A 144,179-nucleotide genomic window follows, 5' to 3' on the forward strand; every position below is an offset into this window, starting at 1 on the left:
TACTTAAGTTTTCTAGAGTGCGTGTTAAAAATAATTATATAAAAAGTGAGAATTGGATCAGGAAATAATAGAACATTTTAGAATGAAGTTACCATTGGCTAATTTAAGTTAAAAATTTGGAAATTTATATATATATATATATATATATATATATATATATATATATATATATATATATATATATATATATAGTTAGATAGATAGATTAATTTCCAAATTTTTAACTTAAATTAGCCAATGGTAACTTCATTCTAAAATGTTCTCTTATTTCCTGATCCAATTCCACCTTTTTTATTTAATTCATTGCTCTACGAGCTCTGTAAAAATACTTAAATCTGCACGTTCACTCACTCCGAGTGAAAGAATAAAAATCTGCCAACCCAAACAAATTCTTTTAAAAGATATCTATTTCCCCTTTATCTAAATTGACACGTGTAAAGAAATTTCTATCAGAATTTCACAACATATAATCATTGTAGATAAATATTTCTCTCTCTAGTGTCGTGCTGTGGATTGACGTACCTCGTCGCTTCTTGCTTGTACATAAATTATGCCTTTTGGGATGGAATAAAGTGAAATTTTAAAATTACAAAAGTCTCTTTTCCCTTCGGCCACAACTCTAGGCGGATCAATATGCAAAGTTGGCGGCACAGAAAGAGGGTGTTGATAGGGTTGTCCCCAAATCAAATGGTGTCTTAAAATGAGAATGAAGAGAAGAAATAAAGCTGCAATGGCTTGGCAGATGGTATATGTCCAAAAACGGAAGAGTAACTTTCGATTTTATTCCTAATCCAGAAATAAAAATAAGAAGATACCATCCACTGATAATTCAAATTATATCAGGACACGGGGGATTTCCTGCATATTTCCAAAGATTTGGAATAATGCAGAAAAATAAATGCATTTGTGGAGGAATCGGTACTGTTTACCACTATTTAAAGGAATGTATTAAAATCTCGGAGCTAAGAAAAAAAATCTGAAAATTATAAATAATGACTTAAGTACAGTACTGTTGGTACCAGGTAATCTTAAAACTCTGAATGACATGATGTCAAAAATTGTCAGTTTTTTACCAAATATTTGAGAATTTGTAAATAAGGAAGAAGGACAGTAATTGACCACTTTGTGGCCAATTACCTCGAAGAGAATGTCAGTTTGACAAATCGGTCAATGCAAGGATCGACAATACTAAAGATAGCAGTCGGCTGTACGCAAGAACAAGAAGAAGGCCACAACTCTGTTTCAGAAATATGTGTTTTACATTTTGCAGTTAATTAATTAATTAAATTAAGATTAAAAATTGCTGTCTTTGAGCATTACCACCATAATATTTCTTTTATTTCATAGTATATACTTTTTTTTTTGCTAGTTTGCACCTTAGTAATTTGTTGTAGACTGATTAAGTTAAACATTTCATATAAATCGTTTAAGTACCTAAAAAGTCAATAATCGGGGCGAACAATGTAGTCGTCAAAGGCGGCTATTATACAGAAAAGTCCAGTCTTTAAAACAGTTGCAATAGACAGTCTTCTTATAAGGAATCTGCCTAAAATGGAATCCATATCTGTTCAAGTAATGTGTACATGGGAGGGCCTCATCAGTGTTGCGAATGGGCCTCATTGGCTATTCATAAGACTACTCGCCCTTAACACGCTTAATTCGTGGCGAAAATTCGCTTCTTCTGCTTAAGCTCTTCTTTGGCGACGTGATCGGGTTGAGCGATCGCGGCCGAAAGTAATTTGCTCCGTCGTTCTGTATCCTCTGCGCACACGCACCGAGATATTTTACACTTGGCTAAACGAAATATAATTGCCAGAGTCCGTGTCCGAGCAGCCCAATAGGCGATGTTATTTCGCCTGGTTAAATGAGAAGGTGTTAAGTGCCAGAAATTAGACGACAATTTTCCACCGGCGATTACGGTGGATGTGATCTGGATTTTAAAACCCTTTTTCTCTTGAAGGCAGTGGAAAAGCTATTGAAAAGTTAGGAAACTTTGGCTGAATACCTCACGACATTTCAGCCACTAATAGCTCGCTCATTTGATTTGTCATTTTCAGTGACATGATTCTCTTATAACTTCTCATTATAAGTTACTGGAATTTATTTACTTGCCCTTATTTGGAAATGCGGTGTATGATCTAAAAATAAATAATTCAATTGAAGGATATATAATAATAATATAAAAAGTATAAATAATTTAGCAATCAAGGACTTTTGCTTGTATGAAACAGTGGCCATTAAATATCCACTAGATTCAATGTGTAGACTTGCATTATTGATATTCAGATCACAATAACGGTAACATAGGAATTTACATTCCATTAAATTTATTTTAGCATTTTATATGATATATCTTTTTCTTTCATTGATAAAAAGCACCACTATCCTTTTTAGGACGTGATGGCCTGGTGGGAAGGTCTAGGCTTCAGAACCGGAAGGTTTCAGATTCGAGACCCGATTCCACAGAAGAAACGCCATGCAAGCGGGTCTGGTGCACGTAAAATCCGTTGGGACCACACGTCCTCCGACTGGTGTGGTGTGGAAGCTTGAGACAGGATCCATCTCAGGCGTCGCCCTCGTCATTTGAGCACAGTTCAAAACGAAGAGGTACGTCCAAAGTAACCCTAGTATTGCGTTAAAACAGGACGTTAGTATAACTAAATTAAAGTAGGACTTACTATTCCTGTCAGCTGGTGTATCATATTTTCCATTAAAACATAACTCTCCCGTAGTTATGCTTGTTTTATTATCTTTATTTATTACTAGAAGATGTGGTCGTCCAGATGGGCTGTTACCGTGCTAAGAAATCCCAAATCTGATTTAATGTATCTTGGATTTTTTCTGCCCTTCATCGTATAATTTTCACTCTTGCTAAAATCTATATCCGTTTCTAAGGATCTTCTCAATATATAATTTTAATGAACATTCAGAACAAAGCTGGTCACTAAAATCGAATCGAAACAAATAATAATCTACTAATAGAATAAAAAAAATGAAATACCAAAATCAAAATTCTAAAATAAATTTTTAAAAAAATGGTAGCAATGACTTACAATTCGTCCACGAAATGAGAACATAATGAATAAAATAAATAAAAATTGCAGACCTCAGCTCATCGACTCTTGCCACAATCCAGCATTAAAATATATAAAATGTGAAGTTCACGATTGCAATGCTAATTTTTAATTCATGAATAAAAATTAGTTATATGATCATAAACTTTAGAGGAACACCAATAAAATAATCAATTTAAAAACTTATATTTATAAAATGTTAAGGACTTGGTACAAGGATGACTTTTATTACTTATTTTCAAATGGCAGCAGTCGATTGTCAGTAAACCATCATGCTAACGTTTCAAACTGCTTCATTGAATGTTTTCACAGATGTTCCTAATACATCGGTTTTCTTAGCTAATTGTTAGAGTTACAAAATATTATTAGAAATTAGATGACCGCCTTCAAAATTTATTGCAAAGAATGACATGGCAAATGAATGTCGAAAGCTGACTGTTCGTCAAACGTTTAAACTCTCTATTAAAAAAGTTCATAACATTTCACAGCTTAAGTATAAAGTGAAATTTCTATCTAGAAAATAATTTTAATAACTTATATATATTAGTTTCTTTTTCTTTTTGTGTGTTTGATTTTAAATATACAGTATTTGCTATAGGATTTCGTTTATAGACATATGTGTATGAACATTATTTTGGTTGAATCAGAATGCAGGTTGGAAGACATTGAAGAAACAATTGTATTTTTAATTTCGTTTTATTCTCCCTCGGGAGGCAAGCATGATTATTTACAAGAAGGCGCAGTGCGGCAGGAAAGCAGAAGTAAAGAAGAAAGCCTGAAACAAATGATCACTAGTCTTACATAACATGGGATTTCCGGCCACGTGCCGATGGAATACACATGTTGACCTTTGACAAGAAGAACGGAAGTATCACTTTCATCTGATACGTAGTACTGATGGTGCATTAGTTTTACAGAGGAATTAATTAAACCGAAAGTGGAATTGGATCACGAAATAAGAGAATATTTTTAGAATGAAGTTACTATGGACTAAATTAAGATAAAATCTTGGAAATTAATTAAATTGAAATTAGAATTAAAATATCATTGCATGTATATTGTGATTGTATGTATAAATATAATCGCAATTCCATGCACCAAATTTCAACCATCTAGCTCAAAGTATTTTTGCTTCTCGCCTTCGCAAATAGACAAATATAATGCCAAAAATGTATTGTTTTGGATTCAAGGAGCTCTGAAACGTCGAGATTCGTCAAAATCTCGAGTTCGAATTTTTTTATGTTTTTAATTTTTTGTCTCTACTTCATATACCAAAAAGTAAAAAGTGAGTTTTCCCCCTATTCATTCATTTATTTCTATTGCATTAGAATAATATGAACCCTTTGTTAAATGTAACTGGTCAGATCCCAATTTTTGTTCCATTCTTTTATTTAATTATTACAATATTAAACACCGAACTCTCTTAAATAATATACAAATGTGGATGCCAAGCAATCAAGAGTTATAGTTAAAAAAAAGCGCATCCATTTTAGAACAGCTGATAAGATTTAAAGAAATTAACTTAAAATGAAGAATTAACATGTTTGCTTATTTAAAAACGTATCGAAAGGTGAAATGAAATCGACCACTTTGTTAATAAGGAATAATGAGGATAAGGAATGCCGTTTTAATAAGATTCTCATAACATGTATTGTCAAGGGTCACAAAGTATACAGTAGGCAGTACGTGTTATTAGAATCTTACTATACACGTATTGTCAATCGGTCTCGATTTAATCTTACAAAGTCAATCTGCCTTGACACCTGGGACATCCATAGTCCCCACCTCTCAATGCATCCTTCCTCCATCACGGCAAATTGAATATGATAACTTTGGAATAAATTGTTAATTCCAGAATCTAATGATAAGGAATTGGTTAATTGAGCAAGTTAATTGTGTTTTTATATTTTTATGAGAAAGATCCAAGAATTCATTCATCGAAAGTTATTCATTTCGAATCTGAGCAGAATCCTCCCATATTCTTTCGAACAAACTGCGGAAAAGAACTCCTATTTTGCAACACAGCAACCACAATACACCTTCCCCCAACAATCAGTTGGAAACGTCTTAAAAATAAATAAACACTAAACAAGCATTCTCTCTAAAACTGTATCCACATTTCCTATTCAGACAGCCCCAGGACAGAACCTGCAGCCAGAAGTTCTGGCAAGGTGGCAATGAAAGGCCATCAGAAAAAGGTTTTTCTCTTTCTATTCTTGCTTCCCAGAATGGGACGGTGCAGAATCGAGGTCTAAATTACAAGGCAAAGTGTGTGTGGAACTGAATTGGCAGCTACCGGTCTTTGGTAGATAATTGGGGTTGCAGGTACAGCGGCGCCGGGAATGCCCGGGGCTGCTTGCACAGAAAGTGTCGTGAACTTTTGAATGGTTTGACTTTTGATTACCTTCTTACGTGAGAACTTCGAGCTGAATGCCCATTTTTTTCACTCTTGATTTGTTTGAGTTAACTGTTGTTTTTATGTTTTCATTCGAGTGATGGACCGTGCTGTAGTGTTTGATACGAAGCATTGTGAGAGAAAAGATTGGATGGCAAAAGTAGAATGGATATTTTCCAAAGAGATTATCTTTGTAGTTATAAGTATTATAGATTTTTTTTACCACTTTTAATCTTTAATGGATTTTTTTGGTTGATGACTTTGTCTTTAAATCCTGATATATACATATATATGTAATGATATTTTAAACTCTTAATTTCAATTTAATTAATTTCTAAGATTTTATCTTAATTTAGCTCATAGTAACTTCATTCTAAAAATATTCTCTTATTTCGTGATACAATTCCACTTTCTCTGCTTAATTAATTCAAGATAAGCTTTATAAAATTGCTTAGTCAGCTAAACGCTGATATTTTCACACGCTCGGCGTGAAGGCTTAAAAAATGTCCAGTAAGCACATTCTTTCTTAAAAGATCCCTGTGTTTCCCTTACACGTGATTGACAGACGTCAGAAATCTTTTTATATATGTAATATTTTTCGGATCCTGTCGGCTTTTTAATATGTAACATTATTTGTTGTGAAGTAGGATGCAGTTGTGACCAGCAGTGAAGAGACCTTTTAACATTTTAAAATTCTTTTTAATATCCATCGGGAAAGCGTAATTATTTACAAGCAGAGACGCGGACAAGACGTCCGCCGCAGCGCAGACAAAAGCCGAAGTGGGGAAGAAGGGCCGAAATAAATTATCCCTCGCCTTATATAACCTTAGATTTTGACAGGGAAAATATTTCTTCACAGTGCCAATATATTAATAAGATTCTGATAGGGATTTCTGACGTATGTCAATCACGTGTAAGGGAAACACAGGGATCTTTTAAGAAAGAATGTGCTTACTGGACATTTTTTAAGCCTTCACGCCGAGCGTGTGAAAATATCGGCGTTTAGCTGACTAAGCAATTTTATAAAGCTTATCTTGAATTAATTAAGCAGAGAAAGTGGAATTGTATCACGAAATAAGAGAATATTTTTAGAATGAAGTTACTATGAGCTAAATTAAGATAAAATCTTAGAAATTAATTAAATTGAAATTAAGAGTTTAAAATATCATTATATATATATATATATATATATATATATATATATATATATATATATATATATATATATATTGGAATTTGTGTACTACATTCTATTGGACAATTGTAATGACATTTTTGTCTTCTCTTACATCAATTTTATCAAATAATTTATCATATACTTTCATTAAAGTTCACTTAGTCACACTAGTAAGGATGGAATTTCGTAATAGTTTTCTTTTAAATTCACTTCCTGGTGTGTGAGAGTTTTGAAATTTTGTACACTTGTTTGCTCTCCGTAACTTAATAATCAGTGAATTGATTAATTTAATTAAATTTATGTTTTGTATGAGTGGTGTCTCCTAATGGAAAATCCGAGATTTTATTGAAGATTCATTTGAAATGATAACTGGGAACAAATCGGGATAATCGCGAATGTTCTTGCAAGTGTAGCTAGTTAATTAATAAGTTATCTTGAAGAAAGTCATTGCTTAGTGAACTGTTACTCAACAAATTATGCACCCACAAAAAAATATATATATCTTTTCCATCTCATCCTGCTCTGTCACTCATACTTATTCTTGTTCCACTGAATGTAGCAGTATCGACAGGATGTGTTCTGGCCTACTGCTGCCTTTAGCAAAGTCCGTCCATAACACTGACCTATTCAACAAACTTATATCCTCTTTGAGGCATTTGGCCCCTCGTGGTGGTGGAGCCTCGTATCAAAAGTGTTCAATCATTGACCTTCCTCCTCCTCTTCCCTTTCACCTATCTTCCTATTAAACAAGGAACAGGCCATCACTTAAAGAAAATCTCCTCCAAATTCTCAATATTTCTCCCAGATCTCGTTTCACAACAACAGAAATCCAAACACTTTCAAACAGTTGGTCATGCCCTTCAGAATTTTAAGATTATCTGGTGCCATTAGCATTGTACTTAAATCCTCATTTTCAATTTTCAGATTCTTTCTTAATTCCAAGATTTCTATGCATTCCTTTAAATAATTGTCACTCATACTATCGGCAAAATTCATTCCTACTTACATCAGAAACTTCTTTCTCTCTCTCTCTCTTTAGAAATCCTTGCTGTCTTTACTATACTGAGAATTCAGTAAATACAGCTGAAACTGCATGTTGATCACCTCTTGTAACCGAATTAGAGATTATAAATGAATAAATAAAATAATAAAAATAAAGCAGCTATGAAAAATCGTTTTTAATTGAAGAATATGCTACAGAATAGGAAGCAATTTTATTTAAAACATGGGACCCAAACAAAATTTTAAAAGGGTAAAGTAGTGAATATTTTTGGCATGAAATTCATTTTTCGTTTTCCAGTACACTAATGAAAGTCTTTCTAAACTTACTTTATTTTTATTATTTTAATTTTTTAGTCTTTTATAAACTTTATAATTCATAATTAATTGCTATTAGAATTTAAAATGATTTTTTCTCAAATTCTCTACAACATGGCGTCACTTGTAAGCAATCAAAATTAAGTTCTAATTTTAAAAATATTAAAATTGGAATCTTACGCGATTATTAAAACGCACACCTACACAAAGTGTCAGAACTGTGGAATATGAAAGAGAGCAGCAAAAATCGGTTTTAAAAACACATCTTTACAAACATAATAATTAGTGAAACAGTATTTTTTTGTGAAAATAGAAATTTGGGGGGAAAAAAATTCCACATTGTGTACACGAGTAGCGATAAAAACGTTGCCTTTCTTTAAATGCGTTGTTTCAAACATTTTTGACGATATAAAAGAATCGCCAAATTTGAAGAATGGAGCTTAAAAGGGGGGATGGCTAAGCTTTGACTCATCAATTTCATCTCAAACAAACGCAATATGTGAGCTCTACACACTCTAATATTAATAAATTTCCCAATTTTTTTATATTTTTCGACTGACATATTGCATCCAAAATTTAAAACAGATCTATAATTATGGTGATAAAATCACATAGTTGCATTTATTTAGATAGTTTGTTGCGATTTTGAATTATTATATTCACATTTACAGGAATAAATACACAAACAGGAAGACAGCCACAGGAAAATAGTCAACAGTCAGTTCACAAATACATACACAGGGAGACAGTCAACTCATTGGTAGATTTTGTGCAAAATTTGACACTATCTACAGGTCTGAAGATAAAGCAATGTAGTAAATTTCATCCATGTAGGTCGTTACTTTTTTAATCAGGGTACTCATTTCTACATGGATGGTAAAAATGTACACAATAATGTAAAGAGGGGGGGAGGGAGTGATGACGCAGTAAAATGTGTTCTAAACTCTCCAATCTTTAGAGGTGTTTTGTGAAAAAGCATTAGTACATTTGTGGCACTTTCTTAGGCTAAATACGACGAAGTGGTGAAAATATTGTATTTCCAGACGTCACCAATCCTCGCTGGATGGACAAACTTCCCCCTAATGGATGTAGTATAAAATTTGATAAAAATCTATAATTTTTGTCTTTTTGAATATCAACTTTCTCAACCTTATTGTAATTATTGAGTGACTTATTCCAATTTTTGAGTTTTTATCTTATTACAATTTTTTTACGCCCATGGGCAGACATAATTCATTATTTATTTCAATCTTAACCCTTTTACTACGGGCGTGTCATATATGCATCACAAGCGAACGTCTCTCACAGCCGGGCATACCACCAGTGCATTTCTGGAAATCGGATTCATGGGACGGTGATATATACATGCATTTTAAACTGGAAATTTTTTTAAACGCCACTAGATGGCTCCCTGTATCCATTACTTTAGATAACTTAGTGTTATAGGCACCGGGGGCACAGAATGGCGTTATGTTATGAGTCCATTACTTTTGAAATAAATATAGTTTTGATATCCTGACCTTCAGTTTGTTCATATACAGGCCTTTGGTATTTTACTCATCAGCTGTTGCGGAGGAGGGAGTGGGGTAAGAGTGATGTAAATAAACAGAGCTGGATTGTGCAACTTTCCATTTGATAGAATCATTCGCGTTTCTGATCTCCCTCCGAATTCTTTTCTTCTTTTTTTGTTATTACTGTATAACCGTAACTAGTTTTTTTTTGGGTTTTACTGTTCTGTTGTAATTTGCATAGTTTTCGGATACATTTCGCGCACTTCTCTTTCTATTACGGAAAGCCATAGTTTCGGTTTATTATAGCAAAAAAAAACAAAAAAAAAACCGCGATTTGTGAAAGAATATGCTCATATTATGAATGAATTATTAATCTAAAAAGATAGAAAAAATGTCGACGGTAGAAATTAAACTTTATTTTTTGCGATTCTTTTTTCAAAGCAAGGCTTAGCGACGCAAAACCCCTGTCCTGTAGGATAATTCCTTTCGCGTACGCTCCGTCCCGTGCATGCGTCTAGGATAGAGGCCTCCCATCCCGAAAGGGTTAAGTAGATCAAAATTCATCAAAATCGCGAGATTTAATTTTCTGACCATGGCAACACTTTCTCTTTGTTTCGTGAAAAAAAAAGTTTACAAATATCAATGAGAGAAATAAAACATTTTGTTCCCCATTTCAAATGTATCTTTCTTGCTGTGAATGCAAAAAAATCGTCAAATTTGGCTTATATACCGAAATAAATTTATGATAATGCATCCATTCAGGCTTTGCAAGTCTCGAAAAGGAAACAATATATTTGGCGAGGGACAGGCACAACGAAAATCCGTACGGAGAGCGTCCCTAATCCGAAAAGGAAGCGCGATCACGAAACCGTAAATCCATCCTTAGAAGGGTTCGTCTGCTCATGAATACATTACGGCCTGTTGGCTGCTAATTGATCGTTGACAACCCCCCTCCCCAAAAGGAATGAAGGGGAAACACCCCAACACCAATGACTGCTGCATCCCATCGGCTTTCATTCCGGCCTAACTATGTGGAAAGAATTTAACTCATGTTTTCTCTTCTATATATACGGGATGTTCGGTGCTTCATGCCCCCCCCCCACCTATAACGGGCTTGCCATGACAGGGCAACATGTATAAGAGGATACTTTTCTGTAATAATGCTAACTAGTTGATACACTCGATGTTGCTTAAGATGAAAATATTTCGAAATTTTAGAGTTGAAATTTAATTATTCAATGAATTATTCTAAAACTGCCCTTATATTTTAGAATTAGCAGCAAAATTTGAAGTACAGCGATGTAAAAGCTATAGAATCCAAACATTTCTTGAAATTTATCTGAATAATTTGCAGTATTAATTAAGAAATTTTAATTAACAATGAGCAATTTTGTTAAGAAAATTAATAATAAAAAGATCTATCATAAGGAATGTAACACTTATAGATCTAAATGTCCACTTGTTAAGCTTGGTATTTTTTACCTTCATTCCAGATAGAGCTTTTGATTATATGATATTAATAAGCTTTATTGACATTTATAATTTTGGAAACAAAATATATAGTTTAGCATTAAGGATATGACAGATATAACTATTGATTCCAAATGGTATTTATTAGTCAAAAGAAATATTTTTAATCTTATAACGATATGGAACTTTTGATAGCATTTATATATTCTAAATATAGAATGTCTTCGGAATTTCAACTTGACGTGTATTTGACAGCCCCTATTGCAAACTTTATATTGTGAGAAAATTACGTGGAGCAAACGTGACAATTCTAAATTTTTATAATTATTTTCCATCACACGATTTTTTTCTTCATCGTAGAGATCTTCATCTTCGTCACTTCATTTTTCTCTTCACACATTTTCTCTTGATCTAGCATACCAAACGAAAATTCAAATATAGACTTTTTATAAGGTTTATTATGAATGGGAAGTCTAGTAAGTTATTGGACCCGTATTTTTAAAAAATAGGCCCCATCTTGAGTAGGCCACAACAAGTCATCTACCTCTCATTGATATAGGCTTCATAGGACATTGTTTATCCATTATTCATGAACAAATATACTAAACAATTTTATAGGGATTTTGTAATTCAAATGGCAGATAAAAGATGAATGAAGTAGCTGGCCATGATGTCAATATTTTTAAAAGGCACAAAATATCTGTATCACTCTTAAGGTCGGCTAAATGGATATAAATTCGATAAAGTACATTCCTTAAGTATAATTGTATATTAGAAACTGTAATAAGATTTTTAAAAAAATCTGTTGAAATTCACCATGTAGAAAGGTAAGTTAAACTATCCAACTTACATATCAATAAATTATGAGAAGACTTAGATTTGAAATTATAGATAAATTTGTTAAAATTAAAATAATAGGGAAAATAAATATTAATTTTGTTTTTATAGGAATATTAATATGTTTCAATATAACTATGTGTTCTTCTTTTGGATTGAAAATCACTCATTTCTTCACATTCGTTTCCGAGATCGTAAAATCCAAAGGATGGTACTATAAAATATTTAACGTTCTGTGTACTAAAAAATAGAATAGATTTTATTTACTTGCGCTGGTGGATGCTAAAATGGTCCTTAGTTGCCTAACTGTAGGCAATAAGTGCCCGCAAAACTAGCGATTTGTGACTTAGTCTTGCAACAGTGAGTTTTAAAATTACGGATTCTTATAGAAATATTATATTTCCATTCTTCATTATCTGACTGAAGAAGCCTCTTCTAAAAGAAAACTGGAGAGCATCCTAATCCATTTAACACTCGAACTTTCACTAAAGCATTTAAATTAGATATGTTTTGATCTTGCTTTGATTGACGAGTCAACTGCATTAAGCATTCGTTCCGAAATATAGGCACGAATATTTTATGAACATCGCTGACGCTGATCACCGCTGAAGTGGAAAAAGAAAGGCGCAGCAGCACCCCTTTGAACTTTCCTCCGATAAAATTAGAGCTCCTAATACAATCCTTTCCTTTTTCCATCTTCTTTCTGCTTTGCTCTCTCTCTCTCTCTCTCTCTCTCTGTCGGAAATCCCGGGAAAACGTTCTTATCAAACTTCTAGGACGGCACATCAAATTACTGATTAAACAAACTCGTCAAACGCTTCTCCGTCCATTCCTGTTTTACTTAGGAATCTGCCTCTTTCATTCGAGAAACAAGAAACTTCATCCGCGATTTTGCAACAAATCAAGGATGCTCTTTGAGTTCCTTGGGTCTTCCTCCCCCTCTGTCGCCCGAACCTTTTCCGGAAGTTTTGTTGCTGTTGTTGTTGTTTTTGTTGCCGCTCTTTTAACCTCCCCTACCACCCTCCAGAGCTTTTGCTCTTCTTGTCGATCGTCTACTGCCTCCTTCGACGGATGGCTGAAGCCTCTGTTATTTTCCCTTTTATTCCTTAATAATTCCAAGCCTTGTCAATCGGGGCGCCCATCAAGAACATTAGAAGGAAATGGCGCAGAGTTTAAGTGGCACGATGCCTCTCCCGATCTCTTTGATGATTGCCGGTCCTGATGCATCTTCAGGGACGGGATTTAGCATATTGCGACAGGGACAAGGCGTTTCCGCGACAAACTCTTACCCAACAGCCTGCAGTTCGAATCCTTCTTTAATGCCATCAGGCGAATCCAGGCTCGACTTCAGGGAAGAAAACGCGAGCCCTTTTGCCGACAATTACTTACGAGTTCCAATGGTAAAATTTTTGCTTTTATACGCGGGAAACTTTTCCTTTTTCCTTCCATCTTGCGATAATTCCGATTCCACTTCTCTTTCCTGATTTTTTCCCCCTTCTTTTTGTTCTTCCCCTTTCCCGAGCCGCTCGGGAGGAGAGATAGTTTCGAGAAAAGTGGGAGGAAAACTTGGGTAAAAGAAAGTGGGCGCATTTACTTTAAAAGCGACAGCCATTACGGTCAATTAAACATCCGATGTTGTTTCGAGTAGCTCTAAATGGAAGACTTGTTTCGTAAAACCGATGGAGATATAACTGCAGACGACGATTAATGCCTCCAAATTGCCATAAAAACACAGCAATTGGGTCGGGCAAAGGACATCGTCAACTTAAGTACAGATAATTAGTTGCCCGGAAGTTTTGATACCGAAGTGACTCTTCGTTTAGTCATTTGATGGTGCAGAACTCTTTAGAGAAGAAACGTCAAGGGTAATTGTAATCAGGTGCTTTAAGGGAATTTGTTTAGTATTTTCTGCACAAAAGCTGGAACTCTCTCTTCTCAGTGTCTGAAACAACAATTAGGCAAATGGAAAATGGACTTTGAACTTCATCGATAGCTTCACATCTTTCCAGCGAAGCGTGTCTTGGAATATTAAGACCATTACAAACGCAATTAAGGGAGATGGAAAAGCTTTATTTGGATATTTGTTGAATAAGTTCGGCATTTTAAATGTCGCCGCCTTCAGTTTACATTCTTTTGAAGAGCAATCATACATCCTACGCAAATTTCTTTAAGTAATTTCGTGCGACGGTAAAACTTTGCTGCAAAGTATTAAGCATTTGGTCAATAACTAATATTTAACTTATGAGTTATTAAGAATAATCATATCTCTATTCTTTAAGCGTTAAATCCATAACTTTTTCATGATATTATTTCAGCAATTTTCAAGACCTTTCGCACTTTATTTGATAAAATCAATTGATCCTAGTGACTGACGTGACTTTGTTTTTCAGAGTTTTAAATTGTTTACTTTTGTTTCAACATATGAGAAAACTTTTTAGAACTTATAAAGAAAAATACATATTTGCCTTATATCTAAACCTACGCACTCCTTAATGAAACTTTCTATGAATTAACTTAAACATACTTTAATGAATCTCGAAATCCAAATTCAGTTTTACTCATCACCAAATAAGTTTAACAGAAAACAAACTCAATAGAAAACTCTGCATGAAATAATTAAAGGGGAAAAAAATAAGAAAATAACAAAAACAGAAAAAAAAAGGAACACAAACACACAAATTATGAAATTTTTTTCTTCACTTATCGTTTGTGACATTCGCTAAAACGCCAGATTTTTGTACAGTATAACTTTAATTTTCCGAACTTCTATTATACGAATCTTCAATTATCCAAATAGATTTTTGCGAGAAAAAAAAAGAACATTGTAAGAAATAGAAAAATAAAAGTGTGAGCAAAGCCAAAGAGTAACCTTGAAGCGACCTTTCGCAATTGAAGTAAATTATTTTAGTAACTAAAATAGAATACGCTCATTATTTTGTTGCTCAAATTATTAAATAGATAAACTAAAAAATTTCCTAAGAACCCCACATTTTTAGGGGGGTGGAGCATCGATTTTTTTTTTCTTCCGATATTTAGAAATTTAATTTTATGCTTTAATTTAATAATAAATTCATTATTCAAACTAAAATCAAGTATTGCTTAAATTAATTTTAGAGCATTATTCCAGAAACATTCCTAATTAATTATCAATTGCAAGTTTTATATAATTTTATTATTCTAAAGAAATCTGATGCTTTATAATTAAAAAAATGAATAATCCAGTTTATTATTTAGATTGTATTAATATAACCTTTACAATTCTTTTATTATTAATATTTAATTTTAATTATACTTTCGAATTTTACTTATTCAATTTTTTATGTGCGAAGTATTGAAACCAACTGTTTAGAAGATTATCTGTAATGAAGCTTTTCTGTTTGACATACTTTGCTACTTGAAATTACTTTTATGAAAATTAAATTAAAATCTATAAAAAATATTTAATTTTGAAAGTTTGCTAGGGAAAAGGAGCTCCCAGGTTGGTATTGCTTAAAAGCTTCTGGAAAAATTAGCGTGGTCCTGACCGTCCATGCGTAATTTTGAAACACAAATTTGAATGCATTTTATCTATTCTATTTTATCTATTTAATAATTTGAGCAACAAAATAATGAGCGTATTCTATTTTAGTTGCTAAAATAACTTACTTCAGTTGCGAAAGGTCGCTTCAAGGTCACTCTTTGGGTGTGATCACACTTTTATTTTTCTATTTCTTACAATGTTTTTTTTTTTCTTCCAAAAATCTATTTGGATAATTGGAGACCTTTATAAATGATTTAAAGAGTGATTCCTTTTCTGTATGTAAGTCTTACAATATTTACAGGTTTCTATACAGTTTGTAAAATAATTCTGAAGAACTAAATTAACTTTTTTTCATTACTATTTATTTTTTCTTACTTCCTTAATTTTTATGAACTATCCGGATGTCTACATATTCAAATCTGCCCAATCTTCATTTGATTCGGATAATTGGATACTTACTGTGTTTTAACATTTTGGCTGCAGCGTGATTCACCGATCATTCACGCTTACTATTTAATTAGTTCATGTTTATTTTCTAATTAAATGATCCCTTCGCTTCTACAGTTTAGAAATGACAAAGAAAGTTGTAAATATTTAAGACTTACAGTTTGTAAAATAATTCTGAAGAACTAAATTAACTTTTTTTCATTACTATTTATTTTTTCTTACTTCCTTAATTTTTATCAACTATCCGGATGTCTACATATTCAAATCTGCCCAATCTTCATTTGATTTGGATAATTGGATACTTACTGTGTTTTTACATTTTGGCTGCAGCGTGAATCACCGGTCATTCACACTTACTATTTAATTAGTTCATATTTATTTTCTAATTAAATGATCCCTTCGCTACTACAGTTTAGAAATGACAAAGAAAGTTGTTATCTTATTAGATAGGTAGTCTGTATTATTAGTGTAAATCATGGCAGTGAGAATATTAAAATGAGATCACAACAGCACATAATTCGATAGGTTTATCGCCATTTTTAATACAGGTCTTTGATACAACATTGACTTCAAGGTAAACAATAAAAAAGTCCATTAAAAAAAATTACGCTTCATATTGGAGTAGAAATCGATATTGAGGAATTAAGTATTGTCCTAATAAATTAACAAATTGCTGCTTCGTTTTTCAAATTAATGCTTTCTATATGAGAAGAATGTCTCTTCTCGAAAAGTTGAAACCAATTTTATGTCAGGTCAGAATAGTCCATTGCCATGATTCATTAATAAATTCGGAACCTGTTAATAACCTGAACCAATCTAATAGGATTGCAGTGAATAGCTTATAAGCCAGTTAACAGCTACGCTACTCGAGCAATTGTTTTTGTATTGTGGTCATGTTACTGGGCTGCGAACCACAAGGTCCCAGGTTCTATCCCCGCTCAATTCAATCCGCCACATTGGTGACCTCGGACGATGAACCTTCAACCTTCGTACAGCTGTTGTGGCGTCATTTACCCACAGCAAACCAAAATCGTCAGATTCACATTCACCCACACACGCTCGCCATAACGCTTGGCGCTACTCAAATGCGTACAGGCACATTAAAAATCAGCAGCTGATACATCACCACTCAACAGCCATATCGTTCGACTCACTGGAGGGAGAGTTTGTAGTGAATAGCTTATAAGCCAGTTAACAGCTACGCTACCCGAGCAATTGCTTTTGTATTGTGGTCATGTTACTGGGCTGCGAACCACAAGGTCCCAGGTTCTATCCTAGCTCATCACAAATTCTCTACAGGATGCTTACTTCTTTTCTATCTCTTACTTGTAGTAGAGAAGAGAATGTCTAATTAGATAGTTGGTGTGAACCACAGGCGATTCGCATGATGAACAATGTTTTGAACAAGGAAAGGAAGGCGCTTGAAATATAGGCTAATAAACTAAAAATGGACGCGTTCTACTCGCATCAAATTCTACATTTGCTGTCACTCGAATAGGGGTGAAATGGAAGTGAACGTGTTAAAAAAAAAATCTCAGCAAAACTGATTCACGTAACAGATTTACATGCATACAAAATCTAAATATGATTTTGGAACATCTTTATTAATAACAACAATTAGAAAATCCCCTTCTTTTACTTTCCCACATAATATAAAAGTTATTTATCTCTCCAGTAATATCTCGTGCACGCCCAACAATGTCAGCGTAATGGCTACCAAATAAAGCCTTCTTTCAGACCACTTTTCCCTTGGATTCCGGCCAGTTCAAGAAGAAGAAGTCTCCAAGAGAAAAACATTTCCAGCCAAACTCCTTTTCAAACTGCGGAAATTTGAGAGCTTTATTAATTGGCGACGGTTGGCTCCATTGTTCGAGATCATATCCGCGAATGAATTAACCAGTTCCCGCTGCCACGCTTTTGTGAATCTTCTGTGGAGAAGTCGTCTTCTACTGTCCTTCTATCCCCTCTTTTCTTTTGTCCACTTGGAATGAGCTTTTGACTTGACTTAAAACCCTTTAGAGCATTTTTGGGAAGCCTTTGTGGTGGTTTCTGCTTCGCTTGCTCGAACGAGTATTATTTATCTTGGGGCTTTTGTCCCGTGGTAAAAACGTTTTACACGGCCTTTTCACAAAGACCCGAAGACGTGAGGGCATGAATCATCGCACGCTTTTATTTGCAGATGAAGAAGCTGCTAATTATATAAGTAATTTCCAGTTTTAAGCTGAAGACTTCGCTGGTGGGGGTTAGAACCAACAAACGGACTGAAAAATATTAATCACTTCGCATCTGAAAGAAAACAGTCGTGGATCATTTTGTTACACAGCTTTAAAGTTTAATGCATTTCGAAGATTGAATGAGTACGCTTGGCGCAGTTTCGAAAGAACAAATGTTAGCTCACTCTATTTATTTTAAAATGAATTACATGATGGGAGGAAAATTTCTCTTGAAAGGAAGAAAAAAATGAGAACAAAACTTGAGGCTGAATCTAAGTAGAGATGCATAATCCCCGATTTTTTGAATAACAAATAATATTGCTATTGTTATTTTTAAATATGCGTTCCAAATATCTGTTATTTTAATCATATTATTAATTAAAAATTATTACTTAATATTAAATATAAAATTTATTAGCGATTATATAATTTATTAAGCGATTAGTAAATTAAGTATTAATTGTAATTAATATTTAATTTACTAATTTAATTAACGTGTGATTGAATTAATTTATCTGTTTCAGCTTACTTCTTAAATTTTATTTTTTTCTCAAAACTATTTATTTAATTTATTTATTAGAGTGAACCATTTTCTGGAAAAGATGAGTTAAAAATATATGTCATTTCTTTAAAATGTTTACTTTAGTCCTATATTCTACCAATAGATGGCGCCAGCAGTAAACAGAGTACATGTAATCAAAGTCAATCATGTCACGAGCAATTAAAAATGATCTGTATGGAATAGCGCATCATCAAATACGAATATCGGTCACTCCCGTAAAGTGGAGCGGGACTTCGCACTTTCCAGTGAAGCCTCGCACTTTCCGGTGAAATCACCGCTCCGATAAATTTCAGTGATATGCAATTCAATGATACGATACGATACGATAATTCCAATAACCGGTCCGTTCACTTTTCAATTCAATCACAGATTTCTTTCGAGAGCTTCCATTGGACAGATCGTATCGATTCTTACTTTCCAATAAAGTCACCGCTCCGGCAAATTTCAGTGATATCGTATCGATTGTTACTTTCTATCGTGATCCAAAACCTGTAATCGAAATATCATCAGTAAGATCGTATCAAGGATTTGAATCACACCCCTCTTTGAAAAGTATTGATCACTTGTATTTGTGACTTTTTGATATTGGTTACGTAATAACCGCTCTGAAAATATTCGTCATCCCTAAATCTAAGCTAAACTTGCTACGTTATTAATTCAAAACACTATTTTTACTTCCTCGTATACGTAGTATAGAGAAAGTATGCTTATTTTCAAAAAAATTCAAACTGTAGATCTTGACAAATCTCCATGTTTTAGATCTCCATGAGTTTGAAAAACACATTTTTTGGAAACGTATTTTGTCTATCAGTCTGCCTATGATAAAGATAACTCAAAAACACTTTTAGCTAGACGGTTGAAATTTGATGTGAGGTCTTTTGATCAAATTTGGAGTTTTCTTTCAAATTTTGATAAAAATCTGCTCAGAAGAAGTATCTCCGTGTTCGAGTATAATTTTACACGATAACTACAAAACAAACAGAGGTACGCAGATAAAATTCGATACACCGAATTAACATTTATAATCTAGATATTTTTGAAATTTAGAGCCAAATCCAACAACGGATTGACTGCCTGTATACTTATTTTCAGAAAATATAAACGTGACTCAAAGTTCAGAACATGTAAACGTAAACTCAAAGACAGAATAACTTAAATATAGCAAATTTGATGTGAAATTTTGTGACTTCAATTATAATTCTGTGTCAATTTTTTTATATCAATCGGTTGGGAGAAACGCGTCTTAAACACAAATTTGATTTTCGGATAATATTACCAGCATGCCAGGGATTAATAACCATTAATTCGCCAAGGATTACACGATATACATAGATTCAATAAACCTACTATATGCACGCCAAGTTTCACTTGAATTTTTCTTATAGTTTTTTTTTTTTTTTTCAGGAGAATTTCAACAAAATTTTCTTGATTTGAAAAAAAAAAAAATCATTGGAAGAAGCTATACTAGTACAAAACTGAAATTCAGAGTCATTGATTAATTGAGGGTATGAAACGTTCATCAGAATTTCTTGTAAATACTAATTTTGAAGAGTAACCCTTTTCAAAAAAAAAGTTCTAGATATCTATAGAAAAATATTGCTTTTCTATTTCTGGCTATAGTTCTGTCAATAGAGAAAGAAATCTTTGAATTCCAACTTAAATCCTTGAATTCCTCAAATTAAAATTTTAGTTTGGGTTGCATGTTATCAACGTTTATTTATTACAAATACAAATAAATGTCGTTTATTTTGAAAAGCTATTTCTTTTTTTCAAATTTCTTACGTTTGAAATGAATTTTTAAGCATTTGTTAAAATTAAAGAAAAAATTATTCAACAATAACATTAGTATCATCAAATAATATTTTATTGCTTTTTATGATGATGTAAAAGTAATTTTTGTGCGATAAGTATTTTCAAAATTATTGCCAAAAAATTGAAATTAATAATTAAAAAACAAAACTTAATTTTCGCTATTCATTTATTATATTAAAAATTAATTAATTTTTAAAAGTGAAAATAGCGCAGTTAACCTAGAAATGTTCCTTAGAATATCATGCTCAAATTTCAAGCTGCTACCATTCAACATTTAGGAGAAGTTATTGTGGCCAATAAATAGATACATATATTTTCTGCTTTATGTTTTAGATATATTTTCGATGCAACTTACCTAAATGGTGTAAAACCTATACTTGAGTTACTAGGCCCAAAAAATGTAATTCGAAATTGTTACCATTTTCCTCAGTTTATTTAGAATGCCTGGATACTTTCCTTTTTTACTTGCTTATACACGAGAAATTAAAACTGTTACAATATCGAATTACTATTATTCATTAAAACTGGCCAACTAAAACTGACCTGTCTAGTAAAAATTTGTAAAAGAATTTTCCAACCTTTGATTTCCAAAAATTAAATATAAGTAAGTTCTTAAAAATTATATTTACTTTTAAATTCGAAATGATGCCAAATTAATTTTGTCTGTTAAAGAATATAGGGAGGAAGGGGCGGGGGGGGGGACCTTTCATTCAAAATCGGGTTTAGCATATGATCTTTTATAATTTAGGACACAAAATATGGAACTCCCAAGATAATGTACATGTATTTTATTTTATTTCTGAATTCTTTATTAAAGAAAAACAAAGATAAATGACTAACTGAAGAACATCATCAACTAGGCTTTTTTTTTTCGTGGTAAAAATAACATCACTGATGAGTACTTATAAAAAAAATCCCAATAGCCTTGAAGATCAATGTTTATTTCAAGCTATTAGGAAAACCATTGCTTAACGAAGACATAACACATGTAGCAAGCAATACACTTGACTTTGAATTATGAATAATAAAAACATCTGCGCCGAATGAGTCATTTCAGATCCAAGGGGGTAAAAGAAGGAGGGACGAAGAAGGGTTATCATTCATAACTCTTGTTGACTTATATTCTGACTCCAATTTCTGAAGGAAACGAGCTGTGTTGCATTAATGTAAATATTTAGAATATGAAATAATTCTATTCGCGGTGCCGTAAATAAAACGGATAATATATTGCTGTAAGTACATTTTAATACTGTTTGTTTCACTATTCAGAGACGACCATTTTTCGACACGTTGACAGATAAGCGCATTTCCGGAATTCTTCGTTATTCTTCTTTGACCTTGATTTTCGTCCTATTAGTTACTTTTTTGTTCATTTTTTTTTCACGTTTATGTAAATATCGTATTGTTTCTGATTATTATTTTAATTCATTCTTCCAGTAATCCGAGTTTATTTTATTGTTAAATGTAAACATCCCCTCCTTTCATCTATTTCTCTCATCCCTATTTTGGCGAATTAAACGCATCCTAATGCATGCGCATAGGCGCGACGTTAATGATGCAGTTGTCTTAATATAAAATCAAAATGTTATAAAATCGTTTTTTGTTTACGAATAGTTTGTCTTTCTTACATTTTATTATTATTTCTGCAAATTCTATCAATTTCTATCAATTAAAATTGCAATAAATTTTTTACTTTAGTCATATAATGTAATAGTACAGATCTACTTTTTAATAAGATTTTTTTTATCATTTTAATGTATTACTATTCATATAATTTTATAAGTCGTAAATATTTCTTTCTTAAATAATTCTAAAAATATCAATGTTTTATTAATTTAATAACACTTTTAAAACAATAAACCTTCTTTAGTTTATGATCTTTATATATAATTTCTTCTTTTTTATTTCTTTTCTATTTTTTTTTTCTAAATTTTTTTATCATATAACTTCGATAATAAATCATTATTATTGTTATTGGGTGTATAGTAATATTTTATTTCTTTTCTATTTTTTTCTAAATTTTTTTATCATATAACTTCGATAATAAATCATTATTATTGTTATTGGGTGTATAGTAATATTTTAGATCATTTTAGCATTCTAGATCAATTGTTCCCAGCCTTTTACACTCCTTTCTTACAATTAGATTGTCTTTTTTTTTATTTTTAAGTACACCTGCTATCATGTATCGTCTCCCTTCCCCCTCCTAATGGCACCTTCAGTCCAAGAAATTTTTTATTAATATCTCTAAATTCTTAGATTAACTTATAAGTCAAATTACTCAAATTAGTTTCATTTTTGAAGAAGTTATCTTTGATTTTACGTTTCGGTTCGGTTCTTTTTTGTATGAAGTCTTACTTGAAATGAAAATAGCATTGTGATAATTTCGAATAAACTTATGATGAAAGTCATCAAATACTTATTTTCATAATTAACTATTCTAAGTAAGGGTAAATTCATCGCGAATTTTTCACTCATTTCATAGAGGTGAGCTTTATAAAATTATGTACTATGTATGGAAACAAATATTACCAAATGTTTGCAGGTGCTTCATGCTTTTTGAGATATTTGTATATAGGGTTGTAAACCAATATTAACCTTTTGACTTGCAATTTAATTTTTCACACTAACTTGGGGAAACAAAATTATACATCTTTTTTTTAATCTCTTTTGTCTTGTGTTTCCTGTCCTTATCATCTTTAGTTAGTATTACCACTGAATAACCTCTGGAATATTGCGATATTTTGAAGATTATTTAATTTTTTGTTTTTAGTTTGTTGTTTAAGGACCTAAGTTGTTACGGATTCGAACGGTGTACCATGGATCATATGGTTGAACTCATTCAAATAAAAATCAAGTGTCGTTTAAATTTAAAAACGTTATTCTTAGGAATTTTTCACGCTTTTTCAAGGTTGAACATCAGAGTGGCTTAATGTTTTACTGCAATTGGTTTACTGATTCAGAAGTTAACAGCTCTTGAAAATTTCGTATCAAAAAATCTCGATTTTATTGAAAAAATGTTGCACTTTTTTTATCACTGTGCTCATATATTTTTTTTATTTAATTTTTTGTGTGCATGACATACTAAAAGCAATTCTTTAGAAGGTGGATCAGTTTCAGATGTATTATTTTTTAAAAAATATTTTTAATTGAAAGCTGATAAATAAAGATGAAATTGAAATCAGTTAAAAATACCTCATTTTTGAAATGGTGGTGAAATGTACCAAAACTTTAATTGCATAAGGGCTTTATTCCTTCAGGAGGGAAGATTCCTGATGAAGAATCTGTGCTGACGACGAATGTTAAAATGGGTATTTCCACACTTTACGTTGAATAACCCTTTTTTCTGGAAAAAATATATAACAATAATTTTATAACTTAAACTTGTAGAGTTGACTATCCAAAACAGGCTGCTAGACAGGCACCCAAATATGTTACTGGATAAGGAGATAAGGGGAGGGGGTCGTGTTTAAATAAAAGGCAACTTTAAACTAGAAGTTGTAGTTTTAATAATATCTATACATTATAATATAACAATGATAGTTGAATTAAATCGTAAGTAAATTTTAAAATATTACAAATTTCAAAAAAAAAAAAAAATTCGCTTTTATTAATTAACATAATTTTCGAAATTTCACTTATGTACGTGTTATATAGAAGGTATTACCTGATAAAACTTTCAGATTAATAACTGCATTATTATTATTATTATTTTATTTTATTTTTCTGAAAATTCAGGAAAAATACAGGATTATTAAAAAAATGTATGTAGGCACTTTCGTGGTTTGAAAAAAGGGGAAAAAATCCTATTCTAATTATTCTACGATTTCAAATGGTATCGTAAAGGCTTACTTTTTTTTTTTTTTTTTTTTTGGCCAGTTTGTAAGAAGACGTTCGAACTTTAATTTTGATTTTTTTTTTAATAATTACAAATCTGCAGTTACATTAGATTTTCCACCATTGTTTGCTTTACAAATTCAACATTTTCGGTTCGCCGTCAAATTTCATGACTCGGCCGTTAAGCCTAACATGGAGCCTATCACCCATTCTATTATTCAGTTTCCAGAACAGAAACCTTTTTCTCGGAAAAATAAATTCAGCTTATCCCTCCATAAAAATCGGAAGAAACAATCCATAAATCACGCCTGGTCACTTCCCCAGTGGCCATCCACTGTTTAGGTATCTGCGGCGACTGGATTAATCTTTTGATTGCTTCCTGCGGAGTGGATAAAAGCGCTGACCGCTTGGAAATTTCCCGAGATGTATTCCGTCATGAATTATTGAAGACGGCGATATTTAGCTCCTCGCCTTTCATCGTTTCAAGCTTCGTTAGCCTGCATGTGAATGAAATCCGATGAAACATTCATGCTCTTCAACCCTCCCTTCCATTTTCATGCGGGGGGGGGGCATTCATTACCATTTCCCCAGGATAACCATGAGGATACATTCTCGCGAGGAATCGCCAGTGGTGCTGTTACTTGGATTGTTTAATAAGTTTGAGGGCAGTAAATACAACTAAGGGCGCAAGAAGTTCAATTTTTCACTCTCTCTCTCTCATATATATATATATATATATATATATATATAATGATATTTTAAACTCTTAATTTAATCCAAATTAATTTCCAACATTTTATCTTAATTTAGCCCATCGTAACTTCATTCTAAAATATTCTCTTATATCTTGATCCATTTCCACTTTCGGTTTAATTAATTCCTCTGTAAAAATAATGCGCCATCAGTACTACGTATCAAGAGAAAGTGATATCTTTGGTTGCCCTTGAAAAGGTGTCAAAGGTCACCACGTGTATTTTATTGGCGCCTGGCCAGAAATCCTATGTTATATAAGACTAGTGATTCTGCTTTTGTGCCGCACTGCGTCTTCTTGTAAAATAATCATGTTTGTCTCCCGGGAGAGACGAGAGAGAATAAAACGAAATTTAAAATACAACGTCTCGTCTATGTCTTCAAATATATATATATATATATATATATATATATATATATATATATATATATATATATTAGAGCAGTTTCGTGGCCGAAGAAAGGATTCTTTTGAAATTTTAAACATTGCTTTATTCCATCCCTGGAAGCATAATATGTACAATAAAGATGCGAAGAGATACGTTGATCTACAGCGCGACACAAGAGCAAAAGTGACCAAAATATTTCTCCTGAGTGATTTTATACTATGAGATTCTGATAGGGATTTCTTTGACACGTGTCGATTTAGGTAAGGGAACTTTGGCATGTTTTAAAAGAATTTGCAAAACATGGCAGATTTTTATCCCTTCACTTGGAGCGTCTGAAAGTGCAGATTAAAGTAGTTTTACAGAGCTCGTGTAGCATTAATTCAATAAAAAAGGTGAGATTGTGTTAATATGGATTAAATTAAGATAAAAATTAAGAAATTAATTAAGTTTAAATTAGAAGTAAAAAAATCATTACATATATATAAAAACAAGAACCAAAGGGATTAGTCTTCTCAAAACTTTCTCGCATACTCTGTATTAACTCGTCATGTCTGAGAACGCCTTACATGACTCTGACACACAATAGCTACGAAATATTAACTTTTGGCGTGCATTTATCATTTTTATTGTATCCAACGTTTCATTCTTGGCGAATTATATGACGCTTAACCATAGCATGCGATTAGAAGTATAAATAAATCGAATTTGTGCTTTAAACGCAATTTTCCCAACCGATTGAAATAAAAAAAAATTGACAGAAAACTGCACTTGTAAACACAAAGTGCCATGCCAAATTTGATATATTTAAGAAACTGCGTTTTTCAGTTATGGCGTTTACATGTTTCTGAAAGTACAGACCAACCAACAGCGGACTTGTACTTGGATTTGATTCCAAATTTTACAGGTGTCAACACTATAGTTGAATCTATGTACTGAATTTTAACTATCTAGATCTCTTCGCTTAGATGTTTACTATCTAGATGTTTACTTATATTCGGACAACAGTAAAGATGTACTTCCACTGAAAAGATTTTACACAAAATTTGACAGAAATCTACAAATTTTATGTAAAGACTATATATCAAATTTCAACCATCTAGCTCAAAGCATTTTTGAGTTATTTTTGTCGCAAACAGACAGACGGTCTGGCATTTTCCAAAAATGTGTGCCCTTTTAAATTTCAGGGATGTATGAAACGAGGTAATGAAATGGTATTATCAAAAAGAAGTTGAAATTTTGTTGAGTCTACACGTTTCAGATTTTCTCTTTAAAAGTCATCTTTGAAATTATGTTTATTATTTTGCGAACATGATGTGTCTTAAGCGCAATTCATTAGAAAAATGAAATTTGGCATGCTTTGACTCCATTTTTTTAAAGTGACGTCATCTTGACATGGCGCTACTAATTTATTGTCTGATTACTTACTTTTAATTAACTAAGCTCGCGCTACAAAATTTCGCTAGAAGATCGTTTGGTGTTTTCGAACCTTTTTCAGTTTTTACTATCGCACTCTTATTATACGCAACTTATGTATATTCTTTAACGACTTTTTGCATACTTCGCAATCCTATGTTGTGAATAATAAAATTCAAACTGCATTATTTCCATTTTTACCACGCATACAGTAACTTCCAGAATATTCTAGTAATAGCGAACTTGTGATCGATTGTACTTATTTGCTGTTTTCAACTACCGCATCATAAATAAACTACACATCAAAATTTAAGATTTCTCTCAAATTTTGATTGGAAGTCTGTTTGTCTACCCGTTCTCTTTAACGTGAATATGATAACTTAAATGTGTCGCATACTAGATACACAAAATTTGGCTTATAATTTTATCTCCAGTCCATCAAACGGTGGTCCGGTTGCCAGTTTATCTATTTATATGCATGTGATATAAAGCTGCTTATATAAATTTATCTCGTAGTTGCTTCGATAAAGGAATTATGGTATGCGGTCGTGTCAGCACAATTGCAGATCTGTTTCCACTAATTTAATCAAAAGGAAGACACATAAAATGCTTCTTGCTTTTCTTTATTAGATTAGAGTACACTAGACGTACTAGAGTACTGGAAAGTAAAAGGAAGAACGTTCCCGCTCGTTGATATCTGATGTTTCCTTGGGCCGCGGTGGCCTGGTGGTAAGGTCTCGGCTTTGGAAGCGGAGGGTTTCAGGTTCGAGACCTGATTCTATCGAAGAACCGTCGTGTAAGGGAGTCTGTTGCACTTTAAATCCGTCCTGACGAAACATCCTCCCGCTGGTGTGGAGAAGGGGGTGCCAGCTCAGGTGTCGTTCTCGTTATCTGACCGCGGTTCAAAATGACGAGGTCCGTCCCAAAATAGCCCTAGTGTTGCTTCAAACGGGACGTTAATATAACTAAACTAACTAACTCATGTTATACAACCTGTGATGACCATTTATGCTGTATGACTATGACTGAATTTTTATGACAACCATTTATTTATACCCGTGCTAGAAATTACTCTTCCCTTATCATTCATTTGAAGAACTCTGTTTCGCCAATCGTTTTCCTAAATTCCAAACTGCAGACCATTTCACGTTTAAACGCCTTCTCTTATACGAAGTATACATAAATAAAGTATTGTAATCGTCATAAAATTCGAGCAACGGTATCTGTTCGAATCTCTACCTTTTAGATCTTCCTGGTCCGAAAAACACATTTTTAGCTTTATGTCAGTCTGTTTGTGATAAAGATAACTCAAAAACGCTTTAAATTAAACAAATAAAATTTCGTAAATAGACTAACCTCCAAATTTGTAGATTTCTATCAAATTTTGACCGAAATTCATTCACAGGAAGTCTATCTGTCAAGTCGTTCGAATACAAATAATTATGATAACGTGATTATCATGAACATAATGAGATCGCTAAACTATGGTTAGTACTCAGGCTTAAGAATCTAAATAGTAAATTCTTATTAAATTTTGAAACAAATCTGTCAAATGGTTAACAATCTGTCGGTCGGTCTGTTCCTTCGAATGCATGTAAACGCATTCACTCAAAAACGCAATGATTTAAATAAATGAAATTTGGTATGTAATTTTATTGTTATAATCGTAGTTCTGCGTCAAATTTTTGTTTCAACCTGTCGGAAAAAAAGGCACCCAAAATACAAATTTGATTTTCGGATCCTTGTGTATTAACTGCTGGCCGTAGATGAATCGCCAAAATCACACAATACATTCTGTATAAATATTCATTTCACCCCAAAGATCATTTTTCGTAAATATTATGCTTTCATTGTCTTACCTAAGGTTCACAATTTTATACAAAGGGGGGCAGTGGGTAATATCTTTTCAGAGAATATACGGGAAAATTTTAGAGGGACTACTCCTGCTGATTTTCTGTACTGTTAGAAGACATAACCAAATTTTAATTATTCGATTCTCGAATGAGATAATCGAAATGAATCTTCATTTCTCTAAAAAACTATATTAAGCGTTTTAATTTTTCTTTGGTATTATATAAATTGGAACATTTTTTTTTAATTCATTTGTCCTAATCCTCTAATCTTCCACGTAATGCCTACTGTTATAAAGGAAATTAAACGATGGTTTAAAAGAACAATATGGTTGTATTCTCTCGAGTAATCTGACGGAATCAGTATATTTTTAAAGTCACTCATCTCAGAGTTTCTTACAGTAAAGAGACTCGATTCAGTCTTTGAAAAGCAGCGAGGTCAATCTTATAGAATTTCTCCTATATTTGGTTAAACAATATGACGCGTTTCCCGTTTAATTTCATAGCATATTGAAGATAAACAGTGTATTGTTACAAAATTTTCTTTTACTACAAATACCGTCAATTAATCGTAATAACGTAACGCATTTAATCGCTATTTCAGCAGCTTGCTTGCTGTCTAATCCTCTCCAAGACTTTTACTTGTGGTCGACTCCGACTACTCTCACACACCACTTCTTACACACGACTTCACTGCAGCTTCAGAGTGCCCGTCTTTTATAGTTCCGGGAGGCGGGGCTAGAATCTTCAGACCAATCACGGCGCATCTGAGTGTATCTTGGTTCCTACTGGATGGATCGTGAAACTTCTCGAACTTTCCAGTATGATCCATTTTGTCGCCAAAGTCGCCAACTTCATCGTCAAACGATCGTCAAGTTAGTCGCCAAGCTCTGAGGTCATTGACGCGGCACACGTTCAGCATGCACAGGACAGATCGTACAAAGGTCTTTCTCACGATGACACTATTGGTGCCGGGTAGCAAAATTACAGATTTGTAACAGTATGATTTTGTGTCTCGTTCCTTTCATTGCTTATGGTCAAAATTGGCGCAGATTTATAATTTTTTTTAGATCTGCTGATTCACATATTGACTTTATTTATGTTGCTTGCTGTGCTCTCATATGCATAGACATACGGATAGTCAGGAAATCTTTTAGTGGAGTTGATCTAAGATTTCGCACAGATTTGTGAGTGCGTGTGTGTGTGTGTAGATCTGCTGTTTTTGTTATTTTCAAAAATTTTTCTTTAGACCACATATCATCATTATTTATGTTGGTTGTTCCGTGCACATATTCACAGACGTACTGACAGTCAGGTTTGAAATTTCATACAAATTTACGTTTTTTTTTTTTTTTTTTTTTTTTTTTTTTTTTTAAATAGATTAGAGAAGTTTTTTTTTTTTATTTATTTTTTTATTTTTCCCCCTTAAGACCACATATTGACTCTATTTATGTTGCTTGTTGTGTGCTCATACGCACATATATACTATTAGTCAGGAAATCTTTTAGCGAATTCGGTCCAAAATTACGCACAGATTTACGTTTATTTATTTTATTTTGGCAAGATCCCATATTGACCTTAATTATGTAATTTGTTACGATTTACTGATACGTTAAGAGATACTAAATCTTCTGGCATACTTGATCCAAAATTTCTCACAAATCTATAAAACACAACATAATAAGTGTGAACCTGCGGCATAACCATTAGCGCCATCAGTACTCAAATTTTTATTTTCAGAGTTCCGCACACGAGTGTTCTATGCTTTGTAGTGTTGTGAAGACAATCGAATGTGCACCTTTTTTCTTGACCTATTAATATCAAAATTCGAATTATAATTTAATGGCAAGATCACATGACAAATTTAATTTATCTAAGTCACTGAGTTTTCGACCTATCGTGCTTGTACGCATGCGGATATACAGACGGACAGATAACGACAACCCTTGACGGATTTGGTTCAAAATTTAATAAGAATCCATACTTTAGATCTTAAAACTATGTATCAAATTTTATCCATTTAACTCTTTTAGGTTTTGTTTTGTTTTGTTATCATGTTCATTTGCTGTCAGACAGACAAACTTCAAGTTTTTTCAAACAACAAATTCTGCATAAAGACCGCATACCCAATTTCATCCATCCAGCTCGAAATGTTTTAGAGTTATCATATTCACAGACTGATAAACATAATTCCAAAATTGCATTTTTCAAACTTAGGGAAATCTGAAATGTGGACATTCGTCAAAATCTCGCATTTCAATTTTTTAACGATTGCAACTCTTTCTACATTGTAATAAATAAAAGAAGAGCTTAGCATTTCGATTACAATAAAAAAAGAATAGCATTAGCCATTTGAACTTGACAAGCATTACTAGAAGCATCGTGATGGTGGCATTTTTCTCCTCACTGAAATCTGGCAGCGAAGAAAAGGGGCCGGTTTCAGGGGAATCTCCTCAAAGTGTCGGTTGCCAGGCAACGCTCTTCATCCAACTGTTCTTCTGTAATGGTCTCAAATGGAGCCAAAATAGCCCAACCCCCGAAATTAATTGCCCGCTTTCCGCAAACCGAGTGGACTTTGTAGTCGCACCAAATGGGATTTTCATGCTTCCTCCTATTGGTCTAAATGGGACGGCGACTCGCTTCGCTGGCGCGCATGCCCAGGAGGAGAGGTGTTGACCGATGGACCCTGGACATCAGTCTGAAGTAAGAGTGGATTTTTTCCCCCCTTTTATTTCATTTCATCGCAGATGTAGCTTTAGACTGGGTTTTGTGTAAGTGTTTTTTATTCTTTTATTTAACTGGATGTGAAAGGAATTGTGGAATTGATTTTTCCATTCTTTTCCAAAAATGATAGTTTTCAAATTTTATATTTTTGACGATAATGGATTGTTTTGATATTTTCAGAGCATAATAAGTTAATCGATTCATTTAATTGCATTTGTATTCTATGTACTAGCAGCGCCATCTGATTGTGAATTTGAGAAACATTTATTAAACTTTCCGTAAAACGTATTAAAGGCAAGAAAATAAATAAATAAAATAAAATGAAATATTTTTGTGTATTAATAAAAGTGTGTTTCTGAAAACTGTCTTTATTACTTTTATGATACACTTATATTTAATTTTACTCTTTCCGCATTTGTAAAGATGCAATTTTGAAATGACGAGATTTTGTTCATCTCACGATGTGCTAGAATTTCGAAATTTTGTCCATTTGTGCGTTTTCGATGACAATTCACTATTCTTACAACATCAGAACTTAATTATCAGTTCATTCATAAATTTGATTAAATTTTCAATCCATACAAGAGATCCGCTAGTAAAAAATTTGAGAAGAAAAAGATTTTAAGATTATATAATAATTAAGTAAATAAATTATAAATTAGAGACTAAAAGGTAGAAAATAATTAAAATAAAGAATCTACCTTTAATGCACCAACAAGAATGTGTTTAAAATAATTTTATTCGGTTTGTTTTTTCGTTATCGTTTCTTAGATTTTTATATTATTTTTTGGATTTTGATTAAAACTTTCATTATTGTTCAAAAACACCTTAGCTTGAAGTTCAGAAAACTCCCTTTATTTTATTACGGGAATATCGTGTGGTTTCATCACTATTACTGTTTATTTCAGTATCCTGAGTCGACCACTTTTCAACGATTCCATCTCACTAAGGGGTGAGACGCGGAAGGATGTGCGTATTTCCGGAATTTACTTTATTGTTAAATAAACATATCTTCTTTCCATCTCGCCTCTATTTTGTCGAATTAAACCCATCCTAACGCATGCGCAAAAGCGCGGAAAGTTTTAGAATCCGTTGACAAACAATGCATTAATTATTTATATATTGATACTGCTTGTTGAAGTTCTACTTGCTTTATTTTTGCTGAAAATTTATAATAAAGATTATTAAATTAAGGGTCGCTGGTTAGTTTTTGGTGGGCCGACGTAAGATCTTGAATATATATATGCATTTTTTCAAAGTTTGTAAAAATATGATGTGGTCTTAAAATTTTCATTAAGACAGCCAGGCAGCAACACGACAAAATAAAAAGCTCTATATTGTTACAAACGTATAATTTTGCTTCCCAGCACGAATAGTGCCGTCATAAGAAAGACCGTTTTACAGTCATCTGTATTGGATGCTGTTGGATGCCGAGCCAGTGGTCTCAGAGGTTGCTGACAAACTTGGCGACCATTTGGCGACTTGGCGACGAATTTGGCAACAAAATGGATAATGCTGGACAGTTCGAGAATTTTCACGATCCATCCACTAGGAATCGAGATACGCCCTGAGTGGTCTAGAAGCTTCTAGCCCTGCCTCCCAGTAACTATAAAAGGATGGCACTCTCAAGCTGTCTTCGAAGTGTTTTAAAGTCGTCGGCAGCTAAAGCGAGAAGAGACAGTGAAAATTTCAGTCGTTTTGGAGAGACCGTACAGCGAGGATCCCCTCTCCTGCTAGAGTCTGTCTAATCGCTTCGTGTGCTGTGGACGATTACTACTTGTGGACTACTGTAGTGTGCTACTGTGTGCTGTCCTGTTTTCGTCTCGGCTGTAAATATTTGTCATCTGTGTACTCGTCGTCTTTATGTACTGATGCTCTTCGTGTAAATAAACGTCGTTGTTTTCTACTGCCGCCTGCTGATTGTGCGTTCTCCACACCATATCACCTACCACTATCTAAACGAACCCGGAAATCCGTAACAATATTCAAACAAGTGGCTTGTACTGAATTGCAAGGTTTGATGAAACAAAACCAATGCCATTTCAATGAGGGAATGATTCATATATAGAACCGGCTAACTGTTGTGCCGCCTGTTGATCTAGTTCGCATTTTTTCAGACTCCACCTACTGAATCGGAAAGTCATTTTGGCTATGAACGCTGAATTCTGTTTGCATACTTATTAATTTCAAAGTAGTTCGTACTCATTTATTCAAGCATTTCTATTTAAAAGCTAGCGCCTTTGGTGTCCAATCGGTTCGTCAATCTTGATGCTCGTTAAAATTTTCAATCAAATTTTTGCATGCAACTTTTATTTCAATAGCTTCTTCATCAAAATATTTTTAAGCTTCAAATTTTGATATTCTTATAATTCACTCATACTATTATTATAAAGGCCTTAAGTCGTAATGTACTATGTATCTCTCTAATTTTCTGTCACCTCCCGTAAAACTTCAATTTTAAATTAAAGTGGAAATAATTAAACTGTAATTAATATAAAAACATTTTTTTTTACTGAAACGAAATATTTTTTTAAAAAATATGATTACTGAAAACAGAGTGTTCAGCATTTAAGTCTTATGTGTACTATACTACGGAATAATTTTCATAATTTATGTAATATCTCAGTAATTAATCAAAAAAATTTTCTCAGATTCATCATAAAACTCAGTTTTTAGCTTCACTTCCAAAAGGATTTATATGATGTGAATAACAATATTTTATTTCGCTTTGGTCTTAAAAAAATAATGAAGTCTAAATTTTATACAGTCGTTTCGTCCCAATGAATCATATTCTACGAAATATTCTTGACACTTCAATTTTTAAATAAATGAATGAACGTTTCTATCTTCTGCTATCAAATCTGATCGATTCATAAAGTTTTGAAGATAATAGTTTAAAAGAATAAAAATTTTCATAATCTTAGACAATCAGTCTTGAGAAACCTGGGGTATCATCTCTGGGACGATCGAAGAAGTGATCTAAAATCGTCCGTTTTTATTGAATGGTGATATTCAAATTTTCATAAATCAGTCATTTTTAGTAACTAATTTAGTTGATTGGGGGACTGGAGTGCAACTCTTTTTCTTTAAATTAAAAAAAAAATCACCAAGATGCGCATTCTTATCCTCCAAGTTATACACATGCCAAATTTGGTAGCTGTAGGTCGGACATACACACTCGTTCAGCTTTATTAAGAGTATAGATACATTATTTTATTTCCTTCATAAAAGCTTCTTTTAATCCATAAAATCTCTTCCGTGAAGAATGTGGAGCTTTTTTTTTTTCCTCTGAAAAATGCGCCGAAAAAATTTCTTTGAAAATTTCAATACGCCGAGACTGATGTGAGTTTCCAGAGCTTAAGTTTCTAAAAAGTAGGCCTTAATATTTAAAAATTTAGGAACCTCTGTGTTGCGGCAAGCAAGCAAGCAAGCAAACAGTTCTGTATAATTACTTAAGCTTGAGTGGCATCACCTTGTTTTATTGTTATTATAAAATTACTTATATGCTTGTACGTCTACTCGTTGTGAAGAATAAATGTATGCTTTACTAACGCCGTTGTCTATAACATATGGTGCCGCATTATACATTTGTTTCACTGAGCGTAACAAAACAAAGGTTCGCCTAGTTTGCAGTCGCAATAGACTTTCTCCACTTAAAAAGGTGACACTTCCACTGTTAGAACTTTTGGCAGCCTTACAAGGAGCTCGTTTACTTCACTATTTTTGTAAAGAAACTGGTTTAGAAAATCAAACATCAACACTTTGGAGTGATTCAACTGTTGTATTAAGTTGGATAAGAAATGATCCTAATCGATGGAAAACATTCGTATGTAACCGAGTCACTGAAATTCTTCAATACACTTTTCCAGCGCAGTGGCGACATTGCCCAGACACACAGAACCCAGCAGATCATCTCTCCCGTGGTGTATTCCCAGCAGATTATATGCTTGTACGTCTACTCGTTGTGAAGAATAAATGTATGCTTTACTAACGCCGTCGTCTATAACACTCTGCTCCAGAGCATCTTACCTTGGAGTTCTGAAAATGTGTTTATTCTACTAAAGCTTAAATTTATTCACCATTTTTACACTACTTATTTACAAGTTCCCACTACTTATTGTATTTTTTCTGACAACATATAACATTCCGAAGTACCAGGACGATTTTTAGCCAATTGAATCAAGTGCTCACTGTCGAGCCTCACATGCTCACATTCAGAATTCTCTTAATTTCCTCGACATTTAAAAGAGATTAATTGGATGGAGATAGACAAAGGGGGGTACCTTAGTACCACTACCAGAAGGAGCAAACTTTAGCTTAAGAGTGGAAGAAAGTTACTTTATTTTTAATTTCTTGTATACAAAATATACAAAGAGAAAGTATGACTTGTCTCAAAAATTAAAGAGGTGGTGGTGGTGGGGTAGACTAGTGGCCTTTTTCGATATCATGAACTTCCATATGAAATAAAAATTGGCGAAATTGGTACATTAGATATTTTGTTTAGTAACTGTGACTGGAAAATTTTGTAAATGCCTTTCCCCCTACTACTAATTATTTATATGTTCCCACTACTTAATGTATTTTTTTCTGACAGTGCATAACAGTCCTAAGTACCAGGATCGATTTTTAGCCGATTGGATCCATTTCTGTCTGTCAAATCTCGCATGCTTACATCCTGAATGCTCTTAATTTCCTCGAAATTTAAAAGAGATAAATTGGAAGAAGATAAACAAAAGGGTACTTTGGCACCACTACTAGAGGGTACAAAATTTAGCTTAAGAACTTACTTTAATTCTTTGTATATGAAATGTATAAAAAAAAGAGACCTTTTTTTTCAAATATGAGGGTGGTGGCTCCACAATGGTCTATTTAGATAATATAAATTTTCATATGAAATAAAAATTGGCAAAATCGGTACATTAGATATTTTATTTAGTAATTGTAACAGGAAAACATTGTCAATGATCCGCCCTTCTCCGCAAAGAATGTACAATGAATCAATGTTTTTGATATTTTTGTCGAAACTGGAAAGTGGTGGACAGCAAGAGGTCATTGGTGGCATTTCTAAGAATCATTAATTTTCATATAAATTAAAAATGAGCGAAATCAGTATTATGGTTTTGTTAGGGAACAGGTTCTTTAATTTTGCCTATTACTTTTTTAATATATGGATGATACGGTTAATAAAGAATTAAAATAAATGATACAGTTATCAATTAACCTTGTTGGTACTAAATAATAAATGATTAGAAAAAAACCAGTTTAATTTATCAGTTAAACTGTTAATTAAACAGGAATTTTGAACAGGAGAAAGATGCTATTTTGTATAAAATAGCACTCGTTGTACTTAAGGAATTTGAAACTTTTATATTAGTAATGTTTTACTGTAAAGGAAGAATACCTGATCGAAGCAATAAACTGATATTTCTCGTGTGAATAACTTAAAATTTTATATTAAGAGACTATTACAAAAAAATTGAGCATGCGCAGGAGTCCTCAACGAGGCTAAATTTAATATTTTACTAAATTTCTTTGTATTTTAAGTTATGTTAATTCCTCCTATCATTAATCCTCATGTTCGACTGAAATAGTAATGAAGCGACTTATAACTAGATATCAATACTGGCTAGTTTAATTTAGTTTAGTATATTGGCGTTCCGGTTCGAAGCAACAGCAGGGCTATTTGGGGGCGGACTTCGTAAATTTGAACCGCGGTCAGATGAGGCGGATGACATCTGAGTTAGCACCTACTGTCAAAACTTCCACACTATACCAGCGGGAGGACGTTTGGCCCCGACGGATTTAACGTGCACGATACCCGCTTACACGACGGTTCTTCGATGGAGTCGAGCCACAGCGGCCATACCATTATTCGAGAGATATATTTAGAAATGTATACCATATTTTCGAATTGAGAGAATAATTCTCCAATACATGGCCAACATATTTCACCCCCCTCCTATATTTACGAATTGAATTGTGAAGTTTTTTTTGAAAATATTTTTTGCTGAAATGGATCGCAAGTGATAAAGATATTTCAGAACCACTTTCTTAGAAGATGGGCGAAATAATAACATTTACTTGCGCCATTTTAACAACTTAATTAACTCCCCTGAGAGGCGATTGCCGCTCAGTTTCGTCCCCGACAGGAAGTTGCCGAAACGGCCATTCCCAGGATTTTGCATTCCGGAAAGCCATTACTTGATCGCGGCATTACGGCGGAAACACATCTTTAGGAGGAAGAACTTGTTCCGCTCCGGGACCCAGTAAACGGGATTTTTGCGCCCTGCCGTACTTCCGGACTGCTCCGAGCCGGATACTCGTCCGGGAATGAGTTACCAGGAAAGAGTTTCGCGTTCCTGTCTTTTCCGGGAAGCTATTGCTTCGCTCCGGGTTTTATGGAGCGATAAAAAAGGAGGGATATTAGTTTTTAGCAACGCTTTCCGAAAAGTCCATAGCGACGCTTTTAGAGCAGAAGAAAGAAGCGACTCTGAATATTTTACTATTTGGGGTGGAGCTATCCCTGAAGTCAGTTAATTGGCTATACGCACCAATTCTAGGGAACATCTTCTCCGAAACGTTTTTTTAACAAAGAAATAGAAAGCAGATAAATTTCGAATATCATCGTAATTTTTGCCAAATTAATCCACCAGCTCATTTGTACAGGATATCCATAAATAATTCATCTAGTAAATATTTCTTATAAATAATGCAAAAAAAAAAAAAAAATTGAAATTTGCATGATAATTTGAACATGATTTTTTAAAAATCATGTGGTATCAGAAAAACGTGTTCTCACATGACTCATATTTTCGCAATCACCAACATTTAGAAAAGCGATGGGTTTTGACCATCTCAAAATCAATCGAGTTCTAAAATTTTTTTTTCTCGTGGCCAGAATGTTTTTTTTTCTCGTGAAAAAAACAGTTTAAATCGGTTTTAAACAATCACGTGACTATCAAATGACGCGTGGTCACGTGACTACTGTATTCGCAATAGTCAACTTTTAGAAAAGCGATTCTTTTTTTTTTTTTTTAATTTCAAAATCGTTTGAGCTTTAAAACATTTTTTACATGGCGGACATTCGCGCCAAGTTGTAACTTTTTGTTGGCGAGAAGTCATCAAATGCTACAACCTTTTTTATCATTTTCTAATAACCCTAAGAGCGAAAAATAGATGCCTCAAAAGCAATAAATCGCCAATTTTCTGCTAGTGCATTTTAAAGCTTCAAAAACCCCAAACCAAAACAACATCATGTTCTCACTTGATAATAAGATATGGGGACGGGTTACTGATTTTTATTTAGTAATTCAAAAATTATGATGCACTACTGTCTGAACATTAGTTGCTTTAAGAATATCAAGTCTGTTCTTAGTCTACTTCCTGGCGTTAAAAATTTTTTGTTGTCATTCGATTCTTAATAGCTCGAACTTTGTTAATCTCTAAAGCATAAATAACTTTTTTCTCCAGCTATTTTGGAAAAAGAAATCGTGATATTTTAGAATGTGAGGGCCATGAAAGAGCTGCATCTCTACAAATCCACCGATTTGGGAACGCTCATCAATGAAATCGTGCGAATGACCATATTTTAACTACCTTTTAATTGTTATCAGGTGATAACATAATGTTGCTTTGGTTTGGGGGGTTTTGAAGCCTCAAAATGCACAAGCATAAAATTGGCGATTTATCGTTTTTGAGGCATCTATTTTTCGATTTTAGGATAATATGAAAAGGATACAGAAGATTGTCACATTTGGCGACTTATAGCCAACAGAAAATTACAACTTGACGCGAATGTCCACTGTGTACCCGATTCTCCTGTCTGACCAATAAAGGACAGGGTCGTAAATCGCCCGAAGAAAGCAAAGAGAAGAAGGTGGGAATGAAAGCGAAACAGCGAGTTAGGTATCGAAACAGAAGGCAGTTTTGAAAACAGTGAAGAGGCTTTCGATTTCTTGACGTCGTTTTATTTAATTTTGGAGAAGCACGCATTATGTACAAGCAGGAGCGAAGAGTACACACATAACACAGAACAACTCAAAGCGAAAAGAGAGAATGAAGGCCAACTGAACATTTCCGCCACATGTCGATTCAATACACGTGTTGATCTTTGACAAGGGCAACAGAGGGATCATTTTCACTCGACACGTGGATCTGATGGCGCATCATTTTTACAAAGCTTCAGTTGAATTAATTAAACAGAAAAGTGGAATGGGATCAGGAAACAAGAAGCAATCGTCAATTTTTAGAATGACCGAATGACTAGCTGGCAGAAAATGTTTTGGAGCTCACACGATTTTGGGGTGAAAAAGAAAAACACCATTGCTTTTCTAAAAATTGACGATTGCACAATCACGTAACGTAATCATTCCAAACAAGTTTATACCGGACTTTTGCAAAAAAAAAAAAAAAAAAAAAAAAAAAAAATTCTGGCTTTGGGATAAAGTTTTGGAAAGAGCTTGAACGATTTTGAGATGAAAACAAACCAAAGTTTTCTAAATATTGACGCATATGTAATCTGAGAGTTAAGTGATTGTTTAAAACCAGTAAAAACTGGGTTTTTTTCAATAAAAAAAGAAAAGAAAATTGTAACTCGAATGATTTTGAGATGGTCAAAAACAATTGAATGTTGGTGATTTCGAAATATGAGTAATGGGAAAACATGAAGTTTTTCTGTCTCTTTGATGCCACGTGACTTTAAAAAAATAATGTTATCAAATGATAATTTGAAATTTGCGATAGAAGGTTTCAATTTTCTTTTCATTTTATTCTTTCCATTTTCTAATTTTTCAATGAATTATTGTAAATTTTCAACTGTTTCTTTCGACTAATGAAAGATTTTTACAAAATTTATAAAAGGAAAGAATTTATTTGTTTATTTTAATGCCCTAAGCTTTAATTGTTGCGTTAATGTAAATTATCCACCTTTGGCGACCCATTTGTTAGACCAAATTATTGACCTTTTAGACTATAAATATTAGTGTGGAATGCATATTTTTCAAAAATTATCCTTATTGTTTGATAAAACCGGAAAAACATGAACTTAATTGAAATAAAACTTAACTTAATTTTGAACTTAATAAATCAAAATAAATTATAAAATTTGACGTGTACAAATTCAGAAATATATATATGCCAAAATAATAGCGGAAGTGAAAAACCTACTTCCGTATCAATATTCAAAGAAGGCATTTTTTTTTTTTTAGTCTTAATTTTAACATTGGCAAAAACACGTGATTGCATGTTTTGATGGATGAGTTTGAATTTCACAACAATTATTGCAAATTGTGTATTGCATTAATTAAAAAAAATTAAGAAAACATTAAACAGAAAGGAAGTTGATGTCATTAAAAAGCTTAGTTTTAGTTATGCTTATGAAAAACCATTTTTGTGATAATATTTTTGGTTGATATGGTTATCAATTTCTATAGGTAAATCAGAGCGATTACCATTTGACAATTATTAATCCTATTTTTGCGCTAAATTAAACTTTATCTGGCTCCTATATCTTGATTTCGTTTATATCTTCTTACCTTTGCGCGAATATAACTTTTAGTGAGCCCTATCCAGACCATTCCTAATAATATTTTACAGTTCAATAATAAGCAATAATAAGTGCTGAGTTAAGTGCAAATATAAAACCGTTCAATGAAGCAGTCAGTCTTATAGTGATTTGTTTTCACTTGACAGTTGCTATTCGACAATTTGTAATAAGATCGACTTCTGTGCCATTTATGTTAGCTCTCTATATATATTACAAAGAAGAGATGGATAAAACTGATTTTATATTTGTTTTAAACATATTAAATTATTAAAGTAATTAAAAAAATTATATTAAAACTGTGTTATTGGATTTTTTTTTTTTTTTTACTTTAGAGTAAATTGCCTTGATTTTTTTTTCCGAATCAAACTGTAGAACGAAGAATCATATTTAGGAAACTACAAATTTTTTATTTCTTGGATTAATTTTTTTAGGTTAATAGTTTTTTTTACATCAAGGATTTGGAAGTTTCACGTCTGATCTAAACTTATAAGTATAAATATTAACATTAAAGCTTACATTTAAGGAACTAACAAGTTTTATTTGAAATTTTTGACTAAGCTGAATCCCATTAGTTTATATTATATATATATATATAATATCCCATTAGTTTATATATATATATATATATGGGTGTGTGTGCGTAATAATATTTTAAAGTCTAAATTGAATTTTAGTTAAATTCCTAATTTTCATTTTAAATTTGCCCGTTTTATTTCCTGATCCAATTCCACTTTTTTTTATTTAATTAACTCTGCATACGCACTATAAAACTACTGACTTCAGCATTTTCTCACGTTCTGAGTGAAGGGATAAAAATCCCTAATACTTAAACATTCTTTTAAAAATACCTAAGATTCCCTTTCCTAAGTCGCTATCAAAATCTCATTGTAAAATCACCGAAGGGAAAATTTCTGTCTCTTTTACTCTTGTGTCACAATGTAGACTGACGTATCGTACAATGTGATTACATTGTACGAATTGTTCCAGCAACTGCTCAAATATTGTATATATATATGTATGCATTTGATTAATATTTTTTTGTTTCTATTTAGTAAAAGCATGGGATGAATTCTCCTACTTATTAAATAAATTTCAAAGTTGTATGTCTCATAGAAATGTTAAAAAGCATATTACGTGAACTGAATAATTATAAATCTTTTTATTTTACGTAAAATCTGGTATGTGATGAAATAAAGCTGTATAACAATTCTCGGGACAAAGAGTACAACTTATTTGAAATATTTGGAGATGGTAATTCTATTTGCGTACATCATTACAAGAAGGAAATGCTCCTTTCACTTTCATCTAATTTTTATACCTGGATTATGAATTTACGGTTTTATATCTTGACCGGTTCATTAAAAAAATAAATGTTTTTTTTTAAATTTAATAAAATAATAATTTTTGTCTTGAGTAAGATTCAGCAGAAGCTCTTAATATTTTATTTATATGATAAATCAGAAGAAAAAAATTCATTCAAAATGATGGCAAAATTTATGTAATTCTGAAAACATTTTAAATGGCATCTGAATGGTAATGAAATGAAGGAAGAAAACAAGATAATTAAAGGGTTACATATTTTATTACAAAGTTTTTTTAGGAACACAAAAGCCTGAAATATTTATACACAGAATTTTGCTATTATATATGCTCTCTACTACGAAAATACGATGCACAAATTTAATAAAGTATTTCATTTAAGAATGACGTATACACGGGCAGATCGCTAGCGATAGAAACGTCATTTCTAAATCCAGTAACTTTAGCGGAATTCAAGGCTTCCAGTGCTGCGATTAAGCCATCCATTAGAATTGTTATGAGCTGTTTAGTAGGACTCTCTGTTGGATCTGTGCGAACTTGGGACAACAGGGATGAGAGCTGATTGAAGAAATCATTATAGTCGACGTAATTGCCAGATATATTGATTCCGGAAATAATGTCTTGCATTAACTGACTGACTGCCTGTTCTCCTGTACTAGATGCGACATTCATAAGCGCCTGCCTGGCTTTGCTGAATGCTCCATGTACGTCCTCTTCACAATCTTGATCTGTTGGAGCTACAGGAGTAGGAGAAGCCAGATCACTTTGTGGAGCAGTCCCTCCCGGATTATTTACTGGAGCAGCGCCTCCCAAATCATTTTCTGGAGCAGCACTACCTAAATTATTTCCTGGAGCAACACCACCCAAATCATTTTCTGGAGCAGCGTCCGCCACATCTCCGGATGGTCCATTGCCACTTCCTTTAATCTCCCCACCTAAGTCCTGAGATCCTCCGGCGGTGGCATCGCCGTTATCTGGATAGTCACAAATGTATCCAGGAGCGCCATTTAGACCAGGGAAGTTAAATGGATCCCCGAATCCTCCATCTTGATTAATAGTTCCTGGACCGTTACCAAACGAACCCACTGGAAGATAGCTGACGAGACGCACTAGTTCTGGAAGATAGAACACACCTCCAGTTGGCTGATTATTGCTTCCAAAATTTTGAAGTCTAAGGTTATCATAATTTCCATCAAAACCGGGAATGTTCTGCATCTGATCTTTTGGAATTGCTCCAATGTTAATATTTTGCCCGGGGAAAAGTGGTTGCAGAGCTTGCATCAGTTGAGGGAGACTAAAGGTACCGTTTATTTTGTCCGTGACATCTTTAGGTAGTTCAGGGAAGCTCAAGAAGCCACCAGGGAATTGACCTGAGCTTCCAGGGGAGCCAGGATACCCAGGGTAAACAAACTGACCTGAGAAATCAGGGTTATAACCGGGCGGAAGCATACTGAAGTTCAAATAGCCAAGAGGATCCTGAGGTGAACCTGGGAATCCGTATCCTGGATTGATGAAATCTGGTAGGGAATTAACATTTAAAAATCCACCTGGGCCAGGACTGCCTGGACCTCCTGGAAAACCTGGGAATGGACCTCCAATTTCAGGACTGAAATTAGGAAGGAAGCCAATAGGACCTTCCATTTCAGGTGATTCTCCGCTAGGCAACTGACTGAAATCGTAATATCCTATTGGCCCATTAGCGCCTGGAGCGCCAGGGAAACCTGGAAATTGGAATGCTGATCCTGGATAATTTCCTGGTGGCTGAGGGGAATTGGGACTATTTCCTGGTCCAAATGGTGGAATGGGCTCACCTTTCGGATTTAATGGACCTGAGGATGGTGGATTAGAAGGAGTTGTGGGAAGAACAATTTTATTTATTTTCCCATCAGGACCCAATTCAGCGCCTGGTGTACTTCCTGGTCCCTGTGGTTCCACAGGAATAGGTTTTCCATCAGGACCTGGAATCGTGCCTGGGGTAACAAAAGCGCCTTGTGGTACAATAAATTTCACTGGCTGCCCATCAGGACCAGTAACAGTACCTGGAGTTGTTCCTGGTCCGGCAGGAACTATTTGGATAGGTTGTCCAGGGCCTGGTATTGGAGTTGTGGTTGTAGGAACTGGGTAGGATGGTCTTTTAGGTGTTGTAGGCAAAATAATTTTATTTATTTTTCCATCTGGTCCTGTTTCGGCTCCTGGTGTCGTACCTGGACCAGCTGGTTGCACATGTATCGGTTTTCCATCAGGGCCGGGAATAGATCCTGGTGTCGTGAAAGCTCCTAAAGGTACTATAAATTTCGTAGGATTACCATCTGGATCTGTAATTGTCCCTGGAGTAGTACCTGGTCCGGCTGGTATAATCATTATTGGACCACCTTGAGGCCCTTGAACATCAGTTGGTGTTGTTGGATTAACTGGCTTAGGTGCCGGTGGGCTGGGAGTAGAAGGCAATACTATTTCACTTACATCTCCGTCAGAATCCGTTTTCGCACCTGGAGTAGTACCAGGTCCGGCTGGACCAACTCGAATAGGTTTCCCATGAGGTCCGGGGATATATCCTGGTGTTGAAAATGCACCATTAGGAACAATGAATTTCACAGGTTGGCCATCTGGACCGGTCACAACGCCAGGAGTAGTACCTACACCAGCAGGGACAATTTGAATAGGTTGCCCATCTGGTCGCGGTACTGGTCCTGGTGTTGAAAATTGGAATCCAGGACCTGCTCCTCTGGGAGTTCTTGGCAAAACAATACTGTCAATATTTCCATCGGAGTCTGTCTTCGCTCCAGGTGTGGTTCCAGGTCCAGCAGGTCCGACATGAATAGGTTTGCCGTTCGGTCCCATAAAAGATCCTGGAGTGGTGAACGCTCCTTGTGGAACGATAAATTTAACAGGTCGTCCATCAGGACCTGTCACAACACCTGGGGTCGTACCTGGTCCGGCAGGAATGACTTGAATAGGTTGGCCATCAGGTTTAGTTACAGATTTGGGAGTCGGGAATTGGAAGCCTGGACCAGATCCTTTCGGCGTTGTTGGTAAAACAATGCTGTCAATACTTCCATCGGAGTTAGTCTTTGCACCAGGAGTAGTTCCAGGGCCAGCGGGTCCGACATGAATAGGTTTGCCGTTAGGTCCCATAAAAGATCCTGGAGTGGTGAACGCTCCTTGTGGAACGATAAATTTAACAGGTCGTCCATCAGGGCCGGTCACAACACCTGGTGTTGTACCTGGTCCTGCAGGAACGACTTGAATAGGTTGGCCATCAGGTTTAGTTACAGATTTGGGAGACGGGAATTGGTAGCCTGGACCGGATCCTTTCGGCGTTGTTGGTAAAACAATGCTGTCAATACTTCCATCGGAGTTAGTCTTTGCACCAGGAGTAGTTCCAGGGCCAGCGGGTCCGACATGAATAGGTTTGCCGTTAGGTCCCATAAAAGATCCTGGAGTGGTGAACGCCCCTTGTGGAACGATAAATTTAACAGGTTGTCCATCAGGGCCGGTCACAACACCTGGGGTTGTACCTGGTCCTGCAGGAACGACTTGAATTGGTTGGCCATCAGGTTTAGTTACAGATTTGGGAGTCTGGAATTGGAAGCCGGGACCAGAGCCTTTGGGTGTTGTTGGCAAAACGATACTATCAATACTTCCGTCGGAGTCTGTCTTAGCTCCTGGGGTAGTTCCAGGTCCAGCGGGTCTGACATGAATAGGCTTTCCGTGAGGTCCCATAATAGATCCTGGTGTGGTAAATGCTCCCTTTGGAACTATAAATTTAACAGGATGTCCTTCTGGGTCTGTCACAACACCTGGTGTAGTACCTGGACCGGCAGGTACAATTTGAATTGGTTTTCCACCAGGTGCAGTAATAGGTCTGGGTGTCTGGAACTGAAATCCTGGACTTGGTCCTTTTGGCGTTGATGGCAAAACAATACTATCTATATCTCCATCAGAATCAGTTTTAGCGCCTGGTGTTGTTCCAGGACCCGCTGGTTTAACATGAATTGGTTTTCCATTTGCTCCAGGTATAGATCCAGGAGTCGTAAATGCCCCAAAGGGAACAATATATTCTATTGGTTCTCCATCTGGACCCGTAACAACACCCGGTGTTGTGCCAGGACCAGCTGGAATAATTTGTAGGGGTTTGCCAGCAGGACCCTTAATTGGTTTTGGAGTTTGGAATTGCAATCCTGGACTTGGTCCTTTTGGAGTAGAAGGCAAAACTATGCTATCTATATCGCCATCAGAATCTGTTTTTGCTCCGGGAGTTGTTCCTGGTCCAGCTGGCCTAACATGTATTGGTTTTCCATTAGGTCCGGGAATGGATCCTGGAGTGGTAAACGCTCCAAAAGGAACTATAAATTTAACAGGTTTTCCATCAGGACCGGTCACTACACCGGGTGTAGTGCCTGGACCTGCAGGGATTACTTGCAATGGTTTTCCCTTGGGTCCTTTAATTGGTTTTGGAGTTCGGAATTGGAAGGTTGGGAAGCCTGGTTGAGAATCTTTTGGAGTAGAAGGCAAAATAATACTGTCTATACTGCCATCTGGGCCTGTTTTAACCCCAGGTGTTGTTCCAGGTCCTGCAGGTTTTACATGAATTGGTTTTCCATTTGGACCTGGAATAGATCCGGGAGTCGTAAAGGCTCCCTTAGGAACAACAAATCTCTTAGGTCTGCCATTACGACCGGTGACTGTTCCTGGTGTTGTGCCAGGTCCTGCAGGAATAATCTGAATAGGTTTACCTTTTGGTCCTTTAATGGGTCTAGGAGTTTGGAAATTAAAATCAGGTCCTTCCGATCCTGGTGTTGTTTGTCCATTTGGACTAAGAGGATTTCCTGGTTGTTCTTCTGATCCCTGCGGGCTTGGAGTTGTTGTAGGTACAATAACTTTATTTATTTTTCCATCAGGACCAGTCTGAGTGCCTGGAGTTGTTCCTGGACCTGCTGGTTCAACCGGAATTGGATTGCCATCCGGTCCAGGGACTGAACCTGGTGTTGTGAACGCTCCCTGTGGGACGACAAATTTCTTTGGTTTTCCATCGGGACCAGTGACTGTTCCTGGAGTAGTTCCTGGGCCAGCAGGAACAACATTTATTGGCTGGCCATCTGGGCCAGAAATTGAAGTTGGAGTTGTGGTGCTAGCAGGTTTTAGAGGTCCAATAGCATTATTAGAATTTGCCGGATTTTCTCCAGTACCTTTTTTACCACCTGAAGTTTCTGACGATTTTGGAGTCGTGGGAACAAAGACTTGGTTTATACTACCATCTGGTCCCGTCACAGTACCGGGAGTTGATCCAGGACCAGCAGGTTCAACATGGATAGGTTTGCCATCGGGTCCGGGAATTGATCCTGGCGTTGTGAAAGCTCCTTTGGGAACGACGAATTTATTTGGTTTTCCGTCAGGTCCTGTCACTGTACCTGGAGTAGTACCTGGTCCTGCTGGCTCAATCTGTATCGGCTTGCCATTCGGTCCGGGAATTGGTGTCGTTGTTGTCTGGCCTCCAGGTCCTTGGGGTCCGGAAGGATACATAGGTTGACCTCCGGGTCCTAGCGGGCCTTTGGGTGTTGTAGTTGTTGGGACTACAAGTTTGTTGATTTTGCCGTCAGGTCCAGTCTGAGCGCCAGGTGTGGTTCCGGGACCAGCAGGCTCAACATGGATTGGTTTGCCATCGGGTCCGGGGATTGATCCTGGTGTAGTGAATGCTCCTTTGGGGAGGACGAATTTATTCGGTTTTCCGTCGGGTCCTGTCACTGTTCCTGGAGTGGTACCTGGTCCAGCTGGCTCAATCTGTAGTGGTTTACCGTCAGGTCCTGGAATTGGTGTCGTTGTTGTCTGTCCTCCAGGTCCTTGGGGTCCGGAAGGATACATAGGTTGACCTCCGGGTCCTAGCGGGCCTTTGGGTGTTGTAGTTGTTGGGACTACAAGTTTGTTGATTTTGCCGTCAGGTCCAGTCTGAGCGCCAGGTGTGGTTCCGGGACCAGCAGGCTCAACATGGATTGGTTTGCCATCGGGTCCGGGGATTGATCCTGGTGTAGTGTATGCTCCTTTGGGGAGGACGAATTTATTCGGTTTTCCGTCGGGTCCTGTCACTGTTCCTGGAGTGGTACCTGGTCCAGCTGGCTCAATCTGTAGTGGTTTACCGTCAGGTCCTGGAATTGGTGTCGTTGTTGTCTGTCCTCCAGGTCCTTGGGGTCCGGAAGGATACATAGGTTGACCTCCGGGTCCTAGTGGGCCTTTGGGTGTTGTAGTTGTTGGGACTACAAGTTTGTTGATTTTGCCGTCAGGTCCAGTCTGAGCGCCAGGTGTGGTTCCGGGACCAGCAGGCTCAACATGGATTGGTTTGCCATCGGGTCCGGGGATTGATCCTGGTGTAGTGAATGCTCCTTTGGGGAGGACGAATTTATTCGGTTTTCCGTCGGGTCCTGTCACTGTTCCTGGAGTGGTACCAGGTCCTGCTGGCTCAATCTGTAGTGGTTTACCGTCAGGTCCTGGAATTGGTGTCGTTGTTGTCTGTCCTCCAGGTCCTTGGGGTCCGGAAGGATACATAGGTTGACCTCCGGGTCCTAGCGGGCCTTTGGGTGTTGTAGTTGTTGGGACTACAAGTTTGTTGATTTTGCCGTCAGGTCCAGTCTGAGCACCAGGTGTGGTTCCGGGACCAGCAGGCTCAACATGGATTGGTTTGCCATCGGGTCCGGGGATTGATCCTGGTGTAGTGAATGCTCCTTTGGGGAGGACGAATTTATTCGGTTTTCCGTCGGGTCCTGTCACTGTTCCTGGAGTGGTACCTGGTCCAGCTGGCTCAATCTGTAGTGGTTTACCGTCAGGTCCTGGAATTGGTGTCGTTGTTGTCTGTCCTCCAGGTCCTTGGGGTCCGGAAGGATACATAGGTTGACCTCCGGGTCCTAGCGGGCCTTTGGGTGTTGTAGTTGTTGGGACTACAAGTTTGTTGATTTTGCCGTCAGGTCCAGTCTGAGCGCCAGGTGTGGTTCCGGGACCAGCAGGCTCAACATGGATTGGTTTGCCATCGGGTCCGGGGATTGATCCTGGTGTAGTGAATGCTCCTTTGGGGAGGACGAATTTATTCGGTTTTCCGTCGGGTCCTGTCATTGTTCCTGGAGTGGTACCTGGTCCAGCTGGCTCAATCTGTAGTGGTTTACCGTCAGGTCCTGGAATTGGTGTCGTTGTTGTCTGTCCTCCAGGTCCTTGGGGTCCGGAAGGATACATAGGTTGACCTCCGGGTCCTAGCGGGCCTTTGGGTGTTGTAGTGGTTGGGACAACAAGTTTGTTAATTTTACCGTCAGGTCCGGTCTGAGCGCCAGGAGTGGTTCCGGGACCAGCAGGCTCAACATGGATTGGTTTGCCATCGGGTCCGGGGATTGATCCTGGTGTAGTGAATGCTCCTTTGGGAAGGACGAATTTATTCGGTTTTCCGTCGGGTCCTGTCACTGTTCCTGGAGTGGTACCAGGTCCTGCTGGCTCAATCTGTAGTGGTTTACCGTCAGGTCCTGGAATTGGTGTCGTTGTTGTCTGTCCTCCAGGTCCTTGGGGTCCGGAAGGATACATAGGTTGACCTCCGGGTCCTAGCGGGCCTTTGGGTGTTGTAGTTGTTGGGACTACAAGTTTGTTGATTTTGCCGTCAGGTCCAGTCTGAGTGCCAGGTGTGGTTCCGGGACCAGCAGGCTCAACATGGATTGGTTTGCCATCGGGTCCGGGGATTGATCCTGGTGTAGTGAATGCTCCTTTGGGGAGGACGAATTTATTCGGTTTTCCGTCGGGTCCTGTCACTGTTCCTGGAGTGGTACCTGGTCCAGCTGGCTCAATCTGTAGTGGTTTACCGTCAGGTCCTGGAATTGGTGTCGTTGTTGTCTGTCCTCCAGGTCCTTGGGGTCCGGAAGGATACATAGGTTGACCTCCGGGTCCTAGCGGGCCTTTGGGTGTTGTAGTTGTTGGGACTACAAGTTTGTTGATTTTGCCGTCAGGTCCAGTCTGAGCGCCAGGTGTGGTTCCGGGACCAGCAGGCTCAACATGGATTGGTTTGCCATCGGGTCCGGGGATTGATCCTGGTGTAGTGAATGCTCCTTTGGGGAGGACGAATTTATTCGGTTTTCCGTCGGGTCCTGTCACTGTTCCTGGAGTGGTACCTGGTCCAGCTGGCTCAATCTGTAGTGGTTTACCGTCAGGTCCTGGAATTGGTGTCGTTGTTGTCTGTCCTCCAGGTCCTTGGGGTCCGGAAGGATACATAGGTTGACCTCCGGGTCCTAGCGGGCCTTTGGGTGTTGTAGTTGTTGGGACTACAAGTTTGTTGATTTTGCCGTCAGGTCCAGTCTGAGCGCCAGGTGTGGTTCCGGGACCAGCAGGCTCAACATGGATTGGTTTGCCATCGGGTCCGGGGATTGATCCTGGTGTAGTGAATGCTCCTTTGGGGAGGACGAATTTATTCGGTTTTCCGTCGGGTCCTGTCACTGTTCCTGGAGTGGTACCAGGTCCTGCTGGCTCAATCTGTAGTGGTTTACCGTCAGGTCCTGGAATTGGTGTCGTTGTTGTCTGTCCTCCAGGTCCTTGGGGTCCGGAAGGATACATAGGTTGACCTCCGGGTCCTAGTGGGCCTTTGGGTGTTGTAGTTGTTGGGACTACAAGTTTGTTGATTTTGCCGTCAGGTCCAGTCTGAGCGCCAGGTGTGGTTCCGGGACCAGCAGGCTCAACATGGATTGGTTTGCCATCGGGTCCGGGGATTGATCCTGGTGTAGTGAATGCTCCTTTGGGGAGGACGAATTTATTCGGTTTTCCGTCGGGTCCTGTCACTGTTCCTGGAGTGGTACCTGGTCCAGCTGGCTCAATCTGTAGTGGTTTACCGTCAGGTCCTGGAATTGGTGTCGTTGTTGTCTGTCCTCCAGGTCCTTGGGGTCCGGAAGGATACATAGGTTGACCTCCGGGTCCTAGCGGGCCTTTGGGTGTTGTAGTTGTTGGGACTACAAGTTTGTTGATTTTGCCGTCAGGTCCAGTCTGAGCGCCAGGTGTGGTTCCGGGACCAGCAGGCTCAACATGGATTGGTTTGCCATCGGGTCCGGGGATTGATCCTGGTGTAGTGAATGCTCCTTTGGGGAGGACGAATTTATTCGGTTTTCCGTCGGGTCCTGTCACTGTTCCTGGAGTGGTACCTGGTCCAGCTGGCTCAATCTGTAGTGGTTTACCGTCAGGTCCTGGAATTGGTGTCGTTGTTGTCTGTCCTCCAGGTCCTTGGGGTCCGGAAGGATACATAGGTTGACCTCCGGGTCCTAGCGGGCCTTTGGTTGTTGTAGTGGTTGGGACAACAAGTTTGTTAATTTTACCGTCAGGTCCGGTCTGAGCGCCAGGAGTGGTTCCGGGACCAGCAGGCTCAACATGGATTGGTTTGCCATCGGGTCCGGGGATTGATCCTGGTGTAGTGAATGCTCCTTTGGGAAGGACGAATTTATTCGGTTTTCCGTCGGGTCCTGTCACTGTTCCTGGAGTGGTACCAGGTCCTGCTGGCTCAATCTGTAGTGGTTTACCGTCAGGTCCTGGAATTGGTGTCGTTGTTGTCTGTCCTCCAGGTCCTTGGGGTCCGGAAGGATACATAGGTTGACCTCCGGGTCCTAGCGGGCCTTTGGGTGTTGTAGTTGTTGGGACTACAAGTTTGTTGATTTTGCCGTCAGGTCCAGTCTGAGTGCCAGGTGTGGTTCCGGGACCAGCAGGCTCAACATGGATTGGTTTGCCATCGGGTCCGGGGATTGATCCTGGTGTAGTGAATGCTCCTTTGGGGAGGACGAATTTATTCGGTTTTCCGTCGGGTCCTGTCACTGTTCCTGGAGTGGTACCTGGTCCAGCTGGCTCAATCTGTAGTGGTTTACCGTCAGGTCCTGGAATTGGTGTCGTTGTTGTCTGTCCTCCAGGTCCTTGGGGTCCGGAAGGATACATAGGTTGACCTCCGGGTCCTAGCGGGCCTTTGGGTGTTGTAGTTGTTGGGACTACAAGTTTGTTGATTTTGCCGTCAGGTCCAGTCTGAGCGCCAGGTGTGGTTCCGGGACCAGCAGGCTCAACATGGATTGGTTTGCCATCGGGTCCGGGGATTGATCCTGGTGTAGTGAATGCTCCTTTGGGGAGGACGAATTTATTCGGTTTTCCGTCGGGTCCTGTCACTGTTCCTGGAGTGGTACCTGGTCCAGCTGGCTCAATCTGTAGTGGTTTACCGTCAGGTCCTGGAATTGGTGTCGTTGTTGTCTGTCCTCCAGGTCCTTGGGGTCCGGAAGGATACATAGGTTGACCTCCGGGTCCTAGCGGGCCTTTGGGTGTTGTAGTTGTTGGGACTACAAGTTTGTTGATTTTGCCGTCAGGTCCAGTCTGAGCGCCAGGTGTGGTTCCGGGACCAGCAGGCTCAACATGGATTGGTTTGCCATCGGGTCCGGGGATTGATCCTGGTGTAGTGAATGCTCCTTTGGGGAGGACGAATTTATTCGGTTTTCCGTCGGGTCCTGTCACTGTTCCTGGAGTGGTACCTGGTCCAGCTGGCTCAATCTGTAGTGGTTTACCGTCAGGTCCTGGAATTGGTGTCGTTGTTGTCTGTCCTCCAGGTCCTTGGGGTCCGGAAGGATACATAGGTTGACCTCCGGGTCCTAGCGGGCCTTTGGGTGTTGTAGTTGTTGGGACTACAAGTTTGTTGATTTTGCCGTCAGGTCCAGTCTGAGCGCCAGGTGTGGTTCCGGGACCAGCAGGCTCAACATGGATTGGTTTGCCATCGGGTCCGGGGATTGATCCTGGTGTAGTGAATGCTCCTTTGGGGAGGACGAATTTATTCGGTTTTCCGTCGGGTCCTGTCACTGTTCCTGGAGTGGTACCTGGTCCAGCTGGCTCAATCTGTAGTGGTTTACCGTCAGGTCCTGGAATTGGTGTCGTTGTTGTCTGTCCTCCAGGTCCTTGGGGTCCGGAAGGATACATAGGTTGACCTCCGGGTCCTAGCGGGCCTTTGGGTGTTGTAGTTGTTGGGACTACAAGTTTGTTGATTTTGCCGTCAGGTCCAGTCTGAGCGCCAGGTGTGGTTCCGGGACCAGCAGGCTCAACATGGATTGGTTTGCCATCGGGTCCGGGGATTGATCCTGGTGTAGTGAATGCTCCTTTGGGGAGGACGAATTTATTCGGTTTTCCGTCGGGTCCTGTCACTGTTCCTGGAGTGGTACCTGGTCCAGCTGGCTCAATCTGTAGTGGTTTACCGTCAGGTCCTGGAATTGGTGTCGTTGTTGTCTGTCCTCCAGGTCCTTGGGGTCCGGAAGGATACATAGGTTGACCTCCGGGTCCTAGCGGGCCTTTGGGTGTTGTAGTTGTTGGGACTACAAGTTTGTTGATTTTGCCGTCAGGTCCAGTCTGAGCGCCAGGTGTGGTTCCGGGACCAGCAGGCTCAACATGGATTGGTTTGCCATCGGGTCCGGGGATTGATCCTGGTGTAGTGAATGCTCCTTTGGGGAGGACGAATTTATTCGGTTTTCCGTCGGGTCCTGTCACTGTTCCTGGAGTGGTACCTGGTCCAGCTGGCTCAATCTGTAGTGGTTTACCGTCAGGTCCTGGAATTGGTGTCGTTGTTGTCTGTCCTCCAGGTCCTTGGGGTCCGGAAGGATACATAGGTTGACCTCCGGGTCCTAGCGGGCCTTTGGGTGTTGTAGTTGTTGGGACTACAAGTTTGTTGATTTTGCCGTCAGGTCCAGTCTGAGCGCCAGGTGTGGTTCCGGGACCAGCAGGCTCAACATGGATTGGTTTGCCATCGGGTCCGGGGATTGATCCTGGTGTAGTGAATGCTCCTTTGGGGAGGACGAATTTATTCGGTTTTCCGTCGGGTCCTGTCACTGTTCCTGGAGTGGTACCTGGTCCAGCTGGCTCAATCTGTAGTGGTTTACCGTCAGGTCCTGGAATTGGTGTCGTTGTTGTCTGTCCTCCAGGTCCTTGGGGTCCGGAAGGATACATAGGTTGACCTCCGGGTCCTAGCGGGCCTTTGGGTGTTGTAGTTGTTGGGACTACAAGTTTGTTGATTTTGCCGTCAGGTCCAGTCTGAGCGCCAGGTGTGGTTCCGGGACCAGCAGGCTCAACATAGATTGGTTTGCCATCGGGTCCGGGGATTGATCCTGGTGTAGTGAATGCTCCTTTGGGGAGGACGAATTTATTCGGTTTTCCGTCGGGTCCTGTCACTGTTCCTGGAGTGGTACCTGGTCCAGCTGGCTCAATCTGTAGTGGTTTACCGTCAGGTCCTGGAATTGGTGTCGTTGTTGTCTGTCCTCCAGGTCCTTGGGGTCCGGAAGGATACATAGGTTGACCTCCGGGTCCTAGCGGGCCTTTGGGTGTTGTAGTTGTTGGGACTACAAGTTTGTTGATTTTGCCGTCAGGTCCAGTCTGAGCGCCAGGTGTGGTTCCGGGACCAGCAGGCTCAACATGGATTGGTTTGCCATCGGGTCCGGGGATTGATCCTGGTGTAGTGAATGCTCCTTTGGGGAGGACGAATTTATTCGGTTTTCCGTCGGGTCCTGTCACTGTTCCTGGAGTGGTACCTGGTCCAGCTGGCTCAATCTGTAGTGGTTTACCGTCAGGTCCTGGAATTGGTGTCGTTGTTGTCTGTCCTCCAGGTCCTTGGGGTCCGAAAGGATACATAGGTTGACCTCCGGGTCCTAGCGGGCCTTTGGGTGTTGTAGTTGTTGGGACTACAAGTTTGTTGATTTTGCCGTCAGGTCCAGTCTGAGCGCCAGGTGTGGTTCCGGGACCAGCAGGCTCAACATGGATTGGTTTGCCATCGGGTCCGGGGATTGATCCTGGTGTAGTGAATGCTCCTTTGGGGAGGACGAATTTATTCGGTTTTCCGTCGGGTCCTGTCACTGTTCCTGGAGTGGTACCTGGTCCAGCTGGCTCAATCTGTAGTGGTTTACCGTCAGGTCCTGGAATTGGTGTCGTTGTTGTCTGTCCTCCAGGTCCTTGGGGTCCGGAAGGATACATAGGTTGACCTCCGGGTCCTAGCGGGCCTTTGGGTGTTGTAGTTGTTGGGACTACAAGTTTGTTGATTTTGCCGTCAGGTCCAGTCTGAGCGCCAGGTGTGGTTCCGGGACCAGCAGGCTCAACATGGATTGGTTTGCCATCGGGTCCGGGGATTGATCCTGGTGTAGTGAATGCTCCTTTGGGGAGGACGAATTTATTCGGTTTTCCGTCGGGTCCTGTCACTGTTCCTGGAGTGGTACCTGGTCCAGCTGGCTCAATCTGTAGTGGTTTACCGTCAGGTCCTGGAATTGGTGTCGTTGTTGTCTGTCCTCCAGGTCCTTGGGGTCCGGAAGGATACATAGGTTGACCTCCGGGTCCTAGCGGGCCTTTGGGTGTTGTAGTTGTTGGGACTACAAGTTTGTTGATTTTGCCGTCAGGTCCAGTCTGAGCGCCAGGTGTGGTTCCGGGACCAGCAGGCTCAACATGGATTGGTTTGCCATCGGGTCCGGGGATTGATCCTGGTGTAGTGAATGCTCCTTTGGGGAGGACGAATTTATTCGGTTTTCCGTCGGGTCCTGTCACTGTTCCTGGAGTGGTACCTGGTCCAGCTGGCTCAATCTGTAGTGGTTTACCGTCAGGTCCTGGAATTGGTGTCGTTGTTGTCTGTCCTCCAGGTCCTTGGGGTCCGGAAGGATACATAGGTTGACCTCCGGGTCCTAGCGGGCCTTTGGGTGTTGTAGTTGTTGGGACTACAAGTTTGTTGATTTTGCCGTCAGGTCCAGTCTGAGCGCCAGGTGTGGTTCCGGGACCAGCAGGCTCAACATGGATTGGTTTGCCATCGGGTCCGGGGATTGATCCTGGTGTAGTGAATGCTCCTTTGGGGAGGACGAATTTATTCGGTTTTCCGTCGGGTCCTGTCACTGTTCCTGGAGTGGTACCTGGTCCAGCTGGCTCAATCTGTAGTGGTTTACCGTCAGGTCCTGGAATTGGTGTCGTTGTTGTCTGTCCTCCAGGTCCTTGGGGTCCGGAAGGATACATAGGTTGACCTCCGGGTCCTAGCGGGCCTTTGGGTGTTGTAGTTGTTGGGACTACAAGTTTGTTGATTTTGCCGTCAGGTCCAGTCTGAGCGCCAGGTGTGGTTCCGGGACCAGCAGGCTCAACATGGATTGGTTTGCCATCGGGTCCGGGGATTGATCCTGGTGTAGTGAATGCTCCTTTGGGGAGGACGAATTTATTCGGTTTTCCGTCGGGTCCTGTCACTGTTCCTGGAGTGGTACCTGGTCCAGCTGGCTCAATCTGTAGTGGTTTACCGTCAGGTCCTGGAATTGGTGTCGTTGTTGTCTGTCCTCCAGGTCCTTGGGGTCCGGAAGGATACATAGGTTGACCTCCGGGTCCTAGCGGGCCTTTGGGTGTTGTAGTTGTTGGGACTACAAGTTTGTTGATTTTGCCGTCAGGTCCAGTCTGAGCGCCAGGTGTGGTTCCGGGACCAGCAGGCTCAACATGGATTGGTTTGCCATCGGGTCCGGGGATTGATCCTGGTGTAGTGAATGCTCCTTTGGGGAGGACGAATTTATTCGGTTTTCCGTTGGGTCCTGTCACTGTTCCTGGAGTGGTACCTGGTCCAGCTGGCTCAATCTGTAGTGGTTTACCGTCAGGTCCTGGAATTGGTGTCGTTGTTGTCTGTCCTCCAGGTCCTTGGGGTCCGGAAGGATACATAGGTTGACCTCCGGGTCCTAGCGGGCCTTTGGGTGTTGTAGTTGTTGGGACTACAAGTTTGTTGATTTTGCCGTCAGGTCCAGTCTGAGCGCCAGGTGTGGTTCCGGGACCAGCAGGCTCAACATGGATTGGTTTGCCATCGGGTCCGGGGATTGATCCTGGTGTAGTGAATGCTCCTTTGGGGAGGACGAATTTATTCGGTTTTCCGTCGGGTCCTGTCACTGTTCCTGGAGTGGTACCTGGTCCAGCTGGCTCAATCTGTAGTGGTTTACCGTCAGGTCCTGGAATTGGTGTCGTTGTTGTCTGTCCTCCAGGTCCTTGGGGTCCGGAAGGATACATAGGTTGACCTCCGGGTCCTAGCGGGCCTTTGGGTGTTGTAGTTGTTGGGACTACAAGTTTGTTGATTTTGCCGTCAGGTCCAGTCTGAGCGCCAGGTGTGGTTCCGGGACCAGCAGGCTCAACATGGATTGGTTTGCCATCGGGTCCGGGGATTGATCCTGGTGTAGTGAATGCTCCTTTGGGGAGGACGAATTTATTCGGTTTTCCGTCGGGTCCTGTCACTGTTCCTGGAGTGGTACCTGGTCCAGCTGGCTCAATCTGTAGTGGTTTACCGTCAGGTCCTGGAATTGGTGTCGTTGTTGTCTGTCCTCCAGGTCCTTGGGGTCCGGAAGGATACATAGGTTGACCTCCGGGTCCTAGCGGGCCTTTGGGTGTTGTAGTTGTTGGGACTACAAGTTTGTTGATTTTGCCGTCAGGTCCAGTCTGAGCGCCAGGTGTGGTTCCGGGACCAGCAGGCTCAACATGGATTGGTTTGCCATCGGGTCCGGGGATTGATCCTGGTGTAGTGAATGCTCCTTTGGGGAGGACGAATTTATTCGGTTTTCCGTCGGGTCCTGTCACTGTTCCTGGAGTGGTACCTGGTCCAGCTGGCTCAATCTGTAGTGGTTTACCGTCAGGTCCTGGAATTGGTGTCGTTGTTGTCTGTCCTCCAGGTCCTTGGGGTCCGGAAGGATACATAGGTTGACCTCCGGGTCCTAGCGGGCCTTTGGGTGTTGTAGTTGTTGGGACTACAAGTTTGTTGATTTTGCCGTCAGGTCCAGTCTGAGCGCCAGGTGTGGTTCCGGGACCAGCAGGCTCAACATGGATTGGTTTGCCATCGGGTCCGGGGATTGATCCTGGTGTAGTGAATGCTCCTTTGGGGAGGACGAATTTATTCGGTTTTCCGTCGGGTCCTGTCACTGTTCCTGGAGTGGTACCTGGTCCAGCTGGCTCAATCTGTAGTGGTTTACCGTCAGGTCCTGGAATTGGTGTCGTTGTTGTCTGTCCTCCAGGTCCTTGGGGTCCGGAAGGATACATAGGTTGACCTCCGGGTCCTAGCGGGCCTTTGGGTGTTGTAGTTGTTGGGACTACAAGTTTGTTGATTTTGCCGTCAGGTCCAGTCTGAGCGCCAGGTGTGGTTCCGGGACCAGCAGGCTCAACATGGATTGGTTTGCCATCGGGTCCGGGGATTGATCCTGGTGTAGTGAATGCTCCTTTGGGGAGGACGAATTTATTCGGTTTTCCGTCGGGTCCTGTCACTGTTCCTGGAGTGGTACCTGGTCCAGCTGGCTCAATCTGTAGTGGTTTACCGTCAGGTCCTGGAATTGGTGTCGTTGTTGTCTGTCCTCCAGGTCCTTGGGGTCCGGAAGGATACATAGGTTGACCTCCGGGTCCTAGCGGGCCTTTGGGTGTTGTAGTTGTTGGGACTACAATTTTGTTGATTTTGCCGTCAGGTCCAGTCTGAGCGCCAGGTGTGGTTCCGGGACCAGCAGGCTCAACATGGATTGGTTTGCCATCGGGTCCGGGGATTGATCCTGGTGTAGTGAATGCTCCTTTGGGGAGGACGAATTTATTCGGTTTTCCGTCGGGTCCTGTCACTGTTCCTGGAGTGGTACCGGGTCCAGCTGGCTCAATCTGTAGTGGTTTACCGTCAGGTCCTGGAATTGGTGTCGTTGTTGTCTGTCCTCCAGGTCCTTGGGGTCCGGAAGGATACATAGGTTGACCTCCGGGTCCTAGCGGGCCTTTGGGTGTTGTAGTTGTTGGGACTACAAGTTTGTTGATTTTGCCGTCAGGTCCAGTCTGAGCGCCAGGTGTGGTTCCGGGACCAGCAGGCTCAACATGGATTGGTTTGCCATCGGGTCCGGGGATTGATCCTGGTGTAGTGAATGCTCCTTTGGGGAGGACGAATTTATTCGGTTTTCCGTCGGGTCCTGTCACTGTTCCTGGAGTGGTACCTGGTCCAGCTGGCTCAATCTGTAGTGGTTTACCGTCAGGTCCTGGAATTGGTGTCGTTGTTGTCTGTCCTGCAGGTCCTTGGGGTCCGGAAGGATACATAGGTTGACCTCCGGGTCCTAGCGGGCTTTTGGGTGTTGTAGTTGTTGGGACTACAAGTTTGTTGATTTTGCCGTCAGGTCCAGTCTGAGCGCCAGGTGTGGTTCCGGGACCAGCAGGCTCAACATGGATTGGTTTGCCATCGGGTCCGGGGATTGATCCTGGTGTAGTGAATGCTCCTTTGGGGAGGACGAATTTATTCGGTTTTCCGTCGGGTCCTGTCACTGTTCCTGGAGTGGTACCTGGTCCAGCTGGCTCAATCTGTAGTGGTTTACCGTCAGGTCCTGGAATTGGTGTCGTTGTTGTCTGTCCTCCAGGTCCTTGGGGTCCGGAAGGATACATAGGTTGACCTCCGAGTCCTAGCGGGCCTTTGGGTGTTGTAGTTGTTGGGACTACAAGTTTGTTGATTTTGCCGTCAGGTCCAGTCTGAGCGCCAGGTGTAGTTCCGGGACCAGCAGGCTCAACATGGATTGGTTTGCCATCGGGTCCGGGGATTGATCCTGGTGTAGTGAATGCTCCTTTGGGGAGGACGAATTTATTCGGTTTTCCGTCGGGTCCTGTCACTGTTCCTGGAGTGGTACCTGGTCCAGCTGGCTCAATCTGTAGTGGTTTACCATCAGGTCCTGGAATTGGTGTCGTTGTTGTCTGTCCTCCAGGTCCTTGGGGTCCGGAAGGATACATAGGTTGACCTCCGGGTCCTAGCGGGCCTTTGGGTGTTGTAGTTGTTGGGACTACAAGTTTGTTGATTTTGCCGTCAGGTCCAGTCTGAGCGCCAGGTGTGGTTCCGGGACCAGCAGGCTCAACATGGATTGGTTTGCCATCGGGTCCGGGGATTGATCCTGGTGTAGTGAATGCTCCTTTGGGGAGGACGAATTTATTCGGTTTTCCGTCGGGTCCTGTCACTGTTCCTGGAGTGGTACCTGGTCCAGCTGGCTCAATCTGTAGTGGTTTACCGTCTGGTCCTGGAATTGGTGTTGTTGTCGTTTGTTCTCCAGGTCCGTATGGGCTTCCTGGTCCGAAAGGATACATAGGTTGACCTCCAGGTCCCTGAGGATAATATGGAGATAATGGCATACCTCCGGGTCCTACTGGGCCTTTGGGTGTTGTAGTGGTTGGGACAACAAGTTTGTTTATTTTGCCGTCAGGTCCAGTCTGAGCGCCAGGAGTGGTTCCGGGACCAGCAGGCTCAACATGGATTGGTTTGCCATCGGGTCCGGGGATTGATCCTGGTGTAGTGAATGCTCCTTTGGGGAGGACGAATTTCTTCGGTTTTCCGTCAGGTCCTGTCACTGTTCCTGGAGTGGTACCTGGTCCAGCTGGCTCAATCTGTAGTGGTTTACCGTCTGGTCCTGGAATTGGTGTTGTTGTCGTTTGTTCTCCAGGTCCGTATGGGCTTCCTGGTCCGAAAGGATACATAGGTTGACCTCCAGGTCCCTGAGGATAATATGGAGATAATGGCATACCTCCGGGTCCTACTGGGCCTTTGGGTGTTGTAGTGGTTGGGACAACAAGTTTGTTTATTTTGCCGTCAGGTCCAGTCTGAGCGCCAGGAGTGGTTCCGGGACCAGCAGGCTCAACATGGATTGGTTTTCCATCGGGTCCGGGGATTGATCCTGGTGTAGTGAATGCTCCTTTGGGGAGGACGAATTTCTTCGGTTTTCCGTCGGGTCCTGTCACTGTTCCTGGAGTGGTACCTGGTCCAGCTGGCTCAATCTGTAGTGGTTTACCGTCTGGTCCTGGAATTGGTGTTGTTGTCGTTTGTTCTCCAGGTCCGTATGGGCTTCCTGGTCCGAAAGGATACATAGGTTGACCTCCAGGTCCCTGAGGATAATATGGAGATAATGGCATACCTCCGGGTCCTACTGGGCCTTTGGGTGTTGTAGTGGTTGGGACAACAAGTTTGTTTATTTTGCCGTCAGGTCCAGTCTGAGCGCCAGGAGTGGTTCCGGGACCAGCAGGCTCAACATGGATTGGTTTGCCATCGGGTCCGGGGATTGATCCTGGTGTAGTGAATGCTCCTTTGGGGAGGACGAATTTCTTCGGTTTTCCGTCGGGTCCTGTCACTGTTCCTGGAGTGGTACCTGGTCCAGCTGGCTCAATCTGTAGAGGTTTACCGTCTGGTCCTGGAATTGGTGTTGTTGTCGTTTGTTCTCCAGGTCCGTATGGGCTTCCTGGTCCGAAAGGATACATAGGTTGACCTCCAGGTCCCTGAGGATAATATGGAGATAATGGCATACCTCCGGGTCCTACTGGGCCTTTGGGTGTTGTAGTGGTTGGGACAACAAGTTTGTTTATTTTGCCGTCAGGTCCAGTCTGAGCGCCAGGAGTGGTTCCGGGACCAGCAGGCTCAACATGGATTGGTTTGCCATCGGGTCCGGGGATTGATCCTGGTGTAGTGAATGCTCCTTTGGGGAGGACGAATTTCTTCGGTTTTCCGTCAGGTCCTGTCACTGTTCCTGGAGTGGTACCTGGTCCAGCTGGCTCAATCTGTAGTGGTTTACCGTCTGGTCCTGGAATTGGTGTTGTTGTCGTTTGTTCTCCAGGTCCGTATGGGCTTCCTGGTCCGAAAGGATACATAGGTTGACCTCCAGGTCCCTGAGGATAATATGGAGATAATGGCATACCTCCGGGTCCTACTGGGCCTTTGGGTGTTGTAGTGGTTGGGACAACAAGTTTGTTTATTTTGCCGTCAGGTCCAGTCTGAGCGCCAGGAGTGGTTCCGGGACCAGCAGGCTCAACATGGATTGGTTTGCCATCGGGTCCGGGGATTGATCCTGGTGTAGTGAATGCTCCTTTGGGGAGGACGAATTTCTTCGGTTTTCCGTCAGGTCCTGTCACTGTTCCTGGAGTGGTACCTGGTCCAGCTGGCTCAATCTGTAGTGGTTTACCGTCTGGTCCTGGAATTGGTGTTGTTGTCGTTTGTTCTCCAGGTCCGTATGGGCTTCCTGGTCCGAAAGGATACATAGGTTGACCTCCAGGTCCCTGAGGATAATATGGAGATAATGGCATACCTCCGGGTCCTACTGGGCCTTTGGGTGTTGTAGTGGTTGGGACAACAAGTTTGTTTATTTTGCCGTCAGGTCCAGTCTGAGCGCCAGGAGTGGTTCCGGGACCAGCAGGCTCAACATGGATTGGTTTGCCATCGGGTCCGGGGATTGATCCTGGTGTAGTGAATGCTCCTTTGGGGAGGACGAATTTCTTCGGTTTTCCGTCAGGTCCTGTCACTGTTCCTGGAGTGGTACCTGGTCCAGCTGGCTCAATCTGTAGTGGTTTACCGTCTGGTCCTGGAATTGGTGTTGTTGTCGTTTGTTCTTCAGGTCCGTATGGGCTTCCTGGTCCGAAAGGATACATAGGTTGACCTCCAGGTCCCTGAGGATAATATGGAGATAATGGCATACCTCCGGGTCCTACTGGGCCTTTGGGTGTTGTAGTGGTTGGGACAACAAGTTTGTTTATTTTGCCGTCAGGTCCAGTCTGAGCGCCAGGAGTGGTTCCGGGACCAGCAGGCTCAACATGGATTGGTTTGCCATCGGGTCCGGGGATTGATCCTGGTGTAGTGAATGCTCCTTTGGGGAGGACGAATTTCTTCGGTTTTCCGTCAGGTCCTGTCACTGTTCCTGGAGTGGTACCTGGTCCAGCTGGCTCAATCTGTAGAGGTTTACCGTCTGGTCCTGGAATTGGTGTTGTTGTCGTTTGTTCTCCAGGTCCGTATGGGCTTCCTGGTCCGAAAGGATACATAGGTTGACCTCCAGGTCCCTGAGGATAATATGGAGATAATGGCATACCTCCGGGTCCTACTGGGCCTTTGGGTGTTGTAGTGGTTGGGACAACAAGTTTGTTTATTTTGCCGTCAGGTCCAGTCTGAGCGCCAGGAGTGGTTCCGGGACCAGCAGGCTCAACATGGATTGGTTTGCCATCGGGTCCGGGGATTGATCCTGGTGTAGTGAATGCTCCTTTGGGGAGGACGAATTTCTTCGGTTTTCCGTCAGGTCCTGTCACTGTTCCTGGAGTGGTACCTGGTCCAGCTGGCTCAATCTGTAGTGGTTTACCGTCTGGTCCTGGAATTGGTGTTGTTGTCGTTTGTTCTCCAGGTCCGTATGGGCTTCCTGGTCCGAAAGGATACATAGGTTGACCTCCAGGTCCCTGAGGATAATATGGAGATAATGGCATACCTCCGGGTCCTACTGGGCCTTTGGGTGTTGTAGTGGTTGGGACAACAAGTTTGTTTATTTTGCCGTCAGGTCCAGTCTGAGCGCCAGGAGTGGTTCCGGGACCAGCAGGCTCAACATGGATTGGTTTGCCATCGGGTCCGGGGATTGATCCTGGTGTAGTGAATGCTCCTTTGGGGAGGACGAATTTCTTCGGTTTTCCGTCAGGTCCTGTCACTGTTCCTGGAGTGGTACCTGGTCCAGCTGGCTCAATCTGTAGTGGTTTACCGTCTGGTCCTGGAATTGGTGTTGTTGTCGTTTGTTCTCCAGGTCCGTATGGGCTTCCTGGTCCGAAAGGATACATAGGTTGACCTCCAGGTCCCTGAGGATAATATGGAGATAATGGCATACCTCCGGGTCCTACTGGGCCTTTGGGTGTTGTAGTGGTTGGGACAACAAGTTTGTTTATTTTGCCGTCAGGTCCAGTCTGAGCGCCAGGAGTGGTTCCGGGACCAGCAGGCTCAACATGGATTGGTTTGCCATCGGGTCCGGGGATTGATCCTGGTGTAGTGAATGCTCCTTTGGGGAGGACGAATTTCTTCGGTTTTCCGTCAGGTCCTGTCACTGTTCCTGGAGTGGTACCTGGTCCAGCTGGCTCAATCTGTAGTGGTTTACCGTCTGGTCCTGGAATTGGTGTTGTTGTCGTTTGTTCTCCAGGTCCGTATGGGCTTCCTGGTCCGAAAGGATACATAGGTTGACCTCCAGGTCCCTGAGGATAATATGGAGATAATGGCATACCTCCGGGTCCTACTGGGCCTTTGGGTGTTGTAGTGGTTGGGACAACAAGTTTGTTTATTTTGCCGTCAGGTCCAGTCTGAGCGCCAGGAGTGGTTCCGGGACCAGCAGGCTCAACATGGATTGGTTTGCCATCGGGTCCGGGGATTGATCCTGGTGTAGTGAATGCTCCTTTGGGGAGGACGAATTTCTTCGGTTTTCCGTCAGGTCCTGTCACTGTTCCTGGAGTGGTGCCTGGTCCAGCTGGCTCAATCTGTAGTGGTTTACCGTCTGGTCCTGGAATTGGTGTTGTTGTCGTTTGTTCTCCAGGTCCGTATGGGCTTCCTGGTCCGAAAGGATACATAGGTTGACCTCCAGGTCCCTGAGGATAATATGGAGATAATGGCATACCTCCGGGTCCTACTGGGCCTTTGGGTGTTGTAGTGGTTGGGACAACAAGTTTGTTTATTTTGCCGTCAGGTCCAGTCTGAGCGCCAGGAGTGGTTCCGGGACCAGCAGGCTCAACATGGATTGGTTTGCCATCGGGTCCGGGGATTGATCCTGGTGTAGTGAATGCTCCTTTGGGGAGGACGAATTTCTTCGGTTTTCCGTCGGGTCCTGTCACTGTTCCTGGAGTGGTACCTGGTCCAGCTGGCTCAATCTGTAGTGGTTTACCATCTGGTCCTGGAATTGGTGTTGTTGTCGTTTGTTCTCCAGGTCCGTATGGGCTTCCTGGTCCGAAAGGATACATAGGTTGACCTCCAGGTCCCTGAGGATAATATGGAGATAATGGCATACCTCCGGGTCCTACTGGGCCTTTGGGTGTTGTAGTGGTTGGGACAACAAGTTTGTTTATTTTGCCGTCAGGTCCAGTCTGAGCGCCAGGAGTGGTTCCGGGACCAGCAGGCTCAACATGGATTGGTTTGCCATCGGGTCCGGGGATTGATCCTGGTGTAGTGAATGCTCCTTTGGGGAGGACGAATTTCTTCGGTTTTCCGTCGGGTCCTGTCACTGTTCCTGGAGTGGTACCTGGTCCAGCTGGCTCAATCTGTAGTGGTTTACCGTCTGGTCCTGGAATTGGTGTTGTTGTCGTTTGTTCTCCAGGTCCGTATGGGCTTCCTGGTCCGAAAGGATACATAGGTTGACCTCCAGGTCCCTGAGGATAATATGGAGATAATGGCATACCTCCGGGTCCTACTGGGCCTTTGGGTGTTGTAGTGGTTGGGACAACAAGTTTGTTTATTTTGCCGTCAGGTCCAGTCTGAGCGCCAGGAGTGGTTCCGGGACCAGCAGGCTCAACATGGATTGGTTTGCCATCGGGTCCGGGGATTGATCCTGGTGTAGTGAATGCTCCTTTGGGGAGGACGAATTTCTTCGGTTTTCCGTCAGGTCCTGTCACTGTTCCTGGAGTGGTACCTGGTCCAGCTGGCTCAATCTGTAGTGGTTTACCGTCTGGTCCTGGAATTGGTGTTGTTGTCGTTTGTTCTCCAGGTCCGTATGGGCTTCCTGGTCCGAAAGGATACATAGGTTGACCTCCAGGTCCCTGAGGATAATATGGAGATAATGGCATACCTCCGGGTCCTACTGGGCCTTTGGGTGTTGTAGTGGTTGGGACAACAAGTTTGTTTATTTTGCCGTCAGGTCCAGTCTGAGCGCCAGGAGTGGTTCCGGGACCAGCAGGCTCAACATGGATTGGTTTGCCATCGGGTCCGGGGATTGATCCTGGTGTAGTGAATGCTCCTTTGGGGAGGACGAATTTCTTCGGTTTTCCGTCAGGTCCTGTCACTGTTCCTGGAGTGGTACCTGGTCCAGCTGGCTCAATCTGTAGTGGTTTACCGTCTGGTCCTGGAATTGGTGTTGTTGTCGTTTGTTCTCCAGGTCCGTATGGGCTTCCTGGTCCGAAAGGATACATAGGTTGACCTCCAGGTCCCTGAGGATAATATGGAGATAATGGCATACCTCCGGGTCCTACTGGGCCTTTGGGTGTTGTAGTGGTTGGGACAACAAGTTTGTTTATTTTGCCGTCAGGTCCAGTCTGAGCGCCAGGAGTGGTTCCGGGACCAGCAGGCTCAACATGGATTGGTTTGCCATCGGGTCCGGGGATTGATCCTGGTGTAGTGAATGCTCCTTTGGGGAGGACGAATTTCTTCGGTTTTCCGTCAGGTCCTGTCACTGTTCCTGGAGTGGTACCTGGTCCAGCTGGCTCAATCTGTAGTGGTTTACCGTCTGGACCTGGAATTGGTGTTGTTGTCGTTTGTTCTCCAGGTCCGTATGGGCTTCCTGGTCCGAAAGGATACATAGGTTGACCTCCAGGTCCCTGAGGATAATATGGAGATAATGGCATACCTCCGGGTCCTACTGGGCCTTTGGGTGTTGTAGTGGTTGGGACAACAAGTTTGTTTATTTTGCCGTCAGGTCCAGTCTGAGCGCCAGGAGTGGTTCCGGGACCAGCAGGCTCAACATGGATTGGTTTGCCATCGGGTCCGGGGATTGATCCTGGTGTAGTGAATGCTCCTTTGGGGAGGACGAATTTCTTCGGTTTTCCGTCAGGTCCTGTCACTGTTCCTGGAGTGGTACCTGGTCCAGCTGGCTCAATCTGTAGTGGTTTACCGTCTGGTCCTGGAATTGGTGTTGTTGTCGTTTGTTCTCCAGGTCCGTATGGGCTTCCTGGTCCGAAAGGATACATAGGTTGACCTCCAGGTCCCTGAGGATAATATGGAGATAATGGCATACCTCCGGGTCCTACTGGGCCTTTGGGTGTTGTAGTGGTTGGGACAACAAGTTTGTTTATTTTGCCGTCAGGTCCAGTCTGAGCGCCAGGAGTGGTTCCGGGACCAGCAGGCTCAACATGGATTGGTTTGCCATCGGGTCCGGGGATTGATCCTGGTGTAGTGAATGCTCCTTTGGGGAGGACGAATTTCTTCGGTTTTCCGTCAGGTCCTGTCACTGTTCCTGGAGTGGTACCTGGTCCAGCTGGCTCAATCTGTAGTGGTTTACCGTCTGGTCCTGGAATTGGTGTTGTTGTCGTTTGTTCTCCAGGTCCGTATGGGCTTCCTGGTCCGAAAGGATACATAGGTTGACCTCCAGGTCCCTGAGGATAATATGGAGATAATGGCATACCTCCGGGTCCTACTGGGCCTTTGGGTGTTGTAGTGGTTGGGACAACAAGTTTGTTTATTTTGCCGTCAGGTCCAGTCTGAGCGCCAGGAGTGGTTCCGGGACCAGCAGGCTCAACATGGATTGGTTTGCCATCGGGTCCGGGGATTGATCCTGGTGTAGTGAATGCTCCTTTGGGGAGGACGAATTTCTTCGGTTTTCCGTCAGGTCCTGTCACTGTTCCTGGAGTGGTACCTGGTCCAGCTGGCTCAATCTGTAGTGGTTTACCGTCTGGTCCTGGAATTGGTGTTGTTGTCGTTTGTTCTCCAGGTCCGTATGGGCTTCCTGGTCCGAAAGGATACATAGGTTGACCTCCAGGTCCCTGAGGATAATATGGAGATAATGGCATACCTCCGGGTCCTACTGGGCCTTTGGGTGTTGTAGTGGTTGGGACAACAAGTTTGTTTATTTTGCCGTCAGGTCCAGTCTGAGCGCCAGGAGTGGTTCCGGGACCAGCAGGCTCAACATGGATTGGTTTGCCATCGGGTCCGGGGATTGATCCTGGTGTAGTGAATGCTCCTTTGGGGAGGACGAATTTCTTCGGTTTTCCGTCAGGTCCTGTCACTGTTCCTGGAGTGGTACCTGGTCCAGCTGGCTCAATCTGTAGTGGTTTACCGTCTGGTCCTGGAATTGGTGTTGTTGTCGTTTGTTCTCCAGGTCCGTATGGGCTTCCTGGTCCGAAAGGATACATAGGTTGACCTCCAGGTCCCTGAGGATAATATGGAGATAATGGCATACCTCCGGGTCCTACTGGGCCTTTGGGTGTTGTAGTGGTTGGGACAACAAGTTTGTTTATTTTGCCGTCAGGTCCAGTCTGAGCGCCAGGAGTGGTTCCGGGACCAGCAGGCTCAACATGGATTGGTTTGCCATCGGGTCCGGGGATTGATCCTGGTGTAGTGAATGCTCCTTTGGGGAGGACGAATTTCTTCGGTTTTCCGTCAGGTCCTGTCACTGTTCCTGGAGTGGTACCTGGTCCAGCTGGCTCAATCTGTAGTGGTTTACCGTCTGGTCCTGGAATTGGTGTTGTTGTCGTTTGTTCTCCAGGTCCGTATGGGCTTCCTGGTCCGAAAGGATACATAGGTTGACCTCCAGGTCCCTGAGGATAATATGGAGATAATGGCATACCTCCGGGTCCTACTGGGCCTTTGGGTGTTGTAGTGGTTGGGACAACAAGTTTGTTTATTTTGCCGTCAGGTCCAGTCTGAGCGCCAGGAGTGGTTCCGGGACCAGCAGGCTCAACATGGATTGGTTTGCCATCGGGTCCGGGGATTGATCCTGGTGTAGTGAATGCTCCTTTGGGGAGGACGAATTTCTTCGGTTTTCCGTCAGGTCCTGTCACTGTTCCTGGAGTGGTACCTGGTCCAGCTGGCTCAATCTGTAGTGGTTTACCGTCTGGTCCTGGAATTGGTGTTGTTGTCGTTTGTTCTCCAGGTCCGTATGGGCTTCCTGGTCCGAAAGGATACATAGGTTGACCTCCAGGTCCCTGAGGATAATATGGAGATAATGGCATACCTCCGGGTCCTACTGGGCCTTTGGGTGTTGTAGTGGTTGGGACAACAAGTTTGTTTATTTTGCCGTCAGGTCCAGTCTGAGCGCCAGGAGTGGTTCCGGGACCAGCAGGCTCAACATGGATTGGTTTGCCATCGGGTCCGGGGATTGATCCTGGTGTAGTGAATGCTCCTTTGGGGAGGACGAATTTCTTCGGTTTTCCGTCAGGTCCTGTCACTGTTCCTGGAGTGGTACCTGGTCCAGCTGGCTCAATCTGTAGTGGTTTACCGTCTGGTCCTGGAATTGGTGTTGTTGTCGTTTGTTCTCCAGGTCCGTATGGGCTTCCTGGTCCGAAAGGATACATAGGTTGACCTCCAGGTCCCTGAGGATAATATGGAGATAATGGCATACCTCCGGGTCCTACTGGGCCTTTGGGTGTTGTAGTGGTTGGGACAACAAGTTTGTTTATTTTGCCGTCAGGTCCAGTCTGAGCGCCAGGAGTGGTTCCGGGACCAGCAGGCTCAACATGGATTGGTTTGCCATCGGGTCCGGGGATTGATCCTGGTGTAGTGAATGCTCCTTTGGGGAGGACGAATTTCTTCGGTTTTCCGTCAGGTCCTGTCACTGTTCCTGGAGTGGTACCTGGTCCAGCTGGCTCAATCTGTAGTGGTTTACCGTCTGGTCCTGGAATTGGTGTTGTTGTCGTTTGTTCTCCAGGTCCGTATGGGCTTCCTGGTCCGAAAGGATACATAGGTTGACCTCCAGGTCCCTGAGGATAATATGGAGATAATGGCATACCTCCGGGTCCTACTGGGCCTTTGGGTGTTGTAGTGGTTGGGACAACAAGTTTGTTTATTTTGCCGTCAGGTCCAGTCTGAGCGCCAGGAGTGGTTCCGGGACCAGCAGGCTCAACATGGATTGGTTTGCCATCGGGTCCGGGGATTGATCCTGGTGTAGTGAATGCTCCTTTGGGGAGGACGAATTTCTTCGGTTTTCCGTCAGGTCCTGTCACTGTTCCTGGAGTGGTACCTGGTCCAGCTGGCTCAATCTGTAGTGGTTTACCGTCTGGTCCTGGAATTGGTGTTGTTGTCGTTTGTTCTCCAGGTCCGTATGGGCTTCCTGGTCCGAAAGGATACATAGGTTGACCTCCAGGTCCCTGAGGATAATATGGAGATAATGGCATACCTCCGGGTCCTACTGGGCCTTTGGGTGTTGTAGTGGTTGGGACAACAAGTTTGTTTATTTTGCCGTCAGGTCCAGTCTGAGCGCCAGGAGTGGTTCCGGGACCAGCAGGCTCAACATGGATTGGTTTGCCATCGGGTCCGGGGATTGATCCTGGTGTAGTGAATGCTCCTTTGGGGAGGACGAATTTCTTCGGTTTTCCGTCAGGTCCTGTCACTGTTCCTGGAGTGGTACCTGGTCCAGCTGGCTCAATCTGTAGTGGTTTACCGTCTGGTCCTGGAATTGGTGTTGTTGTCGTTTGTTCTCCAGGTCCGTATGGGCTTCCTGGTCCGAAAGGATACATAGGTTGACCTCCAGGTCCCTGAGGATAATAAGGAGATAATGGCATACCTCCGGGTCCTACTGGGCCTTTGGGTGTTGTAGTGGTTGGGACAACAAGTTTGTTTATTTTGCCGTCAGGTCCAGTCTGAGCGCCAGGAGTGGTTCCGGGACCAGCAGGCTCAACATGGATTGGTTTGCCATCGGGTCCGGGGATTGATCCTGGTGTAGTGAATGCTCCTTTGGGGAGGACGAATTTCTTCGGTTTTCCGTCAGGTCCTGTCACTGTTCCTGGAGTGGTACCTGGTCCAGCTGGCTCAATTTGAAGTGGTTTACCGTCCGGTCCTGGAATTGGTGTTGTTGTCGTTTGTTCTCCAGGTCCGTATGGGCTTCCGGTCCGAAAGGATACATAGGTTGACCTCCAGGTCCCTGAGGATAATATGGAGATAATGGCATACCTCCGGGTCCTACTGGGCCTTTGGGTGTCGTAGTGGTTGGAACAATAATTTTGTTTATTTTGCCGTCAGGTCCAGTCTGAGCGCCAGGAGTGGTTCCGGGACCAGCAGGCTCAACATGGATTGGTTTGCCATCGGGTCCGGGGATTGATCCTGGTGTAGTGAATGCTCCTTTGGGGAGGACGAATTTCTTCGGTTTTCCGTCAGGTCCTGTCACTGTTCCTGGAGTGGTACCTGGTCCAGCTGGCTCAATCTGTAGTGGTTTACCGTCTGGTCCTGGAATTGGTGTTGTTGTCGTTTGTTCTCCAGGTCCGTATGGGCTTCCTGGTCCGAAAGGATACATAGGTTGACCTCCAGGTCCCTGAGGATAATATGGAGATAATGGCATACCTCCGGGTCCTACTGGGCCTTTGGGTGTTGTAGTGGTTGGGACAACAAGTTTGTTTATTTTGCCGTCAGGTCCAGTCTGAGCGCCAGGAGTGGTTCCGGGACCAGCAGGCTCAACATGGATTGGTTTGCCATCGGGTCCGGGGATTGATCCTGGTGTAGTGAATGCTCCTTTGGGGAGGACGAATTTCTTCGGTTTTCCGTCAGGTCCTGTCACTGTTCCTGGAGTGGTACCTGGTCCAGCTGGCTCAATCTGTAGTGGTTTACCGTCTGGTCCTGGAATTGGTGTTGTTGTCGTTTGTTCTCCAGGTCCGTATGGGCTTCCTGGTCCGAAAGGATACATAGGTTGACCTCCAGGTCCCTGAGGATAATATGGAGATAATGGCATACCTCCGGGTCCTACTGGGCCTTTGGGTGTTGTAGTGGTTGGGACAACAAGTTTGTTTATTTTGCCGTCAGGTCCAGTCTGAGCGCCAGGAGTGGTTCCGGGACCAGCAGGCTCAACATGGATTGGTTTGCCATCGGGTCCGGGGATTGATCCTGGTGTAGTGAATGCTCCTTTGGGGAGGACGAATTTCTTCGGTTTTCCGTCAGGTCCTGTCACTGTTCCTGGAGTGGTACCTGGTCCAGCTGGCTCAATCTGTAGTGGTTTACCGTCTGGTCCTGGAATTGGTGTTGTTGTCGTTTGTTCTCCAGGTCCGTATGGGCTTCCTGGTCCGAAAGGATACATAGGTTGACCTCCAGGTCCCTGAGGATAATATGGAGATAATGGCATACCTCCGGGTCCTACTGGGCCTTTGGGTGTTGTAGTGGTTGGGACAACAAGTTTGTTTATTTTGCCGTCAGGTCCAGTCTGAGCGCCAGGAGTGGTTCCGGGACCAGCAGGCTCAACATGGATTGGTTTGCCATCGGGTCCGGGGATTGATCCTGGTGTAGTGAATGCTCCTTTGGGGAGGACGAATTTCTTCGGTTTTCCGTCAGGTCCTGTCACTGTTCCTGGAGTGGTGCCTGGTCCAGCTGGCTCAATCTGTAGTGGTTTACCGTCTGGTCCTGGAATTGGTGTTGTTGTCGTTTGTTCTCCAGGTCCGTATGGGCTTCCTGGTCCGAAAGGATACATAGGTTGACCTCCAGGTCCCTGAGGATAATATGGAGATAATGGCATACCTCCGGGTCCTACTGGGCCTTTGGGTGTTGTAGTGGTTGGGACAACAAGTTTGTTTATTTTGCCGTCAGGTCCAGTCTGAGCGCCAGGAGTGGTTCCGGGACCAGCAGGCTCAACATGGATTGGTTTGCCATCGGGTCCGGGGATTGATCCTGGTGTAGTGAATGCTCCTTTGGGGAGGACGAATTTCTTCGGTTTTCCGTCAGGTCCTGTCACTGTTCCTGGAGTGGTACCTGGTCCAGCTGGCTCAATCTGTAGTGGTTTACCGTCTGGTCCTGGAATTGGTGTTGTTGTCGTTTGTTCTCCAGGTCCGTATGGGCTTCCTGGTCCGAAAGGATACATAGGTTGACCTCCAGGTCCCTGAGGATAATATGGAGATAATGGCATACCTCCGGGTCCTACTGGGCCTTTGGGTGTTGTAGTGGTTGGGACAACAAGTTTGTTTATTTTGCCGTCAGGTCCAGTCTGAGCGCCAGGAGTGGTTCCGGGACCAGCAGGCTCAACATGGATTGGTTTGCCATCGGGTCCGGGGATTGATCCTGGTGTAGTGAATGCTCCTTTGGGGAGGACGAATTTCTTCGGTTTTCCGTCAGGTCCTGTCACTGTTCCTGGAGTGGTGCCTGGTCCAGCTGGCTCAATCTGTAGTGGTTTACCGTCTGGTCCTGGAATTGGTGTTGTTGTCGTTTGTTCTCCAGGTCCGTATGGGCTTCCTGGTCCGAAAGGATACATAGGTTGACCTCCAGGTCCCTGAGGATAATATGGAGATAATGGCATACCTCCGGGTCCTACTGGGCCTTTGGGTGTTGTAGTGGTTGGGACAACAAGTTTGTTTATTTTGCCGTCAGGTCCAGTCTGAGCGCCAGGAGTGGTTCCGGGACCAGCAGGCTCAACATGGATTGGTTTGCCATCGGGTCCGGGGATTGATCCTGGTGTAGTGAATGCTCCTTTGGGGAGGACGAATTTCTTCGGTTTTCCGTCAGGTCCTGTCACTGTTCCTGGAGTGGTACCTGGTCCAGCTGGCTCAATCTGTAGTGGTTTACCGTCTGGTCCTGGAATTGGTGTTGTTGTCGTTTGTTCTCCAGGTCCGTATGGGCTTCCTGGTCCGAAAGGATACATAGGTTGACCTCCAGGTCCCTGAGGATAATATGGAGATAATGGCATACCTCCGGGTCCTACTGGGCCTTTGGGTGTTGTAGTGGTTGGGACAACAAGTTTGTTTATTTTGCCGTCAGGTCCAGTCTGAGCGCCAGGAGTGGTTCCGGGACCAGCAGGCTCAACATGGATTGGTTTGCCATCGGGTCCGGGGATTGATCCTGGTGTAGTGAATGCTCCTTTGGGGAGGACGAATTTCTTCGGTTTTCCGTCAGGTCCTGTCACTGTTCCTGGAGTGGTGCCTGGTCCAGCTGGCTCAATCTGTAGTGGTTTACCGTCTGGTCCTGGAATTGGTGTTGTTGTCGTTTGTTCTCCAGGTCCGTATGGGCTTCCTGGTCCGAAAGGATACATAGGTTGACCTCCAGGTCCCTGAGGATAATATGGAGATAATGGCATACCTCCGGGTCCTACTGGGCCTTTGGGTGTTGTAGTGGTTGGGACAACAAGTTTGTTTATTTTGCCGTCAGGTCCAGTCTGAGCGCCAGGAGTGGTTCCGGGACCAGCAGGCTCAACATGGATTGGTTTGCCATCGGGTCCGGGGATTGATCCTGGTGTAGTGAATGCTCCTTTGGGGAGGACGAATTTCTTCGGTTTTCCGTCAGGTCCTGTCACTGTTCCTGGAGTGGTACCTGGTCCAGCTGGCTCAATCTGTAGTGGTTTACCGTCTGGTCCTGGAATTGGTGTTGTTGTCGTTTGTTCTCCAGGTCCGTATGGGCTTCCTGGTCCGAAAGGATACATAGGTTGACCTCCAGGTCCCTGAGGATAATATGGAGATAATGGCATACCTCCGGGTCCTACTGGGCCTTTGGGTGTTGTAGTGGTTGGGACAACAAGTTTGTTTATTTTGCCGTCAGGTCCAGTCTGAGCGCCAGGAGTGGTTCCGGGACCAGCAGGCTCAACATGGATTGGTTTGCCATCGGGTCCGGGGATTGATCCTGGTGTAGTGAATGCTCCTTTGGGGAGGACGAATTTCTTCGGTTTTCCGTCAGGTCCTGTCACTGTTCCTGGAGTGGTACCTGGTCCAGCTGGCTCAATCTGTAGTGGTTTACCGTCTGGTCCTGGAATTGGTGTTGTTGTCGTTTGTTCTCCAGGTCCGTATGGGCTTCCTGGTCCGAAAGGATACATAGGTTGACCTCCAGGTCCCTGAGGATAATATGGAGATAATGGCATACCTCCGGGTCCTACTGGGCCTTTGGGTGTTGTAGTGGTTGGGACAACAAGTTTGTTTATTTTGCCGTCAGGTCCAGTCTGAGCGCCAGGAGTGGTTCCGGGACCAGCAGGCTCAACATGGATTGGTTTGCCATCGGGTCCGGGGATTGATCCTGGTGTAGTGAATGCTCCTTTGGGGAGGACGAATTTCTTCGGTTTTCCGTCAGGTCCTGTCACTGTTCCTGGAGTGGTGCCTGGTCCAGCTGGCTCAATCTGTAGTGGTTTACCGTCTGGTCCTGGAATTGGTGTTGTTGTCGTTTGTTCTCCAGGTCCGTATGGGCTTCCTGGTCCGAAAGGATACATAGGTTGACCTCCAGGTCCCTGAGGATAATATGGAGATAATGGCATACCTCCGGGTCCTACTGGGCCTTTGGGTGTTGTAGTGGTTGGGACAACAAGTTTGTTTATTTTGCCGTCAGGTCCAGTCTGAGCGCCAGGAGTGGTTCCGGGACCAGCAGGCTCAACATGGATTGGTTTGCCATCGGGTCCGGGGATTGATCCTGGTGTAGTGAATGCTCCTTTGGGGAGGACGAATTTCTTCGGTTTTCCGTCAGGTCCTGTCACTGTTCCTGGAGTGGTGCCTGGTCCAGCTGGCTCAATCTGTAGTGGTTTACCGTCTGGTCCTGGAATTGGTGTTGTTGTCGTTTGTTCTCCAGGTCCGTATGGGCTTCCTGGTCCGAAAGGATACATAGGTTGACCTCCAGGTCCCTGAGGATAATATGGAGATAATGGCATACCTCCGGGTCCTACTGGGCCTTTGGGTGTTGTAGTGGTTGGGACAACAAGTTTGTTTATTTTGCCGTCAGGTCCAGTCTGAGCGCCAGGAGTGGTTCCGGGACCAGCAGGCTCAACATGGATTGGTTTGCCATCGGGTCCGGGGATTGATCCTGGTGTAGTGAATGCTCCTTTGGGGAGGACGAATTTCTTCGGTTTTCCGTCAGGTCCTGTCACTGTTCCTGGAGTGGTGCCTGGTCCAGCTGGCTCAATCTGTAGTGGTTTACCGTCTGGTCCTGGAATTGGTGTTGTTGTCGTTTGTTCTCCAGGTCCGTATGGGCTTCCTGGTCCGAAAGGATACATAGGTTGACCTCCAGGTCCCTGAGGATAATATGGAGATAATGGCATACCTCCGGGTCCTACTGGGCCTTTGGGTGTTGTAGTGGTTGGGACAACAAGTTTGTTTATTTTGCCGTCAGGTCCAGTCTGAGCGCCAGGAGTGGTTCCGGGACCAGCAGGCTCAACATGGATTGGTTTGCCATCGGGTCCGGGGATTGATCCTGGTGTAGTGAATGCTCCTTTGGGGAGGACGAATTTCTTCGGTTTTCCGTCAGGTCCTGTCACTGTTCCTGGAGTGGTACCTGGTCCAGCTGGCTCAATCTGTAGTGGTTTACCGTCTGGTCCTGGAATTGGTGTTGTTGTCGTTTGTTCTCCAGGTCCGTATGGGCTTCCTGGTCCGAAAGGATACATAGGTTGACCTCCAGGTCCCTGAGGATAATATGGAGATAATGGCATACCTCCGGGTCCTACTGGGCCTTTGGGTGTTGTAGTGGTTGGGACAACAAGTTTGTTTATTTTGCCGTCAGGTCCAGTCTGAGCGCCAGGAGTGGTTCCGGGACCAGCAGGCTCAACATGGATTGGTTTGCCATCGGGTCCGGGGATTGATCCTGGTGTAGTGAATGCTCCTTTGGGGAGGACGAATTTCTTCGGTTTTCCGTCAGGTCCTGTCACTGTTCCTGGTGTTGTACCTTTTGAAGAGACGTAGTAATTAGAAATCTTTATTTTTCAGCATTATTTTTTTGTTTGAAAATTTGAGACATAAGCCTGGACGTAGAAACTAATAAAATTATAACCTGGTGTTGTAAATTTTCAAGAGATGTAATAATTAGAAATCTTTATATTTCGGCATTATTTTTTTAAATCGGCATTATTTTTTTTGTTTGAAAATTTGGGACATAAGCTTGGACGTAGAAACTAATAAAATTATGATAGACTGGAAATTAATTGTATTATTTTTCTCTTTCTACTTTTTAAGAATTTTGGTAGTACTTATTTTTTATCTTAATTACAACTTTATTCAAGATTCTTAATGAAGTATTTGACAATAACCAATTACTTCGAGTGTCATAGTTTCTCACATTATTTTGCTTCTGTTCTTTAAAATGTAATTATATTTTCAGGCCATGAGATTTTTAAGACAATATTTGAAGCTGGATTCGGCGGGATTTGGAGGAAATTATCGTGGGGAGCATGTAATTGCAGATTTTGAATTTTTTATGCTAAGCAGTGAAGTATAGAATAGTTTCATTCATCTTTTAAGAATTTTTTTCATATGCTTGTGAAAAGATATTTGTGTTGACGTAGCCTGTCCCAAAACCAAATGCGATGATCTTTTTAAAGGATTTCAATATCTAAAAATATTGAACTCTTTTTTTATTCTGTTTTTGATATAAATAAAATTCAAAACAGCGAAAATTTCCTTTGCTTAGCATAAAATCTATGTTCGTAAAATCTATGAAATCGCTGCGCAAGATAAGTCCTGTATCTAATGCAAGCAACAATCGTTGTTTCGCATGTCAGAAAATTTTAAAATTTCCTGCGAACTATTGTAATACCGTCCGATCTTCGAAATGTCGTTTCTGTAGAAATAAATATTTAGATTTATTGCATCTTTTAAACGAATGAAATAGTTTAAAGTAATAATATCTTTTCACGAGAAACTCGAAGCGCATTTATGCATACAGGTAAATTTAAATGCGATTATATATATATATATATATATATATATATATATATATATATATATATATATATGCCGGGTGCGGCATAAATTCGTGCAAACTTCAAAAAATCATAATAAAAAAAGTAATGCTCGAAAAAAATGCGGTTTGCGTGAATATGTTCAGAGAGCCTTTGGATTTTGTTATTTCCTTTATAAAAGTGTATTTAGAAAAAGACCGATAGATGGCGCTCACACGTCATACCTAGACGGTTTATGCAAATCAGGAAAACAGAGCACAGTAACATTATAGTACATTTTATCTTAAAGCAAAAGATGCTCAACATGACCGCCACCACAAGGTATTAAGCGAGGCTTGTAAGATGTCGGCATCGATGCCACCAACGACCAATTGAATGGCATCTTTAAGTTCCATCAAAGTGGATGGAGAACTCCGATAGACACGAGGCTTTAGGTCGTTCGCTGGAGCAAGATCTGGCGATCGTGAGGGCCATTCATTCTTACATCCTCGGCTTATCACTCTGTCCTCAGTGAATGTGTCTAGGAGGAACGTCTTAACGGAACTAGCAACGTGGGGCGGGACACCATCCTGCATGAAGGGGATGGAAGATAATACACGTCTTTGCTGCAAAGCAGGCATAACGTGGTCACGCAAAAGCTTAAGATAGAGTTCTGCAGTGACGGAACAGGTTTTCCAACCGGATACAGGACAACGCTCTTCAAAAAAGAAAATGCCTACAATGAAGGAAGCAGTCAAACCGCACGAAACAGTCACATGCGGAGAATGTAGTGGTTTGGTCGTGTACGCACGAGGGTTTGATGTCGCCCAGGTACGACTGTTTTACGTATTGACGTCACCATGCAATGAAAAGTGGGATTCATTTGTCCACATGATGTTTGGTAACCATTCTCGGTCACGTTCCATTTGTGAGAGCACCCATGTTGCAAAGGCTTGTCTTTTCTCGCAATCTGCTGGCAACAACTAATGAAATACCTCTATCTTGTACGGATGCAGTTTCAAGATTTCGTGCAGAATGCGTCGGATCGACCTTCCTGGAATTCCTGTTACTTTACCTGCTTCACGTGCACTGCAACTCCCCGTTGAAGTCTCGGCTGCCACATTTCTCATGACCCTTTGGATAACAGGGACGCGGTCAGCGCTGACGGATGGTCTGCCACTTCGTGGACGATCCTCTAATCTTCCCGTTTCCTCAAAACGGCGAACTGAATTCAATATCCCATTCAATGAAATTGTGTTTTCCTTTGCCTTAATTCCTTTCACCGTCCGTAACCGACGCAATGCTTTAGTCGCGGATTCACCGTTCTTATAGAACAGTTTAACCACTAATGCTCGAACTGGTAGCGATAGCATGCTACTGGCGTCGAATGACAGATCCATTTCCAACCTTGTGTTTTATAGCTATGCTGATTTGCATAAACCGTATCGGTATGACATGTGAGAGCCAGCTATTGCTCATTTTTAAATACATTTTTTAATGGAAATAACAAAATTCAAAGGCTCTCTGAACATATTCTTGCAAACCGCAATTTTTTCCGAGCATCACTTTTTTTATTATGATTTTTTGAAGTCTGCATGAATTTATGCCGCACCCGGTATATATACTTCAATGTCATATCTTGCTTTCCTACTGATTTGTTTAAAACTTGGAACTCTAGTAACGTTTTCATTCCCTGATGAGTGCGAGTTTAAATGATAACGAATTCATTTTCAGAATTATTTGATGAAAATCCGGAAAAAAGATGTTGAAATAAAAGAGAGAATATTATTATTAGCTATAACTGATTTTTGGTTTAGAAAAGCAAGCAAAAAAATCAATCCTTAAGAAAGAGATAGTGCACTGCAGATAATTTGCGATTTAATATTTCAGAAGCTGCAAGTGTTTTGTAGGCTACATTTTCTTCTGTTCGTCAAAAAAAGAAAATACTTCATTCCATATTAAACAAATGAAGCATGACTGAGAAGCCACCAAAGGAAAATAAGAAATTGAAATGAAACATTAAGGTGCCATTTACTGAATTTCTATCTGTGTGACATGTGAATGAAGGAACTAAGAGAATATATGTTTATAATATTAATGTTAGATGTGAAGCTATCGATTTTCTTACTAACGATATCAGGGAACTTTAAAATAGTAGGAGAATAGTGGTCTTAGGTTTGACATTAACAGGTAAAAATACACTAGAAAAATTTTAGATCCAAATTGGCATTGATAATAATTTCATTATTTGTGAATGAAACAGTTAATCTCAAATAAAGTTATGAAGTAATGATAATCTGTATGAAATTAGCTTATCTTGGATTGGCTAGATAATTTTGATCAAGTCTAATTTAGTTTTCCAGTCATGTTCTGTCAAAAAAGGGTTGACGATAGGAATAAACTGATATGGAAACAAACTTTGATGGATTGTGTAAAGAATTCTTATAGTGATTTCTTCTTAATTAACCTTACTGTTCTTAAGTAACCTTCTTAATTTCTTTCTTAAGTAAACATACTGTTCATCCTTTTGTTTATGAAAAGAAAAGATGCTCGTGCAGTTATTTGATAAAGGTGATCATATGGAATTGTTTCTCATAGCTACAAAATTCGAAATTGCTACAGTAAGTCTAAAAAGTACCAAACTTTTTTAGAATATTTTCTTTCGGTATTGTCCGAAGCTATTTTAGAGATTTGAGTCGAATTTAAGTGACGATTCCACATGTTTGGAAATACAGTAAACCTAATTAAAAGTAACTACAGTAATAATTAACAAAATCATAAAAAAATTTGAAATTTCATCACCATTGGAATGATGCCTTTTCTTATCTATCAGTTTGATTTTAGCAGTTTTCTATATAAGCAGTTTGCTTAATTGAAATCCCTCTTCTTTTTTCTGATAACACGTTTTGCTGTGACATCTGTAATTTGACAATTTATTAGGAAGCCATAGTTAATGGACATGTTCATGATCGGACTCTTCTTGGGGAACAATTCAATATATCGGATAGTGGAATATCGAAATTCTTCAAGAGATGGGTTGATCAGTGAGAAGAGTCAAGTTTCCTAAGTCTGGATATCTTCGTTCTTCGTCTCGTCTTTACGATAGGAACATCGCAGGCCTTTCATCTGACAGTTCCCGTCTAATGGCTGTCGACATTGCATCTCTCTCATTTCCTAACTCCTACGTGCAGGCCTCAAACTCTGAATGGAAGACGCCTTTTCAAGAAACCGATTATCTCTACGAAGAAAACAGCACGTGTGGAATGGGCGACCAAAGGGTGGACAAAAAAAAAGAGTGGAAAGATGTCATTTGGAGTAATGAAAACAAATACATGTAGCTTAGGGAGGATGGAATATAGTGGATCCAGGACACTCGTTTCGATTCAAAACTGCCAAATTCCCAAAATGAAGCATGGAATGGAAATATCATGGCTTGGAGATGCTTTTCTAGCCTTTGCATTGATCCTTCTCGCGGAGGATTTAGGGAATCAAGTTTAATTATGAATATGTTATGGATAGGTTTCATTATGAATGATCCAGTTTACACTCAATGCTCTTGGCCGAAGCTTCATTTTGCAACAATATAATGGTCCGAAGCACCGATCTAAACACTTCCAGAACTGGTTCTCCCGCCATCTGGTGATCCTCTTTGACTTGAATTGGTGTTGTCAATCATCAAACCTTAACACTGCCAAGGGATATTGGCCGAGTTGAAGCTTAATAAGTATTGCGACTTAACTCTCTCAGTTTGAGGAAGAATGGAAAATTCCTCTTTCAACTGTTATTGATGCCAATGAGATTGCCACCAAGTATTAATTTGTAACTGTCCAGTCCATATTTTTATCGATCCACACTATTATGTATACTTTCAATAAACCTTGACTTTTTGAATTTTCTTTATTTTGAATAAAATAATAAATTTATTAAATTCAATTGACTTTTCGCTCTTTTAATTATTATTGATTTATGACCGAACAATAACCTAAAAATACACATTGTCTTACAATACCAGAACAAAATGCTCTACTTTGGCTAAATTAGAGCCAAAAAATATGAACTTGAAAATTTTTTTACCAGTACTGAACATTAAGAGATCAGGCTATTCTAACCGTACAACTTGGAATTGTCTGAATATTGAAGCCAAAATAATAAATTGTGTCATTAAAGCTCTTGATTGACAATATACTGAAAAGTAATTTTAGAGTGACTCAACCATTCTACTTGGGTAGATTTTAAGATACGAAAATAAGCTGTGTACAGAAATCTTGCTCCAGAGATCAAACGTTTAAGTGACCCTATCATCAAAGAAAAATGTGCGAGCCAAAACAACTTGCATAAATGTTATCAATAGGTTATAAAGCAAATCAGTTAGTCACATTAAATAAAGAAAGTGCCCTCACTGTATGAAAGATCCTTCATTATTTCAAATAATTATGGATTACTTTAATTAGACAAGGAATTGAAAAGAGAGTGATATGGAAAAGTGAAAGATAACATGTATGATAGTAAATAATGTAAATATCATCAGACATACAAATTGGTACAATTTTTTTTCAATTACTAAAGAAACATTCGCGTTTTAAATATCACTGTCAGAAGCAGCCAGCAAAATAGACAATTATAACTTTATGACGCAGAAATAAAAATTTTGTGGATGATTCAGAAGGATTCTTTTATATTAGATGCTGTAAATCTTAAAAACTCTCAGGAATGATCAAGATATTCATTTGCAGTCTAGAACTACTCCATGGATAGGCTGATGAATGATTCTTGAGGCCTGTCGTTTATTTCTTCAAAGCATGAAATAATGAAAGAACTACTTTTTAATATTCCTGTTAGAAAGTGTTCATGAATTCTACATTATTTATGTCAAGAAACCGCCTTTTACAGAAAATATACAGATTATCATCAAAAGAAAATGAGATTAGTAGGTCAGCTTACTAAATATTGAACAAAAAAAATTAGATTTTCTGAAAATAAGAAAGAAAGATGCAGGTTCAAATAACGTGTATCCATATAGCTAAGGCTTAATTTCTCAAAGGAAATTGGGAAATCATTTTTTATTTTCGCAAGATAATAAGGAAATTATTTTGAATTTATCAATAATATTGCAAAACGGGCATTTTCGTGGAAATCAGAATATTTATTTTCTAAAAAAAGACTTCCAAAAACCAAAGAATAACAGTTTTTCACCTAGAAAAACCTCTTCAAACGAGAGAATTAGTCAGCGAACCTACGTATGCAAATAAATATTGATTAAATAAATTTCTCAATTAAATTTATGAATGCCGTAATATAAATCCGAGAACGTAAGCGATATTTATAAAACGTAGAAATAAAATTTTATGAACGTTACATACCTGGTCCAGCTGGCTCAATTTGAAGTGGTTTACCGTCCGGTCCTGGAATTGGTGTTGTTGTCGTTTGTTCTCCAGGTCCGTATGGGCTTCCCGGTCCGAAAGGATACATAGGTTGACCTCCAGGTCCCTGAGGATAATATGGAGATAATGGCATACCTCCGGGTCCTACTGGGCCTTTGGGTGTCGTAGTGGTTGGAACAATAATTTTGTTTATTTTGCCGTCAGGTCCAGTCTGAGCGCCAGGAGTGGTTCCGGGACCAGCAGGCTCAACATGGATTGGTTTGCCATCGGGTCCGGGAATTGATCCTGGTGTAGTGAATGCTCCTTTGGGGACGACGAATTTCTTCGGTTTTCCGTCAGGTCCTGTCACTGTTCCTGGAGTGGTACCTGGTCCAGCTGGCTCAATCTGAAGTGGTTTACCGTCCGGTCCTGGAATTGGTGTTGTTGTCGTTTGTTCTCCAGGTCCGTATGGGTTTCCTGGTCCGAAAGGATACATAGGTTGTCCGCCAGGTCCTTCGGGGCTTTTAGGGGTTGTTGGAACAATAATTTTATTTATTTTACCATCAGGTCCAGTCTCGGCTCCAGGAGTTGTTCCTGGTCCTGCTGGCTGAACATGAATTGGTCTGCCATCTGGGCCAGGTATTGAACCTGGCGTTGTAAACGCTCCTAAAGGAATAATAAATTTAGTCGGTTTACCATCTGGTCCAGTGACTGTTCCTGGAGTAGTACCGGGTCCAGCTGGAACTATCTGTATTGGTTTTCCTTCTGGTCCTGGAACAGGAGTAGGTGTTGTTGCTGGTGTTCCGAAATTGTATCCGGGTCCTCCTGGCCCCTTAGGTGTTGTCGGAACAATGATTTTGTTGATTTTGCCATCAGGACCTGTTTCTGCTCCTGGTGTCGTTCCTGGTCCTGCTGGCTCTACGTGAATAGGTCTACCGTCTGGACCAGGTATTGAACCAGGTGTTGTGAAAGCGCCTAAAGGAATTATAAATTTAATCGGTTTGCCATCTGGTCCAGTCACTGTTCCTGGTGTAGTACCGGGTCCAGCTGGAACTATCTGTATTGGCCTTCCTTCTGGTCCTGGAACAGGAGTTGGTGTTGTGGCTGGCGTTCCGAAATTGAATCCTGGTCCTCCTGGGCCTTTAGGTGTTGTCGGAACAATGATTTTGTTTATTTTACCATCTGGACCTGTTTCAGCTCCTGGTGTTGTTCCTGGTCCTGCTGGCTCAACGTGAATTGGTCTACCGTCCGGACCAGGTATTGAGCCAGGTGTTGTGAAAGCACCTAATGGAATTATAAATTTTGTTGGCTTGCCATCCGGTCCCGTGATTGTTCCAGGTGTTGTACCTGGTCCAGCTGGTACAATCTGAATAGGCCTGCCTTTTGGTCCCGGAATTGGTGTTGGTGTAGTAGCTGGTGTTCCGAAATTTATTCCTGGTCCACCTGCATCTTTAGGTGTAGATGGAAGGAAAATTCTGTTTATTTTACCATCCGGCCCAGTCTGAGCCCCCGGAGTTGTACCTGGCCCTGCAGGTTCAACATGAATTGGTCGGCCATCTGGCCCAGGGATTGATCCGGGTGTTGTAAAAGCACCCGTAGGCACGATGAATTTAGTAGGTTTGCCGTCAGACCCTGTGACGGTTCCAGGTGTTGTACCAGGTCCTGCTGGTATAATTTGTATTGGTTTTCCTTCAGTTCCCGTGACAGGGGTTGGAGTTGGTCTTGGGGTTGGTGGAAAGTAAAACTGCTGTCCTTTTGGTGTTGTAGGAAGTATTATCTCTTTTACGTTGCCTTTAGAATCTGTTATCGTTCCCGGAGTGGTGCCAGGTCCTGCTGGTTCAACATGGATTGGTTTGCCATCAGGTCCCTGTATAGAACCTGGTGTAGTAAAAGCACCAAGTGGCACGATGAACTTTGTAGGTTTTCCGTCTGGGCCAGTAACTGTTCCTGGTGTTGTTCCTGGACCAGCAGGAAGTATTAGGATTGGTTTTCCCTGAGGTCCTTCAATTTTAGTTGTTGTTGTTGGAGGTTCAGGTGATGGTCTGAATGGTGTAGTTGGTAATATTATTTTATTTATGTTTCCATCGGGTCCAGTTTCAGCACCTGGTGTGGTTCCTGGTCCTGCTGGTTCAACATGGATTGGTCTTCCATCAGGTCCAGGTATTGAACCTGGGGTCATGAATGCTCCATTAGGGACAATAAACCTTACAGGCTGACCATCTGGGCCCGTTACTGTTCCAGGTGTTGTACCAGGTCCAGCAGGTACAATTTGTATTGGCTTTCCTTGTGGACCACCTATTCCAGGTTTTTGACGCCCAGGACCATTGGGACTTCCTGGTGTTCCTTCTGGTGATCCAGGAGCATCTGGTGTTGTTGGTATAATTACTTTATTGATATTTCCCTGCGGATCTGTTTTAGCTCCTGGTGTTGTTCCTGGTCCTGCCGGAATAATATGAATAGGTTTGCCGTGGGGTCCTCGAATTTTTCCTGGAGTTGTGAATGAGCCCTTTGGAACGTAAATTTCTTTTGGTTTTCCATGCTTATCTGTTATGACTCCGGGAGTTGTTCCCTCGCCTACAGGGATTATTTTTATTGGCTTTCCATCTGGTCCTTCAATACTGGTCTTTCCAGGAGTACTACCAAGACCAATTAATAAACTACCAGGACCTTTGGTTGTTGTAGTTGGCCCTTTTGGTACGACAATTTTTTGTATATCACCATCGGGTCCTGTTACTACACCTGGTGTCGTTCCCGGGCTTTCCGGAATAAGTTTTATAGGCTTCCCATCGGGCCCTGTAACAGAACCAGGAGTGGTTCCTGCTCCTCCACCTGGCATAATTATCCTATCCAAGTTTCCATCATCATCAGTCAAGACTTGTGGAGTGCTACCGCGTCCGCCAGGCACAATTTGTATTGGATGACCTCCTGGTCCTTTTACAATTCCTTGAGGTCCAGGTACAGGAACAATTATCTTCCTAATATGCCCATCAGAATCTGTGACTACTCCAGGAGTAGTGCCTGGACCAGCTGGTTCAATGTGAATAGGTTGTCCATCAGGTCCTTCAACGGAACCTGGAGTTGTAGCTGCTTCTTCAGGTAAAATCAATCTAATTATATTTCCGTCAGGGTCAGTTATAGTTGCAGGTGTTGTTCCAGGACCTCCTCTCAAAATTTGGATTGGTTTCTTTCCAGGACCTTGTGGTACACTTCCTCTTGGACCATCAGTTGGAAAAACTATTTTGGACGGCTGCCCGTCAGGTCCTGTCACAACACCTGGAGTTGTACCTGGGCCTGCAGGCTCTAATTGCACAGGTTTACCATCTGGTCCTTCTGCAGTTCCTGGTGTCGTATCTGAACCATAAGGTAAAATATAAGCCAAATTACCATCGGGGGCAGTTATAGCTTGTGGTCTATTACTTGGGCCTCCAACGAAGAATTCTATTGGTCTGCTATCTGGGTCCTTTACAGCTCCGAGAGGAGGAGGTGTTGGTACAATTATTTCAATTACTCTACCATCTGGAGCGGTTACTATGCCTGGTGTAGTTCCTGGCCCTTCAGGAACAATAGGTATTTGCTGACCCTCAGGTCCTTTAACCATCGAAGGTGTAATGCCTGCTCCTTCAGGTAATATAAAGCGCAATACATTTCCATCAGGACCAGTCACTGTTCCTGGCGTAGGTCCATTTGGTATAAGTAGGACTTTTTGTCCATCGGGACCTTTTACTGTCCGTAAGTTGGGAGTCGTTCCTTGAGGAACAGCAATTTTTGAAATCACTCCGTGACGATCTGTATGGATGCCAGGAGTTGTTCCTGGATCAGCTGGTACTACACGTATAGGTTTACCTTTTGGACCTGTTATATAACCAGGTGTAAGGCCACTTGGTATGAGTTCTATAACTTCCCCACTTGGTCCTTCTAAAGTATAAGTTCCTGACCCTGGTCGTGGAGGTCCAGTTGGTACAATTATTTGATTTATTTGACCATCAGGCCCAGTTACGGTACCTGGTGTCGTTCCTGGGCTTTCAGGAATAATTTTAATAGGCTGTCCGTCAGGACCTCTTACAGTACCAGGTGTTGTGTTTGACCCTTCAGGAACAACAACTCTTACAATATTGCCGTCAGGATCTGTCACTGTTCCGGGTGTTGTACCAGGCTGTTCAGGAATAATTTGTATTGGTCGACCACTAGGGCCTCGAATAGTTCCTTCAGGTCCAGGGGTTGGAATGATAATTTCCTTAATTTTTCCATCAGGACCAGTAACTGCTCCAGGAGTAGTACCCTTACCAGCAGGTACAACATGTATTGGTTCACCGTCTGGCCCAGAAATGGTACTAGTTGCTTCACTGGATTGAACGGGTAAGACAATTTTAGAAATTTTTCCATCTGGCCCAGTAACAGCTCCAGGTGTTGATCCTTCAGGTTCAAGTAATATTGGTTGATCATTAGGTCCTCGTACAACTGTTCGTCCAACTGGTCCAGGTGTTGGTATAATAATTTTTGAAAGCTTTCCATTAGGATCGGTCACTGCTCCTGGTGTTGTCCCTGGACCAGCTGGTATTATTTGAATTGGATTTCCGTCAGGACCACGAACTGAACCTGGTGTGTTTCCAGATCCTTTAGGTAGTAGAATTTTTTTTAAATTACCGCCAGAACTTATAACGGCTTTTGGTGCTTTTACATTAGCTCCAGGGGCAATTTTTATAGGTTGGCCCTTTGGACCTGTTATAATACCTCTGGGACCAGGTGTTGGCAACACAATTTTTGAGATTTTACCATCGGGACCAGTTATGGCACCGGGAGTAGTACCAGGGCTCTCCGGTACGATTTGAATTGGGTTGCCATCAGGACCTTTAGCTGTACCGGGGGTTGTTCCGGCACCTTCTGGGTATATGATTCGTTTTATGTTACCATCTGGACCTGTCACAGCTCCAGGTGTTGGACCGCCTGGGATGATGATTAATGGTCTTCCGTCTGGACCTCTTATAGTACTAGGTCTTTGAGGACCAGGTGTTGGTGCATGAGGTACTATCAACTTTTTAATATTTCCATTTGAACCAGTAACAACTCCTGGAGTTGTTCCATATTGAGCTGGTTCCACTAAAATTGGTTTGCCTCCAGGTGCTGTAACAGTTCCTGGAGTAAATCCAGCTCCTACAGGTAACACAACTTGCAAGAACTTACCATAAGGACCAGTAACGATGCCTGGGGTAGTACCTGTACCATCCGGAAGTACTAGCTTATTTAACCTTCCATTTGGACCTGTAATAGCTCCTGGTGTAGTGCCTGGTTTTGCTGTAACTATTCTCACTGGTTGTACGCCTTTACCACCTACAAATTTGGGTTCATCCGATCTTGGAGAAGGCACTTGAGGCACAATAATCTTTGATATTTTTCCATCAGGGCCCTTTATAGCGCCTGGAGGAGTACCAGGACCTGCAGGTATAATTTTTATAGGCTGCCCATCAGGACCTGATACAGTACCAGGGACAGCTCCAGATCCATCAGGCAATATTACCCTATCCAATTTACCATCAGGGTTGGTAATTGCTCCTGGTGTTGCACCACCTTCGATGACTGGTATCTCTCCTGTTGCATATTCCCCACTTACATATTCACCTGTCATATACTCTCCGGTAACATATTCACTGCTGGCACTTTCATATGTACCAAATTCGTCAGTAGCATATTCATCTGTTAAATAGCTCCCTGTATAATAGCTTCCAGTCACATAGCTACCAGATTCGCCAGTTTCATAGCTTCCAGTCACATAGCTGCCGGATTCGCCAGTTTCATAGCTTCCAGTCACATAGCTACCAGATTCGCCAGTTTCATAGCTTCCAGTCACATAGCTACCAGATTCGCCAGTTTCATAGCTTCCAGTCACATAGCTGCCGGATTCGCCAGTTTCATAGCTTCCAGTCACATAGCTACCAGATTCGCCAGTTTCATAGCTTCCAGTCACATAGCTACCAGATTCGCCAGTTTCATAGCTTCCAGTCACATAGCTACCAGATTCGCCAGTTTCATAGCTTCCAGTCACATAGCTACCGGATTCGCCAGTTTCATAGCTTCCAGTCACATAGCTGCCGGATTCGCCAGTTTCATAGCTTTCAGTCACATAGCTACCAGATTCGCCAGTTTCATAGCTTCCAGTCACATAGCTACCAGATTCGCCAGTTTCATAGCTTCCAGTCACATAGCTGCCGGATTCGCCAGTTTCATAGCTTCCAGTCACATAGCTACCAGATTCGCCAGTTTCATAGCTTCCAGTCACATAGCTACCAGATTCGCCAGTTTCATAGCTTCCAGTCACATAGCTGCCGGATTCGCCAGTTTCATAGCTTCCAGTCACATAGCTACCAGATTCGCCAGTTTCATAGCTTCCAGTCACATAGCTACCGGATTCGCCAGTTTCATAGCTTCCAGTCACATAGCTGCCGGATTCGCCAGTTTCATAGCTTCCAGTCACATAGCTACCAGATTCGCCAGTTTCATAGCTTCCAGTCACATAGCTGCCGGATTCGCCAGTTTCATAGCTTCCAGTCACATAACTGCCGGATTCGCCAGTTTCATAGCTTCCAGTCACATAGCTACCAGATTCGCCTGTTTCATAGCTTCCGGTCACATAGCTACCAGATTCGCCAGTTTCATAGCTTCCAGTCACATAGCTACCAGATTCGCCAGTTTCATAGCTTCCAGTCACATAGCTGCCGGATTCGCCAGTTTCATAGCTTCCAGTCACATAGCTACCAGATTCGCCAGTTTCATAGCTTCCAGTCACATAGCTACCAGATTCGCCAGTTTCATAGCTTCCAGTCACATAGCTACCAGATTCGCCAGTTTCATAGCTTCCAGTCACATAGCTGCCGGATTCGCCAGTTTCATAGCTTCCAGTCACATAACTGCCAGATTCTCCAGTTACATAACTTTCAGTCTCGTAACTGCCAGTTATATAGCTTTCTGTTTCATAGGAGCCGGTTTGATATTCACCAGTTTCATAGCTTTGAGTCTCATATGTTTCATACTCACCAGTTTCATAAGATCCAGTCTCGTATGTTTCATATTCTCCAGTTTCATAGCTTCCGGTCTCATATGTTTCATATTCACCGGTTACATAGCTGCCTGTCTCATATGTTTCGTAAGTACCTGTCTCATATGAGTCTGTCTCGTAAGTTTCATAAGTACCTGTCTCATATGACCCTGTCTCGTAAGTTTCATAAGTGCCTGTGTCATATGACTCTGTCTCATATGTTTCATAAGTACCTGTGTCATATGACTCCGTCTCGTAAGTACCTGTTTCATATGACTCCGTCTCGTAAGTTTCGTAGCTACCCGTGTAATATGATTCCGTCTCATACGTGTAATAATCTTCACTAGAGTCATGACCACCACCTCCGAAGATTCCGTTAATGGTTCCAGAAATGATTCCACCTAAGTCATTACTGGGTTCTCTTTTCTTTCCTCGGATTGCTTTGCCTATGGGTTCAGATGGTGCAGCTTCCCCTAGATTTCCACCTGCATACTGTGTGCCGTGTATACCACCTCCTAGATCTTGACCCTGTGGTTGGGCAGGAGGTTGGCCTTGTGGTTGGGCAAGAGGCTGGCCTTGTTGTTGGATTGGAGGCTGACCTTGTGGTTGGGCTTGAAACTGGCCTTGTGACTGTATTTGACCAGCCTGTTCAAATGGCTGCTCAAATGTTGGCTGTGGTACTCCTCTCGTAAGATAAAAGACTTCAATCAGCCTTTCCACTTCGGAGATAAAGTACGGATTTGTGACTCCAGTCGTCACAATGAAGGCTTCTCTCAAGGCCTGTATCACACACCGTGTTTTAGCGAACAATTCGCCTTGTTCTATATCGGCTGCAGTTCTCTCAGCAACAGCGGAGGCAAAACCTGCCGCTGTTGCTTTAAGTACCCCCGGCGGGGCCTTCTGCAAATCCGGAAAAGATCCAAAAGCTCTGGTCAACACCTGTATGATCTCCTTATATTCTTCAGCCTCCTCATGACTGAAGGCTCCGCAATTCTCTAAACTCTGAGCAAATACATTAGCAAAGTTTTCTCCGGTATTCGAATCTAGTAGTGGATCATCTTGTACGACTCCGATTCCTGGTTGATATTTATGTCGTGGGTAGGCTTTTGTGAATTGTGTGCCTACCATACAAAGAAGGACGATAACATGGGATATCCAGCCCATGTTTCACACACGAGCTACCCTTAGGATTTCTCTGCCACATCGTGGAGATTTTGCCTTATATACTTCCCATCGGCTGAAGACTATTAATTTTATGGCTATTCTTTTATTGATTTGTACATATTACTTCAATCTTCAATCACTTCATGTCTCCTGATGGAATGTCATAAAGGAAACTGTTTAATGACGGCTGTTTTCTGCCATCTTGTTGACTTAGCTGGAAGGCTCCTTTTAAGAGCGGATCATAACTTTTTCATGTTCAGTACGGGTTCACATCAGAATAAACCTAGTTTCTGTTTTAATATCTTTGGCACTGGCTTTTAGAAGCAATCATTCTGCGAGTAATAGAAGACGCTATAATTTTTTTTTATTGCTGACGCTATCAGCTTCACTTGATTTAATCAATCTCTGAAACATTCCAAACTATATTCGAAGGCTTCTACGAAGTATTTCAATAACTTAAAATAACTGGATTTCGTCCATTGCCGTGGACGTCACGCATAAGCTGATAAGTTTAAGAAATATATGGCTTTAATTGCGATACACAACTATAGTGAAAATTAGCTCATATTTTTAAATATTATAAATAATAGTACTGGTATGTGACTGCATAGAAAAGACTATTTACATGTTAGAAAGTCTAAAGACAACAACAAAAAAAATCGGGTATATTTTATTTTATTTATTTATTATTATTATTATTTTTTGCTTTTTTTTATTTAAGAGTTTTGGATTTATTCCTTTATACAGATTTGTTTTCATTTCGATTGCACATTTTAAAGAATTTATAGTATTCCTTATGGTTGTGTTGTCTCCACATTAAAAACAATTTATTACTTAAGTAAATTCGTTTTCAAGTCTGTAGTTTATATTTTTTAATTAATTACACATTTTTTGGCAAAACTCTATGAAAAAGTAACAATAATAAATTTAATAAAATTTGGTATGCTGATTTCAAAAGACTATGAAATAAGATTTGAATTGAATGATATAAATATTTTTAAGAGTTTCCATGCTGTCAATGACAAAATTTGATTCATTTTTCCTCTTATCTGACATTCACTTGATTCCAAGTTTTTTGATAATATGCTAAACTTTGAGTAAATATTCTGATGAATTTTGATTGCGAAATTTTGTCTTGAAGAAAGAAAAAAGTATTGAAATCCTTAAAGAATCGAGACTATTTTTTAAATAATTAAGCTCCTAAGTATTATTAATGCAAAATTATGATATTAAACCAGAAAAATGAAGCAAAATTTAAAAAAATAGTTTGAAATGTGTTTCCTATTTTATATTTACTTTTGGTGTTATATTTTTAAATGCTTCTGTAGCATTATATATTAGTTTGTACAGAAATTTTCACTATTTTGGCCTTCTTTTTAATTAATAATTAGAAATAAAAGCTGTTATAGTAAGAAAAATAGCAATGAAGCACATTAATGCTTTGTATATTAAATGTTACTGATTAATTTATAAAGACAACACTAAGATTCTACGAAATGAAATTAAAACTGTAAAATCTCAAACAAATTATTTAATTGTTGTAAGTAATATATCATAATGCATGCATATTTAATTATGTGTTATCGGAACCTTGAGCGGATTAGGACCGCGTCCATTATATGGCCATAAACTGATGAAAACTAGCAGGAATGATCTCCCATACCAAAGGAAGCCTTACATGGCATTGCTGTAAATTTATATATATAATTATAAAATATAATTATATAATATTGTATAATTATACTGTATATAATACTGTCTAATTATAAAATATTAATTTTTGGCTTGAATTTAGCATTTTTACTGAATCTATCGTATTGTTTTTTGGCGATTAATCCCTGGCATGCCTTATTTGTATTAAAAAATCGAACACGTTTTTCATACACGAAATTTTAGACACGTATTTGAACACCTTTTCACATACGCATTAGACACGTCTAGACACATTTTTGTCAACCGATTAAAACAAAAATTTGACTCAAAACTGCATTTGTAGTCACAAAATCACATACCAAATGTCAATTGTTTTAGTCATTGAATTATCGCATTTACATGTTTCCGAAAGTACAGACCAACAGGCAATCCATCCTTAATAGGTTTTTGGCTCAAAATTTGACAGGTGTCTACATTATAGATGTTAAATCTGTGTGCCGATTCTTACCAATACTTATATTCAAACAGCCAGACAGATGGACTTCTTCTCAACAGATTTTACTGAAAATTTGTTAGAAATCTGAATATTTGGTGGAAGGACAGCGTAACAACTTTCAACCATCTACTCACAGCGTTTTTGAGTTATCTTTGTCACAGGCAGACGGACAGACAGAAATTTTCTAAAAATGTGTTTTTCGAACTCATTTGATGTTTACTAAACTTTCTCTTTACTAAGTATACGATAAAGTAAAAATTCAAAAAGAGTTTATATATGTGGTCGCTCGGTAGTGCTGTGTCTGTTCGTGAATTTGAGAATATGATAGTTCAAAAAATGCAATGAACAATGAATGAACTGTGGATTTCTTTAAAACTTGCCACTTTTGGCAACCGTCCTTTTCACCCAGATTATGGACTTTTTAAACGATTAATATGGAATAGTTAAGTCATTGCAATTACCCATTAGGCGGCGATTAAGTCTATTTTGGAGCTCGATAAACGTTCTGTTGGCTCGTATTTCTTGATTTCTTTTACATCCTGTTTCCTCTGACTAAATTGAATATCAGTCATCTTCAGAGCACTTCTAACGATACAAGGTGGCCATAAAATAACTTTCCCTGTTTGTCAGCATCTGGAGGTAAAACGAATGAACGAAATCAAACCACATTTCATATACAGACTGTGGAAGACATAGGAAGATGAATTCTGCAGGAGGAAAAAATTAGTACCAAAAGTTGCCGATAGGGGAAATACTGATGCTTTGGGAATATAGTTATCAAAGAATACATGAAACTCACAGAAAATAATATTAAGATCCACTGGACGCCGTGAAACATTTTCAATATTCTGACCTTCCCTGTGTACAACATATTGCACAGGGTGTATGACGTTCTCCACTGCTGCGTGTAAATTGTCAGTTTCGATGTTCATAACAGTCCATCTTATGTTCTGTTCAAGATATACAGTATACTTAAGAATAGCTACGGCATTACACTATCTAGTGCCGAGCAGTTTTACCACTAAAACATGCTGAGGTAAGGTAAGGCCCATGTTAAGCAAACATGAACAGTTAATCACAAATAACAGTCAAAAACACATCAATAGTCAAGAACGAACTGCTGACAGGTCGTTTGCTCGTCCCGTTTCACAAGGAATGCATGGCGCTGCTGTCACGCATGCACTATGAATTTTACATAATCCATCTCGATATGCACATTTCCTCTTTCGTACGTGACAATAGTGCCAATATCCTATAATTCCTATATAATTCTCCTATCGGCAACTTTTAGTACTCATTTTTTTCTCTTCTCGAATTTATTTTCTCGTGCCTTCTGTAGTCTGTATATAAAATGTGGTTTCATTTTATTCATTCGTTTTAGCTATAGAAGCCTCCAAACAGGGAAAATTATTCTATGGCCACCCTGTATTTTACAAACTGCTTCAGTAATTAGCGAATTAAATGCAGTAGTAAAAATGTTCAGTGAAGCAATCTGAAAAATTCATACGGCAATATGTTTACATTTGACTGTTGCCATTCGACAGTAAAAAATAATCGATTTATATGCTTTTTATATAAATACAGATGTTGGATGAAATCCATTCACGGAAATTAATTCAAAATGAGAATATAATAACTCAAAAAGACAACAAATTAGGTGCCCACTAAAACTTTAAATGTCAATCAAGTTTTAGACTAAATCCGTCAAGGATTAACAGTCTGTTTCTTTGTGAGTTTGCAAATTCGATAACACAAAAGTCAGCAAGACCAATAAATTCAATTTGTAATGTCACTTTGAAGTTTATCTTCTTTCTTGATTAAATAAATGTTCACGACGCAATCGGCTAAAAAGGATCAAATGAAGAAAGTCATTTCGCTGTGCTACCGAGCTTGATATGCGGTCTTGACATCAAAGCAATATATTTCTGAAAACTTTGGAAAAAATTCGTCAAGGGAAATTTTTTGTCTAAAATTCATTCAAAAATACTAAAATAAATGATATTTGGCATATATCTTTATCACCAAAATTATATATTTATATCAAATCCAGACGAGTTCTGTAATTGACACTATTTGTCATTTAATTTGAATACTTTGAACGCGATAAATTTAATATGATGCAATGCGTGAGATTCTATATCAAGTTTTGTACATAAAAATGTCCAAAATTCAAATTAAGTATTTTTCATTATATATATATATATAAAGAACAAAAGCAATTCTCTTCACAAAACAATACGAGGAGTCTCCACGGAACTCTCGTATACTCTCTAATCAATGTACTTAAGTATCAATAATCTCATGCCATAGACGAACAATAATTAAGAAAGTCCCTGTTGTTGTGTGCGATCTTTAGCGATTAATCGCTAGCATGCGATCAATACTCAAGAACATCAAAACATAGTAGAAGTATTTTGAACACTTTTTGTAAGACCGATGGAAACCAAAATTTGGCACAGATCTTCAATTGTAGTCATCACGGAATCGCATACCAGATTTCATTTTTTGTCATTGCATCTTTAAATTATAACGTTTACATGAATTCAAAAGTAGAGTATGCATGCAAACGGTCATGTTTATCGAACTTGGTTCAAAATTGATCTACAATCTACCTCTTTTATGGTGTAAAAAAAAGAATGCCCGCTTATAAAGTATCACGTTTCGTAATTTTCGTTACGCCTTATTTTCGGATATACGGACAGATCTATGTTTTTCTCAATAGATTTAGTTCAAAATCTATTGAGAAATTGGATAGAGTCTGAAAATTGGATATATACACCAAATTTCATCTATCTATCCAAAGGGTTTTTGAGTTCTCTTGTTCATAAATAAAACGCAATTCCAAAAAATGAATTTTTCCACTTCAAGGAAATCTAAAATGTGGAGATCCACCAAAATCCTGAGTTCGAATTTTTCGACGATTAAGATACTTTCTATTTGTACACTGCAAACGAAAGAATGCAGAACGATATTAAAATTATCTTCAATTTTTTATATTGGCCAAGAAATAAAATATTTCTAATAGAGTCGATTTTATTCCTATTGAGTTGGTGCATAGTTATCAGGCGTTTTAAAACGATATTATCAGGCGTTCTTGAGCACTATTTATTGCGAAAAAGGAAACATAAAAATTCAACAGTAGCATTTTTAAATGATTAATCCGGAGCGTAGTCACCAATTACTTCAATAACTGCTTCCCACTTGCTTGGAAGATGATCCATTCCAAGGGCAAAGAATTCACGTTCTTGGGGGCAATCCATCCTTTTGACATCCGCCACTAAGTCATCTAAATCGTTATAAATTTCGTTCGTGTACCAGTTTTTTTAACGACCGATTGACGTGGTAATCATTCGTGTACCAGTTTTTTTAACGACCGATTGACGTGGTAATCGTTCATGTACCAGTTTTTTTAACGACCGATTGACGTGGTAATCGGTAGGCGCTTCTGTGGAGGAATATGGACGATGTGGGAGCAGTTCTCAGCCTTTATCGGCTATGCATTCGACAACACGATGCTCAACATGTGGACGAGCATTATCATGATGGAAGACAATACGGTTCTTTTTGTACTGTCTTTTTGTTTCGATTGCAGCGTGAAGGCGGTCGAGTTCAGCCAGATAGATATCGCTGTTGGTGTTGAATTGCCGCTTGCAGTTTATGTCTGGAATCCATCTCTGTTGACGCTCATCGTCGCCGTTTCACCAATGACAAATCTTGTTGAAGATGATTTTCTAGTGGTTGATTCCACTTCTGTCTCACCAAACACACCACATTGCTTCCTTACAGTGCACGCGTTCCCTTCGTTATTTCTTTTGGTGAAACTCCTGACGAAAAACAGACCTTCTTTCTTTTGAGGTTTTTGAAGAGAAGCCATGATTCATCCCCAGTGACATGATCCTTCAGAAACAGGCCCCGCTCGTTTCGTTGAAACAAATCTGTGAAAATTCCAACACGCTTGGCTTTATTTTTGTCGCTGAGTTCATGGAGGACCCATCCATCCAATTCCCATACCTTTTCAAGCTTTCTGAGACGGCGAACGATGGTTGAATGGTCCACATTGTCGAATTCGAGTTGTCAAGTTTTCGTCCCCTTCTACGGCTGCCAAAAGTGCCTGATCGTCAAAAACTGATGGTTGACATCTCTCTGGCTTATCTTCCAAGCTAGTGTCGCCAGATTTGAAACGGACAAACTATTCCCTGCATAGACTTTCGCTGATTGTGCTCTCGCGAAGTGACTGCGCTGCTTCCTATCCTTTCTCAAAATACTACAACATAATATGACAAATACGAGTATGATATTCGTATCGATAATATTGCAAATTATCGACACGAATTTTTATAACCTAAAAGTAGAAGAATATTTTCATTTATACATTTATAAAACATTGTAAATTTTTATTAAAATATAGCAAATCAAAGAAACGCCTAATAATGATGCACCAATCCAATTTAATATTCCATACCACCCTGATTTTTTGAAATTTTTGAAATAACTAATTCTTAAATATAATTTGCAATATTACATTTCTTTGTGTAATAAAATGCAGTTCATTTTCAATGCTTTTCTCGTTTTTTTAGTGCATTGAAATATTTTTTTTTCTGTAATTATGTCTGAACCAGTTAACTGTTTCGACCTCTTCGCAAAATGCCAATTAAAATTTAGTGATGACAAATATACTCGTCAAACGCATAGTATGAAATTATATTGTAATGAAATGACTTTTCATTACAATAATAAATCCATTCAATATATTTTAAATATCTTGAAAATTACGATTATGTTTGTGTTTTTATTAAAATTGTAATTCAAACTGTAAATTGTTGCTACTTATTATTTCTAACGAATAAACTCGTCATAACGCATAATGTTGTATTTCTTCTATGACGAGAATACTCGTCAAAAACAATTAGCTGGTTAATAGCCTCCTCAGCAAAATATTAATAAGCTTTAAATTTTGGTTTAAGTAACACATATTTTAGAAGTTTTTTTTACTGTTTTGTTTATTGTGTTATGGATTTCCCTAATTTCCTGTATGTATCTTTATATGTATTATTATATCATAGAAAACATTGTCAATATTAATAATGGGGTCACTTAGAAAAAAAATTTAACCAACGCTTGATTCTCAAGTTGAATTTTAATTGTAAATAAGTAAAATTCAAACATTTTATTAAAAGAATGCCTTACACTGAGACATTTTTAACGTGACCAAATAATAAGTTCAATCTTGATATCTTGATCATATACAATGGAAAAAAATCCAGAATGAAATGTTAGTTAACAAAAATGAAAATTGTTTGAATTTCACTTCGACAATGAAATACATTACAGTAAAATATGCTTAAAATGTTTTTAATTGGTTGAAACAATACGGCCAAAAAATAATATCATTGAAAAAAAATTATTTTTTGAATGTTAAGTTAATGTAAAAATCATTTTTGTGCTGTAATATTTGATATTTTCGGAAGTTATTACGGAAAGACGCCAAAATTTTGCATAATTTTTAATTAGTTGAAATAATAATGAAATTTTTTTTTGATTATTTGCTATTTCCACTTTTTGCAGTTTATATGTGCCAAGTATAAACTAGTCAAATGATCTAATCGGTAGAGCATCAACAGCATGCACATAGACATACACACATTCATCTTTAATATTAGTAGAGATTTAAGAGAGAATCTTTTGTGGGGTTTTTTTTATTGAAAAGTGATTATTCTTAACTATCTTTTACTGGTGCTTATGTATTATTCTATATTGATTTCTATATATTATGTTACACATTTATGTATTATGATTGACTTAAATATAGATTTTAAATTATTTATATAAAGTTTAATTATTATAATTTATATAATTTCGATTAAAATCAAAAATTATCTTTATTATATTTTAGAGCATAATATTATTGTAATAGTTGAATTTAATGTTAATGTCTTTAATTTCAATAGATGAAAAGTAGACATAACATTTTTATTCCATTTCTTTATGTGCTAATAAACAGCCTTTAAGTTTTTTAAACACTTTTACTTAAATTTACTTTTTTTTCCTTTAAAAATAACATTTTTAATTTAAAAAAAAATTCTCGTTTTCTAATGTGTTAGATAAAATAAAGTTTATTTTATTTTATAAATGTAATATTATATATTAAATATATAAAATAAATATATATAATAATTTATATATTTATAAACTATTTTATATATGTTTTAATATTTATAATAATTTATAATAAAGTTATAAATTATATACACTAGTAAATTATAATTTTTTGTGGACTTATAAAATGTTGTACAGTTGTATGTTTTCGGTGGCAATGCACTATTTTAATATTATTCAGAGCTGAATTATCAGTCAATAATAAAATTTTCGCTCTACCAATGGTCCACCTTGTAGTGAGTAAAACTATCCTAAACGCAAAACAAATCGATATAAGTAAGAATTTAAATTTACTTAAAAATTTAAAACCGATAATTATCTATTTTCTTGGGACATTAGTTTTCTTAAACAATCGATTATATCGATCATCCTATCGATTTTCTTAAAAATTGATATAACCGAGTATAAGAATATTAGGATCGAGCAAACGATGAGAATGCATGCTTCTTCTAATTCTTTGAATGATAGTAAATGGTCCAAGATGCCACCAAGAATCGAAAATTTCTTCAAATTAATTAAATTATTTAATCAAGTTTTTTTTGTCGCTTCTGATCAGTTTTCTTTTTCATCCCACATATATGTTTCTAGTCGCTGTTGTTGTTAATTTTTATTCTTTTTTTTTTCTGGAGCCTGTTCGAGTCCTCAAGAGTAGGAACAGTCTCTCCAGAACTTCTACGCAAAGTCTCTAATGAAAATCTAATCCTATCCTAAAAATAGCGTATCAGGTTCAAAGCCATGAATGTTCACTTTTTTATTTCCTGAATCCTACCCATGAGAATTTCGTACTTCGTAATATAGTAAAGCTAACTGGCACTTGTGCATTATTAACCTCATGTAAATGCTGTCATGTAAAACTCATCAACGCTTTTGCACATGCATAAGGAGGCGTTTATTTTGTCAAAAAGAGGAGAAAATATTCACATTTGGTAACAGGGTGAACTCAGATTATTCTCTGAATTAGGAGGCGTAACAGCCGCTCATCTTCCGCAATATCCAACCGCGGTCAGATGACGAGGACGACATCTAAGTTTGCACCCCACCTCCAAACTTTCACACCACCAGCGGGTTGACGATTGGACCCGACGAATTTAACGTGCACCAGATCCGCTTACACCCCGATTTTTCGGTGGAATCGGGTCTCGAACCTGAAACCCTCCGATTCCGAAACCAAGATCTTACCACCAGTCCACCGTGACCGTCAGAAATTATGAAAGAGCCTATTAGAGTGAGATCTTTCACGATTTTTTTGGAAGAAGTAATTAAGGATGGTCATTAGTATTGTAATGATTCAGCTTTTTCCCTGGGTGACCACTGTGACATTCCTTTTTCCCACACTCGATAATTTACATTCCGGGTAATTCTTCATCAACGAAACTCCCACAGTGTTAAGTGCCTCCAGATTGCCAAATGGAAGACCCTCCTTTTAAGTACGGTCGTCTGGCCAATTAGTGCTAATCCAGATAAGGAACCACACGTGCGTTTCCCAGGGAAATAAATCGTGTCTTCGAAAGGCGAGAGTGTCAAACACTCCAGATGTCCTTCATTTTTCCCATTGTGGAGGGTGGATCATCGATGGACATTTCCCACGGGCGACCAGAGACGATTCAGGATGTTCTGAACGGTGATTGGGTAACAGGGAGTGGACAGGAAAGGTGGAGTCTGAGAGAAAGATAAAAGGTGAGATTTTTTGGAAGAAGAGGGAGAGAGGAGCTTGGTATGAAGTGGACTTCTGAGAAAAATTCAACCCGAAGGAAATTCGGTGGATTCCTAGAGCCAACCCTGCAGTAGCCTGAGACGCCAACCGCCTGTTAGCTGTTCTTGTGAAGGCGTTTTCTCCAAATTTGTTCGAGGAACTATTCTTGTTTAAATTTCGTGCTATAAATAGCATCATTCATTTAACCTAGATGAGAAAGAGTTGTTTTTATGTAATAAAGCTGTAAATAAAGAATTTGATCATAACGCTACCTGTTATTGGATCGAGACTTTACAGTATGCTACTCATTCACAGTTACCAGAAAACCGAATATATATTTCGGATACCTTTTATTTCAATCGATTGAAATAAAAATTTGGCACAGAATTACAGCTGTAATCACCAAATCACGTACCAAATTCAATTTATTTGTCCTTGTGTTTTTCAGTTATCCCTTTTATGGAATGTGAAGTACAAACAAACAGACAGTCAATCTTTTGACGAATTTGATTCAAAAGATAATGATATGCATTTTAATTGTTTAAACTGTTTACCCAATTTTATTTATTCGAGTTGTTACGTTTTTTAGTCATGTCGTTTACATGCACGTAACAACAAAAGGTCAACCCTTAAATTACTTTCTATGTGCTCTCTTTATAGTTTAAAATTATGTTATACATTTTTTTTAAAATTCTATATAATTATGCTTAAGACAGTGTCTTTCACATTACTTTTATATATACCATGGGACATGTTGGACCATGGATTAATATTTCAGAAAGAAAAAAAATGATGTAAAGTTTTATTATCTAAATGTTTTATGCAACTTTTTAATATCCGGTAAATGAATTCCTGGCTAATTTCAAACCTCAGAATGACTACTAAAAATACTTCCATTTACCTGAATATTTATTTCAATAAATGCAGAAAAAAACTACTTATAAAATAAATAATTTAAAAAAAAACTTAAATAATATTTGTCAAAAATTATTTTATTTTTGTCTTGGGTATAAATGAATATCTTTCTTAAATTTAACTTATTTTATGAAATTTGAATTATTTTATGAATTGATTTATTTGAAGTTTAGCAGTTCAACGAACATGCACTTTATTAGTTTCAACTAATACTTTATCAATTTAAATATATCAATTTATTAGTTTAAATCTATCATTTTATCAGTTTAAATCTGTTGCACTACGTTATTATTAAAAAAAATCAAAAGATTTGGTTAAAATTCGAATTATAAGCTGCTGACATACAATACTAACATCTTATCACACGAAACTCCTCTTTTGATATCTTTTTTCTTTAATATTCTTTTCTATTGATCTATAAATCATCATTTTTACCTAGAGACGCTTTTTTAGTTTCACCTTGAGTAATTTCCATCATTAAATAAATGTTACGACTGCCTCAGAAACAAGCATCTCGCCACATTCTCGAACATTCGGAGGTATAGCAAACACGTGTAAGCGATCGTTTCGCCATTTTTACGCACTCAGTTTATATCGTTCCATTTCATAAAGATGGAAGTAAAATTTGCGGAAGCGAGAAAAGATAATCAATCCGTCTACCTTTTCTTTTTCGACTGAGTCAACAAAAAAGAAAAGAAAAAAATTATCAGTAACTCAGGAAAATGACAGGTAACACACTGCCATCAATGTAACGGCTTAACTGTCGTATCCCCATGACATCATGGATAAAGAACAGTATGAGGCATGAACCTTTTTTCGCCCGGGACCATCGCATGTACGAGTACGTTTCGGTTGGATGAAATGGGTTCCAATTTTAATCCTTCAGCGATAACATTTCACTGGATCGTTTGGATTAAAAAAAGAGGTGCGTTTCAAACAATTCCTATTTTAACAACTTTGAATAATTTTGTCGGTTCTGCCTACAGTTAAAGTTGCGATTTTAAAACGCTGTGAATTAAGAACACTGGTCAGAATGACCTAACATTTATTCTGACTACATTTGAAGCAATAGAATTTAGTTTGGTAAGAAAAAAGGTCATTCAAAAATGGTGTACAGCGTTTTGAACATATTTTGGAAAACTTATAGGCATTTTCTTGTTGTTTTTTTTTTCCAAGATTTTGCTAAGAACACTCATATTTATTCAACCTTACAGGCATTATGATCCTCTTGTTTACATTTGGTAGATAATATTTCCATCTTTGGTTCATAGATAGTTGAAAACAGTAGCTTAATTTGTTTTAAACATTTCTCAATAAACAATGTAATAAACAAGCTTCCACAATACTTAAGAAATGTATCAGAATTAGCCTGCCAAATTGTTTGAATCTTTGTTTGATTCCTCTCTCAAACAGTTCAGAAACATTTCTCTGTATATTTATGCCACTGAGAATTTGGTGAATATTGTGATATCTATGGTTCATATTCTTTTAGGACGTATTCCTTAAATGTCCCAGCAACACTCAATCCGTTAAATGATTTATAGCGAGAAATGTTGTTTATCAATGGAGATTTTTAGAAATTTTCAACTCTAAATCTAAAATGTACAGATGATTTCTCAAAACAGGTGGTTGAAAGTAGCAGTTCATTTTGTTTCAATCAATCCCAAAGAGGATATCTTGTCCAGGACGTGTACAGATAATAGTATTTTCCCGAGTTCGACATTGGTGTAAAAAACCCTTTATATGAATCTTCATATACCGTACTGACCTTTATAATCTTTCTTATGTCTAGATTATTCTCTTATATCTTCTTGTAATCTTACTTAACCTTCTTATAATCTCCTTTATAATTTTAATTTTCGTTTAATTCATCTCTCAGATGCATAGCATATTACTTTATACCTATGTTGTCGAGGAATCCGGAATTTCTTGTTTGTGGTGATGGTTTGTTGTTTCCTCTAGATTCATTTGTTAAAAGCTTTCTACTCAGAAAAAAACTGTAACTATTGAGAGCTATTAGTAAATTGTGAATATTGATTCGTGCCCAGAAACTTTTAGTTTTAAATCTTGAAAAGATTGATGAACTTTTAAAACAAATGACTAAAAATCGAAGATAATTGTATTCTAAACAATCCCAATTTAAGTTGGATCTGGAGTTATTTTGACAGCAAAAACTCCGAAAGGTCGAAATCAATATCCAAATCCGTGCTAATAGTTAAGATATGATAAAGATATTTGAATAATTTATATCCTATTTAATTGCATATCACTTTAATTGAATATGATTATTTATTATTAATTAATAGTCTTAATCACTATATCATAAAAATTATGTCACTATAAGAATAAATTTTAAAAAGCAGAAATGACAAATAAAGATTGAAATAATCTGAACAATTAGTTTTGTTTTAAAGAAAACTACACATTTTTTGCTCATTCAAATGGCATATATATTATAACTAATACTACAAAAAAATTTTCACACACACACCCCCTTCGATTGCTAACATAATTTTTGTTTTATAACATTATCAATTAGCATTGTGCATTTAGATAAAGTCGTATTTAATAAAGACAAATAGAATGTTTGCATTTATACATTGATTTGTCGGGATTAACTGTCGGATTTCAGCTGCCGGACTATTATCCAGATACATTTCAAGGTAATTGCTATACCACTAGTGTAGAAGAAAGGCTCAAGAGTTGTCGAAAGTGAATTGCTATGCCACTAGTGTGGAGGAAAGGGTCAAGAGTTGTCGTTAATTGCTAAAATTCCAAAAAGAGTTGTTCCAAATTTCTAAAACTGGTCTAATGTGGAAGAAAGGCTCAAGAGTTACCGTAAGTTAATCGCTATGTCATTAGTGTGGAAGAAAGGCTCAAGAGTTGTCGTGAGTTAATTGCTATGCCACTAGTGTGGAGGAAAGGTTCAAGAGTTGTCGTTAATTGCTAAAATTCCAAAAAGAGTTGTTCCAAATTACTAAAAATGGTCTAGTGTGGAAGAAAGGCTCAAGAATTACCGTAAGTTAATTGCTATACCACTAGTGTGGAAGAAAGGCTCAAGAGTTGTCGTGAGTTAATTGCTATGCCACTAGTGTGGAGGAAAGGTTCAAGAGTTGTCGTTAATTGCTAAAATTCCAAAAAGAGTTGTTCCAAATTACTAAAAATGGTCTAGTGTGGAAGAAAGGCTCAAGAATTACCGTAAGTTAATTGCTATACCACTAGTGTGGAAGAAAGGCTCAAGAGTTGTCGTGAGTTAATTGCTATGCCACTAGTGTGGAGGAAAGGGTCAAGAGTTGTCGTTAATTGCTAAAATTCCAAAAAGAGTTGTTCCAAATTTCTAAAACTGGTCTAATGTGGAAGAAAGGCTCAAGAGTTACCGTAAGTTAATCGCTATGTCATTAGTGTGGAAGAAAGGCTCAAGAGTTGTCGTGAGTTAATTGCTATGCCACTAGTGTGGAGGAAAGGTTCAAGAGTTGTCGTTAATTGCTAAAATTCCAAAAAGAGTTGTTCCAAATTACTAAAAATGGTCTAGTGTGGAAGAAAGGCTCAAGAATTACCGTAAGTTAATTGCTATACCACTAGTGTGGAAGAAAGGCTCAAGAGTTGTCGTGAGTTAATTGCTATGCCACTAGTGTGGAGGAAAGGGTCAAGAGTTGTCGTTAATTGCTAAAATTCCAAAAAGAGTTGTTCCAAATTACTAAAAATGGTCTAGTGTGGAAGAAAGGCTCAAGAGTTACCGTAAGTTAATCGCTATGTCATTAGTGTGGAAGAAAGGCTCAAGAGTTGTCGTGAGTTAATTGCTATGCCACTAGTGTGGAGGAAAGGTTCAAGAGTTGTCGTTAATTGCTAAAATTCCAAAAAGAGTTGTTCCAAATTACTAAAAATGGTCTAGTGTGGAAGAAAGGCTCAAGAATTACCGTAAGTTAATTGCTATACCACTAGTGTGGAAGAAAGGCTCAAGAGTTGTCGTGAGTTAATTGCTATGCCACTAGTGTGGAGGAAAGGTTCAAGAGTTGTCGTTAATTGCTAAAATTCCAAAAAGAGTTGTTCCAAATTACTAAAAATGGTCTAGTGTGGAAGAAAGGCTCAAGAATTACCGTAAGTTAATTGCTATACCACTAGTGTGGAAGAAAGGCTCAAGAGTTGTCGTGAGTTAATTGCTATGCCACTAGTGTGGAGGAAAGGGTCAAGAGTTGTCGTTAATTGCTAAAATTCCAAAAAGAGTTGTTCCAAATTTCTAAAACTGGTCTAATGTGGAAGAAAGGCTCAAGAGTTACCGTAAGTTAATCGCTATGTCATTAGTGTGGAAGAAAGGCTCAAGAGTTGTCGTGAGTTAATTGCTATGCCACTAGTGTGGAGGAAAGGTTCAAGAGTTGTTGTTAATTGCTAAAATTCCAAAAAGAGTTGTTCCAAATTACTAAAAATGGTCTAGTGTGGAAGAAAGGCTCAAGAATTACCGTAAGTTAATTGCTATACCACTAGTGTGGAAGAAAGGCTCAAGAGTTGTCGTGAGTTAATTGCTATGCCACTAGTGTGGAGGAAAGGGTCAAGAGTTGTCGTTAATTGCTAAAATTCCAAAAAGAGTTGTTCCAAATTACTAAAAATGGTCTAGTGTGGAAGAAAGGCTCAAGAATTACCGTAAGTTAATTGCTATACCACTAGTGTGGAAGAAAGGCTCAAGAGTTGTCGTGAGTTAATTGCTATGCCACTAGTGTGGAGGAAAGGTTCAAGAGTTGTCGTTAATTGCTAAAATTCCAAAAAGAGTTGTTCCAAATTACTAAAAATGGTCTAGTGTGGAAGAAAGGCTCAAGAATTACCGTAAGTTAATTGCTATACCACTAGTGTGGAAGAAAGGCTCAAGAGTTGTCGTGAGTTAATTGCTATGCCACTAGTGTGGAGGAAAGGTTCAAGAGTTGTCGTTAATTGCTAAAATTCCAAAAAGAGTTGTTCCAAATTACTAAAAATGGTCTAGTGTGGAAGAAAGGCTCAAGAATTACCGTAAGTTAATTGCTATGCCATTAGTGTGGAAGAAAGGCTCAAGAGTTGTCGTGAGTTAATTGTTATGCCACTAATGTGAAAGAAAGGTTTAGGAATTGTCATATTTGTTCTCAATCTAACCATAGTCAGAAGCTCATTTCTTCTTCAGAGCATATAAGAAAACACGTATGGTTTGAAGAAGTCCCATCTGTCTGTGACTTCATGCAGATTGGAAAACTGCATGCTATGAGTAAACTTCGGCAGACTGTGGCATTTGAAATTTAATCATAATTCCGAGATGTTAATTTAATATTTAATACCATTTAAATTTGATAGCAATTTGATACCATTTAAATTTGATTTGATCCGGTAATTAAAATAACACACTTATAAACATTCTCTAATGAAAATCAGTAATTCTCAAAAAAAAAAAAAAAAGATATATACTAATCTGTATTTCTATTATTGATAAGGTGGAAGGTGTGTGTGTGTTGGCGCATGCAGCAACCACATTTGGCACATATATATCTTGGAAAATGGGAATGTGCTCCTCGATGTGATTTTTTAAAATTTTAATTTCATTCAAATTTTTACTTAATTTTGAATTAACAAAAAAAAATATATAACATTATTTTGTTGTTGTTATACTTCTGGAAATATTACTACACAAAAATAAATTTTATACCGTTTCAAATTTTTAAAAAATGGTCTTTTATAATGATACTCATTCAACAGTCGTGCAAATTTCTGCTGAATTTTGGCAATTTTTAATTTTTTTTTTTTTTTGTCTAATTTCCAACAACAGATTACATTGTTGCTCTGAAATTCAAACCATTTTCATTATTTCATCAAATACTTAATTGCTTGATTTTCTTCCATTGTTGATTGCTAAAGAAGAAGAATTCTACTTAAATCTAGTAAAATTATAATACAGCAAAGGTTTGAACCGCATATTTACGTCTATAATAGCGCTATTATGTCATGGCATTGGTCTCTGTCGAAAAGGTTCATGCATAAAATAAACTGAACATGTGCAAGGATGGCTCGATTTTAATACCTATGACAATTTATTGCATAAAAATAATTTGTTGATGGAATTATGACGTTATATATAAGAAATTTAAATGAAATTAAATGCAACCAAAATAATCCCTATCAATGCAACTGGTCACCAAAGGTGACTGGTAATAAAAATGAATATGAGAGCGACAGAGCATATCTGTTTATATTAGCAATCTACGGAACCGACTGTTTGGCCTAGAGCTACTAAACCTGGCACATACATATTTTGAAATGTAAAATTGCGCACATTGAAACAATTTTTTAAAATTATAATTAATTAAAAATTAAGCGAATTTTTGGTGTTTTATTTACTATAATTCCGAAAATATTACAGCAAAAAAAAATTATTTTTACATTATCTAAAAATTAAAAAATTATCTTTTCAATAATACCAATTTTTTACTAGTTTTTCTGTTATTTTTCATTAATTAAAAAAACAACATTTTCAGCATACTTTATTACAAAATATTTCATTTTTGAAATGAAACTCAAATCATTTTCATTATTGCTACTAGTATTATATCCGGACTTTTTTTCTCTATTATTGATAATCAAGATATAAAGAGTAGTCTTTACTTTCTTTTTTTTCCATGTTAACCACGTTTTAATAAATGGCATACCTTGAAATTTTGTTGTACTTATAATTTAGGCTTAACTTCAAAATCAAGCGACGGTAAAAAATATTTTAAATGCGCCTATTTTTAAATATTGGCGGTCTTTCCTATAATATGACTAGACGAATAAAAATATTTACAGAAAATTAGGTAAATGCACAATAAATAGAGCTGATTAACGCTTCTAAAATGAATGAGTTATATCTATCTATCAAAATTTGAATAAAAATATTTTAACCATGAAGGCGCACAAAAAATTTAATTGAGATTTTAAGCAATCATTAAACCCTGAAAGCCAAGAGGTCGCCAACAACAACTAGTAAATAAATAAAAAAGTGAACTGGAATCAGTCAACACATTTATAAACACTTTTATTTAACTTAGTTTGTTTCGTGAGAAAAAAAATTAAATTTTGTAATCTACCAGCATACCACTAGTCATTCATTTTCTGACGCGTTATTGTTTTGCATTTCATACACTCATGTGCCTTCGATGACAATAGTGTTTTAGTATTTTCAAAATTATCAGTTAAATTTTAATCGATACATTTAATTAAATGTTGATTCCATTAGAATAACATCAATTAGAAACGAATTTGAAAAAAAAAATTATTTCAAGAATTTATAATATTTAAATTGATGAATTATAAATTCAAAATGTACAAACTAATTTAATTTTATCTACTTTTTATTAGATTAATAAAAGTGTGTTTTTACAAATTGTTTCACAAACTTTTAAAGCTAAATCGATAAAGGCGTTCAACTCCATATATCTTAAATAACAAAAGTAAATGTAATTTTAATAGGCATCTCTTCGTGATTTTATCAGTTAAATATGTATAAAATTCATCAATTTATTTAATTATACTGTTCAATGCCCATTACAAGCAATGAAACCAAAAACGTCTGAAAGATGCAATGAATTTTACACGAACGTCATCAAATAAAAATTCTTACTTTTCAAACTATATTTAAAAGTCCGTGTTAGCAGAAATTTGAAATGGCTCATGACGTCGAACGACAACGTTGCATTTAACTTTAACAAGCGTAAAAGAAATTTATATAACAACCTTAAAGGTCTCCTGAAAGCACAACATCAAAGATAAGTATTTTTCCTGGAGTTTGCAATGCATCTTACATAAAGAACTCATAAGAAAACGCACACCTTTTTTTTTTTTTTTATCGTTTCGCAATTTTTATTTCTTTATTTTATTTTTCCTGGAAGAATTGTTATTTTATTGACACACATGCGTTTGATAAAAAAAAAAGAAAGAAAGACTTTTCATAAGTAAAAATATAGATCATACGATTTTATTAACACATTAAGTATTGTATAGTATATAGCAATAATACCTCACCGATGGATGCACAAATTAATGAGATGCTATTATTATACCACGCTTTTCTTGTAGATGAATTATTCAAAAAAATGAAATCTACGATCTCAAATTTCAAATTATTATGTGAGAACATTATTATTTTTAAGTCATTATTTGTCTTAATTAATTTAAGTCATTAACTAGTTTAAACCGGCTTGAGAAATAACAGTTATGATGTCATAGTTCTACGTCAACCTTTTAAAAACGCATCTGCTGTCAAAGAAGCATACGTAATAATAATGCAATACTGGTAAAAGCAGGTCAACCTTTTAAAAATGCCTTTGCTGTCAAAGAAGCATACGTAATAATAATGCAATACTGGTAAAAGCAGGTAAAAAAATATATGCGATTAAAAGATGATGATGAAAATTGCCATTTATGCTTTATTCATGCGAGTTCGCAAATTGTATAGACGTTTGCCATAGACAAAGTCTATGGCAAAGGATACAGACGTGCTCTGACTGGTTTAAGCCTTCGCATCTTTTTGGCAATGTTTTGCCTTGGCATAACATTGCCAAAAAGATTGCATTTTATTATAAAAATAAATAAAATATGTGAATTTATCCCCCCCCCTTTTTTTACGGTTTACATGTAATATTAATCTGGAACACATATACAGCAGAAAAGATCAAATCCTGAAACCTAAATTCAGGAAATATAAAATTTACAACTTATTAAAAATATTTTGTGTGTGTTTTTTCTTAATATTATTTTGATATAACTAAAAAAATGAGCTACGAAATCACATATTTCGTTAAAGTTTACATATTTATACGTTTTGGGCCTCAAGTAATCATCTCCCCATACGTAGTTGATGGGAAAGTAACAAACGTTCAGCAACAAGTTTCAATGACTGCATAAATTATCTAATAAAGGCACGAAAATCATAGAAAAATAAGAATTATTTAATTGCTGCATCATATGTTGAGTAATTACTTTCATATAGTTTTTATACTTCTGTGCATAAACAACATTAGTTACTTGTATTGCTAGTATTATTAGTAATATTTATTATTATTATTAATAGTATTACTAGTAATATTCAGAGAAAACAATCATATTAATAAAAATTAGATCGTATTGATATTCACTCGTATCTTCCATAAAACTAATGAAAGGTACGAGGTTTGAGCCAAATACGCGAAAACTACACTATTATGAGTGCAAAACATTGCCAAAAAGATGCCAAGGCTTCAACCAATCAGAGCACGTCGGTATCTATTGCCATAGACTTAGTCTGTACAATTTGCGAACTCGCTTTATTCGTTGCCTACGTGATTTCGAGCTTCAATATTCATTGCCTACGTGATTTCGAGCTTCAAAACCCTCTAACCAAAACAGCATCATGTTCTCACATGATAATAACCTTTGACTAAGCTAGCGGGAGTGGTCTAACTAGTGGTCTCTAAGAAGATTACTAACAAAAGAAACATAAGTACATTACGAAAAGTATGAAAAGATAACAACTCTTGTCTTTTAATTAGTTGAGAAAAGGGATAACACTCCCTTGCCACTACTCTAAAACTGATCAATAAGTTGTCTTATCAACAAAGTGATTTTTACACCTGTGAAACAAAGGCAAGTTGATAATTTAGGGGGGGGGGAAACGTGCTTTTTTGTTTTATTCAATGCCTTACATTAACTCCAAACACAAAAATAAACCTCTTTTTTTTTCTTTTTTTTTTTTTTGTAACAATCAGTATCACCGTCAATGAAAAAAATATCTTAGAAAGAAAAGTTCCAGAAAAGAGAGAAAGAGAGAGAAACGTTTGTAGGAAAACAGTTTACATAACTGTTTATGTTTAGCTACTTTGATTCTGTTATTTAACTTTCGTCAGCTCGAAAAAAACAAAATTCCGAACGTTTTCTGCGAAAAAAAATTTTTTTTTCAAACTACTGCGTGTTTTAGTACCCACCATTACATAAGTATTGTATTTGTTCAACTTGCACTAGTGTTTGCCATCAAAATTCATTGACTGTTTTTTTTTAATTATTTTAGACATGAGTGTCATTAGAATGGAATTCTGATATTATATTCGAATCAGAATATCTTCCCAAAATTTGGCGACATTCTTGATTCCAATACATATTTTTTAGGAGGCTATTCAAAATAATTAATATGTCCTCTCCGAAATTTTTGGTATTCAGGTAAATAATTTTTGTGGACTTTCCAAAACAGTGAAAACAATCCCTCAAAAACTGACGTCATTTTTGATGGAGGTATTTATTTTTGGTAGATTCTTCCAAATAATTGAAATATTCCTTCAAAAAATTGATGTCATTTCTAATTTAAATAAATGCTTGGAATATAAGTTCCTAAATAATAGTTTTTTTAAAACCTTTAACTGCGGATGTTTTTATATCACGTGGTTTATAAATGACGCCACAGTTAAAGGTTTAAGCATTAATTATTCTCTGTATAATTTCATTTTATGATATATATTCATCATATTATATAAAAGAAAATTTCTACTGTCGGATGACAGGGAATAGTAGAACACAAGAATTGGTAATAAAAAATAAATAAATAAAAAAGGCAGAAAATCGAACGTGGGTTTTATAAAAGGAACAGATTGCAATCAATCGCGCTATAAAAAAAAGTATTATGTATAAAGCAATAAATGCTTAAAATGGTCATTTAAAATTTTGGAGAATGCAAGCTTAATCATATTTATCAAATCGCATGTCAAATAACGCTCTTTCATTAAAAGTATCAACATTTTAACAACCTGAGACACATTTGTTTAGTCTTAGCTCTAGAAGCTTAAGAATTTAGGCATATTTTAAACATTTATGTTAAAATTACTGGTATTGCGACTCTAAGTTAGGTCCTACTTATGATCAAAAACCTTATGAATTAATCTCTGAGTTATATTCGGACATGCGATCTACACACATTTTAGTCACTTGAATCTAATTTCAATATGTATTGAAAACTGAATTTTAATCAAAATGCATCTTCGCGTCAGGTACAAAAAAGTTTTCTTTTTAACAAGATATTTCCATCATCATAGCATTTTTCCTATCTCAGTGTCTATTCAGTAATTTTTTGTAAGCAAATTCTTTCATTTGATATAAGATGCAATAAAAAAAAAATGAAGATTCGAACATCTAGTTTAAAACGTCGTAGTATAATAGTGTTTTAATTCCGATTGGTTTATCCGTATAAATGTCTAAAAAAGTACTTTTAAGTATAATAAAAATAGAATCCACATACAAAAGCAATGTATTAATAAAGTTACAGCAATCATGGGATTAAATGTAGTAACTAAAAGAATAAAAAGTATTACTATAAAATATGCTTAAAAATATTTTGAAAAATTTAATAAAATAGAAAAAAAATGTTTTGAAATAAATGAGGTATCACTGAAAAACTCATTTTTTACATTCATCCTTATATAATATCTAAAAATTTGATTTTAATTATAATAATAACATCCACATAAAAATATGTATTAATATCATCACAGAAAGCATGAGGATAAACGTAGTAATTAAAACAATAAAAGTATTAATATGTACTCAAAATATTTTGAAAAATTTAATAAAATGGGAAAAAAATTATTATGAAATAAAGTAGTATAACTGAAAAATGTATTTTTCAGAATTAATGAAAATAGTTTATGTGTGATAATATGCTTTAAAATTATTGAGAGAAAATTGAATTAATTTTTTATTAATTTTGGCTTAAAATATAATTAATATTGTGAAAAACGAAGTATATCTGTATAAAAATATTTCCAAAGTATATCTGCGCCTAATTTAGTAATTTTAGATCAAGTGAGCTATCCCATACAGCGACAACACATACACAGACATACACTCATTATCTTTTATTATTAATCGAATTTATGCTTTTCATTGATTGTCATCAATATTAAATAGTATTGATTATGATTATTATATTGCGCAAAGATGGACAACACTTTATAATAAACAAATTGCACATTCGAAACATCATTCATTTAAACTGTAAAAGGGAATATTAATAATTTTGGAGAGTTTAAAATTATTTCTTGAATATTTATTTGAATTAACGCGTAAGTATATTTCTAAATGCGTTTTTCGAAAAACAAGAATATCATTTTAAATAATCAACGAAAACTATGTTAGGTCCAAGGCAATTTAAATTTCAATGAAAATTTCATGTATCCTAAAGGGTTTATGAAATATAATAGTTTAAAATATAATAGAATATTTTATATAATAGAAATATAATATAATATTTTAAAATGGCTTCAGTTAGTCATGTTTCACTATCATTGTCATTAAAAAACACAAAATAATTTTGTCAAAAATCATTAACAGCAACTTCCGAATAATTATGAAGGTTTTATTTATTAAAATAGTTTTTATTTTGCCTTTTGCTAAACTCTAGATTGCTTGGAAAGTATGTATATGAAATGAAAATAAAATATGTCCATTATTTTTATTAATATTAAAATTTTTGGAGAAAATTCACTAAAAAAGCCCCTTAGAATAATGATGCTATATATATATATATATATATATATTTTTGTTATTTGACATTATAACGCTTTTGAGTATACTAGTTTTAAAAATCCAGATCTTTTGGGATGCCTTAAAACCTTTTATATACTCTGTGCTGTTCAGAGGTTTCTTAAAATCCCAATTATAATAATACAAATTAAATACAGAAAAAAATTAAAATATTTGTAATTATTATCAAATTAAAATGAAATAGCGCAGAGATATAATTTTTGTAAGGCAACTAAAAAGAAATTACCTAAATAGTTCTTAAAATGAATTTATTCATAAAATTATGAAAATAAAACTGAGATATTTGTTCATTTATTTTATAGTTTCAACGTTATTTTGCTAAATATGTACACTCTAGGGGTTAGCGGAAAAAACCTTCAGGTGGAAGGAGGAAAATTGTTTTAGAAGCCCCTTTCTGAATACATAATAAAATAATTTTAAAAAAAAACTCCTCTAAATACTTAACTCTAAAATATAAATAGACTTGTAGTATAAAATACAATTTTTTTAAAAAAAAAATACGCTTAATATTTTAATTCGTTAATATAAATACATATGAAATGTAGGATTTAAATTAAAAAGAAACTTTGAATATTTTTATTTTATAATATAAATAGATTTGAAATGTAAAAAGAAAACACTCTGAATGTTTAAATTCTGCAATTCAGATAGATTTGAATTAAAATATAAAATTAAAAAATACACACACAATGGAAATTTGAATTATACAATAGAGATAAATTTGAAATGTAAAATAATATAAAACTCTGAAACGACTTTGATTTAAAAATAAAACTGAATAGACAGAGATTGATTAAACAGCTAATAATTTTAAGAATATTATCCATTTTATGGGTCGTTCCAGCATGTATCTACTGCCCACATTTGAAACTTGATTGCTAATATATTTTCTCCCCTAGTAAAAAGGGTAATTTTTGTGTAGTTGACATGAAAAGATAACATTATATCAAGTTTAGCAGCACTTTAATGTCTGCAAAGATATTGACTATCTTAATGCAATTTTAGCGCAATCTCATAAAAAAGGTTCTAAGTATAAACAGTTGCGAAAACGAAGCATTCGCACGCACACGGCCTGCTGTGGAAGCGTGCATCACAGCGCGTGCGAGCTTATGATTCTTCTTCAATTAGGTTTACTTCTCCCACTCTTGGTTTTTCTTTTTATTTCCTTTTTTTTTTAATAGGCAAAAGAAAAAAAGATTCAAAAACTCCTATTTCTAAATATGATACCTTCGTAGCTTTTTAAGCCTGATTCGTCAAGCCTCATACATAGAACAATTTCTAATTTCTCGCATATGAAGCATATATATAAAGAGAAAGTATTGTAATTGTAAAAAAATTTGAACTCGACGAGCTTACATGATCTCCAGGATCTCCATGAATTCGAAAAGCGCATTTTTGAAAAATGTTCGTCTATCTGTGACAATAACTCATAAATGCTTTGAATAAATACAAAAAGGTTTTTTTTCCTTTTTTTTTTTTTAACGAAATGTGTATATTTTTTGTCAAATTATCAAATGAATTTCAAACAAATTGTCACAAAATTATATTTAAAATTCATTTTCAAAACTTTATTGAAATTCGAGAAAATGTACACGACGTACCGAGAAACCGTGCATCATAGCGCATTCAAGCTTAAGTTTCTTCTTCGATTAGTCCCCCCCCCCACACACACCTCTCGGTTTTTCTTTCTCTTTCTTTAAAAAGGTAGACAAAAGAAAAAAATTCGAAAATTCCTAAATCTAAAGGTAGATTAGAATTTTAAAGGGATGTGAAAAATGGTTTCTGTCCGATAATATTCTCTAGCTATTGTAAAAAACATTTATAAGTTTGATTTATTTTTAATTAAAAATTTTTAAAAAGTCCTTTTTTAATAAACATATCTATCCAAGAAATAACTATGTGCCAGATTTAGTAGATCTAGATCCAACAATCTGCCCTATACAAGCAAATAAATTGAGGTAAATTCAATTTTAAAAAAGTTTAACGAACTTAAATTCGTGTGCTTAAAAGTCGATTTTTTATTTTAATTATTTTCTACTTCTTAATCTTTAACTTATTAACAATATTATAAAAATTATGAAATGTTGAAATCATTTTTTTCTCTCAAATTACTTATCAAATGATGTTATTGATATGAAATAAAAATTTAATTAAATGAATCATTCAACTGAGAACTAAATTCTGAAGAAAAAAAAATGAAACAGTGCACATCTTCCAGAACATATAAGTGAACAAAGTTTGAAAAATCTAGCATCCCAGGAAAAGAACGTCAAATGAGTTATAAAATCCCATCTTTACTTGCATGACGTTAAGGCAAATTAAATAAAGTGTATAATAAAACAAATATAATTTAGAATTCCGGATTTTCCTCTCTTAAAATGACTATTCAAAAAAAAGTAAAAGTGTATTCAGAATAAAGCAAGCAACTTTAAAATAATCGATGAGAGAGTTAAAAGCGCAAATTCATCGCTCTGTGCGCAAATGTAGAGGCTCTGCAATCTTGTGTCTAAAAACGTGCGTTTTAAACGATATAGAAGTGCAAACACAGAAGTGGTTTTAAGACTCTAGTTTCAAGTGATTTAAACGTCCCACGCCTACTTATAGGATCTATATTATACACTGCGTAAAAAAAATAGAAGGACACTTGATTTTGTAACAATAACCAAAAAATATTTTATTTTTACTAAATTTTTTTATTAGGAACATGTAACAAATATTTCGAAAATACAATTTTAACATCAGAATTATGATGTTCAAACATAAAATATTAATGGCATCAAAAATAGTTTCTCTTTTTTGAAACTTTGTAAAAAAAGTAGAAGGACAGCATTATAATGAATGAAAAAATAGTGACTTTAATAAGGAATGGTCTTCTCATTGGCCTTTATAACTTCAAATATTCTGTTTGGAAGTGAATTGTATAGAGTTTGAATTTCAGTTTGACAAAAATTGTCCCACGAGTCATTCAATGCTTCTCGAAGCTGAGTTTGCGAATCAAATTGCCTTCCATCAGCATAAACTCGACGAACTAGCATTGCCCAGATGTTTTCCACTATATTAAGGTCAGGACCTTTGACTGTCCATGTAAAACATCCACATTATTTGTTAGGAACCAATTTTTGACTCCAGTCGAGGTGTGATTGGAAGCTCCGTCTTGCTGAAACTTCCACTCTTCACCCCCCATGTCAGAGGCATAAGGAAGAAGCTCGGAATTCAGCACTTGAATGTAGTCTGTATGTTTTTGCCTACCATTTAAGAAAACCAGACTTGTCCTTCCTCCGTATCCAACAACCAACCAAACCATTAAACTCCCTCCTCCCATTTGTCGGGTTGAATAGTATTCGACTTCAGTCCCCAGACAATGCCAGTAGTGCTGATATCCGTCTGGACCGTCTAAGTTAAATTTCTTTTCATCGGAAAATATCACAGAAGCCCATTCTGTAGTCCAGGACATGTGCTCCTTAGCTCACGCTAAACGGTTATCAATGTGAGTTTGTTTCCACCTAGGATGATGTTTCCGTTTTTTGAAAATGAATTTTTTAGATCTTTTAATATAGTTGTAAACTGTTTGTTTCGTCACATGATTAAGTCCTGCTTGATTTCTTGCCTTTGAAACACTTCCTTTGTTCTTCTTCAGCACACGAGCAAGTTTTCTTTCCTCACGTGGTGTTAACTTCTTCGGTCTACCAGTCTTCTTTTTATTTCCATTTTTATAAGGATTTCTGATAAAGTTTGAAACTGCATTGGGGCTCATCTGCACCAATCGAGCAATCTCTCTGACACCTTTACCATCATTTTGATATGCGGAAATGTGCCCTTTTTGCAAATCGTTCAAAGGTATTCCTTTAGGCATTTCTGAGAACGGAGAAACAGCGTAACTTTTAAACAAATTAGATTTTTTTGACAGAAAAGGATAAACAAAGTACAAAATCACTATTTAAATAAAGAACAACTCACTAAATTAAATATATTAGCAAGTGTCCTTCTACTTTTTTTACGCATCAGAAATTATATATACTAATTTTCTTAATAATATTAGTGATAGATGTTTAATTTTTGCCTAAAATAAAAACAAGGGTCATTAAACTAAATCTGCATAAATATCTGGTAGTTAGGAGAAAATAAGAGATATTAATTGGCAAAAAGAGACTGTCCTTCTACTTTTTTTACGCAGTGTAACTGTTAACTTAACATTATTTTACGTTATCATCTGAGCCAATAGTCAGGACAGTCCGTTGAAATATAATGAATCCGTAGGAGCTGATTTATAATATTTATTACCAAATTTAATTTATTTTAAGAACAATATTTAATAATTAAATTGAAAAATTAAAAATATTTAAAGGAGGATTTTTTTAAATTTTTTTTGTGCGAATAAACTGTTTAAAAAATGAAATATATCTATTTGGATTTTCTGTAACTTGGCCTACAGCAGAGTTTATAAAGTCTTTCCGTTTTCTTTTGCAAAAAACTTTTCTCCCATGCCTTTTCATTTAAAACATTTTTTTCACGACATTTAGCATATACATAAACTTATTTTCTAAGTTTACTAAAAAACCAGTTTAAAAACACTTTTTTTATTATATTATATCCTTCAAGGGCATTTCTAGTATTTATTTATTTCGTGTACCTCGTAAACGGCTTCGAAGATTTGGATCCAGTTTTATATTTAGATAAAGTTTTGTTTATTCAGTTTATCTATATAGGTGTCTTTCTAAAATAATGCGATTTTGCACACGTTTTTTATAACTAATTATTATAAAAATTATAATTATAATTTTATAACTAACTATTAGAGCCTTTTTCTATCTGCTCTTATGTTGACAATATCATATAGCGCCATCTTGGACCCGATTTCACTCTAGTAAAACTGAGTGTAAGCTCAAAAATATGAATGATAGATAAACTGAAAAATGAATACTATAATATAGCAGATTGTTTCGAATAACATATTAAACTAACTGCATTCATGTTTTTTTTATTTATTTATTTAAATGACCAATTCGGGTGTAGATAAAATTGGAAAACATTTACAGTGGGTAAAAAAAGTTTCTATACGGAAGACTAAAATAAAAATAAACTAGCATAATTTCTAATCTTTGCTTTTTATCTTTATAAACTACCTATATATTGTTAATATGAGTCTTTAAAAGGGGGTTTCATAATAAATTTCTTTTTTTTACAAAACTTAGCAAGTCCGTTTGAAATTTTTAAGATAAATGACGAAGTGTCATGCAAAAAAAGTTTCCGTAAGCAATATGCAAATTCCACCTGACGTGCTCTACAATTAATCCACAGTAAATATTCGAAGTTTGACGGTTTGTCAGAGTGAAGAATACGACATAACAACAGTTGTTTAGTTCCAATGTTTCGCTGATCGTCTTAAAATGGAAATTCAGAAATCCATTCGAGAGTCAGTGATTCGGTTGCGAAAAATTGGATTATTTATGAAAGAAATCAGTGAAATAACTTAAAAACCAAAGTCTATTGTGCAGTATATTATTGAAAGATACCGTGATGTGTAAACATTTGAAGATAGAGATCGATCCGGAAGAACTCCGAAGTTAAATCGCTTGCATAAAAGAAATATCATGTGTAAGGTGCAAGATAATCCCTCGGATTAGTGCACCTCAACTTGCAACTGATTTAATGGTTAATCACAACATTAAATTCGCTTCATAAATTGTGAGAAATGTCATTTAAAAAAAAAGGTTAAAATGGATGTGTGGTCCGTAAGAAGCCTGTTATAAGACTCTGCTACAGAAAAAGCGTCTCGAGTTTACAAAGAAACATATAAGCAAGCCTCTATCTTTTTGGAAATCGGTCTTTTTTAGTGATGAATCAAAATTTAATATCCGTGGGTCAGATGGTAGAGATATGATCTGTAGGGAATCAAAGCAGCATATGTTACTTAAGAATTTATGTGAAACTTGAAGCACGGTGATGGTTGGAATATGGTATGGGGGTGTATAAGTGCTGCTGGTGTCGGATACTCATGTTTTATAAATGGAAATATGTATTTGTACGTACATCTTGACATTCTAAAACAAAACGTTTTAACCAATGCAGATAAACTGTCCCTTTGAATGGACTTTACTTTTCAACAGGACAATGATCCTGAGCACACTTCCGAGATTTGTCAAGAGTCAACCGAGATTTGTCTTTGTAATGTTAAAAAACAACTTCATAGCCCTCCCCAGTCTCCCGATATAATCCTTATAGGATATTTATTGGAAGAAATCGGTAGTGAACTAAAAACATATGACACAAAGAACAAGGTTGAACTCAAAAGGGTTATTCAAGACATTTGGAGTAGTATTTCTCCAGAAACAACAACAAAAAAAGTGATGGGGATTATGCCACAACATTTGAGAGAAGTGATAAAGGCCAAAGGAAGGCCTACCGATCGTTAAATGCAAGTTGGTCAGCATGAAAAAGGTTTTTCATGTACTATATAAATACCGTACGGAAATTTTTTTGTTCTTTATTAGTGGCATTTTTTTTATTCTTTCAATTTAAGTTGGTTAACACAAAATTTCTTCATAGTTTTTTCCTTCATAATATTAATAAATAATAAATGAAATTGTGTTAAACCAATTTTAAAATTTTCATTTTCATAAAAAAATATTTTGTGCCAAAAATTAAACTTTTATTAATAGTCATAGTTGCGTACGGAAACTTTTTTTACCCACTGTATATGTAATCAGTGTGTGATTCGTATCTAAATATTTTCTCCAAAAAATACGATTTTACAAAAAAAAAAAAAAAAAAAAAAAAAAAAAAAATGCCGAGCGAGGTTTGGTCTTCCAGATATTTATATTAAAAAGTAGACATTTTTTCACTTCAATTCTTTTCTTATTTTTAATTTTCAATTTATAATTCAATAATTACAAATGCAATGAATGTTGAAACAATTTATTCTGAAGTTCACTATCAGATAGAATCACCAAAATTTAATTAAGTAAATCAATTAACTAATAATTAAATTCTAAACATATTTAAACAATGTATTGTCAACGCAAATATACACATCTGTACAAAATTTTAAATATCCAAAATATAAAGAAGGGAAAAGAAAATCGATTATAAAATTTTATATGGAAAACATGAAACAAGTTGTTAAATAAAATACTCATGCGAAACTTTGGTTAATAAATAACACACTCATACGAAACTATGGTTAATAAATAATACACTCATACGAAACTATGGTTAATAAATAATACACTCATGTGAAACTATGGTTAATAAATAATACACTCATACGAAACTATGGTTAATAAATAATACACTCATACGAAACTATGGTTAATAAATAATACACTCATGCGAAACTATAGTTAATAAATAATACACTCATACGAAACTATGGTTAATAAATAATACACTCATACGAAACTATAGTTAATAAATAATACAGTCATACGAAACTATCGTTAATAAATAATACAATCATACGAAACTATAGTTAATAAATAATACACTCATACGAAACTATGGTTAATAAATAATACACTCATGCGAAACTATAGTTAAAGTTAACTGTTCTCTCTGCTTTGTCACGAAATAAGCGAGTTTATTTAGCTCTATAAATAAGTGTAATAAAACAGGCCAATTTAAGAGTTATGAACTATAAATAAATAGCAATTGTGTTCAATATATTTAAGTGGGAAACTTTGACGAAATGTTTCTTCCAAATATAGTGTCCAGAAATACAGGGTTAACATAAATGAATGACCAAATTTTAAAAATATATATTTTCAAAACTATTGCACTTAATATAATTAGTAACACATGAAAATAAAAAAAGATCCAAATTTTGTTTCTAATATCAATTATCAGATGGAAAATATCTAAATATGTTGGAAATATGGTGATTTCCACTGCTACGAGAGGATGCATACGAAATGTATCTTTCAATAAGATGGTCATGCCAATAGGGTTTGGATGTTTGTCGCCTACTTAAGTGAGCAGTTGCCACAATATTAAATATGATGTACGATAATTTACCCTTCGTCACAAGACCATCAAGGTCCCAGGATCTTGCCAAATGCGATTTCTTTTTATGGAGTTATATCAAAGACCTTGTTTATAAGTCTCAACTGCCAAAAATAGAAAATAAACTTTAAAAAGCGCGTCAATGCTACATTAAGCACTATTGACGGATGAAATTTCAAAATGCGTGCAGTGAACTTAACGACATATTCGATGTACAGCGTGTTATGAAAGCTTCACACATCGAACTTCAGTAACTATTTTTTTTATTTTCATGCATCACTGATTATATTATGGGCGATAGTTTTGAAAATATAACTACTTAATATCTCTATATTCATTAATATCAACTCTGTATTTTTGTTTCCTAAAGAATTTGGACCGAAACATGCGATAATAATGTTTAGTAAAACCATTGCCTATATCCTATTTCTTTTGATATTTAAAAGAACATTTGCATTTAACATGAAATGCAATACAGCTGATACACATAGAAAAATGCAAAACTAACAGCCAACGTTGAAAAATTTTATATTTTACTTTTGTTTTTGAAGTTAACGTATCTAAATTTAAATACTTTAACGAATTTTCAAAAACGAAAATAATACTAATCTATTGACGGTCCAGAACGAAAAAAGTAACAACTCAGTATTCCAAGTTTTATTTACATTTTAGAGCTAAATATTGCATGCAAATTCTAATTTATATTATTCTAATTTCAAACTCATTTGTTGTGCAAGTAATTGTCAACAGAAATAAGCTATAAATAATTAGCAACATAAAATTATTATAAATTATTATCTACATCCGTTATTTGAAATTGAAATTGTTCTGTTTTGTTTTGTTATAACTTAGAAATTTCTGGAACTATGTGTAACTCAAAAACGAACAATATTTCTTACCGTTAACCTTTTGCATTACACCATCGGTATGTTTGTTTTTGTTGCCAAAAGGTTATTAACAAATTCAGTTCAGTTTTGTTACAATGTTATAGAAGTAGCCATGAATTTTTTTTTTTTTTAACACAGTACAGTTACTTATTGCAGTAATTAATCCAAAAACTTACCCCAGTTTCCCTTGCTGCCACGTGAAAACCACCATTTCGTACATTTTCTTTTGCCAACAGTCTGTAGTTTTGGAAGGCTTAAGACTGCCGTTTTGTTTACGGATTTTTATGGCACGCCATAAATATCGCCTATCAGGGTCGAATCAAATTGGAACTAATTGTTCTTGGGCACTCCAAGTACGATCGGCTAATAAAAGAAAATAGGTTATATTTGAAGACTGATTGTGCAGAATCGACAAGAAATGAACTTGTAGCAGTTACATTTTATCGTACTTTATTTATTCGATAAAGGTATATTTCGTTCTTTAGGAATGATTATGGATCCTTCTTCAACTTCTTTTCCAAAGTATATATATATATATATATATATATATATATATATATACTGGTAATATTAATTTTTCAAAAAAATTATTATAAATAAGTAAAATTTTGCTAATTCGAATTCTTCAGTTAAATTACATTTTTTCACTCTGGAACCAAGAATTGAATGAGGATCACCAGCGACTGCCACTCAGTTTGAGGTAGCCTAATTTTTAAAAAAAATATTTATTAGAAATAAGTAGAATTTTGCTAATCCGAATTCTTCAGTTAAATTATATTTTTTTTCACTCTGGAACCAAGAATTGAATGAGGATCATCAGCGACTGCCACTCAGTTTCAGGTAGCCTAATTTTTAAAAAAATATTTATTAGAAATAAGTAGAATTTTGCTAATCCGAATTCTTCAGTTAAATTAGATTTTTTTTCACTCTGGAACCAAGAATTGAATGAGGATCATCAGCGACTGCCACTCAGTTTCAGGTAGCCTAATTTTTAAAAAAATATTTATTAGAAATAAGTAGAATTTTGCTAATCCGAATTCTTCAGTTAAATTAGATTTTTTTTCACTCTGGAACCAAGAATTGAATGAGGATCACCAGCGACTGCCACTCAGTTTGAGGTAGCCTAATTTTTAAAAAAATATTTATTACAAATAAGTAGAATTTTGCTAATCCGAATTCTTCAGTTAAATTACATTTTTTTTCACTCTGGAACCAAGAATTGAATGAGGATCATCAGCGACTGCCACTCAGTTTGAGGTAGCCTAATTTTTAAAAAAAATTTTTATTAGAAATAAGTAGAATTTTGCTAATCCGAATTCTTCAGTTAAATTATATTTTTTTTCACTCTGGAACCAAGAATTGAATGAGGATCATCAGCGACTGCCACTCAGTTTCAGGTAGCCTAATTTTTTAAAAAAATATTTATTAGAAATAAGTAGAATTTTGCTAATCCGAATTCTTCAGTTAAATTAGATTTTTTTTCACTCTGGAACCAAGAATTGAATGAGGATCATCAGCGACTGCCACTCAGTTTCAGGTAGAGTAATTTTTAAAAAAATATTTATTAGAAATAAGTAGAATTTTGCTAATCCGAATTCTTCAGTTAAATTAGATTTTTTTTCACTCTGGAACCAAGAATTGAATGAGGATCATCAGCGACTGCCACTCAGTTTGAGGTAGCCTAATTTTTAAAAAAAATATTTATTAGAAATAAGTAGAATTTTGCTAATCCGAATTCTTCAGTTAAATTATATTTTTTTTCACTCTGGAACCAAGAATTGAATGAGGATCATCAGCGACTGCCACTCAGTTTCAGGTAGCCTAATTTTTAAAAAAAATATTTATTAGAAATAAGTAGAATTTTGCTAATCCGAATTCTTCAGTTAAATTATATTTTTTTTCACTCTGGAACCAAGAATTGAATGAGGATCATCAGCGACTGCCACTCAGTTTCAGGTAGCCTAATTTTTAAAAAAAATATTTATTAGAAATAAGTAGAATTTTGCTAATCCGAATTCTTCAGTTAAATTAGATTTTTTTTCACTCTGGAACCAAGAATTGAATGAGGATCATCAGCGACTGCCACTCAGTTTCAGGTAGCCTAATTTTTAAAAAAATATTTATTAGAAATAAGTAGAATTTTGCTAATCTGAATTCTTCAGTTAAATTAGATTTTTTTTCACTCTGGAACCAAGAATTGAATGAGGATCACCAGCGACTGCCACTCAGTTTGAGGTAGCCTAATTTTTAAAAAAATATTTATTACAAATAAGTAGAATTTTGCTAATCCGAATTCTTCAGTTAAATTACATTTTTTTTTCACTCTGGAACCAAGAATTGAATGAGGATCACCAGCGACTGCCACTCAGTTTGAGGTAGCCTAATTTTTAAAAAAATATTTATTACAAATAAGTAGAATTTTGCTAATCCGAATTCTTCAGTTAAATTACATTTTTTTTTCACTCTGGAACCAAGAATTGAATGAGGATCATCAGCGACTGCCACTCAGTTTGAGGTAGCCTAATTTTTAAAAAATTGGATAATTCGAATTCATCAGTTAATTATATATATATATGTAATGGTATTTTAATTCTAATTTCAATTTAATTAATTTCCAAGATTTTATCTTAATTTAGCCCATAGTAACTTCATTCAAAAATATTCTCTTATTTCGTGATCCAATTCCACTTTCGGTTTAATTAATGCCTTTGTAAAAATAATGCGCCATCAGTACTGCGTATTAAATGAAAGTGATACTTTTACCCTTCAAAAGGTGTCAAAGGTCACACATGTATTGAATTGGCGCCTGGCCAGAAATCCAACGTTATATAAGGCTAGTGATCATCTGTTTGGCCCTTTTTTTTTCCCCTTTTCTTACTTCTGCGTTTTCTTGTATGCAATCATGCCTGCCCCACTCGGAATAGAATAAAACGTAATTAAAAATACCAAGTCTCTTCACTGTTTCGAACCTGCATTCTACTTCAATCAATCAATCAATATATATATATATATACTCTTGTACTTAGAATTCAATGAGGATAACTGCTGCTAGCCACTTGTGATCCCCGTCTGTAGCTCCACGGGGATCATCACACATAATTCGAGTAAATTTTCAATATTTTTAAATTTTTCTATATTATCATCGTTACTAAAAATAAAATAGTGTGAAGAAATTAATGCAATTTAAACTGAAATAAGTCAAAAGTTATTTCTGTTTCAATTGAGAATCTACAATTTGAAACGGAAGTACTTTCTAGTCGTTAGAGATAGCAAGTATTGTAATCTTATTTAATTGAAACGAGCATGGAAAAGGAATTTGATGAATAATTTTTTTGAAAGTGAGAATTTTCAGAAAATATGATACGCATATGGATTTCATAAAATTTCAAAAAAGAAAATTTTGAAAAACCTTTCTTAGAGTGTAGAATGCCAAGAATTAAAGTCGTGCGAAATTTGGAAGCCTTAGGTGTAACGGTTTGCAGAGCGTTTTGAACGATTTTTTAATATGCATGTCCCATGTAGCAATTTACAGAAAGTAACCAGCATGTAAACATTATCATGTTAAAACTTTGAAAATGTAAATATAAAAATTCACATCTTTAAAGTTATTTACACAAAATTCAAAATCAAATATCCCTACAATCAAAATTAGAAGCTTCTTTTTAAACAAAAAAGAAAAAAAAAAAAATACAAATTCTCAAAAATGAAAGCAAAATCATAAAGGCTATTACAATAAAATAATAAAATAAATAAATTGCAATAAAATAATGTAAACAATAATAAAACGATATAAAATAATCAATTAGAAGGATTAGATTTTTATTCCCTTATTCATATTCATCTGATTGTTATTTTTATTCTTTATTTTCTCACCGGCAGATTTCCAAGTAGGCACACTAGGCATCTGCCTAGTGTGCCTACTTGGTGGGATAAGTGCCTACTTAGTGTGGGATAAGAAGGAGACGCAGATATTTGAATTTCAAATATGTACTAACGCAGTTGCCAAATTAATTAATAAATTGACACCTTGACAAGTGCCAATAACACTTAATAAGCGCCAAATTGTAAAAAAATAAAAAATAATCCTTAATAAGAAGTACCAGTGATGATAATATATCATAAATATCGTGATGAATATGAAGTATTAGAGTAATTTTAACGCTTTTTAAAGTAAAGTAGGTGAGGTTCCTGCCCATTTCATTACATTCCTTTATATATTACAGTTTTTATAAATACTATTTCTTTTTTTTTTCTTTTTTTTTTTTTTCAAATTTAAAGCATGCAAACACATTTGCGTGATCTTAAATCAAATTATATAAATAAGAACTCATATTTTCATAAAGTTATCAAAATAAATAAATAACACATTCTATTAAGTTAACAGTGTGTTGAAATGTAACATTAAATTGGTCGGTTTATTAAAAGAAGATTTTCGCAATGCGCCCTATCTGCCGGCATCGCAAAATGCATTAAATTCTTCTCTTCAAACTGTATGATAGAAAGAAAAAAAAAGAAATATATCTATACTGTTACTCAAGAATTATAATAATTAAAATGTCGTAATAATCATTACTCTTCCATTAATTTTTTAAGGAAATTATAAAAATTTCAAAATAGTTAATATTTATTCAATTTTTTCTGAAATTAAAAATGTAGCATGCTAAAACAATCATAAGAACTCGCCAAAAAATAAACTTATTTTATTATATCGTACAATTAAATAAATAGTTTATTGCATTTTGAACTAATATTCAATAGTACATGACTTTACAGCGGTTCCTATAAAGAGATTCTAAGAACAGTGTACTGTACTATTATTATAATGAAATAAACCGCAAGTATATATATATATATATATATATATATATATATATATATATATATATATATATATATATATATATATATATATATAAGCACACTATAATAAAACATCGGGAACTAATAGAAGGAAAAATATAAACACTACTGAAAAACAACCTATTGACATTATCAATCTTTTAATCTAAAGTAAATAGCATTTTATAGGATCTAGTAAGTAATCAAAAAGTATACAATTATTACTTTTTTGTCTGTGGTTTCTGAGGTCATAAGAGATGACAGTTACTGTCAAAAGGATAAAATAACTAACCGTATGTATTTAAAAATTGCTGCATATGTTTTAAGTATGCTTGTTTCACTATACAAAGAGTAAGTACAAAGAAATTCCAATAATACGAAGCATGATTAATTGAATTTTATTTGAATTAATTTTGAGAAAAAAAGAAAAGGGATAAACTTCAGAAATTAACAGCGGCAAAGAAATCAACCACCTGAAGGAGATTATTTTTAGCAGATAAAATAATGTGCATACCTACTGCATTATTTACATGTCATTTTAATATAGCATATATAAGTATATAATGAATTTTCATGCATTGATTTAATTCGAATTTTTTTTTCTTTTTTTTATGAGAATCTTAACAATATTTACAATTTTCTGTACTTTTAAGTTTGTTGAACCTAATTTCTTGTGTTAAACGTAACTTTTTTCCATGTCCGAAGTTTTCTTTTTTATTTAATTTGTGTCCAATTCCGAATGTGTCCTATTCATATATCCGAATTTATCTAGTTCTCATTTTATTCCGAATTTATTGGAAATTGATTCTGATTTTATTCGGGAAGAACTGATGTAGTCACATCTGTCAAAAACCCATGACGGAATATGATGTTCTATCAAATTGTGAAACGTCAAAAGATATTTTTTTTTTTTTTCCATCAGTTTCATGAAAACACCGAAGAACTTTTTTAGATTCGGTATCACTAAAATAAAATTACTGGTTTCAAATATCATTAAAAATAACTTACAAAAAACAGTTTGTAAAATCATTTTTACTAGTTCACTAAAATGGACATTTTTTTAAATTTTAATTATTTTCGACATTTTAGTCTTTAATTAATAATTCATTACTATAAATATAATTTAATCTTGAAATTTTTTTTCCTCAAATTTAGTATCGTGTGGTACCATTTATATAAAAGCATAATTAAATTAAATTAAACTAAGCAATTGACTGATAATTAAATTCTGAAGAAATATTAAAATAAAGAGTATTATCATCATGAATTCATTAAATGTACTAGCTTTCAAAACAAGCTGAAAATAAAAAAGCTGAATGAAATATTAATTTTAAAAATTATCTCTTAACAAAAATGAAAGATGCCATGTCTACTAATAATAAAGCTGAATGTGTGTGTGTGTGTGTGTGTGTGTGTGTCTAAGAGAAAGAGGGAGATTGAAAACGAAAGAAAAAGAAGGGAGTTTTATATAAAAATGTGTAACAAAATCTTAATTGTTGTTAGTTTATAGTACTAGCTTAGTAAAAAAACTACTAGCTCGATATTAAAAATATATTTTGACAGTGGCATATTTAAACAGCCAAGTCGATCCAAGATACATGCATGTTTCTTCAGTTACATAAGCAGAGAGGAAGAGAGCTCCGGATGCCAGATACCACATACTGTAATGCTTGAGTGGGTATCGCGGGATTAAAATGCTTCGGTATTTTTTGTTAGTTTGATTGATTGATTTGCTTTGTTTATCGAATTATAAGTGAACGAATGAGATCAAAGGGGGGGGGGGGACGGAAAAGAAATACTATACCCAGGCGCCATTTACCCTCACTACACACTGTATTTTCTACATCCGATTTGCCAATGCGAAGTGACATAGGAAAATTAAATGGCGCTTGACGCACGATTCTTTTTTTTTTTTTTTTTTGTTCTTTATATAATATGTGACTATAAAAAGCGAATGAGATTCTATCTTCATATTGTCATTTTCCTTTATAGAGGCGCTGACAGGGTAAACCGCGCTCAAGTCTTTTATTTATTTATTTATTGCCTTCAACTTTTTCGTTTTTTTCTCGCTTTTACAGCTTAAAAACATAAATATCTTACAGATTTTAGCCAAAATTTACAGCCAGAGCAACAACACCCCACGTGTCCCAATTCTTGCTAGACCACTGCCTCTCTACTACTAATTTCGCAGTGTTTTAACTACGATGCCTCCTTGTTTTCTTGTCGCAGTTCAAAAGCACTTAAAGAGTGCATTTCCATCTTAACTACGGTGAGTTCAACGATATCAAATTAATGAAACAAAACGCTAGGATCGTATGCATAAAATTCATAGAACAAATGCCTCTACTAAGGGGTGATAACCTTTGAAATAATTAATTCAAAACATGTGTTTTGAAAAAATAAATAAAAGCTGTTGAACTCGAAATCCAGTTCTGTTGAAGGTCGAAGCAGCCCATCCCAAACACATGCCTCCCAGTTCTTGTTGCGTCAGAGCAAATCTCTTATACCCCCCCCCCCCCCCTCAGTTTTCTGCAAGAGGGGCGGCGTATTCCATTGCGGTTCATTGGTCACGACGAGGTTAATCAAAGCAGAATCTGATAGGCTGCCTCCCAGGGGGTGGGGATTCGAGGTTACGGAAGGCAGTCGACTACATATTTCCATTGCTCCATTAATCGCACCCGACGAAACGCCGTTAAAAAAGGCGTCGAGTTGTTGAAAAGATTATTATTATGATGTAAAGATGAAGAATGTTATTAATAACTACTTAAATAGATGAAGTAACTTTTAAAAAAATCATAAGGAATAAATAAACAATAAATAATTAAACAAAAATCGTTGTCACATAAGAATTTTTAAAATGACACAATACATGGTTATAGAAAATACAATGAGTTGCAGAAAATATTATTTTGTCGTCATAGTAGAAATTACTGTCTTAAATAATTATTTAATTGGATGAAATAATTGTAAGAAAAATCTACAAAAATAATTAAATAAATTGCTCTCTTCCAGATGTTTAATTTTTTTATTGTTGTTTTTCAAATAGCATTCGTTTATCTCTATAATTTAAATTTAGCTATTTTCATGAACGTAGTCGTAATAAAAATAACTGTTTTTTGAGAAGTAAATTTATATAAACTTTCACTTCTATATAATTTCTTCGAAATTGGGCAAAAGCTGCAGACTTAATAGCATTCTGACAAATCATACTTATTTCAATCGTAATATTACTTTTTATTATTTTATGAAAGACGCAGATAAAAACAACAGGAAATGTTAAAGTTTATCTTTACTATTAAAAAAGATGAATGCGTGTTTGTGCATGTGTATATGTGTAGGCGCTCTATAGGCTAAAACGTTTGATTTAAAGTTATTAAAGTTGTAAAGAGTGCAAATGTATACCTCGGAAGGATTTTTTTTTAAATTCTTATAAGAATTTTAGTTTAAAAACGCCAAAATTTTGCTTAATTTTTTTAACAATAACACTCGAAAATATTACAGTCAAAAATTATTGTTATATCATCCTAAAATTTAAAAAATTATATTTTCATCGATGCTTATTTTTTGCAGTACAATTTTTCCATATTTAATCAATTAAAAAAACTAATAATGTTTTCGAACAAGATTACAAAGATGAGAATTCTGAACGAATATTAAAAAGTATAAGAATTCTGGAAGAACACAAAGTTATTGATAAAAGTCACTATTAAAATTGCAAATATTTTTATTTGTTGGATTTTGTTTAATAATTCGAATTTCTATCGATATTAGTACCTAAAATAATGAAATATACAAAATATTGAAATTAAACTTCTGTTCTTAACACAAATCATTATTGGTAAAGAACAAATTTAGTGAAAGCAAGTGATATATTTACATAATTCTATGGAAAATTTGTAAGGGATTTAAGTTTGTATCATAAAATATACAAAAATATGAAGAAAAATGTTAAATTTTACTATACCTAAAGTCAGAAATTCGGATACATTTTTAAAAGGTTAGAAATAGCAGATTGTATCCATTTTTTTACGAATTTTAGCAAGCTGACAGAAAATAAGGGAAATGAATAGCAAAAAGTATAGAACTGCATGACTCCTGAAATAATATGAATTATAAATCTATCAAAATTTAAAGTGTAACAATATTTTGCATCAAGAATTTATTAAGAACAAGTTCCATAAAATATTTCACTGAAAATTTTAGCAACTATTAATCCTAGCAAATTAGCTGGACCCTAAAGGCAACTAATTTTTATTTAAATGAATTGTAGAACCAAAACAAACTTTATAGATAATAGAACTTTTTCTAACCAAATAAAAACCTGCCATGATATTTTTAGAAAATTAATCAGAAATGGAACAAAAACAAATAAAAATAGAGTAATTCAAATTGCCATCCGTAGCCGAGCAATAGAATATCTATAAGTTTTTTTTTATTTCAAAATTGCAAGCAATTATTGAATTATTTATTAAATTTTTTAAAAAATTAATAATTAATAAAATATCGCTGAAAAGGCAAAATTTTGAATTTTTAAGATGATATAAAAACGATAATTCTCTCTAAAGTTAAAACAGAAAAAAAAGGCAAAATTTCGATTAATTTCTAATCAATTAATTATTTAATTAAATTTTGCACTTTGTCAAAAAAAAAGTTGTCAGTTTCCTTTTTCTTGATTAAATTAATTAAATAAACATCGTTCTTTTCGTTCTTCTTTTTCTGACTAAATTAGAGCTTAGTTGTTTAGCAGATGTAGAACATATATACAGTACACTCCCGATTATCCGCGGAATTGGGTAGCGCGGCCGCTGCGGATAACAAAAATCGCGGATAATCCGAAAAAAGCTAAAAACGGGTATAGCAGAAAAGAAAACAGTCATTCCAACTTTGAAAAATCGTTTTATGTACAATAAAACGTAAAATAAACAGCAGGAAATGTTTAACTAACGCTTAATATTTTAGTATATCACTCAAAACTAACCTAAAATGCATTTTGTTAACGAAAACTGAAAAGTGCTTTGTATTTAAGACAGGCGTCAAGGATACACAGAAAAATTAATACATATGTACTGTTTTAATACTGTAATGTATTATGTAATTACAAAAGCATAACTGTAAAACTGCACCTTTTTGAAAAAATCAGTCAAAAAAAAAAAAAAAAACTTTGTGCGGCAGGCGCGGATAATCCGCACCGCGGATAACCCGCCCCCGGATAATCGGGAGTCTACTGTACATAGTCACGGTGACTCAAATGTACTAAGAATCTATAATAGGCATTTTCAAAACATATATTATTTATTTATTTATTACTGTATTGCTATTTATAAATTATCATTTATATAATTACAAATTTATTATTATTTACAAATTGTGATTCAAATATTATTTTATTATTATTCATTTACTTGAGAGAGAATAAATACCTAATAAATAGAAAATGCTAACAAATTATAATATAAGAAATACACACAAATAGAAAAAAAAAATTAAGTGCAGGGAATCCCAAAATAAACACACACACATTCACAAAAACATTTCATTGTAGATATTGCTGGTGTTTCTATTCAATTAAAAAAAAATTCTTCAAAATGTAGTGAGTATTTCTCAGATTCCACAATTTAATCGAACGAAAATTTGTGAAGAAAAAAGCTCAATTGAAATTAAATATTAATAATAGAGACATAATGAGAAGCGGATTGAACAAAATCAAATTCTTTTATAAAAATTGTAGCAACCGAATTTGAATAGGAATTCAATACTTGAAAAGGCATGCATCGATACACCCGATAATATTATCAAAATTTTTAGCTTCTGTTTCATTTTATGACTAGGACAATTAATTAATAATATTAAAGGACAATCTGTATAAATTTGAAGAAAAGTGTAAAATTTTTAATTAATCGTATCCTTTCTTTCAAGAGTGCATTATTATAAACACAAAGATCTTTTTAAATAATAGTAACATTTAACAATAACAAAAAAGGTGTTGAAAAAAGATGATCTACTTGAAAACTGGTTCTAGCCCAACGGCCGATTCAGAAGCATACTTTTGCTGCCATCTAGCGGACAACTACAAAAACATTGAGAAAATATGGAGACATTTTTTCTTTTCTGAACGAAGTAAACAGGAGTGTAAACCGAAAGCAAAAAAAAAAAAAAAAGAAAAAAAAAAAAAAAAGGAATCTGTGCCTCACATACATAAAGTTAAAATTACTTTTTCTTTTAATTCAGGAGAAAAATCATAGATCCGGTAGATATTACGATCCAAATTTTTTTAAATATGTTTTCAAATCCAATCGAATAAATTTTAAATTATATGTAATAGTAATTTCAAATGCATATTATTTGAATAAAACTCTATAAATCAAAATAAATCGAAATTTTAGTTTTTTTAATGCATAACAGAAGTGAATGTAGTATTGATTTAAAATCTCAAAGGGGCAATTTTATTCATTTAATTGAAAATTATTTAGCTTTATATCTTTGTTTAGGATTATAATACAAGGAACATAAAATTGTAAGGCAGATTTCCGCTAAAAGTTATTTATCAGTTAAAACCCTGTATAATATCTGTAAATTGTAGCATGTGAGATGCATCGTTCAAACATTCTAAAAGGTAAACCCTTGGGTTTAGATCTACCGAAGTTGATATGTAGTTATTTCTTGGGTAACAGGTGTTCACTAAAAACGAAGTCATTTAAAAAATTTAATTAAATTTTCAATTAATTAAAAATTAATCAAAATATTAAAATTTTTAACAATAACTTCAGATCAGATTATTGCACAAAATCCCTTTTTTACAACTCAAAAACTTAAATTTTCAGTATTTTCATATATATCTGTTTTCTAATATTTATAATTTTTCATGTCTTTTTTTTACAACAATATTTTTAACATTTCAATTGCTGCATTTATACCCACACGTATTGCGCGAATATTAAACGAATTTTTTGGAGGTATCTGCACGTGAACTTTATTATATCACTAAAAATATATTATTTAAAAATAATATAAAGAGAAAAGAATCAAGTGATTAGCATTATTTTGTTTTATTTTTCTTTCTTTTTTATTAATTTCAATTTTTCCATTAATTTGGCGTACAATTTATACCATTAGAAAATTTTCTTAAAATTTAGGGGGTGGGGTCACGCTAACAACTTCATAATCGAAATGGAAGTAGTTGATGATACCCTTTATTAGATTAATGTTTCATTTTCAATTAACACCATATTTGTTTGAAAGATAGGGGGTCGAGATTACCACGGTTGTACACTCACTAAATTTCGAATAAGTAAATAATTGTTAATTTCACTAAATCTCTTTGTACGGGCCCGTTTCATTTCAGAACGATTCAAAGTAAGTGAGACCTCATCTGGTGAAAGCAGAATTTTCTTGAGGGTCGGCGTGCGCCAAAGGCAGACGTTGATGGAAGAGATCCCATTAGCCGCGGAAGATGAATGGAAAGTCAAGCCTTCGGGACACGAGTATCTTGACTTTCTGAAGAGGAAATAATGGATGAAGGCTGACCAGCAGAGCCACTCAGCTCTAGAGTAATGAGGTAAGTACGTCTTTGTGGGCAGCGATGACCAATGGTCAGCTGTGGGATGAATAGCAGCTGGGCTTTATCTGCTGCGAGAGTTACAAATCATGGAAAATGTGCGGAGATAAATGATACGGGAGATGCGTTTGCGGATCGGTATAGGTGTGTGAGGCGGGTGTTTCTTTCTTTGTATTCTTTGTGGAATATCCATAACTGTTCGCGGGCATTAACACAATGTCTTCTTTAGTGCTCGCAGCAGTTAGAAAAAAGAAGAAGAAAAGAAAGGAAGATGGCTTTTATGTATATGTTGATATAGTGTTAAATAATACGGAACAAGGTCAGAATTCTTGAAGAGAACAGTATAATTACCGCTGAAAGATTTTTGATGTTATGTTCAATTAATTTCAATTAAGAAAGACAGTAAGAGATTCGAATTTCTGGTCTGAAAATTTTTGTCTGCATAAATCTATCTAGTCTTCGTTTCGCTTTATTTCGTTCTGCTGTTCTGCTCTAAATGTAAAACATTAGAACAGAATACTGTCGTTCAGATCAACAGTAGAACAAAACATTGTCGTTCAGAATAACATTAGAACTGAACATTGTCGTTTAGAACAACATTACAACGGAGCATTGTCGTTCAGAACAACATTACAACAGAGCATTGTCATTCTGAATTATATTACAACAGAACATTGTCGTTCAGAACAACATTAGAACAGAACATAGTCATTCAGAACAACATTAGAACAGAGCATTTAATATTGTACATTTTTCAGAAAGAATGCCAGCCTAAAAACTTGATGATGCTAATAAAAAATGGAAATGAAAATCCTGATTTGAAATTATTAATTTCCAAAGAAAGCAATTTTTTAAAACCGTAACGTTAACAAAATCATGCGAGTGAAAAATTTCATGAAATAATACAATTGGCGCAAATTTCATTATAACATTAAAAGGCAATGTTACGAAATGTGTTTAAAATTAATTTTTTAAAATTTATATAGAACTAGTGAGGAAACAGACTAAAATATAATTAATATTACAGAACAATTACTTTTTTATTTCAAAGTAATGTAAAAAGCTACTTGTAATTATTTATTCAAAAGTCAATCAGCAAATAAATGATTAATTAACTCTTATAAATTAAAAATCGGATTAAATTTTTGAAAATATTTTTCTTAGTGAGACCCTACAATCCAAAAAGTACATAAAGACCAAATTTGGTAGTTGTAAGTCCAGGTGTTTACTTACAGAGCGTTTTGAATGATTTTTTCATCATTCATTTCATTACTAACAGACATTGTGGTTTGCCATGTTAATTAGCAATATTATGTTAAAATACGTTGTTAGTAAAATTTTATGAAATAATTATCATGCTCGAATAATTGAAATTAAATGATATCGAGCATTAACTTATCCGAGTTATAAAACCTCTGATTAAAGCCAGCAGGAATGGTCTCCTCAAACCTTTCTCGTACAATCTCTAATTAAGGTGTTATCCCAGAGAACGTCTTGCTTGGTAATGACTTGTAATAGTTACAAAGTATTAAACTTTGGCATGAATTCAGCATTTTTATTGAATCTACCGCATGATCCTGGGCGAGTATGATCCTTGCTTGGCAGCGGCATATAATAGTTACGAAATATGAACTTTTGGCATGAATTCAGCATTTTTATTGAATCTACCACATGATCCTGGGCGAGTATGATCCTTGCTTGGCAGCGGCATATAATAGTTACGAAATATGAACTTTTGGCATGAATTCAGCATTTTTATTGAATCTACCGCATGATCCTGGGCGAGTATGATCCTTGCTTGGCAGCGGCATATAATAGTTACGAAATATGAACTTTTGGCATGAATTCAGCATTTTTATTGAATCTACCGCATGATCCTGGGCGAGTATGATCCTTGCTTGGCAGCGGCATATAATAGTTACGAAATATGAACTTTTGGCATGAATTCAGCATTTTTATTGAATCTACCACATGATCCTGGGCGAGTATGATCCTTGCTTGGCAGCGGCATATAATAGTTACGAAATATGAACTTTTGGCATGAATTCAGCATTTTTATTGAATCTACCGCATGATCCTGGGCGAGTATGATCCTTGCTAGGCAGCGGCATATAATAGTTACGAAATATGAACTTTTGGCATGAATTCAGCATTTTTATTGAATCTACCGCATGATCCTGGGCGAGTATGATCCTTGCTTGGCAGCGGCATATAATAGTTACGAAATATGAACTTTTGGCATGAATTCAGCATTTTTATTGAATCTACCGCATGATCCTGGGCGAGTATGATCCTTGCTTGGCAGCGGCATATAATAGTTACGAAATATGAACTTTTGGCATGAATTCAGCATTTTTATTGAATCTACCGCATGATCCTGGGCGAGTATGATCCTTGCTTGGCAGCGGCATATAATAGTTACGAAATATGAACTTTTGGCATGAATTCAGCATTTTTATTGAATCTACCGCATGATCCTGGGCGAGTATGATCCTTGCTTGGCAGCGGCATATAATAGTTACGAAATATGAACTTTTGGCATGAATTCAGCATTTTTATTGAATCTACCGCATGATCCTGGGCGTGTATGATCCTTGCTAGGCAGCGGCATATAATAGTTACGAAATATGAACTTTTGGCATGAATTCAGCATTTTTATTGAATCTACCGCATGATCCTGGGCGAGTATGATCCTTGCTTGGCAGCGGCATATAATAGTTACGAAATATGAACTTTTGGCATGAATTCAGCATTTTTATTGAATCTACCGCATGATCCTGGGCGAGTATGATCCTTGCTTGGCAGCGGCATATAATAGTTACGAAATATGAACTTTTGGCATGAATTCAGCATTTTTATTGAATCTACCGCATGATCCTGGGCGAGTATGATCCTTGCTTGGCAGCGGCATATAATAGTTACGAAATATGAACTTTTGGCATGAATTCAGCATTTTTATTGAATCTACCGCATGATCCTGGGCGAGTATGATCCTTGCTTGGCAGCGGCATATAATAGTTACGAAATATGAACTTTTGGCATGAATTCAGCATTTTTATTGAATCTACCGCATGATCCTGGGCGAGTATGATCCTTGCTAGGCAGCGGCATATAATAGTTACGAAATATGAACTTTTGGCATGATTTAGCATTTTTATTGAATCTACCGCATGATTCTGGGCGAGTATGATCCTTGCTTGGCAGCGGCATATAATAGTTACGAAATATGAACTTTTGGCATGAATTCAGCATTTTTATTGAATCTACCGCATGATCCTGGGCGAGTATGATCCTTGCTTGGCAGCGGCATATAATAGTTACGAAATATGAACTTTTGGCATGAATTCAGCATTTTTATTGAATCTACCACATGATCCTGGGCGAGTATGATCCTTGCTTGGCAGCGGCATATAATAGTTACGAAATATGAACTTTTGGCATGAATTCAGCATTTTTATTGAATCTACCGCATGATCCTGGGCGAGTATGATCCTTGCTAGGCAGCGGCATATAATAGTTACGAAATATGAACTTTTGGCATGATTTAGCATTTTTATTGAATCTACCGCATGATTCTGGGCGAGTATGATCCTTGCTTGGCAGCGGCATATAATAGTTACGAAATATGAACTTTTGGCATGATTTAGCATTTTTATTGAATCTACCGCATGATCCTGGGCGAGTATGATCCTTGCTTGGCAGCGGCATATAATAGTTACGAAATATGAACTTTTGGCATGAATTCAGCATTTTTATTGAATCTACCGCATGATCCTGGGCGAGTATGATCCTTGCTTGGCAGCGGCATATAATAGTTACGAAATATGAACTTTTGGCATGAATTCAGCATTTTTATTGAATCTACCGCATGATTCTGGGCGAGTATGATCCTTGCTTGGCAGCGGCATATAATAGTTACGAAATATGAACTTTTGGCATGAATTCAGCATTTTTATTGAATCTACCGCATGATTCTGGGCGAGTATGATCCTTGCTTGGCAGCGGCATATAATAGTTACGAAATATGAACTTTTGGCATGATTTAGCATTTTTATTGAATCTACCGCATGATCCTGGGCGAGTATGATCCTTGCTTGGCAGCGGCATATAATAGTTACGAAATATGAACTTTTGGCATGAATTCAGCATTTTTATTGAATCTACCGCATGATCCTGGGCGAGTATGATCCTTGCTTGGCAGCGGCATATAATAGTTACGAAATATGAACTTTTGGCATGATTTAGCATTTTTATTGAATCTACCGCATGATTCTGGGCGAGTATGATCCTTGCTTGGCAGCGGCATATAATAGTTACGAAATATGAACTTTTGGCATGATTTAGCATTTTTATTGAATCTACCGCATGATCCTGGGCGAGTATGATCCTTGCTTGGCAGCGGCATATAATAGTTACGAAATATGAACTTTTGGCATGAATTCAGCATTTTTATTGAATCTACCGCATGATTCTGGGCGAGTATGATCCTTGCTTGGCAGCGGCATATAATAGTTACGAAATATGAACTTTTGGCATGAATTCAGCATTTTTATTGAATCTACCGCATGATTATGGGCGAGTATGATCCTTGCTTGGCAGCGGCATATAATAGTTACGAAATATGAACTTTTGGCATGATTTAGCATTTTTATTGAATCTACCGCATGATCCTGGGCGAGTATGATCCTTGCTTGGCAGCGGCATATAATAGTTACGAAATATGAACTTTTGGCATGAATTCAGCATTTTTATTGAATCTACCGCATGATCCTGGGCGAGTATGATCCTTGCTTGGCAGCGGCATATAATAGTTACGAAATATGAACTTTTGGCATGATTTAGCATTTTTATTGAATCTACCGCATGATTCTGGGCGAGTATGATCCTTGCTTGGCAGCGGCATATAATAGTTACGAAATATGAACTTTTGGCATGATTTAGCATTTTTATTGAATCTACCGCATGATCCTGGGCGAGTATGATCCTTGCTTGGCAGCGGCATATAATAGTTACGAAATATGAACTTTTGGCATGAATTCAGCATTTTTATTGAATCTACCGCATGATCCTGGGCGAGTATGATCCTTGCTTGGCAGCGGCATATAATAGTTACGAAATATGAACTTTTGGCATGAATTCAGCATTTTTATTGAATCTACCGCATGATTCTGGGCGAGTATGATCCTTGCTTGGCAGCGGCATATAATAGTTACGAAATATGAACTTTTGGCATGATTTAGCATTTTTATTGAATCTACCGCATGATCCTGGGCGAGTATGATCCTTGCTTGGCAGCGGCATATAATAGTTACGAAATATGAACTTTTGGCATGATTTAGCATTTTTATTGAATCTACCGCATGATCCTGGCCGAGTATGATCCTTGCTTGGCAGCGGCATATAATAGTTACGAAATATGAACTTTTGGCATGAATTCAGCATTTTTATTGAATCTACCGCATGATCCTGGGCGATTATGATCCTTGCTTGGCAGCGGCATATAATAGTTACGAAATATGAACTTTTGGCATGATTTAGCATTTTTATTGAATCTACCGCATGATCCTGGCCGAGTATGATCCTTGCTTGGCAGCGGCATATAATAGTTACGAAATATGAACTTTTGGCATGATTTAGCATTTTTATTGAATCTACCGCATGATCCTGGGCGAGTATGATCCTTGCTTGGCAGCGGCATATAATAGTTACGAAATATGAACTTTTGGCATGAATTCAGCATTTTTATTGAATCTACCGCATGATTCTGGGCGAGTATGATCCTTGCTTGGCAGCGGCATATAATAGTTACGAAATATGAACTTTTGGCATGAATTCAGCATTTTTATTGAATCTACCGCATGATCCTGGGCGAGTATGATCCTTGCTTGGCAGCGGCATATAATAGTTACGAAATATGAACTTTTGGCATGAATTCAGCATTTTTATTGAATCTACCGCATGATTCTGGGCGAGTATGATCCTTGCTTGGCAGCGGCATATAATAGTTACGAAATATGAACTTTTGGCATGAATTCAGCATTTTTATTGAATCTACCGCATGATCCTGGGCGAGTATGATCCTTGCTTGGCAGCGGCATATAATAGTTACGAAATATGAACTTTTGGCATGAATTCAGCATTTTTATTGAATCTACCGCATGATCCTGGGCGAGTATGATCCTTGCTTGGCAGCGGCATATAATAGTTACGAAATATGAACTTTTGGCATGAATTCAGCATTTTTATTGAATCTACCGCATGATCCTGGGCGAGTATGATCCTTGCTTGGCAGCGGCATATAATAGTTACGAAATATGAACTTTTGGCATGAATTCAGCATTTTTATTGAATCTACCGCATGATTCTGGGCGAGTATGATCCTTGCTTGGCAGCGGCATATAATAGTTACGAAATATGAACTTTTGGCATGAATTCAGCATTTTTATTGAATCTACCGCATGATTCTGGGCGAGTATGATCCTTGCTTGGCAGCGGCATATAATAGTTACGAAATATGAACTTTTGGCATGAATTCAGCATTTTTATTGAATCTACCGCATGATTCTGGGCGAGTATGATCCTTGCTTGGCAGCGGCATATAATAGTTACGAAATATGAACTTTTGGCATGAATTCAGCATTTTTATTGAATCTACCGCATGATTCTGGGCGAGTATGATCCTTGCTTGGCAGCGGCATATAATAGTTACGAAATATGAACTTTTGGCATGAATTCAGCATTTTTATTGAATCTACCGCATGATTCTGGGCGAGTATGATCCTTGCTTGGCAGCGGCATATAATAGTTACGAAATATGAACTTTTGGCATGAATTCAGCATTTTTATTGAATCTACCGCATGATCCTGGGCGAGTATGATCCTTGCTTGGCAGCGGCGTATAATAGTTACGAAATCTGAACTTTTGGCATGATTTAGCATTTTTATTGAATCTACTGCATTATCCTGGTGGAGATTTTTTTTTCGATTAATCTCTGGAATACGATTAAAAATATCTGAAAATCGAATCTGTGTCTTAGATGCATTTTTTCCTAACCGATAGAAACAAAAATTTGACACAGAACTACACGCGTAGTCACAAAATCGCATATTAAATGCGATATGTTTAAGTCATTGCGGTGTTGAAACATCGCTTCCACATGTTTCTGAAAATTCAGACGGTAGACGGTCAACCCTTTGTTGAAACTGTCTCAAAATTTATGAGTACCGAATTTTATCCATCTCGTTCTCTTCATTTTGTAATCATCGAGTTAACTTATACTCGAACAACCGGACAGTTTCAGAATGGATTTTGCTCAAAATTTGAGAGAAATTTGCAAATTGGTTTAAAGATCATACACCAAATTTCAATCGTCAAACTCAAATCAATTTTGAGTTATCTTTGCCGCGAGCATACAGATAAGATAAGATGTGGATATTATTCTGGCGCAAGATCTTTTTATAGGATAAACTGCGCCGACAGACAGACAGATGAACATTTTCCAAAAATGTGTTTTTTGAACTAAGACCAAATTTTATCCATATATGTAAGACAAAATTTTGTCCGTCTAGCTTAACGCCTTTTTTAGTTACTTTTATTATGGAGAGACAGACATAATGCCAAAAATGTGTTTATGAAATCAGGAAGTCTAAAACGAGGAGATTCATCAAAATCTCGAGTTCCATTTTTTCGACGATTGCAATATTTTATACTTCGTATACGAAAAAAGTAAAAAAAAAAAAAATGACTGCGTGTAAAACACTTTAATATTCAGAAAGAAAAAAATTATTTCTGTAAGAGTGAACAACTCGTTTGCGGTGTCGATTATCCCAATTTATTCCAGCTTTGCATAGAGAATACTTTTAAATTTGCCCCATAAATTGTAGCCCCAAGCTACCAAAGTCGTTACAGGTATTAAGTTTGAACAGCATGGGAAATAAAATGCCAAATAGGATGGCTCTTCAACTAAATTTGTTGATTTGTTCAGCTGCTAAATATAAACATACAAGACAAACGAACACAAAAAAATCAATGTAGTAGATAAAAGTTTCATTGTCTAAAGTGGGAAAGCAATTCTGAGTTTATTGAATGCAAAAAGACTGCAATTTTGTTCTCCTTATAAGTAAGGCAGCCAATGCCACAAATTATGCCCTTCCTCTTCATTTAATTCGTTCACTCTTTGATAATAAAAATGTGTGTGCGTGCGTGCATGTGTGTTTTAACTCTCTGTAGGACAAATGCGTGCGTGCGCGCGTGTGTGTGTGTGTGTGTCTGTGTGTGTGTGTGTCTGTGTGTGTGTGTGTGTGTGTTAATTATCTATAGGACTGACCATTCAAACTTATGACTACCAAATTTGACACATATATGCTTATAGAAGGTACGAATGCACAAACTAGAAGCGATTCTTTTAAAATTTTACTTAGAATTTCAAATAATTAAAAATTAGACAAAATTTCGACGTTTTCTATCATTTGAAAGTGTTCAACAATAATTTTTATATCATTATAGAAT

General features: G+C 37.5%; 1 protein-coding gene across 1 annotated transcript; it reads right to left on the reverse strand.

Moving 5' to 3' along the window:
- Positions 1-42,405: 42,405 nt before the first annotated feature.
- On the reverse strand, positions 42,406-90,943 carry LOC129980852 (mesocentin-like). Its single transcript, XM_056091283.1, has 3 exons — positions 82,733-90,943; positions 73,055-76,381; positions 42,406-60,245 (listed from the first exon to the last, which is right to left on the reverse strand). The coding sequence occupies exons 1-3, from the start codon at positions 90,924-90,926 to the stop codon at positions 42,523-42,525; spliced, it is 29,244 nt and encodes a 9,747-aa protein (XP_055947258.1). The 5' UTR covers positions 90,927-90,943; the 3' UTR covers positions 42,406-42,522.
- Positions 90,944-144,179: the final 53,236 nt, after the last annotated feature.

This window comes from Argiope bruennichi, chromosome 8 (assembly GCF_947563725.1).
Source record: "Argiope bruennichi chromosome 8, qqArgBrue1.1, whole genome shotgun sequence".
Classification (NCBI taxonomy): domain Eukaryota; kingdom Metazoa; phylum Arthropoda; class Arachnida; order Araneae; family Araneidae; genus Argiope; species Argiope bruennichi.

Excerpts from the sequence above, each read along its gene's own strand:
- LOC129980852 (XM_056091283.1), bottom strand. The coding sequence starts at position 90,926 with ATGGGCTGGATATCCCATGTTATCGTCCTTCTTTGTATGGTAGGCACA. Across the intron at positions 76,382-82,732 it reads AATTGAGCCAGCTGGACCAG|GTACAACACCAGGAACAGTG; the intron begins GTATGTAACGTT and ends TCTCTTCAAAAG. Across the intron at positions 60,246-73,054 it reads AGGCCCAGTAGGACCCGGAG|GTCAACCTATGTATCCTTTC; the intron begins GTATGCCATTAT and ends AGGGACCTGGAG.